At 40.3% G+C, this 116,936-nt stretch overlaps 5 protein-coding genes across 8 annotated transcripts; 3 read left to right on the forward strand and 2 right to left on the reverse strand.

Moving 5' to 3' along the window:
- Window positions 1-21,571: 21,571 nt before the first annotated feature.
- tmem9 (transmembrane protein 9) lies at window positions 21,572-23,888 on the forward strand. 2 transcript variants are annotated; one of them, XM_077513001.1, is made up of 6 exons: window positions 21,572-21,630; window positions 21,725-21,825; window positions 22,054-22,145; window positions 22,247-22,355; window positions 22,489-22,620; window positions 22,738-23,888. In XM_077513001.1, the coding sequence occupies exons 1-6, from the start codon at window positions 21,579-21,581 to the stop codon at window positions 22,876-22,878; spliced, it is 627 nt and encodes a 208-aa protein (XP_077369127.1). In that variant the 5' UTR covers window positions 21,572-21,578; the 3' UTR covers window positions 22,879-23,888. The 2 variants fall into 2 exon arrangements, with proteins under 2 accessions (XP_077369127.1, XP_077369129.1); XM_077513003.1 differs by having other exon boundaries at window positions 21,593-21,825; window positions 22,738-23,887.
- A 1,143-nt stretch (window positions 23,889-25,031) lies between these two features.
- On the forward strand, window positions 25,032-47,932 carry LOC144013793 (dihydropyridine-sensitive L-type skeletal muscle calcium channel subunit alpha-1-like). The gene is made up of 45 exons (XM_077513004.1): window positions 25,032-25,490; window positions 26,818-26,923; window positions 29,382-29,521; window positions 29,606-29,739; window positions 30,543-30,695; window positions 30,781-30,986; window positions 31,249-31,352; window positions 31,441-31,586; window positions 31,804-31,885; window positions 31,960-32,120; window positions 32,205-32,430; window positions 33,506-33,713; window positions 33,788-33,908; window positions 33,985-34,099; window positions 34,185-34,284; window positions 34,371-34,440; window positions 34,595-34,727; window positions 34,811-34,940; window positions 35,024-35,083; window positions 35,655-35,761; window positions 35,912-35,999; window positions 36,077-36,184; window positions 36,269-36,321; window positions 36,410-36,556; window positions 36,636-36,837; window positions 36,920-37,078; window positions 38,788-38,898; window positions 38,985-39,068; window positions 39,594-39,641; window positions 41,987-42,013; window positions 42,088-42,213; window positions 42,307-42,372; window positions 42,441-42,532; window positions 42,605-42,764; window positions 42,857-42,984; window positions 43,103-43,199; window positions 44,451-44,553; window positions 44,624-44,725; window positions 44,787-44,920; window positions 45,005-45,130; window positions 45,345-45,553; window positions 45,639-45,703; window positions 46,406-46,452; window positions 46,529-46,579; window positions 46,663-47,932. Exons 1-45 carry the CDS (start codon window positions 25,306-25,308, stop codon window positions 46,900-46,902), a joined length of 5,460 nt encoding a protein of 1,819 aa, XP_077369130.1. The 5' UTR covers window positions 25,032-25,305; the 3' UTR covers window positions 46,903-47,932.
- A 736-nt stretch (window positions 47,933-48,668) lies between these two features.
- smc1a (structural maintenance of chromosomes 1A) lies at window positions 48,669-61,247 on the reverse strand. The gene is made up of 26 exons (XM_077513007.1): window positions 60,834-61,247; window positions 60,436-60,624; window positions 60,149-60,261; window positions 59,869-60,072; window positions 59,488-59,726; window positions 59,146-59,404; window positions 58,254-58,394; window positions 58,095-58,177; window positions 57,916-58,015; window positions 57,708-57,815; window positions 57,435-57,620; window positions 56,917-57,096; window positions 56,554-56,700; window positions 55,222-55,359; window positions 55,034-55,150; window positions 54,848-54,954; window positions 53,533-53,674; window positions 53,304-53,449; window positions 53,074-53,227; window positions 52,884-52,991; window positions 52,105-52,261; window positions 51,879-52,033; window positions 50,448-50,599; window positions 50,305-50,374; window positions 50,121-50,231; window positions 48,669-49,364 (listed from the first exon to the last, which is right to left on the reverse strand). Exons 1-26 carry the CDS (start codon window positions 60,940-60,942, stop codon window positions 49,284-49,286), a joined length of 3,696 nt encoding a protein of 1,231 aa, XP_077369133.1. The 5' UTR covers window positions 60,943-61,247; the 3' UTR covers window positions 48,669-49,283.
- A 27-nt stretch (window positions 61,248-61,274) lies between these two features.
- Window positions 61,275-67,489, forward strand: ribc1 (RIB43A domain with coiled-coils 1). 2 transcript variants are annotated; one of them, XM_077513009.1, is made up of 9 exons: window positions 61,302-61,378; window positions 61,487-61,563; window positions 62,137-62,356; window positions 62,424-62,641; window positions 62,714-62,828; window positions 63,078-63,196; window positions 64,408-64,638; window positions 64,893-65,059; window positions 65,151-67,489. In XM_077513009.1, exons 3-9 carry the CDS (start codon window positions 62,158-62,160, stop codon window positions 65,230-65,232), a joined length of 1,131 nt encoding a protein of 376 aa, XP_077369135.1. In that variant the 5' UTR covers window positions 61,302-61,378; window positions 61,487-61,563; window positions 62,137-62,157; the 3' UTR covers window positions 65,233-67,489. The 2 variants fall into 2 exon arrangements, with proteins under 2 accessions (XP_077369134.1, XP_077369135.1); XM_077513008.1 differs by having other exon boundaries at window positions 61,275-61,563.
- l1cama (L1 cell adhesion molecule, paralog a) lies at window positions 65,327-116,142 on the reverse strand. 2 transcript variants are annotated; one of them, XM_077513005.1, is made up of 30 exons: window positions 115,990-116,142; window positions 108,871-108,924; window positions 84,520-84,744; window positions 82,033-82,047; window positions 80,369-80,471; window positions 79,115-79,317; window positions 76,995-77,117; window positions 76,501-76,671; window positions 76,013-76,127; window positions 75,626-75,810; window positions 74,791-74,922; window positions 74,552-74,698; window positions 74,070-74,181; window positions 73,216-73,376; window positions 72,977-73,136; window positions 72,696-72,820; window positions 72,477-72,578; window positions 72,158-72,355; window positions 72,013-72,083; window positions 71,701-71,926; window positions 71,505-71,620; window positions 70,790-71,006; window positions 70,465-70,587; window positions 70,067-70,243; window positions 69,863-69,976; window positions 69,622-69,771; window positions 69,188-69,319; window positions 68,453-68,525; window positions 68,300-68,311; window positions 65,327-68,155 (listed from the first exon to the last, which is right to left on the reverse strand). In XM_077513005.1, the coding sequence occupies exons 3-30, from the start codon at window positions 84,638-84,640 to the stop codon at window positions 67,906-67,908; spliced, it is 3,834 nt and encodes a 1,277-aa protein (XP_077369131.1). In that variant the 5' UTR covers window positions 84,641-84,744; window positions 108,871-108,924; window positions 115,990-116,142; the 3' UTR covers window positions 65,327-67,905. The 2 variants fall into 2 exon arrangements, with proteins under 2 accessions (XP_077369131.1, XP_077369132.1); XM_077513006.1 differs by lacking the exon at window positions 68,300-68,311.
- Window positions 116,143-116,936: the final 794 nt, after the last annotated feature.

The raw sequence follows: 116,936 nt of genomic DNA on the forward strand, positions 1-116,936 counted from the left end.
TTTTTCCATATATAAGGCGCTATAGTAGAGGCTGGAGTTAAGTTATGCATCCATTAGATGGTGCTGTGCTAATGGGAATGTCAACAAAACAGTCAGATAGGTCAGTCAAACTTTATTAATAGATTACAAACCAGCTTTCTGACAACTCCATTCACTCCCAAAATGAATAAACAACTGTTTTATTATTTTCTCTGAGGTAAAGTATTAGTATTAGCTAGCGATCCAAGATGGCGGGATCTTCTGCGCATGCGCGTCACCGATCGTGCAGGGTCACGATAGCGTCTTGACAGCGAGACCTGTTGCGGCTCAATATTCATCTATATATAAGGCGAACTGGATTATAAGGCGCATGGTCAGCTTTTGAAAAAAATGAAGGCTTTTAGGTGCGCCTTATAGTGTGGAAAATTTTCTTTCCACCCACTGTTAGCCTTTTCGAATTCTTCATCAGGACAGCAAAAGATGAATGGAAGAGGATGATGAGCTTTGGCAATGCTCCCAAACAAGCTGTGTCACTTGCACGGCTTCTAATTTTAATCACCTTTTAAAGAAGTACAAATAGAAAAAAATAATCGATTTTGACAGAGAAGCACCAGGAAAATGTTGGTCAGGCTGTGGCAGATCCAAAAGGTCAGTTGTACTCAGCACTGTGTCACATTCACTATTGATAATATTTCATCTCACGAACATCTTGGGCCGATTTGAACTCAAATCATTTCCTGAGTATCCCGTATCGCTCATCTGACAGCCTCAATCGCGGCTTTAAAGTTTAATGGTGACACAGTGGGAGCAATGCGGACGGGTCTACATACAGTATTGATAACTCCTCTTCCTCCTCCGTCCCTCTCATGTATGGTGACCACTACTGGCAATGTAGGGATCATCTAAATTGATCACTGCAGACATGGAGGGGTGGATAATCACAATATTTCCCAAGTTGGGACAGATTTAGAAGGAAATTGGGATTGGAATTTTGGGCTTTTGCATTGGAAATTGTTGGTGGACACAAGCTGGACATCCCAGTTATGGGCTCAGTTCATGTGACTGTTTAGCCAGCAGGGATTCCCAACACACTAGTGTGCTGTGAAGCATCATCAGGGATGTTCTGTGAAACGATCCAATTTGGCTTAATTTGTCTGACTATTATTATTCATTAATAAATGGCAGAAGGTTCAATAAACCCGTTTCCATTCCTAAATCAGAATAATAAATAAATTGTTGGCGTCATGCGAGCACACATTAAACAGGCCCACATTCCATACCAAGCAAGTCCATTGGTTCAAACTTTTTATGACATTTTTGTTTGGTGCTGTGGCATGAGATTTTTTGTCTTGTAAAATGGTTGGTCCAGGTCGAGCCAAAATACTCTGAACTCTATGTGCTGTGCAGCGGGAGCCGGATCATCATTGCCAACTGAGGCAATATGCTCACAATTGGATTTTTAGAGCCTGTTAAAATATTACTGAGGTGATTAATATTGAAATATGTGCACGTCTCTCAACCGTCTGTCTCCCTTTCTGCTCCCTCTCCACTCTGACTTCATTTCAAAAATATTCATTGTGTTGACATAATGCGTCATTGCTATTGCTTTATTATGAGGCTGGCTGCTGCACGAGGCACTATTGTCACCATAAACAAAATAAAGGGTCACAGGAGGAAAAATAGTGTGCCGCTTGAGTTGTTAGCCAGTTTAATGATTAATTTCACGTATTAAGATATACAACGTAAATCTCTGTCTTTTTGTGCATATGCATCATTTTTGCCTAGCTACTCTATCCTCAGTGTAAACAAATAAAGGGAGAAACAGGAACTTATTTATGGCCACATTAGTCACGTTATATTTCTCCTCTGCTACGGCCGCTTAGTCCGCATGGTTTCCGATACTAATTCTTCAAATCAACTGACCACAGCAACATTAAATAACTCCACGCTTTCAATGCGTAACATTTAGGAATTGCACTGCACAAGATAAATATTTTTTTTTTCTTGCAAGCATGCAGAGTGACGGTCTCGTTTGAGTGGTTTATATGTCTGATGCAGGTGTATTTGTCTGTCACACAATAACACAGAATGGGGAGGACCAACACATATGATTATCGACTGTGATGGATGAAGACATGCCAGGGAGGCGCATAACCGCCACCGGGCCGTCACTCCTGGGGAGTGGCACCGCTCACATGTTCCACGGTTAACGTCGACAGGAATTCGGCTATCAAATTGTTGTTCCTTGCCATGTAGATCACCCGCTTGGAAATCAATTTAGAAGTCATTAAGGAGGGGATGGAGTGGCGTTATAGGGGTCAATCTAATGCCGGGTAATCTGCAGGAAGTGCACACAAGAGGAAACACACCAGTGCTGCTCTTATCTGGTTAAGGAGAAAATGAACTGAGCTCCTGCTGAAGAGATATCACGTGAGTCCAGAATCTTTTGCCTTGATACATGCTTGCTTTAGACCAGGGGTGTCAAACTCATATTAGCTCAGGGGCCACATGGAGGAAAATATATTCGCAAGTGGGCCGGATCGGTAAAATTGTAAAATAATTTTTAAAACATTGCCGTCAATTACATGCAGATTTTCGCTATTTGTGGGCCAGCCCTAAATTGTGGGGCGCATCTGTACAAATATTGTCCTAAATTTTTTTTTGCATAAACCTGTATATTGTTCACTGATTGTGTGCCGGGTACCGTTAATGAAGTTATAAGGACGTTAATCCTTGTCATATGTGTAGTTGAATGTGTCTTATTCAGCATGTTTGTGTTTGATTCATGTTTTTATTTTTTAAACAAACTAACTTTAAATTGTGTTTAAAATAACGACATTCAGAGCAATTCCATGTACAAGATGCATTGCTCAACTGAGACTTACTTGTGTAATTATGAATTTATAAGCTTTGATTGTGGCCGGCTGATTAATTGGGCCGACAGTCTTTTTTTTTTTTTTTTTTTTTACTTTACAAAACCATCTCGCGGGCCGGATTAAACCCCATTGTGGGCCTGATCCGGCCCCCGGGCCTTATGTTTGACACCCCTGCTTTAGACAAACAAAGACATGACATTTACCATATTGGAATCACATGTATTTTATGCATCGTACCTGTTTTTTTAGGCATTTAATAGGTTACTGTAGTACCATCATATTTAAATATATAAATTAGCGTAATTTTCAATATTTGAATGAAATATTTTGTATTTAATTACTGCCTGAAATCTGAACCCCATGGACTTCGCCAAATTCTGCATTTAGATCAAAACGTCTCCTCCATGAGCTAGAAACCATATCCCACACTACCTCATGCTTCATCCCCAGCTCGCTTTAACGCTTATCAGTGAGAAGTGTACCTGGTTAATGGGCCCTCTTGTCATTCCCGCAAACAAATTCACTCATCCATGTTTATCTATAAAACAGTGATTCTCAAAACCTCACATGATCTTTCCTCTCTGCTCACCATGCATACCACCATCCATCCATCCATCCATCCATCCATCCATCCATCCATCCATTTTCTTGACCGCTTATTCCTCACAAGGGTCGCAGGGGTGCTGGAACCTATCCCAGCTGGCCCTGGGCAGTAGGCGGGTACACCCTGAACTAAAAAAAAAAAAAATTACATTTACATTTACATTTTACTTCTTTTAATTCTTCTTAGCAAGTCGGTGTAGTGGTGAGCTGTTTTATAGAACAGATCCCAGTTACTCATACACAATGCATGTGTCTCATTCCTCCCCACCTCCCCCACTGCTTGTGTACAAGTGCACTTAGAAGTTAATTGAAAGCAATTAATTTCTAAGAGGCTGCTTTTGCAACTTTGCAGGAAGAGCTCATTAAGGTGACTGATAGTATTAGCGTTATTGAAGGAGGGGGGCCTTTTTTTTTTTTTTTTTTTTTTTTTTTTTTTAAGACCGCTACTTCCCGAAAATTCACCTATCGTGGGTGGCCATGGAACATAACACCTGCGAAAAGTGAGGGAACACTGTATTGTATATCACACTGTACAATTTGTTGTCCTTTGTATTAGTTGTTATTGTGCTTTGTTTTACTCTGCTGTTTGCTGCCAGGTTGGCATTGCAAATGAGAGTCTGTTCTCAATTGCCTTACCTAGGGAAATATAGATGAATAAAACGAATAAATCTCAAGCCACTACTGCATGCTTTTTCACTTACGAGAGACACAAGTGAAGATGAAAGCCATCGGCAAGTAAAGGTGGTTACATTGAAGCCCAGGCAAAGTATTCCCAGGGTAAAAACTCACTGTTCTGTCACTCCACACATCTGAAACTCATTAACAACAAATAATTTATCATCCAAAATATTAAAGTTTTTTTGTTTTTTGTTTTTTTTAAACATTATTTCCAAAAATAGAGGCAGTAAATCCTAAATGGCAAATGTCATATTTTGGTGCAAACCTCTTGAATTGAAGCTGCTTCAATCGCAGGATGATTGTACGATATTTCACCTCCATCATGTTTACAACGATAACATTTTAAGAACTCCTAAAATCATTCAGTCTTACTCTCAACTGGCTTCTCACTGAAATGTGACTCATATGTGTATGGTAAATGATGCATATAAACAAAGTATGGAGCATGTGTCGGTCATTTTTCTCCCTGACTTTCTCAGCATGTGTACTCTACGCAGTAAGTGCACATTTGTAAGCAGCACATGCAAAGGTGTGCACTTGTACATCCTGATGCTGTGCTGTTCCATTAAGCTCTGATTATTGGGCCTGATGCAGAGTGGCAGTGTTTAGATTGAGTTGCACAGCCACTCTAATTCTCGCTATTAATAACAAGCCTCCATACTGCTGTCCTGAACCACATTTATTAATCACAATTTGTCATCTGTCCAGCGCTCCACCCCTGCTTCTCCCCTAACATGTTGCCCTCCCTCCCTTGAGCTGCACGTTTTCCTCCTCCTCCTCCACCTCTTCTTCCCTCCCTTCCAACAGAGCTGGTTATCCCCCATCCTCCAGTCTCACAGCTCACAGAAGATGGTCCAGCATACCGAAGGATTCTCTCATTCCTTCCTCTGTAATATCTAGCTGGCGCACAAACTGCACTACCTGGTTGGACAAATTCCCATGCACCCTCTCGGACCTTATGACGGCGTATTAGGGCCACGTAGAATTGATTTTTTTTTTTTTTTTTTCCGAGGGCGGGGGCAATATGATGAGGAAAAAATGTGGCAAATTTGCCACTTTTTAATATGACGAGAAAAAATGAGGCAAATTTGCCACTTTTTAATATGACGAGAAAACATGAGGCAAATTTGCCACTTTTTAATATGACGAGAAAAAAATGTGGCAAATTTGCCACTTTTTAATATGACGAGAAAAAAGAGGCAAATTTGCTCGTCACGCGGCTGTTTGTTTCAAGTGTGGTGCCGGCTTTGCTGGGCCACGGTCGACGGTCCTTTCTTTGGTGGCGGTCCTTATGCATGCCAGATTCATCACACCAGCATCTACTGAAATTCAAACAGAATTTGCCTCTCCCTCCCACTGCTCGTTGAATCAGTGGGTGCTGGTGTCTGTGGATCTCACTCTGCTTTATCTATCCTTCCCTCCCTCTTTAGTTTTTCCCCTGGTCTCTTGAGAGCTCCTTCATTTGTTGGAATTTAGAGGTTTCTGGGGTTGGTGTAAGACTGGTTTAGTAACCATGTGGATGGCAGGAGGTGTTTAGTTGGTGCTGGATTAAACTTTGATTTATCTTCCTTTTCTTTGACCTTTCCTCTGGTCTCCTGACCTTCTGAACTTCACGACTCTGGCGAGACGTATCCGGTTAAGGTGAAGGGTAATGTTTTTTTTCATTAGGTTTTAGGTGAATTAATGAGTACACGCACACACACACAAACAAAAGAGAGAGCAATGATGATAAGATGTTGAATCGGTAAGACTGCCGAATGAACAATTCTGAGCTCTCTCTCTCTTAAAAAAAAAAAAAAAAAAAAAAAAAAAAAAAAATTGTGGTCCCGGCAGAAAGGAAACGCATGTGTCACGCCACACAAGTCCCAGTTTGGAAAATGTCTGTGGTGGAAGAATTCGTGAAAATGTACTTTTCAATCGGGTTTTCAAACAAGGAGATACTAATTGCTTTAGCAGAGATTAGCAATATCATTAAATATCAAATTTGCCAGTTTATAAAGTGGCAAATTTATTATTTATTTATTTCTTTATTATTATTTTGATTAAATTTATCTTTATTTTATTTCTGTATCATTGTTTATCTCTTTATTTATTTTAGAACATCTAAGTCTAAATTTGCACACAAGCAACTACCAAAGTCTCAGTATTGGAAATATCTGCTATATAATGAGAATGAGTTCAGTTGGTCAGGACTCGACTATTAACTCCACTGAAGCTACAGCCCAGGCTTTCTTTGGCTGGGTAATTTTTTATTTTTAACATATATACATATATATATATATATATATATATATATATATATATATATATATATATATATATATATATAGTATTTATTTATTGTATGTATGTATGTGTGTGTGTGTGGGGGGGGGGGGGTCATGGGGGATGGGTGTGTTTTTTTTTTCTTTTTATTGTATTATGTTTTAATTGTTTATCGCTTTGAGTTGCATTTTAATATATGAAAGGTGCTATATAAATAAAGATTGATTGACTGTAGTTTCATGTTTTTTCCTTTATGTTGCCATCATGCACTTCCGAATCAATCATTATAATATACACATTTCAAATTACTGGCCACGCCCCTCTAAGTCGGAAGTAAGCTTGGTACTTGAAGTGTTGGTGGGGAAACGGAGGCGATTTTCATGTGCAAATGTCAGTCAGTCCTCTCATAGCAATCACAGGCCCGTCTCCTCCAGAGATGGGGGGGGGGGGGGGGGGGGGGGGCTTGAGACACAGCTTGAATAATTTAGCAGCTCTGTGCCACCGTGCTTTGGGGTCGCAACCTTCCAAAGTGATGACAGAAAGATGTTGGCTGAATCCCCCTCCTCACTCACTCCGTGCACTTCCATTAGCACTTATTTGCCATCCCTGATTCGCAGCAGACAAAGCAGAGAGCCACGCAGGGGAGGAGGAAATCAGCGGTGTTGAATTAATGGTGTCATAAAGCGGAACACAAGCAAACAATGACTTTTGGAGTGTGTCACCCACCCACGCCCAACTGGTGGTAATCCCCTCTCGTGCCCCGCTGTCAAATGAGCACGCACTGCACAGGTGATCAGACACGGACAAAAGGGAGATTTACAGACTGAAAGATTGTGAAGTGACACGCAGCAGGAACATGTGTCAGACTGCTCACCTCACTCATGTATGAAAGCTATGTATTAGGGCTAGATATTGAAAAACGTATCTGAATATGTCCAACAACTTTCGCGGATAGCAGAGAGTCATGAAGGACCCGTAGAAATCAATTTGTTCTTCCATTCAGACCACCACACATTTTGATCACTCAGATGGAGACCCAGAGCTCAGAATGGTCATCAGTCGTGCACACATGCTCCTCTGACAGCAACAAGACGAGAATGAATTGACTGTCCGGCTTGCCACACCGAGGCCATATTTTGTCAGTCATGATCAAGTCAGCCATTCTTGTTGAATATACTCTTCTACATTAAAAGTGTATGGCCACACAATGGCTATCTAGTAAATCAAATGGGCTTTGATTGGCTATATTGTTTTTTTTTAATGGAACAAATGTTTATAACAAGATTCACAAACAATAGTGTGTTGCGTTGCCCCAAAATATCTTTACAATAGCCTTTTTGTTTGACCATTTACGACTGAAGCAGTTTTTAATTAGTAGATTAACACCTTAGCGGTTCATAACTCCTGCAAGCCTCTGCCCATTGGGTTCGAATTCCACACCCTCTGTCTTACGATGTAACATCACGTGTGCATTTGTACGTAAAGAAGGGCAAATGCAGGTCAATTTTTCGGCCACAGTTGGCAGTCACGTTTCAAAATTAAATTGTGTTCGGTAGCTTTAAATCAAATATCATGTAGAGACAATAAAAAAGTTTTTTTTTTTTTTTTTTTTTTTTTTTTTTTTTTTTTTTTTTTTTGTTATAGAAAAGACAAGGATCGACCAGAAACATTAATCCACAAAATTTCAGAAAAAAATTAAAGTCATAGCAGTACTAAGGGAAGGTATGGGGGCCTTAAAGGGACAAAAGAAATGTGGCTCTATTTTCATAAAAAACGAACATGCGCTCCGGTGTAAAAACAGGCATATCTTGATTTCCATGCAAGTGCAAGCCTCCTTTAGCTTGGTTGGGATTTTTGGCAGACACCATAATGGGTGTTGTGGCACACCAAGTTGGTGCTAAGTTGTGGCCAACAGGGCTAGGTGTGCTATATAGCCCCCTCAGAAATCTGTGTAACTCCATTTAAACCTCTCGCTGGGCACGAAAATAGGGTCTTTTGCATGATGAAAATTGTGACAACTGAATCTGGTTGTCGTGAATATTGTCACATTGTCAGTAATAGTGAATAACAATGTGTCATGTTGACGACTTTATATGTTTTACTGTAGAAAGATACTACAGAGACACTGTCAGTGGTTAAACTACATCCAAAAGAGTTTACTGTGCCACTATGATGCATTTTGACCTCATGCCACGGGAAAGTCTGACAAGGGCAAGCAGAGCAAAAGGAGGACATGAAAGATCCCTCTGAATTATAGAGCCTGATTGTTTGGTGAGTTATGGTAGCTGGCTGTCGGGGGCAGCGTGATAAATAGTGCTGAGTGGGAATTACACGTTCTCATTTCCTTGCTGTCTATTTATCTACGTTCTCGTGCCGGACCACCCCTTCTCATCCCTCTCCCTTCTTTGTCCTAAGTTGTACTAAGTGCTGAGACTGACCCTTTAGGGGTGTCCTAAAAAGACAACAATGGTTTGTAAATCATGGTTATGCTTTCTTTCATTTGGTTCACACAGAATGGGTTACATCCATTGTAGTTCTCAAGTGAGCAGAAGTGTAGTCACTTCCTGACTTAGGGGGGGGAAAAAACTCCGGAGGGCAGGAAACAGGCCAGTATAACCTGATCATGCGACTGCCGCTCCAGCCATGCCGCCCGTGTGCTTTTCTCTGTCAGAGCAAATAGTGTTAAGATGAAAGCTTCCACATATTGTGAGTGTGAAGTCAGAAAAAAAAAACGGCCTTGGAGACAGTTGGATGGAGAGAAGCGGATAGGAAGATTAAGTAAACTGAAACGCCAGAGGGATTGTTTCACAAAAGAGGTTGTCTCACAGCAACTGGTGGGAAAAGGAACACATTCTTCGAATTAATAAACAATATTTAAAGGTCATTCAATGAATGTTGTTCTTATTCAAATCTTTTAATGATATTGTCCAGCCGTTTGTTTTTTTTGTTTTTTTTTAAATATTTGTGTACAAAATGTCAGAGACGTTGAAATCAGTGATTAACTCACCTGACTTCCATGCAGCCAGAAGTCATTCTCGCAGCTTTCCTGAACATGATATAGCATTATGTATAAAATAGATGCTTGAATAGGTCCAAATAAATTTGAGGCAGTGAAGCTTTAAATCGCCAGACAGAAACAATCTGTCTTCTCAAGTAAATGACAATTTCTTTGTGGGATATTCCACCATCCGCCCAGTATGAATTGTTGAGTTTCGCAATGACCAAGTGTGAACACAGCCTTAGCAAGAATGGAACTATGGTGGCGACCATCATTTGGAATGAAATGCTTGGAGATTACCATCATGTCAGTCTTCAAAAAGAAACAATAAAGCTTCCCAAAAACTTTTATTTTTATTCTGCACTCTATTTTTTTGTTTTTTGTTATGCATTTCCTTGAGGGCTTTGTTTCATGGTGCAAACACCAGGAGAACCATTCTCTCAATTCCTCCTGACATTCCCCGTTGCATAATGTTTCTGACTGACTGATCAGGTATCAGAGATGGACTTCTTTGTGTAAATGCAGTCTGAATAATTCATACAGGACTGTCAGTGAAGGGGGCATTTTAGAAATCAGCCCGCGAGGCCCCTGACCATGAATAATTGATCTGAACTGATTAAAGTTTGCCATGATTACCCCTCACCTCCTTGACGGCTAGAATGCCACACCTGTGTTTACTGTCTCTTTTCTCCTCAAACGCCCAATCAACATTTTCAACCAACAATGTATGATTGTGTTATGTCGCTGAATTTTACACTCTGCAACTGTCAATTCCGACGCAAGATGTGAATGGGATTCGGTATCTGCCAAAGTGTCAACAGACAGTTGGCATCTACCAACCATTGCAAGCATGATGTCATTGAAAAGGGACAATCCGCCTCTGTTCAAATAACAAAAGCAAATATGTTTCAAAACACAAATATACAGTAAAAGCATAATAGTGTACATTAAATATTATACAATAAAGTTTTATAGATCAATGTCTCCCAACGTTTATTGAGCTTAATTGGATCTTCTGCCTACTAATGGAAGCGCTTTTAATTTTTCTACCTGACAGTGGCACTCTATGGCTTTCATCCTGTCCTTCTCAAATTGTGTGTTTTTTTTAATTTGTTGTTTTATTTTTTATTTTTGCTGTACTAGAATAAAGAGTAATTGCACATCCATTACAGTAGGTGGCAGTGGTGCTCTCCTTTTCAGAGTGTGCATCTCTGTAGCGGTGTACTTAAATCAATTTTATAGATAAATGACACTATTAACTCATTCAAACCTAAAAATGTATAAATATGTTTGTAATACTTTGTCCTGCACTCCCAAAAACATTTATATCTTTTGTATGTTTTTGTTTTTGTTTTGTTTTTATGCTAGAGGAGGCTTCGATACAGCTTCTGACAGAAGAGGTCGCTTAAAGCAATGGTAGTTATTACAAAAACGGCCATCAGGTGGCAGCGGAGTATAAGAGATCAGCCAGGGCCATGTTGCAAAAAGCTCTTTTTGCCAGAATGTTTTTGAATAATGATGAAACATAGCTATATTCTAATGCTAATTGCTGCGAAACAGATTCAAATGTACTTTTTTTTTTTCTTCTGATGAAAGAAGAAATTATAATCTTCTTTTTTTTCGGTCGCGTCTATGTTTGTGTAGCAATAGAACAGCATATTATGTGGACCTTTCCTGCAGCACACCTTATGCTGAGCATGTCTTCATTCAAAATAATGGGTCAAGAATCAGTTCAACTAAACCTTTTTTTGGTCCCATTTAACACACTCTCCATTTCTGCCCATTACTTGCTGATTCTGTCACAGAAATTGTCGTTCTTGCCTTCATACCTCTGGACTGCTGCAATGAAGCGTGGAAAGGTGTCAGTTTGTCCAACTCCCAATCACACGGAAATAGCAATGGTTAAATCATTATTATTATTATTAACGAAACACATGTGACATTTGGCATTGGCATTATTTTTTATGAATTCCCTGTGGTACATGTACGGTAATTACATTTGTACATTGTGGAGTCTGCGTGTATGCGGACTCTTTCACTTAAAAAACAAACAAACAAAAAACAAACAAAAAAACAAGAAATTGTAATTTTGCTTTTAGGTCTCAAAGGAACTTCTGTTCTACATTTGTCTCACTGTATTTGAAGAACAGAATTAAGTCAATAGTCACTTTTTATTGAATATTAACTTAAATACAACAAATACTATAAGATCCCAAACTTGAAATGAGATAATTCAAGTCTATTTTACTTACAACATTTGCCCTCAAGTAGTTGACCCGATTAGCTATTAGCCATAGAATGATTTTCAAACCGGTGTAACTGCAACAGGCTGTAACACTCGCAGACTCTGTGAGCTCCCAGCAGAGCCGTCTTGATCGGCTTATCTCTTTTCTATGTCTGCACATCTGCACATCAGATAATGCTCAGACACTGAGAGGCCCCCCGTTCAGGACTGGGATCGCTTTTCTCCACTCTTAACCTTCAAAGTCCGGCAAGGATTTCATCTTTGATCTGTGCTCCAAAGCCGAGGAGAGAAACGTCTGATGGAGACGAGCGGAGACGCACGGAAACGGGAGGGAAGAGTGACAGCTCATGACATGACTACAAGCTGTGACCTTTAGAGCGACCACACAGGCATGACGAGGCGAGCTCAAGGTGACAGCAGCGCAGGTTCCTTTGGAAGACGACAGCAAGGCTTTGTTTGTTTGTTTGTGATTTAGCAGTCATGGTGGAGAACTAGTGATGGAGATTATAAAGACACGGGTGATCAATAGCACGCAGTGTTACACCGGATGGATAGTGCAAGAGGCGAACAGACACCATCTTTAATTTTGTGAACGGCTGGTCCATTTTCAAAATATTTATCAGCACATGTCGCAGTTGTCCGTGCACAGTTCGCACGGTGACGAAGGACAAATAATATCTGTTGTCTCGACAACACAACCATTGGGAAAAAGAGCAAACAAATTACATTAACCATGCATTAACTCCGGTTGAGGGCTTTTCTCAGCAATTTTTAGGTGAGATTAAAAAATAGATGAATTACATTGTTTCATTACACATCATAATTAATTAATTTCTCAATTAAAAAAAAGAAGAATAAATCATCATATAATCATTATATCACCATCACATTGATGCAATTTGTTAGCCTGGCTATGACATTTTGTATTGTTTGCTAGCATTGAGCTAAAATGACGCTAAAAGACAAAATTGTGTGTGTGTGTGTGCGCGCACGCACGCACGCACGCAAACGCACGCACGCAAACGCACACACGCAAACGCACGCACACACACAAAAAACAAACACACAAAAAACAAACAAACAAAAAAAAAAAAAAAAAAAAAAAAGAGCAATGATGATAAGACGTTGAATCGGTAAGACTACCGAATGAACAATTCTGAGCTCTTAAAAAAAAAAAAAAAAGAATTTCTCTTTTTTTTTTTTTTTTAAATCTCTCGCCAACACTAATATTATTTGCCTAGATGTGTTGTTCCACTTTTGCTTATATCACCACCACATTGATGCAATTTGTTAGCCCGTCTATGACATTTTGTATTGTTTGTTAGCATTGAGCTAAACCGACGCGAAGAGACAAAATTGGGTATGTTTTTTTTGTTTTTTTGTTTTTTAAGTAAAGAATGTGTAATTCTCTTTTGTTTTATTTTGAGTTTGTTGGGAAATTTCAATTGCCGTGGCAACAATGAGCTGTTTGTTGTGAGGTGAATTGAGTTCACTGCCACCACGTAGCACTCGAATCTCATATTTTTGACAGTGATACCGTAATCATAAAACACAATGTGTCAAAATGTTGATACACATAAGATATATATATATATATTTATATATATATATATATATATATATATATATATATATATATATATATATATATATATATATATATATATATTAAAAATGTAAACTTTAAATTATTAGATAATAAAATATGGGCATGGACTGTTTTATACATGTTGTTAAATCACCGCACACGCTTTTGTCATAATTAGACATGCAAGATTTCTCCCTGTTGGGCTGCCGGTTTGGGAAGATTGGAGGAATGACGTATCCATTTCTGTTCCTGAAGGCTTTCAAGGGGCTGAGCGCTCTGAGCATCCTGTCAGCTCAGCGCGGCCCTGAGAAGGCAGAGGGGGGCCGGAGGAAGAGTCCCTGCTAGCATCACACACGGCTGGTCAGGGCCTCACCAGCAGACCGCTTGTCTAACCCCACCACCACCAGCAGCATCCGCAGAGCCTTCACAAGAGACGAGAGGAATACTAAGAGAACAGGCATAGATTTTCTGCTACGAGGCGGAGGAAGAGAGGGGAGGCTGTTTGAGGGTGCCGGGGTTGACTGCCCACGTCAAACCCCTCTCCTTTTCTTTCACCCCTCACCCCATCTCCTTCTCCCTCCCCCCCTCTCATCTGTCTGACTCTGGAGGGACCCTCTGTTTGTCAGCCAGGCAGTGGACCATCACCCTCCCACACCACCACTTCCCACTTCTTTCCCTTTTTTTCTCCATTTCACTTTCCACTTCCTGACTCTGCTCGCCTCTGTTAAGCAGTCCCTTCATATGAAAGCCAACAGATAAAGTCAATATTGACCAGACATTGCTTGCTAATATATAGGGTGTGGATTATGGTATTGGTTAGCTACAAAGCTAAACGGCTAAAAATGCACCTTCACTTTCAGTTTGTTGATTTACCTTGATTGGGTATCAAACAATAATGAAATTCTAGAACATACCTTACCACAGTAAAATAAAACACTTTGCAAAACTCACTCACAAACAATGATTATATAACTTGACTTTTTTTTTTTTTTACCAGTTTTCTTTTGTTTTCTATAAAGGGAGGTGTGACACACTGTGCTGCCATTTGTTGTCATTGTTCATGTATGCTCATCAGGAAATATGATATATATACGGCCCTCTTGTGTGTGATGGAGGAAAAAAAAATCTGAATTCATGCGCACACGTAATTGTTAAAAGATAAAAGCCAATTTTCTAAACCAAACTATGGTGTTGAATTACATTTTCACTCACTTAAGAACACATTTTGCCCTGTGACGCGCTTTATATATTTATATAACATAGGACATTGCATTCAAGTTGTGCAGTTATGCAGAATTACTTTATAAAACTCATGAAACAGGCCTGGACAAAAATGATGGTACCTTTGGAAAAAAATAAAAATAATTTCACCATTGCGACATGGTCAACCAAGCTAACAATTTTTAAAGGGTGACACGTAGTTGCTATGTGTTTGTTGACATTGTGTGTAACACACTAAACATGGAAGTGAAGAAGAGAGTTGAGATTAGCAAGAAAATTATTTCTAATCGTGTTAAAGAATAAAGGCTAGAAGACCATCACCAGGCAGTGTGAGTCACATTTTTACATCAAGTTATTCGGTTTTCCGGATGGGTTTATTGGGAGTTACTTGGCCGGATTGTGGTGGGGTTGGCCCACGGGATGTAGTTAATATCTGTTCACTGTGGGCTTGTGGCACCTTTTGTGACTCCTATGGTTAAGATCTATATAAATGAACTTGTCAAGACTTAATCTTGCACATTTAGATGTTGGCATGTTGTACTGTCACTTCTCCTTCCCCACAACGCTATCTCAAATTTTGACCACCATCTGTTCTGTGATGCTGGCTGAATTTCAATAGGTTTGACTTTCAAAGTAAAATTTTGACTGTATGATAAACATCATCCCATTTGACCTTATTTACCTGCCCCCACTTACTGCTTCCTTTGGAGCTCCAACTCCACATGTGCCCAGATTACAGCAAGCACTTTGGACTGGATTGATTTTTGCCACTGCGAGATGACAACTTTGGTCTCAGTCGACCATGTTTGTGTCTGATTCAGTGCGAGCCGCTGCTTTTAGCCACAGGGAGCGAGACAACATTCAGAAAGAAAGACGGAAGACGATGGCGATCTGTAACACAAATGCATTCATGCTGTATGCTCTCTCTTTGGGGATGTGCCATTGTTTGGGTCTGTGAAAGCACCGTGAGGCAGCCAGTTCCTTTTGGTGCACTGCTGAGCTGCTGTAGCAGATCGTGGTGAATACTGCAAAGAAGGAGGCGAGTCGAGGGGAGGAAGTGTCTACTGACACAATCGATCACGCCTGCACATGTGGCCCCTGAAGCTGCGGCAGCTGGATCAAAAACTGCCCCAACATGGGAATCAGCTGGTATAAATACCTGTAGAAGGTGCTGGCAGCGCAACATCATACCAAACCAAAACATTTGGTTTGAAGAATTAGACTTGACATTTTCTTTCTTATGTCTTTCTTTTGGCATATAAATTCAGGAGTCTGTTTTACTTAGCTTGTATGTGCTTATTCTTTTAGGCAGCTGACAAAAACAAGTGTCACACAACATTAATCTGTCTGTTTCTACGTCAACTTTTTGTCCGCAGATTGAACTACAGCAGACTCAGTTCACGTCCTTTAAAGACCCTGTAAAATTATGTCAGAGATTTGTTTCTAAATATATTATACAGTACATGATTGAAGTGGTGCAGTTAGCTAGTTAGCTCAGTAAGCTAGTTCGCTAGCTAACTGCACCACTAGCTAGCTAGCTAGATGAAGTAAATGAAGAAGCATCCATGTTTCCAGGTCAAAGCAATGAAATGTAACACTTTTTTTTTTACCCATTCAATTTTGCAGGGTTGTTAATAACACTCTTCATGTCAAATTTACAAGACATTTCTTTTCACTTTACAACGACTTTAAGGATTCTGCACATTGCTTCCAATATTGTATAAAGCAGTTCTGGTGTCTGTCAGTCCATTGTAAAGTCTGAGAAGCCTTGTGAAACCACATGGCGGACGTTTCAAAGGCAGAGAACACGTAATATCATCTTATAGCTAAAAACAAGCGCCCATTCTTGCCTGTAGCTGTTTATGCACCTTTCAGTGCATGTCACTTTTCGTTGTTTTCAACTGTCTTCCTGCCTGACCCTTGTCCTCTCTTGAAAGATGCATGTGGATTCTTGGCAGTTGGCTCCTTCATTTTCTGATCAACACGCCATGATTCAATGCATGAACAGCCTGTGAAGGTTTCTTTGAGGCTTGTGCCGATAAGTTTAAACTTTTGATTCCCAGGGCACGCATTTTACATTGGCATATCAGCAAACAAAGTTGTCACAAAAGCAAACGTACTGAAATGATGCTGATCTAGTCTTGTATTACACACAAATATACTCAGCGTTTTTGTAACATTACTTCACATGTTTGATGATTGGCATCAGATGGATACACACTAGGGCTGCACAATATATCGAAAAAATATCGATATCGGGATATTGGCCCTTGCAATATGCATATCGCAAAGGCATGCAATAAGTTTTATATGGAATTTTATGCTTTTTTTTATGAATTTGACCAGTGCGATGCTAACTAAAATGTGCATTGCCATTCAATAGTTGAAAATTATCAAGCCATAATTACAATTAATTAACTAAGATTACATTAAGGTTGCTTACTTTGCCACATGAAATTTTTTTTTCTTTCATTAGGTAATAAAAATGTAATTTCTTTAGGTACATGTTAAATATCGCAATAAAATCGATATCGCTATGTTCAGCAAGTATATAGAATATGTTTTTCCAATATTGTGCAGCCCTAATACACACGTTGATGACCTTCTGCTTTTCAGATTTGTTATGAAATAAATGTATCTTATTTGTTATGAATAAAAAATGTTCATACCAGATACTTTCAGGAACCTTGGACAAAATTCATGATAAAAGGTAAAATAAAGCAGATATAAGCACTAAATTTGAGTTGAGCAATAGAAATCGGACATACTTTATATGATCCTTATCCTTGCCTACTCTTTTTCTGGAGATCTTATTTTTCTACAACATGGCTGAGGTACAAGAAAGCAAAGGGGGGGAAGTGACGGCCGCTTGTCCCCCTGCATTTGTGTCCATCAAATGTCATGGCCGCTCTCAGCTTTCATGTTCTGTTTGTCTGAATCTCCTGTTCCAGCATCTCAATTTCCTCACTGGAGATCAGTGTCCCTCAGAGGCAGGAGATACTCTCTCCTCTGTATCTACATTTCAGCTCAACTCAGCGTCGCCGGGCCAAGCGCTCACCTTCGTGTCACGGGCTCCTCACCAGACGCCCCCCGCCGCTACACGTCCTCAGCTGGTTGACAGGCAGCTGTCCGTGCAGATAAAGCAGGAGAGGACACACACTGTACTCCGAGTTAACATCACTGCCTCCTTTTCTCACACCTTTGAAACAGCAACTTCGAAACAGCTATTTCTTCTGGAGGAATCATGCTAACTCCAAAAGAGGAGAAGAAACTTGTTTGAAATAAACTTTTTGACGTCAGACATATCGTCAATTGAAATCATAACATGGCCCAATTTTAATTCAGTTAATAACCATATAACCAAAAGGAATTATTGATTTTAATAAGATGGATCAGCAAGCTGCATATAAATTAGCAAAATCAATGTGTGTGTGTGTGTGTGGGTGTGGGTGTGGGGGGGGGGGGGGGGGGGTGTTGGGGGGTAATCAGCATCTATAATTACTATATATATTTTTTTTAATACTATCGGGACACAAGCACTTCACATATACTATGCTAGACTATTTCATAGCAATCCATAGATGTAATGTGAGTGTGCCCCGTAGCATAGCAATGACAGTAATAGAATGTAAAGAATTAACCAGGTATACAAAATATTTTTTTTTGTCTTCAGTGCACATTGTGCTACTCCTTCTGATGTGCACCACTTGGCCACTGGGGGCAGTGCAATACGGGCAAGTAGTGATACATGGAGCTCAGTGACTAAATGTCACCTCGAGCAAATTAAAGTAGTTTAAGGCCTCTTTTTTGAAGAATTGTTTTCTAACTGCCTAACGGGTGCATGTTGTGAAATTAATCGGTTGAGTTCACTGCTCCCGTACAGCACTCGTATCTCAAATTTTTGCTTGCAAGTCAAAGCAAAAAAAAAATCGGGATAACGGCGGCATGTATCTCATAAATCGAATCACTTGCATCTCAAGTCATTTAAAGTGTTTTTTTTAGGATAGGAAATAACGCAGCTCTCCTAAAACCAAAAAAAAAAAAAGATAAATTAAAAAAAGAAAACAGAAAAGGACATAAATATACCACAAGCTGTCATCTGAAAATGGTTTAATATTATTTCAAACTCATCTTACATTACCCTTTTTAAGGAAAAAAATGGCTTACACATGATTTGATATTGAAAAGAAAAAAAAAATACCGGAATTTCACATGTTAATGTAAATGGTTGAGTTACTCTAAGAGCACAAAAACCATAAATTATTATTATTAGTATTATTATTATTATTATTATTATTATTATTATTATTATTATTATTATTATTATTATGTATTTATTCATTTATTTATTTATTTATTTGGGTCAACTAATAGCTGAGGCAAAAAAAAAAACAACAATAACAACTCACAGGTATTTGTTTTGTTATGTTACTATTCCCAACATAGTTTATCTCACATTGGATAACTTTTGTTTGGTAGAGGCAAACTTTCGAGGCTAATGTGTAAATAGTCGAGAAGAGTCGACGAGAAGTAAAACCTGTTTGGTTACCCCGGGAAAGAAAATGTCAGTCGCATGGGCCCAAAACAGGCCAGTGGCTGATGAAGACAAATGTGCAAACACATGTTGGCAGAATTGCTTTTTGGTGGAGTGTGATCGGCTACACTCAGCAGGGCGGAACTACGAGTTGTGATTTATAGTTTTTTGTTTTTTTGTTTTTTTCTTGCGCTGCCCATGGACCACCACTGTCTGCTGCCTCCCATGACTGCCATTACCATGGGTGTCTATTAGAATCTCTCCTCCTTCTGCCCTCAGTAGGAGGGGAGGGGAGACGAATGAGACGAGACAGGGTGAGACTATCCAAGAGATAGTCTTGTTATTCAAACAGCGTTGTCTAGAAAAGCATGATATAAAGGAAGAGAGGAGGCAAAAAAGACACTGCAGATGATATGATAAAGGTCAAAAGGAACCTTTGTAAAAGGTTGAGGGCTGTGAAGAATAAGGACAGAGAAGAGTTTCTTATAGGTCATGCATGACTTCATCAGAATGTATACAATAAAAACAGTTGTATTGCTCCTGATATAAAAGCAAAAGTAAGATTTTGCATTTTAAAAAATGTCATTGAATGGTCATAATTTGACAGTTGTACATGATTAATAGAATCTTTAATGTAGGCCTGATATTCAAGAAATCAACACGCCTGATGAAACATTATACTAATCAGAAACAGAGGCATAATAACAATTCTATTTCGTCCCTCAGTAGGCGGTGCTTAAAAGCACGGAAATCGCGTGGGGGATTTCCGTGCTTTTAAGCACCGCCTACTGACGGTCGTTCGAGACTCATAACCAGTTACATTCGTAACTATCGTTTACTTTTAACATGCTATGACACCCCCTTTAAGCCACCTAGGTAAATACAATGCATATTACTATTAAAAGTCGGTGTGACATATGTTATCCTGGCTTCACACTATTATTACAATTTGGCTTTATTTATTTATTTATTTATTTATTTATTTATTTGTGTCTGCGTGTGTGAGAGCGATACAACGACAGCTTCATTCTTGTTGCAAAGAACTAGTCCTGGCCACCGAACCATTAATGTCCACCAAGACGCTGTTTGCTTTGCCAGGAGCCTTATGCTGTAGCATCTCCTAGTGGCAGACTGCCAACATAAAAATTAATTCATGGATTCAATCAATACTTTTCATGTAATGTACTTTTTTGTATGTACTGATGTATGTTTGCATTGGATGGGTGATTATTTTATTTTATTTTTTAACTAATAGCGTTACGGTTGTTCCATCCTAACATGTACAACATACAATTTATACACAAGCTGTGGTTAAAGTAACAAGAAAATGAAATGACCGGTTTCAAGTTAAAAACCCTGTACATTATGTAGACGCCTCATCATAAACATATGTTGTATGTAGAAGAGACTTTTTGGGGGGATGGTGCTGGGGGGGGGTGCAATGTAGATGATGACTGAAGGGGCACACAGATGATTGAGATGAGACAGAAGATGTCTTGTGCAATTCAACACTAATATCTAGGCTTACCAGAGAAATAACAATACCTACAATTGATCTCTCCGACCACAAGCTCAAGTGGTTCAGTCTGAATGTGTCATACTTTGATTCCTTTGGCTTATTAAGGCTATCTGACGATACAGAAAAACATCAAAACAGGATTACTTGGAAATGGAGGTATTGATTTGGTCAATGAGTCAGGGCTTAAATTTCACATTCCACCAGAGAAGTAGGATTTCATTTATATACAGTATTGGCTTGAATTTATAGGAAAAGACTTGATGAGTTTCAAAACTCCTCAGTCATGCTTTTAACAACTGGAAATAACCTTCAGTAGAAGAGACAGACAATGAAAAAAAAAGAAACTTCACAAATGATACAAATATAAATGAAAACCTACTCAAATCATACCTGGCATGTACATAAAACCCTATAAGTGAATTTGGTCGATTAAATATAAGGGGATTCAAGAAAATATCAGCAATTGATGGTCTTATAAAAAGTATGTATCTTCAAAGATTAATTAATTAATTATGACATGAACATGTTCTTTTTTTTTTTTTTTTTGTGCTAATTTCACTAAATGGGCATTTTCGTAAATGTTCCTATTTTACACAGTGATCTCAACTCAACTGTAGTTATTTATTTATACGTTTTAGAAGTATCTCAAAAGCAGTAATAGCATTTTTTTAATATACACTATTATAAAACCATACTTTGACTAGTTTCAATGATAAGTAAACAAATTTAAATTAAATGCTAATGTTGTATGTTGTAAATACTACTACTACTACTACTACTACTACTACTACTACTACTAACAATAATAATAATAATAATAATACTGCGATTGGTTGGCAACCAGTCCAGGGTGTCCCCCGCCTACTGCCCAGAGCCAGCTGAGATAGGCGCCAGCAGCCCCCGCGACCCTTGTGAGGAATAAGCGGTCAAGAAAATGGATGGATGGAATAATAATAATAATAATAATAATAATAATAATAATAATAATAATAATAATAATAATAATAATAATAATAATAATAATAATAGTAATGTGTATTTTAACCAGTAGGTGGCACTGTTGCCGTGTGTGATGATAAACCGGAACAAGGAAGTGGGGGGGAATTTAGCACCTGACAAGCTAGGTTAGCTTCTCGAGCGTTCCCGCACACATTACGTTGATTGTACACTATTGTTATTGTATTATTGAATTTGTGGCGCTGTATGTGTTGAGTGTAGGTCAGAGAATGTCGTTTTCTGGGGGGACTTCGTGGACATTTGTCGTAGCTGCGGCGGTGTTCGCCCTGCTGCTGGATGCGGCTGCTGTTGCAAATGCGAAGGTAAGACAGTCGTCCATCCTAAACAGTCAGGGAAATTATTATACATAAACAATAATATAATTATGTACGCAACATTAGGTGCTCTTGCACAGTCTATTTGCTGTACTAAACCGAAATGATGACATGCTTTATTTAATGTACAATTAAAAAAAATACCAGGTTATAAAGTCAGACAACTTCAACGTGGGTTCTATTTTTTTATTTATTTATGTTTTACTGTAATTACAGAATTTCGAAGACGTTCGATGCAAGTGCATCTGCCCGCCTTACAGAAACATCAGTGGCCACGTCTACAACAGAAATTTCACCCAAAAGGATTGGTAAGTGTAACGTGTTTAGTTTGTACCCTTGTTCTGTCCCAATTGGCGATGTTAATTGTTAAATTCTGATGTTTTGTTGTTGTTTGATTCTTTGTTTCTAGCAACTGCCTCCATGTGGTGGATCCCATGCCGGTGCCTGGCCGTGATGTTGAAGCTTACTGCCTGTTGTGTGAGTGCAAGTACGAAGAGCGGAGTAGCAATACTATCAGGGTAGGTTAGTGCTTCCTGATAGAACCTCATATCTCATCAATAATTATTTTTGCTGCCTCAGTTATTAGTGTTGTCATCTGTCAGGGGTTTTTAACCTTTACTTTATGGCTAAGATTCACTGATTATGTTACAGGTGACGATCATCATCTACCTCTCTGTGGTGGGTGCGCTGCTGCTGTACATGCTCTTCCTCCTGTTGGTTGATCCTCTCATTCGCAAGCGCGATGCCTACACCCAGCCTCTGCACAACGAGGAGGACTCTGAGGTATAGTATCAAATACCAAATATGTGCATTTAAATCCGCTCAAGGTAGCCATTCCTTTTACCTTCCCACAAATCTCCGCTTCTCCACGTGCGCTATTCTTGTCTGGCTTCGTTGTAGGAGATGCGTCCGCAGGTGGGCAGCAGCCAGGCCAGAGGAAACACAGTGCTGGAGCGGGTGGAGGGGGCACAGCAACGTTGGAAGAAGCAAGTCCAGGAGCAGCGCAAGACTGTGTTTGACCGCCACAAGATGCTTAGTTAAACCCAGCGTCTGCGATCCAGAAGGCTTTAGAGCAGGTATCTTCTCTTTCACCAGCTGCACTTTTCGATTGCTCTTCACTCCCACAATTTAACTGCATGGCATTCCATGCCTTGATTCAAAAAGGGATCAATTAGTATAGCACTGATCATGATGCTTCTCACTCCTTATTTTTGAAGGCCAAGGCTGTAATATCCCTGTGGCTAACACTTACTGTTATCATCAACTTCTGCATGTGCATTACGGTAAACCCCTTCAATTTGTGGGGGGATAGGAAGTGATGGAAAAAAATGGGAAAAAAAATTAAATATTTGACTATAATACTACCAAAAATATATATTCAAAATTTGAATTACCTTTCACACAAAAAAGATGTTTCTCTGTGCAATGCGAGCGCCACTTAGCCACCACGAAGCTGTACCAATACAGTAAATAAATACAATATTTTTATTGTTTTACAGTAATATTAAACTACAGTACAATTTGATAATGACCCTGTGGCTGAAAAGTGAAGTGTGGAGAGTCTCTGTCACCCAAATGCACATGTGCAGCCAATGATAATTGCCAACAGCCTCTTCTCTTTATGGTGTAGTAATACAGCAATGGTGGCCAGGCAATCCACCTCTTCCTTGACACTTGAAATGAAATGGGAAAAAAAATACAACTTAGTATATATTTCCCAATAAGAACTCCATAGAGCAGCAATTCAGCATGCCAGTGAATGTGTGCTTTGGCGTCTCCATCTGATATTGCTTTGTGATTAACTCATTCACTCCCCGCCATTTTCATGCTCTATTGCTATAAAAACATGGAACCTGCCAAAAGAAAAAGAATTAGAATGAGCTAAGTTTCATCATTATTCACAAACCTGTTGAAAATACTGGGAAAAAGAGCTTGTTGCAACATGGACCTGATTGATCTCTTATACTTTGCTGCCACCCGCTGGCCGTTGCATCAAAGCCTTCATACAAAAACTCTAGCAAACAAAAACTTAAAAAAAAAAAAAAACGTAGAAATACCTTTTTGGGAGTGAATGAGTTAACTTTCCATTAGCAAGGGCTTTGGCACCATCTTGTGGCATTGTAGGGTGTTACAAAAAGTGTGTCAAAAAATTAGGAATAATATAGTTGTTTTTAGTGACATATGAAGGAAAAGTTCCCCAGAAACAAAACACCAATAAGTGATTTTGTGTGGTTGCTGATTGGTGGTTGCACACTGCACACTGATGCTCTTTAGTCATTAGTCTTTAGTCGTTATGTCATAATTTTAATATTGTGATTTATTTTTTGTTAATTGTGATTTTTTTTTTTTTTTTTTTTAAGCCTTGAAGCTTTGTGTAAAGGTGAAGAAAATCTAGTCAAGCATCCCTATTGTTCATTCATAATTTATTACTGCTCACAGGAAGTTGCACACATACTATTAATGTGTGCTGTTTGTTTTATGACTCTATTGAGCATTCAATCTATGTCATTAAATAAGTAGTAGATGATTAAGCCTGTCAGTAAGTAGGATACAGATTACATTGTCTTGTATTGGTAACCCCGATTGTTCTCACTGACTTATTTTTCATAAGTTTGATTGTCATGATTGTTTTATTCAGTACGACTAATTTGAATGTTCTTGCTACTGTTTTATTTGTCTGTATATTTGTCTTGTTGCAAAATAAGAATACACTGGTTAAGCAATTTTGGGTGTGTTTGTGTTCCTAATCTGCTTATGCTAAATATTTGCACTAGAGGGCGATAGACGACATGAAGGAGCACTTTTTTCAAATGCTGCTCTCGTCAAATAATCAGTTCAGATACGCTATTCTTGAAGACGCATGTCAACTTAAACCTTCACTTTGTATAACATTTTTAACTGTTACCAAATTTTTAACAGACTGATGCAATTTGGTCAATTTTTGCATACATTGGTAGAACAAATGTAATTCAACACATTTGAATATATATAATTTTTTTTATTTAGGCAAATTAATTTTTAATGCTCATGCCCCAAAAGTAAACATAGTGAGCAGATGTAAACACGGAGGAAGAAAACTTTGTGAGCTTCATCAGCCTTCGTCTCGCTCCTCCTGTCCTGCCCAGACACTCCCTCGATTTCATCTCCGCCCTTCTTCCACATTCTACCCCCCAAACCTTTTTACCATCCCCAAGCATGGCTCGTCGTTGGTTCACAGTCTAAAATTAACCTCCAGCAGGGCCAACTGTGCTTCCAGCCACTTGGCCCGACAGGTTTTCCTGTCAGAGGTCCTCAGCCAGGAGCGGCCTGTGGCTCTGGTTGGAGGGACGCAGGGGGGCATAAACGGGATTATCAGGTCCGGACCGTGCAGCTCTACACCACCAGGAGTTCCACTCCACCCCCCGGATTGGGATTATACAGTCCGCGGACATATTTCTCCGGGATTAAGACGTGTTGGGGCACTCCAGGATGGCGGCCAACTCGGACGCGCCCAAGCCGGTCATCATGAATGAAGAGGAGCTGAAGAGGAAGCAGCGGGAGAAGCTGAAGAAGCTGCAGGCCACGGGGGGCAACCCAAGACCTGCCAGATCACTCTTCTTCTTCACACTTAAAAACCCCTTCCGCAAGGCCTGCATCAACATTGTGGAGTGGAAGTATCCTTTATATTGTATTATTATTATTTTTTGAGCCGAAGATAGAGAGCATAGCCTGTGAGGTGCTCAAACTACGCAACTTGATAAAGCTGCCATTAAGCTGCTTTGCACCAGCTGTATGCTATGATGTCAATGCGTTGGCCACGTCTCCTTAATCTCAGTTGATTTTGGTCTGGGCCGTGCAAAGACTTTTGTTATTCCCTGGCAGCCTGCATATAGGTACTGTTTAATGTGGAAATAGCGCCCAAATGCTTCCATGATGTGAGGCTTGGTGCACCGGCAGACAGCCGGCTGCTGAGTGATGTTTATGCGGCCCCTGCAGGGAGTTTCCTGCTTTTATTTTAGCCACATGCCCATTCCTGGTTTAGACATGTTGAACATCCAGAACAGAATTAGCTGACATTAATTGCTGTGTTTACAGCTGACACCTTTACTATTCAGAAGAATGGATAGCTAGCTAAATATTTGAACTTGTTTTTTTGTTTCTAGTAATATCAAGTTAAAAAAATAATCACTACTGATCATTTAGGATTTATTACTGTGTATGCAATATTTTGCATTATTTGGAAACGTTAACCCAGAAAGAAAGGGCCAACACAGATTGTAAACATTGACCCTGTTATGGAATTGTAAAATTCACGTTCCATTCCCATTTGTCGCCACATGATCAACCGAGTCATGGGCACGTTTTAGTGCACAAGTATAATCACATTGGTATGTCGCCCTGCAGCACATGTAGGCCACAGGTGGAGGAGCAACTTTGCATAAAAAAAAATAAAATAAAATAAAATAAAAACACTTTGAACTTTTGCTGAAGAAAGATCATACAGTCTGTGACAAATATGGAAAAAGAGCCCTACTCATTTTCACGTGTGTGCGCGGTTTGCTGCTTTGGACATATTCTTGGGCCCTGCAGCTGTCCTGCTGCATCACAGGGTGGACATGATGCTGAGCTGGCAGGGGAATTCTCTTACTGAGCCCCCTATGGGTGGGAATGAGATAACATACAGGCAGATATTCCATTTAGTGTGGAGCAGGGTCTCCTGACTCATGATGGAGCACATAAAATGGTGCAGCTCTTTACATGAATTAGAGAGGAATCTGTTTACACACTATTCACCAGCCACATGATACTTTGCTGCTGCACCTGCCCTGCGGGACACCACAATACTCATCTTTAATCATTTTGTTAATGTCTTATATGACAGCCAGTGCAATATATTTCAACAAGATGGACATGGCATGTCAATCTGTTCTTATTTCTTTTGGGATCAAGTGGATTTCCCATCATCCATGTGTAATAATCCTGAGCTGCATCTTCATCCAGAACCTTTGAGATCATCATCTTATTGACCATCTTTGTAAACTGTGTAGCCCTGGCCGTGTTCCTGCCCATGCCTGAAGAAGATAGTAATAACACCAATACCAATTTGGTAAGTAAGAGTGATATGTCAGTCGGGACTCTTCAGTGAGCCAGTCAAGGCTCAAATGGAATTAAAGTCCACACACTAACATCAGTATACAGTACTTTGGATGTACTTTTGTTTGCAATATCTCATATATACACTATATACACAACCTTTGTGGATTACTATGACCTGGATGACTGAGAATCTGCTCAGCCATAGTTTTTTTTTCTTTCTTTCTTTTTTTAACAAGTCTATGGCGTTTTGCTTTGTGTGTTAACATTCACTGACCTGAACGAATGACTGGCCCATGCAAGCCTGTAAACATCATTAAGCGAAGCATATAATTTATACATGCATTTAAGGCAAGTTGTAAAATGTCTGAAGTACTCTTGTTTATGTTTAACAAATTTAAAACATCAAATCATGCTGTTTCTACCAAGTACTGTCTCAAATCTACTCCAATTTCGATAATATGCCGAGAAACGTTTCTTGGGAGTAGCAAAATGGCGGCCTTGCAACTTCTAGAGTCTTATTGTCTTATCAGCTGTCCAGTCATATATTCAGATCAGTAGTGAACGTTCAGCTAGTTGGCTTGTGTGGTTCGACAAATACAATTTACAATTCTTTTCATGGTAAATTTTGAAGTAAGCTTAAACTAGGATGGGCAATAAACGGATAGAAAAATAAAAATTAAAAAAAATTATTCAGTTCCTGCCAAACTGCTGCTTGTTTTCAGAGTGAATTGAGCTGAGTTGAGTTCACTGTCCATGCAGCGCTCATATCACCAATTTGAAGCAAAAAATGGTCTGAACAATGGCTCGGGATATGTCAGATTACTCATATCTCAAGGCAACGTTACTTTACTTCCCATCAATGACAACATTGCCAATTGATTCTATCAAATCACACTGCAGCTGTATGTTGACATTGCATTGGTGTGTGTAAATCTTCAATGTTGACAGCAGTATGTGTTACGCTATTGATGAGGCACAGCTCAAGGCTGTTGTGTCTCATGGAAACCAGGCATCCACGCACAGGTGTCAACACATGGATCTCGCAGCCAGCAGTCGCTTGCCATTTCTGACACGCTCCCAAATGGATATCACAATACATAAATGACTTTAAACTAATCTTGGATTTATAATGGATTGACCCATTTGGCCAAACTAACTGTCTCCTTGTTACACATCAGCCTCCTTCCAAATCATCATTCCTCCAAAGTGAGGGAGGTAACAAGAGCTGCTCTAGTTCACGACATATGCGCTTGCTCTGAGTAGATCTGCATGCACAAACCAAAATGACTCAGGAGAACTATAAAAATAGCTTCTACCATGGATGTGTGGTGAGGTTATACAAACAGTGTGCCAACCTTATTTAAAAATGGACAATTTATAGTTTTTTTTCTTTCTTTTCTTTAAATGTTTTTAATGGGCATGGCATCTGAGGATTGATCTTATATTTATATTATACAAACAGTACAAATTCATTTACCTCATTGACTGGTTCAACAACCAGCTGGTGCCATGCAATCAAAGCATTTACTGTAAATGAATATAATTACAATACTTAATAAAATACTTTCAGGAACAGTTGTTTTCAAAGTACAGAGGTAGAATTTTCCGTCTGTTCGTAACACTGGTGTTTGTGTCTGGACCTGGCTCCTCCTCAAGATACGTCAGAGCGGCTGCCATAATGTGGCAATCATTAGTCGTCCTGTCAAATGAAAAGACAATGTGACAGTGATGTGTTCTCGAAAGGAATAATACATAATCATGGAGAGGATATGGAAAAAGTCAGCAAATTGAATAGCAACAATGCAGCGCAGTCTCTTTTGGGAGCAGTTTGTTAAAAACAACAACAACAACTAAAGTTATTTACACACGTTAAATTTAATGTTTAGTTTTTTTGTATGCTGTGATTGGCTGGCAACCAGTCCAGGGTGTACCCCACCTACTGCCCAAAGCCAGCTGAGATAGGCTCCAGCACCCCCCGCCACCCTTATGAGGTGGTCAAGAAGATGGATGGATGGATGGATGGATGTTTTTTTGTATGCATGTATTTAACCTGAACCTCCAATAGTCATGGCTCGGTTTGCTAACTTAACATGACCAAACCCAGAAAACAGGTAAGCAGTGATTGGTTGTTACCTGTTTCCTGAGCATGAGACAACAGCAGGTGGCAAAAATTTGTTTTTAAAGGTATTAAATTGTACACGAAAAATAATGAAGTTATCACATTAATTATAGACAAAATATTATAGGCTATTCATACAGCTGAAAATGGCGGAATGAGATCCCTTTAACGGACGTGCACAGCTGTGCAAGCCAAAATTATTAATTTAAAAAAATAAAATGTGTCTGGTGCTGGAGCACCACTAGGGGTCGATCTGTGCACATGCCTGAATAATAATAATATCTGTAGAATGCTCTTAAAACTGACATGTTTGAACCAGAAGACCATTTCATAATATTTCTTTCTGCAGGAGAGTCTGGAGTACATCTTCTTGATCATCTTCACATTAGAGTGCTTTCTGAAGATAGTTGCATATGGGTTTGTGTTCCACGAAGGTGCATATTTACGGAACTGCTGGAACATACTGGATTTTGTCATCGTCTTCATGGGGTAAGCGGCTATATTTGACAGACTGTAGAGTGAGTGACGTCATCAACACGACAGACTCACTGCATGGCTGATGACCTCCTCCAGTCTCGTCACCTTTGCCTTGGATACCATCAACACGATAGCAGGGGTGCCAATGGAGAAAGGAGGGGGCTTCGACATGAAGGCACTCAGAGCCTTCAGGGTTCTGCGTCCCCTGCGCCTTGTCTCTGGAGTCCCCAGTAAGAAGTTGTTCTCCCCTGAAAGTTTCTTACGTTTGATTCTATATGAAGACAACCTTCTCTCTCTCTCTCTCTCTCTCTCTCTCTCTCTCTCTCTCTCTCTCTCTCTCTCTCACTCACTCACTCACTCACTCACTCACTCACTCACTCACTCACTCACTCACTCACTCACTCACTCACTCTCTCACTCTCACTCACTAACTAACTCTCATTCTCTCTCTCACTCACTAACTCTCACTGTCACTCAATAACTAACTCTCCCTCTCTAACTAACTCTGACTCACTAATTCACTCTAACTCTCTCTTTAACTCTCACTCATTAACTCACTCTCTAACTCTCACTCACTGACTCACTGACTCGCCGACTCACTCACTCACTCACTCACTCACTCACTCACTCGCTCACTCGCTCACTCGCTCACTAACTCTAACTCTCTAGCTAACTCTGACTCACTAATTCACTCTAACTCTCTCTTTAACTCTCACTCATTAACTCACTCTCTAACTCTCACTCACTCACTCACTCACTCACTCACTCACTCACTCACTAACCCCCACTCACTCACTAACACTCACTAACAGTCACTCACTAACACTAACTAACTCTGACTCACTAACTCACTCTAACTCTCACTCTTTAACTCTCTCTCACTCACTCACTCACTCACTCACTCACTCACTAACGAACTCTCTAACTAACTCTGACTCACTAATTCACTCTAACTCTAACTCTTTAACTCTCACTGATTAACTCACTCACTCACTCACTCACTCACTCACTCACTCACTTTGTTTGCATCCAGGCCTGCAGGTGGTGATGAACTCCATCCTCAAAGCCATGCTTCCTTTGCTGCACATCGCCCTGCTGGTCTTCTTATTGGTCACCATTTACGCCATCATGGGACTGGAGCTCTTCAAGTGCAAAATGCATAAAACCTGCTACTATACGGGCACAAGTACATGGATATGCATGTTTGGACAATTCAGCAGTTCACATTGTGATGACTTAACACATTGCTTCTTCCACTTGTTGGCCTGCAGACATATATTCAACAGCAGAGGGAGAGATGCCCGCACCCTGCGCTCAGGCTGGCAACGGACGGCGCTGCATGATTAACGGCTCCGAGTGTCGGCCGGGCTGGGAAGGTCCCAATAATGGCATCACCCACTTTGACAACATCGGCTTCGCCATGCTTACGGTCTACCAGTGTATCACGATGGAGGGATGGACTAAAGTTCTCTACTGGGTTTGTGATCGCCCCTATGATGTGTTGATCCACTACAACAGTGTTTACCAATCTTGATTGACTGGGCCTGGTTTTAGTCACGCCCCAAAATCAGGAAAAGTGGAACAATGAAAATCTGCTAAATGTGAATATATCTCAACAATTAAGTACAACAGAGTTCTCGACAGAGTATATCTCTGAATTTTTTCGGGTCTTTAAATGACACAGTGGTTGGAAATCATTTCACTGTAGTCAAGTTGTAAATATGTGTGATGTCTTTCAGATCAACGATGCCATAGGAAATGAATGGCCTTGGGTCTACTTTGTTCCTCTCATTCTTGTGGGCTCCTTCTTTGTGCTCAATTTGGTTCTGGGCGTGCTCAGTGGGTACGCTGACTCAGCACATAATACAGTGACTTCATTTCATGGTTTTTCTCGACATGATTGCAAATTAAAACGTTTGCTGTCTGCTCAGAGAGTTTACCAAAGAGCGTGAGAAAGCCAGATCCCGAGGTGAGTTCCAGAAGTTGCGGGAGCGTCAGCAGCTGGATGAGGATCTGCACGGCTACATGGAGTGGATCACCCACGCTGAGGTCCTGGATGCTGACAGAGAGGGTAAAGGTAAAGTGAATTGAATGAAAATGACCTAGAAATTTGTGTGTAACTGTTTTGTATACAATATGCATTATGCTTTATTTATAGCACTTTTCCACAGTAAAATAGAGACACAAAGTAACTCTCAGAACTGGCAACATGGAATGGAAAAAAAGCCAGCTAGCGATGGATGGATGCTAATTCTAGCTAATTCTTTTCTAATTCTAATTCATTCCCTTTCCAGGTCTGCTGCCTTTGACCAGTGGGGATTCTGACACTGACAGCCTGTACGACCTGGAAGGCAAGAGTCGAGTGGTGTACTACTAGTGAGCGTGCTCCCGTGACTGTGCATGTGCGCGTGTTGATGTGCAACAGTAATTGACATTGTTTTCATTTTCAGTCGCTTGGCTCGTCGTTGGAACCGCTTCTTCAGGATGAAGTGTCTGGTTTACGTGAAGACCAGAACTTTTTACTGGCTGGTGATGTTCCTCGTCCTCCTCAACACGCTGACCATAGCGACAGAGCACCACCACCAGCCCGCTATGCTCACGACAGTTCAAGGTTCAATAATCATGAATATGGCATTTGAAACAAACGTCACCTCCCAGCTTGATTCATTTTCTTCTTTCTCCTGTCTGTCACCAGATGTGGCAAGCCGTGTCCTCCTGGTGCTCTTTGTCATCGAGATGTTTGTGAAAATGTACGCTCTGGGTCCCAGGGCGTATTTCATGTCGCTGTTCAACCGTTTTGACTTCTTCGTGGTGCTTTGTGGCATTCTGGAGATGATCATGTTGTCGGTGGGAGAGGTGACCCCATTGGGGTTCTCTGTACTCAGGTGTATTCGGCTTCTGAGGATCCTCAAAGTTACAAAGTGAGTCAAACCAAAAAGTTGTACTGCCTCAACATGTAACATATTATATTTCCCTGTATTTTTTTTATCTATCCACCATCCATCCATGTAATTATTTATACTTTATTGCATTTTTTTCCTGCTAAATTGTATTGCACTATTAACATGTCACTTTTTTTTATTTAGCAATTTTCATTTCACTTTTCAATTAAAAAAATTCTTTTAGCCACATAATCTCATTTCTCTCCAGTCAATTTTTGGACCCCAAAAAAACTCTAATAAGTGAAAATAAAATAATTAAGGGAGATTTTAACAGGGATAATTTGACATAACCTTTGATCGATATTACTCTATGTTACTCCCAACATTGTCAAAAATCAGTTTGAGTTACTTTATCAGATTAAATGTGATGAGGAGATACCATGACTTGATGACATTATTGCCTTTCCAGCTTGCCTTCATTGCAGAAAAGTTTAAAAAAAAAAACCAAACAATTAACTCACTGCTTTGTAAGTTTATATTCGATAACTGGAATCAAACCGTTTACTGCCATCAACGTTTTTATTTGTCAAGTACATCTTTCAATGATAGCCATGATTTAGGGTCTCGTCCATCTTGTCGTTGAAATTCTGGTCTATAAATCACTATAATGACTAGAAGAGGCCTCTAGATGGAGGCGTTGATTGTTCTAGATTTGAAATCAACACAGATTTTCAGTAGAATGGTAAAGATTAGGGTTGATGTTGGACATTTTGGACATGAGACAAGTGTAGGCACGTCACAATGGAAAAGAGTATGTAAATGTTTGGTATAAACAGAGTTTGTGCCATGGTAGGCGATACAACGTGTGTTTCGTGATTTTGAAACAAGTCTTGAAATATTCAAAATGTAAAACGTCTGACAATATAGGGAACTCTGCTTTGCAAATACCCAAATTGCAAATACATTGAATGAGGTAATATACAGGTATATTTTACTGTTTTTTTTTCTCCTATTGAATAATTATATTTCTCATAATCCATTTTTTTTCATACATCACAGTAAGGTTACAATGAACCTTAGCGCAGTGGTCTATCATTTTGTCTCATTCTTGCAGGTATTGGACCTCTCTGAGTAACCTTGTAGCTTCCCTGCTCAACTCTGTCCGCTCCATCGCCTCCCTGCTCCTCCTCCTCTTCCTCTTCATCGTCATCTTCTCACTACTTGGCATGCAAGTGTTTGGGGGCAAATTCAACTTTCCTGACAACACACCCAGACGAAGCAACTTTGACAACTTTCCTCAGGCCCTCATTAGTGTTTTCCAGGTGCGGTGTTTCCTGAGACCTCAATGCATCAAGTCCAACATATTCAGAGTCTATAAGCCTCCGATGTCTCCCAGATCTTAACAGGGGAGGAGTGGACCGCCATCATGAACAATGGCATCATGGCCTATGGCGGACCAGTTTTCCCTGGCATTCTGGTTGCCATCTACTTCATCGTCCTCTTCGTCTGTGGAAACTGTATCCTATCATGAACTCACTGTGAGATGTGTGAACGTGGCAATCATTTTTGTTTTCCTGAACTCAGTCTAACCAGACATTCTACTCAACGTCTTCTTGGCCATCGCGGTCGACAACCTTGCAGAGGCTGAGAGTCTGACCTCGGCTCAGAAAGAAAAGGCCGAGGAGAAGTTGAGGAGGAAATTGCTACGGTGAATCAATAAATAATCGACATGGCAAAAAAAGTTTCGACGATAACCTGCACTCAATCATCACATCTGAACTTCCTGTCCGTAGGGCCAAAATGCCCGACAAGACAGATGAGGAGAGGGAGAGGATCTCGAAGAAACTTGCTGAGCAGAGAGCCAAGATGGAGGGCATGCCGACGACAGCCAAGGTTCATCAACATACAAACACATATATTAACTTCCTATAGCAGCAATAATCACATGTAATTATTTGTGAACATGTTCTTTTCATCAGCTCAAAGTCGATGAGTTTGAGTCCAATGTCAATGAAGTGAAAGATCCGTTCCCCCCTGCAGACTTCCCAGGTAAACTCAAATCTTTCTAGTTTATTCTTCTAAGAAACGTTTTAAAAACTGTAGCTGATTTGGGCAGTATACTAACACATCATTACTCAGTTGACAGCAGAGAAACTTTGTCTTGTATTGGGCTGTATGCACATTTCTTTCTTCTACCTTCAAGGTGATGATGAGGAGGAGGAGCCTGAAATCCCCATCAGTCCCCGGCCGCGACCCATGGCCGACCTGCAGTTGAAGGAGGAAGCTGTTCCTTTGCCCGAAGCCAGCTCTTTTTTCATCTTCGGCCCACAAAACAAGTTGGTGGCAGACATACATATTTGCCAGCTTTTTGTGCACGTTTGATTATGTGTGTGCTCTTATTCTATTCACTGTTGCCCAGATTTCGTAAACTGTGCTACAAGATCATCAACGCCTCCTCTTTTACTAATCTTATCCTGCTCTTCATCCTGCTGTCCTCCATCTCCCTGGCAGCCGAGGACCCCATTGATCCCAATTCTTATCGAAACCAGGTGCCAATCATTATGTTCTAATGTTAAAACGTTGCTTAACCTGTCCAACCAACTTTACATGGTTTCTACATCTTGTCCCACAGATTTTGGCCTATGCTGACATTGTCTTCACAACTGTGTTCACCATTGAGATTGTACTGAAGGTAAATGGGAATGGCAAACATAAGTAGCTAAAACAAGCTTGGCGAACAAATGGAAGGGGGCAAACATGGATGGATAGAATAATTGATTCAAGGGTATAGTAGATGGATAGATGGAATGGTGGTTGAAGGAAGGAAGGAAGGAAGGAAGGAAGGAAGGAAGGGAGGAAGGGAGGAAGAAGGAAGGAAGGATGGATGGATGGATGGATGGATGGAAATGTGGACGGATGGATGGATGGAAATGTGGATGGATGGATGGATGGATGGATGGATGGATGGATGGATGGATTTAAATGGATGGTTGGACACCTGGGTAGATGGATGGATGGATGGATGGAAATGTTGACAGATGGATGGATGGATGGATGGATGGATGGATGGATGGACGGACGGACGGAATTATGGATTCACAGATGATGGGACGAGTAAAGAATGATAATGCTAGCTGGGTGGTGGACGCCTGGAACCACGGATAATAAGATAAATCTTGTACCGTATTTCCATCAAATGAGAGTTATGTTTTCGTCAGTTATAGTTTTGTGCCCTTTAATTGCACAATTGATCTCTATGACAGATGACAGTTTATGGAGCATTCATGCACGAGGGCTCATTCTGTCGCAACTCCTTCAACATCCTGGATCTGATTGTGGTTGGAGTGTCTCTACTCTCAATGGGCATGGAGTGAGTATTTATCTCTTCATTTATTTATGTATTTCTTTCTTTTTTAATGTCCACATCAGCAATGGAATCTCTAAAGTGTCGTTGTTGTTTTCCCCAATTTGGCTTGAGCATAAATTATGTAGAAGTGCTTGTATAATTTGTTGTGTTCAGGTCCAGTGCTATCTCGGTTGTGAAGATTCTCAGGGTGCTGAGGGTACTGAGGCCTCTCAGGGCTATCAATCGAGCGAAAGGCTTAAAGGTTTGCACATAATGTAGCTACAATTCAGTCTCCACTGGAGCTTTTCTCGATTACTTATCATTTGTCTCCACGTACAGCACGTGGTCCAGTGTGTCTTTGTGGCCATCAAAACTATCGGAAACATCGTCCTGGTCACCATGCTGCTAAATTTCATGTTTGCCTGCATAGGAGTGCAACTTTTCAAGGTTGGTGATACTGCAGACTATTAATGCTAAATATATTTGCAACATACAACATGTATCATTTTCCTCCTGTTCTCTTTACGTTAGGGGAAATTCTATAGCTGCACGGACTCGTCCAAAATAACAGAAGAGGAATGCCAGTAAGGCAAACCATCTTTTCGCTTTAGAAACGCACGCATATGCAGTTTTTGACGGTAAATGTTGTAAATGGTGCATATCTGCTCTCAGGGGATTCTTCGTGAAACACATCGAGAATTCTCTGCAGGACGAAGTGGTGGCGAAACGGGAATGGCTGAACAATGACTTCAACTTTGACAATGTGCTCTACGGCATGCTGGCTCTCTTTACCGTTTCCACATTTGAGGGCTGGCCAAAGTAAGTTTTCACACTTTTATGTGCTGTGGATATCAAATGGCAGCAAGTCGACAACTTCTGACACTTTACTTCTTCCCAGACTCTTGTATCGAGCCATCGACTCAGACGAAGAAGACATGGGGCCCGTCTTCAACAACCGCGTGGACGTCTCCATCTTCTTCATCATCTACATCATCCTCATCGCCTTCTTCATGATGAACATCTTTGTGGGCTTTGTCATCGTCACTTTCCAGGAGCAAGGCGAGGAAGAGTACAAGGACTGTGAGCTGGACAAGAACCAGGTGCAGCGAGACTCATTTGGACAAGAGTTGTGCGATCTGATGACGTGTCATAACATTCTTTCAACCTGTCTATTCCCTTTAGCGCCAGTGTGTCCAGTACGCCTTGAAGGCTCGACCGCTGAGGTGCTACATCCCCAAAAACCCGTACCAATACCGGGTTTGGTATATCGTCACCTCCTCCTACTTTGAGTACCTCATGTTCTTCCTCATTATGCTCAACACTTTGTGTCTGGGGATGCAGGTAGGTCAGTTAAGTTTGTATTGCGAAACCTACAAGCAGAAATGAGAAGTCGATAATAGTCAGTGTTGCTCATTATGAGAGTATTTGTTTTCCAAAATCAAAAGACGATTTAATTGATGTATGTGGAACAGCCTTCCGGAAGGAATGCTCCCGGAGCTCGTTAATTTTAAAGGAACAACAAAATGTAGGACACTCATTATTTGTGAATTCATTAGCAATAATGTGCTGTACATAAAGACAAAAACAACAGATGGCAGTGATAACAAATATTAAAACAGATAAAGTTTTTATTTGAGTAGCTCATTTATTTATTTATTTATTGGGAAGGTGAAATCTAGTTTATTGGTTCTCTTGAAGGCATTCAGCACTGAAAATAATTCATAACTTTTACCACATTTTGAGTTAAAGTGGATTTTCCCCATCTAACTGGAGATGACACAAAACGTGTTAAAAGATGAAGTTTTGTTTGTGATGTTAATGAGAGCAAATCACAAGTCACAATTTGGCAGTTTTTATATATTTAAAAAAAATATATATATATATGTATTTTTTAAGTAATTTTTACAAATTACTGACTAATCAAAAGTGTTGAAAGTAGTCTGCTATCTTTGATTTTGCAAAGTTAATGGTTGAACAAACATGTCTTTTCTTAGGTCTCCTGAAAAGTGACAATTTTGGAGGCAAAATGTTTTGGCCTGACACTAGTGATAATTTCTATCATTTGCAACATTCCGTGTTGCATCATTGAAACTTCTAACATAATCTACAGCAGTGATTCTCAAATGATGGTTCAGGACCAAAAAGTGGGTTGCAGACTCATTATGGGTGGTTCATGGATACGTGATTTAAAAATAATAATAATAATAATAATAATAAATTACTGGAAGTCCTCACCATGTTTTAGGTATGAAAGGGGTAAGTCTATATTTTAGCAGTGTTGTGATATAGGAAATCACATTCAGTATTTATTGTTTTTTTATACTGTATATTTTTATGGCTCCAAATGTTTTTCATACAGATATTTACTGCAAGTATGACTTCACTACTGTGTTAGCGTATTAGTGATCAGTGCCAACTTTGCCAAGGTAGTAAATACATTTTGTGAAAAGTTGACATATTTTGGGGGGTTATTTTTTAACGTTATTCTTTTTTTGTGCATGCAATTATCATGTTTATCCTCAGTTTCTTGCTCTGAAAGGAACTTTGTAAGCATGTGTAGTTGAGTAGTATGTTTAAAATACAATATACACTACACGTATTTTTAATGACTATTTTTGGACAATACGTGTTATTATTATTATTATTATTATTATTATTATTATTATTATTATTAATAGTATTATTATTATTAACATTATAAAAGTGGGTTGTGACAATAGGAAAATGTGGGTCGCAGTTTGACAACAGTTGAGAATGACTGACCAAATTAAAAATTGCATCCACTTTTTTCCTTATTAAAACAACTGGAACGATAGTTGCACAAACTATTTTCCTTATTTCTTATTTCCAAACTATATAATTAATAATGATAATAAATGATGCCGTAATTGTATGCTTTCATGTGTACGTTTGTGCCACTGTCATGTGACATTTCCATCTAAATGACACAAAAACAACTCCAATATTTTCCAGACCAGATGCATCGACTACTTCCTGTAACAAAATGTTATTTTAGTCATTTCGGATGCTCACTATCCTTTGCGCAACAGCACTGTGACCAGTCCGACCACGTGACCAAGCTGTCGGACATTCTCAACTTGATCTTCACTGTGCTCTTCACCGTGGAGATGATTCTCAAGCTCATGGCCTTCAAAGCAAAGGTCAGCTTTCTTCTGGGATGCGCGAGTTTACCCAATCTGATCCAGGTGGTACTCGATCATTTGCGCTTCATCGTGCATTTCCGCAGGGTTACTTCGGAGACCCCTGGAACGTGTTTGACTTCATCATCGTCGTTGGCAGCGTTGTTGACGTCATCCTGAGTGAAGTGGACGTGAGTAAATGCAACTCGTTGCTTCCCTTAGATCACACGTAATATTTCAGGTGTTGAATAAGAGCATCCCAGGCAAATGTTGACATTGCGTTGAAAATGACTGTATGTATTCGATGCTCTGACCCAGACACGTATTACCGCGGCCCAGATTGGTGCCAGCACAGCTAGTTCACAGAATGTGGTCAGTAATGTTGTTGGCATTTCTGCCTGTCACCTGTCACCAAAACACTCTCATTATTCCCACAATTCTCCTTCATTTGGAATGCCCATGTGTGCATATTAAAGTGAGCACAGTGCTGATTTTTTTTTTTTTTTACCTACCACTGTATTGATGTTGCACAATGGCAATTTCTGCAGGTTGCAGATTTTCACCGCCTTCTCCTCACGCTTTTGAGCAGATTCAGTTGCCGCACACGCCTTTTCTCGCTTTTCAACACCCCTTCCTTGTGTGCTACTTTGTTTTGTTGTCTTTTTCCTCGCAACACAACCATGATGTCTTACTTGTCATCTGTCTATCATTCACAGAGCGCCCTAGCTGCCAGTGGAGGACTGTACTGTCTCCAAGGCTGTGCTGTAAATATCTCATCACTGCCGCATGAGCGTGCTGTGCCGTGGGAAGCACTCGTCGTGTATTGTATGTTGAAGTTCTCTTCTAACTCAACTGTATTTATAGATTTTGAGATTTAGAAACAAATAGCAGAATCTTACAAAGAACTCTAAAGTGCACCAGGCATTCAGCCAGCTGGACACACTAATTTGCCAAACCAGTTTAAAGTAGCCCAATTTTGAGACTGTTGACTTCACAAATCTTCACTTCATCACCTCTCAACATCATCACTACTAAACTCTACTGAACCTTCAGTTGTCAAGCTCGGTGTGATGTCATGTTTTGTGTTTGTATCAGTTTATTGTCACCAAATTAATTGCATATTTCTGTATATTGTTTATTGTTTTTAAGGATATCTGCTTGAGATGCAGCATCTCATTTTCGCGGCGGTTTATCCTCCTGACTACCAGGAAAAAAATATTGTCCAATCATGTTTATTTTGATATTCTCCAATATTTGTGAAGTAACTGGAATACTGCAAAAGAAATTTTTGAAAAAAAAAAAAAAATGAAGTTTTTATTTGTAAGCTATGATGTGTCCACTACAGAGGACATTTTTTAAAAGTTAAATGCTAGGCTAAAATACAGTTCAAATAATTAAAACAAAACTTTAATATGTTCTTAAGAGTCTTATAGAAAACGTGCTAACAACATTTAAAGCCTAAATTTGTTCAATAAAAAGTGTTATACAATTACTTTTCCTCTTCCCTAAAAAGTGCTTGCACTGAGGGAAGCCATTTTCTTTTATGAAGCAATCAAAGGTAGCAAAGCTCCACCCCTACACATTTGGTATCATTGGAAGGTTCTGAATGTCCTCTATAGAGCACAAAAGGAGTGAATTCAATCATATTTACTGGGTGGGAGATTTTCAGGCTTAAAAAGGTCCACTACAGAGGACAAATTTGAATTTCTGGTAGTCAGCATTTGATTTGAGTTAAAGATGCAATAATAGAAATTCAACCCCAAAAAATGTGTGTACATTGTGCATGAGACAGGTTGCAGATATCCCTCAGGCTGTAAGTAGGGTTTAAAAATTACAGAAAATTAGAAATGTTCCCTGAGAATACACGGACATTTTTCAGAAATAATGGGAATATGCTGGGAATTTACAAAATTTTACTTATAAAAAATATCTTAATCTTAGTTCTTGACCTCTTTATGTTGAATGTAGGCTATAGTCTTACACTCCATAATCGATTTTCCAATTACTGCATCAAAAAATGAAAAGATATTTTTGATGTTTTAAACCCCTCGGACCCATAGATGATTGCAGTGGACATGACATATTTGCGTGTCTAAACCAATAAAAACGCATCATTTGGATGATTTCAACACTTCTGGTTCATGATTGGATCCTAGCTAATCAATCACAATCGCAAGTTGATTTGCATGATGTTCATGTTAAAAATGTGACATATAAGCTTGGTAAGTTTAAAACACGTTACGGCCATATTATCCTGGCGTCCAATATAACAAAAACATGTGATAACCCCCCAAAACATTTCAATAATAATAATAATAATAATAATAATAATAATAATATTAATACTAATTTGCCCAGCAGAAAAAATGCGGGTCTGAAGGGGTTATGATATATTTGCAGAAGTAAACATATTTTTTCCACTGTCATGTTAATTAATTAATTATTAAAAACTGTTCTTACATTGTACATTTACAACAAATTATAATGTGTGATTAATTTATGATTAATTGTGAGTTAATTATGAAAATCATGGAATTAATCAGGATTAGAAATTGTCATCGACAGACAGCCAAACTTTCAGTCACCCCACACATGTGAGTGTCATTTTTACGAAATATTGACCATTCTAAAGTTTTGAAAATGGCTTCCTCTCTCTGATGATGCAATGTTAATGGTAGAACAAACATCTTTTTTGGGGTCTCTTGAAAAGTGGCAATTTTGGAGGTACAAGGCTTTGGCCTGACACCAGTGTATATACAGTATCTAGTGTATCATGGATGTCTGTTTATGAAAAAATAATTGTTGTTTTTGTACATGTTAGAGTTTCATTTTATTCCCATTAATTATCATTAATTATTGTGGATAGTGTCCAAATGATTATTTCAAAAAGCTAATAGTAACTAAAATTCTCCAGGTAAAAATTTCTCAAAATTTCCCAAGCAACCAAGACATCAAATATAGAAGCCATTGTCCGATGGGACAATATGCAATACTGTGACATTAACAATACTTTGCAATTGTGATGCATGACATATCCATTCGTATGTTTCATTTCATGAACTTTGGTTTTGGTTTTCTATTTAATCATTTCTCCTCCTACATTTTACAGGACACGAATCCCATGCAAGAAATTGCAGTAAGCAGCATATCTGTTTCTCTTGCTTTTCTTATGCTTATCAAATTATTCACACCAAATATTCTTCTTCCCAGGCTTCGGAAAACGCCTCCGTTTCTATCACTTTTTTCCGACTCTTCCGTGTCATGCGCCTGGTGAAACTGCTGAACCGCTCTGAGGGCATCCGAAACCTGCTGTGGACCTTCATCAAGTCCTTCCAGGTGCTGATTGGCCTCACGCTGAGGACATCCTCGCATTCATTGCTTCCACCAGTGACCAACCCAACTAAACCGTTGTCTTGTTTCTGTCTTCAGGCTCTTCCCCATGTGGCTCTGCTCATTGTCATGCTCTTCTTCATCTACGCTGTTATTGGGATGCAGGTATGGTCACAGGTGGAACTTTTATTCAACATCAACGGCAATTTAATAGTATTATAAAAACATTTTAGATTTTCGGAAAGATCGCCTTAGTGGACGGCACCGAAATCAACCGCAACAATAACTTCCAGACGTTCCCTCAGGCGGTTCTCATGTTATTCCGGTGAGTCCTCGCTTACAGTCCTTGTACAAAAGGGGAAAACCAAGTCACGATCTCTCTGTGGTCAATCTGCAGATGTGCTACTGGAGAAGGTTGGGAGGAAGTCATGATGGCTTCAATGTACGGGAAGAAGTGCGACCCCAAATCGGACTTTCAGCCTGGGGAAGAGTACACCTGCGGCTCCAACTTTGCCGTCTTCTACTTCCTCAGTTTCTACTGTCTCTGTGCCTTCCTGGTCAGCATTTTTTTTTTAATCAAAACACATTTATAATTAGCATGTTGTTTCACAAGATAGCATTCGACAATAAACGTCGTCACATTCTGCAGATCCTCAATCTGTTTGTCGCTGTCATCATGGACAATTTTGACTACCTGACGCGTGATTGGTCGCTGCTCGGTCCGCACCACCTGGATGAGTTTAAGAAGATTTGGGCTGAATATGACCCTGAGGCCACGTAAGCCATGTTGACGTGGGCCTAAAATTCACTTGTTTGACCGTCTCTAACCTTTTGAGTGAACATACACAATTTTTCATTCAGGTTTCTGTGCATTTGTGTTTGTGTGATCACATAGGGGCAGAATTAAACATCTGGATGTGGTGACGCTGCTGAGACGCATCCAGCCTCCTCTGGGCTTCGGCAAGTTCTGCCCTCATCGTGCAGCCTGCAAGGTACGCTAATGGACAACATTACACAGCACAAAGGTGATGACGGAAAATAAAGACCAACGTAAGGTCTTTAAATGTTCTTAAAAGTCTGAAATATGACTTCTTTAATTGGAAGTTAATTACCGTACGAAAATTCATATATTACTGTAACTGCCCAATGCAAAAATGATTAATAATAAGTCAAATACATTCCCAATTATGATGTGATAGACTTACTTTCAATTTGAAGTTTTCTAAACGTGTGTGAATCATTTTGGGACAAAAGCAAACTTGGGGCCCACTGGTTGCCTTTGACGAGGCAATTAATCAATACAGTACAATCAATATAGTCTGTATATGGCCGGAGTCAAGAACTCAGTCACCAACTACACAGCTGTTTTAAATTGTACATTTCATTAAGACACTCATTTGTTATAATCTAAAATTACGATAGACAAAATCAAAATCTTATTGCATTGCCCAGACATCGGTTTAGACTCTGTGTTAGGGTTAGAATAATTTAGAATTTTTCATTATACTTTATTTTTATTTCATTTTGCTTTTTGTTTTTTAAATTCAATTAGTTTTAATTTATTTTTTTATTTTGTTTTAGCATTATTTTTAGTTTTTATTAGTTTTTTTAATTCTTTGTTTTTGTTTAGTTTTTATTAGTTTTAGTATTGGTTTTATTCTTCTTCTTCTTCTTCTTCTTCTTCTTCTTCTTATTATTATTATTATTATTATTATTATTATTATTATTTTCAACATGGAGTTTTTGTTGAGATTCAAATAATAATAATAATAATAATAATAACTAAGTCCCTAGTTATTGTGTAATTACAGGTAAATAAACTGTAATTCCAAAATTGCTTTTCAACATTCTTTCTTCTACATTTAAAATGAACCCCAAAAGTTCACGAATAATATATTAATTGACAAAAAAAACTATTAGAAAAACATTTTGACTGTAATTATAGTTTGCAAACAAAGTGTAGTTTCAGTTACTTTTCTGTTTTTTTTAAGCATTTTCGTTTTTATTTTATTTTGTTAATTTTTTTTTTGTGTTATCTTTTTTCATTAGTTTTTGTTAACTCTTCTGTAAAAAAACAACAACCTTGTTCTTTATCGACTGATATTCAAAATCAAATGATTCCGCTCGTACAAAACAGGTGAACCGGATATCACTACTATAAACAATTACATTTTGATGGTTGGTAAATATGGTTTGTGTGTGGACTGTAGATACAAAACTTTTGTGTTTGTTTGTGTCGGCAGCGCTTGGTTGGCATGAATATGCCACTCAACAGTGATGGCACCGTCACCTTCAATGCCACCCTCTTTTCCCTGGTCAGGACTGCACTTAAGATCAAAACAGAAGGTGGAGCTCATCATGACTTTTTCGCAGTCTTAATCACACAGAAGTGGATAACGTGATTTCTTCCGAGCAGGAAACTTCGAGCAGGCCAACGAGGAGCTTCGAGCGATCATCAAGGCCATCTGGAAGCGCACAAGCATGAAACTGCTGGATCAGGTCATCCCTCCAATTGGCGGTAAGTGCGCCATCGGAACCCCGTGACCTTTTCCTGAGACTGACCGCGTCTTGATTTCCAGATGATGAGGTCACCGTGGGAAAATTCTACGCCACTTTCCTACTCCAGGATCATTTACGAAAGTTCCTGAAGCGCCAAGAAGAGTACTACGGATACCGGCCAACCAAGAAGAGCGCCTCTGGCCCCGAGATCCAGGTGAGTAAGCACTTTCCCTTGAAAGCAGTTCATTGGATCTAGAAGGTTCTTTTTTCATCACGCCTCCTCTTATTTATCCTGCAGGCGGGTCTCAGGAGTATCGACGATGAAGTGACTGCAGAAATGCACAGGGCTATTTCTGGAGACCTGCATAATGAGGAAGAAATGGACAGAGCCATGGAGGAGGCTGGAGAGGAGCACATTTACCAGGTGAGAGAAAATATTATAACAATCTGGATGGTACCTAATAGGAAGTACAACTATAGAACAGAAAATTGCAATTTCACCTAAAACTGCTTCTTTTGGGATGATTTATAGTGAGCCCTGAACATTTTTAGGAATTCCCTGAGCTTTTCTTAAAAAAAAAAAATTGCTTATTTTCATAGTAAAGTTTTGATTGATAGTGTTTATATTGTATTGCCAGCGTACACACGGCTTGTTTGGGAATCGGGTAGAGCCGTTCGCAGTTGAGAACGCCAACGCTCCGCCCCCTCATATGACCAACCAGAGGCCCCTCAAATTCTTGGAAAACCAACCAGAGTCGGCGCTCATCTCCCCTGCCGTGGATTCCATCACAGACTTTCAACCCACACCGGTCCCCAAAAGCAACACCAACAATAACGCCTTTGCAGAGTGAGCGACGTCGGCCTCAGATGAGATGAGTCACACCGACTGTGGACATATTGTAGATGATGAAAAGCATCTTGCTGTCTTTCAGGTTGACATTGCAAAGAGAAGGCAGTCCTGAAGAGTCCGACAATCCCAATGAGGATGCAGAGACAGGTACGGACCACAAACAAACAGTCTGCAGATTTCATCACTTGCACTTATTCTTTCTGTTTTTTACTACATTTATGCCAGTTTTGTTTGTTTTTTTGTCTGGAGCCTAGTGGGTTTTTTCATGTTTTTTTTTTAGGTCAGAAGCCAGTTTTTTTGTTTGTTTGTTTGGTTTTAATACTAGTGGAAAAATCTTTCCAAACTAAAAAATAAATAAATACACAAATAATAATAATAATAATAATAATAATAATAATAATAATAATAAGGTTCTTTTTTAAATAAAAAGAGATTTAGATTTTTGTTTTGTTTTTTTGGTCTTATCTATTTTTTCTCTCTTTTTTTTTTTTTTTTTTTACTACATTTATGCCAGTTTTTATTTTAGTTTTTTAGTTTTTTTTTAATACTAGTGGAAAAAAATCTTCCAAAAAAAGGAAAAAAAAAAACATCCACTAGCGGAAACGGGCAAAAAAAAACAAAAACAAAAAAAACGAAAAAAAACCCTTTTTTTTTGCCATTCCTCTCTCAAAGTTGTGCAAAAATGTACTGAGATACTGTATTGAACACTTGTTTATGCATTCAAAAGGTTACCGAAGGTCAAATTGAGTCCACCTGAAAATTTTATAGTGCATTTTAGGTTCATCCTGAAATTTTACTTTAGTAGTGTAAATAGACATAAAATGAAATTTGGTATTTTCACCCATTTAGACAACCTCCGAACTTGGGACTTCACAGTGAGAACAGACAGGACACAGGTAACATGGCCGACCCATGTATGCAGCATGAAGTATATGAGCATCTGAAAAGGAAAAAAAACTCTTTCCTCCACAGTTCCCCTACGAACCGAGACGCAGCGAGAGTCCAAATTCTGCTGATCACGAAGTAAGTGGCGAGAAGCTTTCCATTCACCATCGTCAGTCACCTGTTAACAGCTTTCACAGAAAATCTTCCTTAATCTCCCCCAGGCCAAAAATGAGATGTCCGACGACGCGCACGCAACAATCGAGGACATAGAGGGCGCGGCTCGGGCTATCCTCAAGAAGAGTCGGCGCGTCCACGCGCCTCCTCGCACCTCCGCCGAACCGCCGCAGCAGACGGAGCGGCCCGACCCGGCTGTGAGGAGGAAGAGACGTCCTGTTCCCACAACTCCCTCCGCTCATGGTCAACACAGCACGGAACAGCCTGAGGCCGACTCCAACGTTTAGAGACATGATGCACATGTTATCACGTGAGTTTTTTTTTTTTTTTTAAGGTGGCTCCATCCTGAAAAGGCTTCAAGTCAAATGTGGTTGAGACTAAACAACTTCTTAAAGACGTATTAGGTCTAATTAAAGCGGAAGTTAATATTTTCTCAGAACTTGAAGTGGTCACGACCATGCCCAATGACTCTCTGCTGTGTTTCAGTCTCTTTTATGACAACTGGAGAAAAAGCCAGCCAAAAGACCGAAATCGTGTCTTTATTTGCTGCAATAATATGCCTTGGTTGGTTTTAATGGCAGCCAATTGCCATTGATTAAATCACCTGGATGAGGAAATCAGGTTTAATATACAAACTGTTCATGTTATTTTAAAAAATATTCTGCTCTTTCAACAATACTCCTGAGTGACATTGTCAGAGGTGTATTATTATATTATCATACTGCCTCCCTGTAAACAGTTAACAAAGTTCTAAACTAGGGATGTCCAAACTGATAAGGCAAATAGTTTCAGATTTTTTTATTTTTGCAATATTTTGGTGTGGTCCGGCCCTGTATCCCATTAGAATAAAGCCACCCCTGCACTAAAAAGCAGCTGAATCTTATCTTTACAGCATATTTGAACCTTAACAAAGAGCAATCTGTAGTAATCTGACTTTTTTTTTTTTTTTTTTTAAAGCACCTACTTTAAGATCATTCATTTGATAGGTTCACAATTCAGACATTGACACAGGGCAGAAGGTGAGAAAAAAAATATGCTTTTAAAAATTAATTATCCATGATTTACAAAGTTTTCAACTCCAAGTTTTGTTGACTTTTTGGCAGTTTTCATGAATGTTTTGGTAAAACTCCAAATTATGCCACAGTATTGTTCATGACCTCTCTGACAAATTCAAAGGAGGCTTCATTATCTGGAAGGTATTTAATTTTATTTTTTTGGTAATACAGTCTGTCACTGTCTTGACATTATAAGAAACAAGTTCACTTTGGGGGACTGAAGACAAATGCTGTACAATACCAATTAAAGGGTGTGCTCTTTCTTTGGTGAAGAAATACTTTCTGTGACTCTTTTTATGTGTTAATAGCTTAGGGTTTTTTTTTTAAGTTTTTTTTTTTACACACTATGTTGTTAGCAGACTTCTAGAGAAAATATTGTTCCACTATTTGATTGTGAATGAAAACAATCAACTTTCCAAGTATAGAATTAGCCCATATTCTGGTTAGGCAGGCACATACATGTACTTGTCTGCAAATGCAATTCAGCAACATTATTTCTGGAATTAGCTCAAAGCTCAACTAGTGACACATTTCCCTGAGGTATTTGTCTTGATTTTTATTGAGGTTTAATTTATTATTCCGGTTGAACAAATTTGGGCAGAAATCCCCCCCCACTTTATATGCTAAATTCTCTATGATGGTCTTTATTTTTTATCTTACTGCAAGCGGAGCCAAAGTGACACTGCTGTGACAACACTGCTGAGTGACTGTTCAAGCTACATTTTGTAGCAGGATTTACGCTATTTTTGTTTGCCCAGTAAGTTGGCATGGGAATTGTGAGTTTGCTTGGACGCTGCTGCCCCCTGCAGAAGTTTCTCGTTGTAAAGTGAGACCTTCTTTAAATAGTCTTGACCAGCAGCGTAAATTCTGCTGACGGAATGGAATGTCCTGCAGTGTTGAGAGCTCATATGAAACCAAGACTGTCATGAAGCTGCTGTGCACTTTGAGTAAAGACAATCACATTAAAACATTGATTCCTGAAAGTAAAAGTGAGAGGATTTTAAATAATTGAATTTTTTATTCATACAAAGCAAAGCATTTGATAAAAAGACACAGAGGGGAAATTACCTCACTCGCATGGAGCTTTCCATTTGCCGATTGGAGATTCAGAATATGACTCGGGGAATATAAACACATTGCTGTTAATCCAACTATTTTTTAACTTTTTGTTTAGTGACGACTGTTGGCTCCATAATTATATTGTAACACCACTGTGTTAATTAAGCAGCACAACCAAAAATATAAAATGTCTCTGAGGACAGGCCGAAATTTGACATGACCCCTCAGATGATATACAAGTTCTAAAAATCTGCGGATGAATAATTCTGATAAATTCTACTCATCCCCAGGTGAATCTAATGAATACTCAGATGGACGAGGTTGGAGTCATTTGTTACATACAATCTTGTTGTAAGATTCTACAGAACAACAACATAACTACCACTACTACAAAAAAATAAAATTTCGCATAGCATATCCAAACATACAATAAAACATACAATAAAAATAGTGAAGGGAAATAACATGAGACCTAAAAGATACAAGACTTTCAGCTACCAAACAAAATGTAGGAATGACCGTTTTTGGAGTTTCTAGAGATGGGAAAATCCGTCCTACTCGTTGGGATTCGGGTTGGCGTCAGGATACTGGGAGAGGTCAAAGGTGAGCACTTTGCTGATGACGCAGTCTCCTTGCTGTGGGTGAGAACGGAGGAAGAGTCGCAAGATGAATGGGACTTTGGCTTTGGGCTTGATAATCAATTACTTGAATGATGTTAATTGTGTGAAAATGTTATTAACTCAATCACTCCCAGCCATTTTCACAGAAGCAATCCCATTCGCTCCCGGCTTTTTTACTGGATTTTGCAAGGCCCACAGAATATTGTGTTCTATTGCTATAAAGGCATGGAACCTATCAAAAGAAAGATTAAAGTCTCTTCTTTCATCAGGAAAAAAAAGTATGTTTCTATCTGTTTCCGTTAGCATTAGCATTAGAAGAGAGCTAAGTTTCATCAGTTTTCACAAATCTATTTAAAATTGTAAGTAATTTAGCTTTTTTTTTTCTAGATGGCCCTGGTTGATCTCCTTTGCTCTGCTGCCACCTGCTGGCCGTTTGTGTAATAACTACCATTTCTGCAACCGTTCTTTGCAGTTGAGAGGCTGCATCAACACTTTCTGTATGCTCTAGCATAAAAAAACAACAACAACAAAAACGTATAAATACGTCTTTGGGACACGTAGAATATATATATATATATATATATATATATATATATATATATATATATAAAAAAACGTATTCACACGTTATTGGGAGCAAATAAGTTAAAGGCACACCAGAGCGTTCATCTGCTATATCACATTTTTAAAGGGGGTGTTTTACAGTTAAGCAGACAGATTTACATGGTTACAGGATGTCAAAGAGCACATGGCTAAAGAAAAGCTACGCACCTCCGGATAAACCCCGATAAGCGAGTCTGCTTTGGTGTAAAACTCCTCCTTCAGGGAGATGACGATGGCCTGGAAGTTCAGCACCGACTGGTCTTTGATATAATTGGCCACCTTGGAAGGGAACACAGGATCATTTGCAATGACGACGATGATGATGATGATCACAAAGCAATCACGGACAAACCTTGCCAATGTTTGTGTTGTCGAGCGCAGCGTCAATCTCGTCGAGCACAAAGAAAGGGGCGGGTTTGTAGCTGAGGTGAGCAGGAAAAAGGTTAGCGACGGAATAGTTGTGCTCACAGGTCAAGACTCCCACGTTTGTCTCACCTGTGAATAGCAAAGAGCAGAGCCAACGCCGCCACAGTCTTCTCTCCTCCAGACAGGTTATCCATGGGGCGGAACCGCTTTCCAGGAGCCACGCAGTTGTAGTTGATGCCATCCAAGTACGGCTCCTCTGGATTTTCGGGACCGAGGAAAGCCTGGAACAGCAACAGGTACTGGTGACTGACTGGGATGACAAACGTGATGGGACTCAAGTCTGGCTGTTTTTTGGCCACATTTACGAAAAGCTGTGGGTTTTGCTGCCAATTTTGGAACATCACTATAACTGCGAGTTGAAAGAAGCTATGGTGAAGGTTTTTCTTATGGCCACTTCCATCATTTTCTTCAATAAATGTGACCACGGTCTTAAAATGTAAAGTTTCATATTATATTGTATGTTTTGATATTATATATAAATAATGTGACTGCAGGGAAAATCATTTATTTCCGCAAACAACTCAATCAACCTACTCAACAATATAAAATACCAATATTTTTATTTCAACTGGTTGATACAACTAGGCAGAATTGCGGCATTTTTAAGACCTTTGCAGATTTCAGGATAAAGAATAAATAAATACAAGAAAATGTCCAACTTGATAGCATGAAGAATTCAGACATTTCACAACTCATCAATTAAAAAATTTTTTTTGTTCAACCAGATAAGCTCTGCATGGAAATTGGTGAGGAAATACACAGTATGACTATAGACCGATTACCGATTTAACTGTCTAAGCAGGGCAATGATTGGCTGCTTGCAGAGTCGAGTAAACGCCACCTTTTATGAATGTAAATGCCTCCAATTATCTTTCTTTTTTTCTCAAGCATAACGCAAAACACGTGCGTTTTGATCTAATGAATGCGGTTTGTCTTAAAAAAAAATGTAAAAAAATGGTGCCAGCAGGTACTAGTTAGCCTCAAGGACAATATGAATACCCCACAGTTCTGTTTTAAAAATAGCTCACAAGTGACGGGACACTATGACTTACTAAGAAAAACTAAAACAGAAGAAGAATGTTAATATGTATTTACTTACTGAAACTTAGCATGGTCCACATTTCTTCTGTACCATATATTCTAATATATTTTGTTTAAAAAAAATTTTTGATTGTATTAAATGGGGAGGGGGGGTATTTAATTTATTATGTATTTTTAATTTCACACTAGTAGACATTTTAAATAAATTGAAAACACAATTCACAAAAAATACTGAAAAATCTGCAAGACGGGATTACTGTATATCCTAATATGGTAAACACACATGGTCTCTATTTTTCAGCACGTTAACCTTTATCACTCCTAGATAACACACTTTTTTTTTGCTTGTTTGTTTACTTTCAACTATAACATTTATTAGAGGTGCGACCTTGGATGCTTGAAGTGTGACATTTTAAACAGTCTGGACTGCCGCAAATATCAAGCGAGAGACCAAATCACCTGAGCGCTGCTGTTGCGCGAGAGGGCCTTGTAGATCTCGTCGATGTTGGTGGCCACGGACTCAAAGCAGGTGTTGAAGCGATCGAAGCGTTCCTTCTTGATCTGCTCAAAGGCCTGTTTGGCCTTCTTGGCCCTCTTGCGAGCAGCCTCAAACTCTGAGGGTAAAAAAACATGGCCGTCATCACACATGAACACTTGGAAATTGGTCTTCCTGCTGGCCGCTGACCATCGCTGGTCTCTTGGAACTTGTCCCTGACACTCTCCAGCTTCTCCATGGCCTTCATGTTGGGGGCACTGATCCTCTGCAGGATGCTCTGCTGCTCGTTCAAACGCTGCTGCAGCGTGTTCGCCTCTCCCTTGAACTCCTCCTCTGACAAGGCATCCTGCAGGAAAGATGGATTTTAAAACTCATTTATACAGTACAAATACATAACTATTAAGTATCAGGGCCCAAGCAGTGATCGCTGCTAAGTCGTTACTGTTTTTGCAGGAATTATCATTCATTATTAACTAGGGATGTAACGATAACAGAAATATTGTGATATTGCGATATTAAAACTGCCACAATATATTGTCGTCGTCATGTCACGATATTAAAAGCAGCACATCTGTTTAAAAAAAAAAAAAAAAAAGGCAGGTTGATTTCAATTTGTGCAGTTATAGCACCCTCTGGTGGTTAGTTTCTTAGTGTAGTTTAATTTTCACAAGGCATGCTTTGGCCCTTATATGTTTAAAATCCATGCTAATGGTCAGATGAATTTGCTTGTTAACAGAGTCAATATGTGGAGGAACTCAATGTGTGCATGTATTAGCAAGAGCCTCAATAAGATATATATTATATTGATATATATTTTTTATATATAATATTTTTATATTTTTATTGCTGTATTGTACAAAAAACACAATATTATTATTATTGTATTTATTTTACCTCCCCACAATACCGTGCTAATATTGTATCGTGATGTTTGGATATCATTACACCCCTATCATTAATATTCTTACCTTCAGATCTTCATGCAGGTTGCTGTAGTCGATTTCAATGAGCGCCTCTTTAGCCAGAACGCTGCTGGAAGTCCTCTGGCTGCTAGACTCGTCGTTCTGGGAGCTCCCCTAAATAGACAAGCAACAAGTGGTTGCAATTTTCCGCTTATTCCAAAACGTTAACGCACATGCTCGACCACGCTTCTCGTACCTCCCCCTGGCTGATGTCGTCCATGGTCCCCGAGCGAAGAGGCAACCTGATGTCCTGCATTTTGCAGGCCTGCAGCAGGTTGTGACGGTCGCTGCGCTTCTGCTCCAGTTTGGTCTCGATAGCCGTCACTTCCTTCTGGAGTTGTGTTAACTCCCTGGGAAGCACCAACAACAGCCCTTGTAGCCCAGTTGACGCCTTCTTCAAAGGAAACGTTTTGGAAAGGAACTTACTTGTTGGCGCCGCCCAGTTTCTTGCGGATCTCCTCCATCTCGTGGTTCTTGTCGTTGACTTCAGACTTCTTGGTGAGGTGCTGATTCTTCAGGTCTTGCAGCTGGGCCATTGTCTCATCGATAATCTTCATGTGCCTGTGCTCCTCCTGACAAAAAAAGAAAACAAAAGAGCAAAAAATGTGAGTGAGGAAAGTAAAAATGTTGAAATTAATGCTCTTCACGCCCATACTTTCTTGAGTCGTTCAATTTCAGCCTCATCCTTCTTGACTGTCTGCTCCCACATCATGACCTTCTCCTGGTCCTCCTTCAGCTGGTTTTTCTCATAGTCCACCTGAATTCCTAGGCGGGTCTTCTGGGTCTCAAACTCAAGACTGGGAAAATACACCGCTCAAGATCAGGTCTCGCTGCATTTTACTGATATTTCAAAGAAATAAAAATCTTTACAGTGGCGCCTTGAGATATGAGTGGCCTGATGTAAGAGTTTTCTTAGACAATTTGTGTGCTTTGACTTGTGGGTTAAAAATTGAGATATGATATTGTTGTTGTCAGTGTTGATTTTGACAAGAAATGTTCATTTAGTTTGTCTTTTCACTAAAATAAATTCGTTTTCGTCATAATTTAGTCATCTGATTGTATTTTAGTTTTAATCCAACTTTAATCAATGAAAAAAAGCTATTTTAGTTGACAACTTGACAGTTTAGTTAATACTTTCCTTGAGCGTATATTTCAACTTTTATACAGAAAATGATAACATACCTATTTGTAACTGTAGTTTAACACGCAAGACATATTTAATACAACAGTGTCTTTATTAATTGATTCAATGAAACATGTTGACAATACTATAATTTAGTTTACACCTAAATAAAAAATGTGCATAATTGCTTGAGATTAATCTTACAGCTACACAATGAATGTAAACATGTTTGAACGTTAAATAAAGTGCAGTGGACACCGAATAGTTTCTGATTGGTTCTTTTCTCCAACATGTGTTTCCTTACTTCTGATGGAACTGTGTGAATTTTCGTCACTGTGTTGTTTTCATTTTTATTTTAGTCATTGACAAAATTATCAGTCAATTTTAGTTACCGTTATAGTCTCAATGAATGACTTCTATTTTAGTTTTGGGTTAATTTTTGTCTGAAAAAAAAAGTTTTGTGATGAAATTTTTTCTTTAACGAAATTATCACTGGTTGTATTCAACTTAAGTCACTTCAAAACAAGCAGCCGTTTGACAGTTAGTGAGCATTTCTTTAAACTCTGTAATGAAAGATGAATACTACGGAAGTTTTCTGAGGATCGTCTCCGTGTACTGTATATATCTGTATTATACTGCCCCCATGTGGCCAAGGCATGCACACAAGAAGCAGCAGCATGTCCATTGAATTGAAGCAAAATAATGTTCATTCAAAAACTACATCACATTCTATTTCATTGTCGTTACCTGTATGTTTTGTGAAGTGCAATATTAATGTCAATGGGGAAAGACGACAAAATAGTAATTTAACTTGTATCTATCTCAAAGCTTCACTGCATGAACTCACCGCTTCTTGGCAATCTCATTCTGCCTCTTCACCTTCTCCTCCTCAAACTCTCTGATGTTCCTCACACCAATCTCCTTGCAGAACTCAACAAACACCTCATCCTCCACCTGAAAAACGAGGAGAAATCTTACCGCCCCGGCACCTGACCCGTAACGCAGAGAGAATGTTTTATGCTTTGAGGCTCACCAGGTTCATGCGGTCCCTGAGGTCGGTGATTTCCCGCTCGCGGGACTGTATGATCCTCTTGATGTCGTTGATGCGAGGGCCAAAGTTTGCTAGTTCACTCTCCAACTTGGACTTCTCCTGCAGGGCGCAAAATGTGTTTAAAAGGAAGAGGAGGAGGCAAGGGGAGGACGTGTAAAAACAAGCGCTACCTGCATGTTTAGAGAGAGGTGGCGGGTTTTGGTCTGCTCCAGGTCACTCTGGGAATACTTCAGTCTCATTTGCAGCCCGTGTGCCTGCGACTGGACCTGACGCAGTTCCGCCTCTTTCCTTTTGGCCTTCATTTGCTCCTATAAAGCAAAGCATTGATTGCAGAGTTTCTGCAGGTATCAGTAAAGCTAATTTAATGCAACAAATGCCCACATCATTCTGCATATGCACACATATACACACATAAATACATACGATATATATATATATATATATATATATATATATATATATATACATATATGCACACAGTCTTTATATATTAGGACTGTCAGTCGATAATTTTAAATTTCCATAGTTAATTCGCATATCTGTCCTAAATGTGTAAACAGATACTTTTTAAAAATTTTTCCATACTTGTTAACATAAAAGTAGACAAATATGGTTACCAAATACAGCATGCGGTTGCATCTTTTAGTTCATTGATACAGTAATTTTATAGTAAGTAATTCATAGCTATTTGAAGTTAAAAAGATATACTAAACTGTTTAAAGGAGTGTGAAACATTGAGAAATATTTGGGTTGTGGTAATTTTCTGCCACTAGGTGGCATTAGTATTTTATGTTGGACGTTGGTGACAGGAACAGTACATTTTGCTTTTCCAATTCAGAACAACTCATGGACTCCAGGCCATTTTGTTCATTGTAAATTAAACCCAGTCACCAGTCCCCACAAATACATGTATTGTATTATCACATTTGTTATTGCTTAATTGTGTTATAATGACTCCTTTGCACAACATTGTATGTAAAATAAAGCATGAGCAATGTTTCGACATCAATTGTATTTAATTTTTAATGCCTCTAAACATTGTATTCAATGCTCTCTAATACCATTGAAGGACTTCAATTTAGCAAAATCAATTTAATGACTTTTAATGCACTTTAATGACCAGCAGAAACCCTGGATAGGACATGGGTTGTTTTGCTTTATTGTTGGTTTTAGTTTTGGGGAGAACACTACACTGGACTACAAGGAGTGCCGAAATGTTTTGCTTCTGGATGTGGAAGTGGGAATGGTTCAAAGCAATGTAACAGGGCCACATTTAGCCAAAATTGAAGTATATCAAATAACTGTATTTTTGTATTATAAGATTCAAGAAATGCTAAACAACAAAATGTATATAAACACACAACACAAAACAGAAATGTTTGCTCGTGTTAGTGTAGCATATGCAAGTGATTATAAAGACAGCATCTCTGCCTCAATGTGAGCCAGAAAACCCTCCGGTCAGTGAAAATGAAGGAATCACTGAAAGTAGAGATGAACCAAACCTTGAGCTCATCAGTGAGTTTCTCCTTCTTTTCTTTGAGCTTGTCCACCGCTTTTTCATCCCAGCGTCTGGCCTTGGCCTTCAGGTCGCTGGCTCCTCCAGAGATGACTCCAGATTTCTGGAAAAGGGTTCCATCCAGGGCGACGGTCTGGATGTGTGCGGACAAACAGAGGTTGGAAAGTGAGCCAAAATTGGGTACAACCATAACAAGAACTATACATGTCTTTTGTGTTTTGTTAATACACGCCAAAGTTTGAACAATTCCAAAGGGAGAATTTTTAACCAGCTTTTGTATTGGATTCCTTTATAATGTGCAGCTTTACCTAATCTTCAGTGTGGAAGAGTTACATAATGTGGATGGTACCTTGTGCCTGTAGGGGCCTCCAAAAGCGATCCTCCTGGCATCCTCCACATTGTCACACACCAGAGCGTTACCGCATGCGTACTGCAGAGCTTTCTTAATGTGAGGAGGCTCGTAGCGGATCACGTCAATCACCAGCTTGGCTCCTCGCAGCTCCCGAAGTTTCTCATCAGTTGGCTTCACCTGTAATTAGACATAGTGAAAATGCTCCATTGGTATCTTGAAACTATGCTCATACTTTATTTTGCAACCTTTTCTGTGCCCTTCACCCCATGCACGCTTTTGATATATCAATTTATACATAATATTTTTTTATTTATGATAAATCCCAAATGTTTTCACTTACACCTCAGTAAATTAAGTGAGATGTTTTACGACTATTTTGGGAAGTCTGGTATCTCTACTTCCATTTTTGGGTTATTATCAGTCCATGAGAGGGAAAATATGTACTTTATTGATCAGAAAGGCAACTAAGCACAAACCAATCCTGCTGATATACAATCACGGAGTTTAGCATTCACCTCCAAGTAGTCGAGAGGCAGGAAGGTCTCAGGCTCTCCTCTCTGCTCCTTGATGTACTGGATACAATCTCGGCCCGTCTTCTCGGAATCGACAATGATGGCGTCCATGTTCTTACCCAAAACTTTGGTCACAGCAATCTGATATTTCTTCTGAGTGGGCTGGCACAAGTCAATCAAGCGGCCATACTGCAGAAAAAAATAACAAAGCCATGTCTTCTACATCAGTCGTGTAAAACACATATTTGACACGATAGACTGAAGAGGATTCCTCACCACAGAGCCGGGGTAGAGTCGTTTGATGCTCTCCATGATTTCAGCCTTGCGTTGCTGCCGACTGTTCTCCTGCCTGTCGATCCTGGCGTCGCCGAGCTGCTCCATGACCTTGGTGAAGAACAACAGCGAATGGGACGTTTGAACGCGCAATGATGTGTGACAGTGTGTGTGTGTGTGTGCGTGCGTGTGTGCATACTGCTCTACCGACCTGATTCAGCTCCATGTTGATCTCATCGATCCTCCTCTTGGCCAGTTCCACCTCCTCAGTGAGTTCCTCCTCCATGCGTTTCTGCTCATCCAGAGATTGCCTGCGTAGCAACAGTAGAAACAAGGATGAGAACGAGGTAACACAATTCCAACAAGCTTTTACAGTGCAGTGTCGCAAACCTGCTGGTGGTGATGTAATCCTCCAACTTCTCAATGCGCTTCTGGTTCTCCTCAATCTCGCGAATCTTCTGTTTGATTTTGGCCTGCAAAAGAGGTGGGTGGCCATTTATAGTTGCTTGCTTTAGAATTTTGCACATTTTCCACCAGTGCCTTCATTACCTCTGTCTCCACTTTCTTCCTCTCCTCCAAGTCAAGGCGGTCCTGGTCAGCTTTCTGGTCACGGTTGAACTTCTCTAACTCCTGGGCTAATGTGGCTGCACGTTTACTGGCCTCCTCCTTCAGTCGATGGTACTGCTTGACCTACAAGTGAAACTCACGTGGTTATTTCATGTCTTTTACATAAGGACTGCTCAATTTAGAGGGATGTCCCAATCACATTTTTTCCCAGATCTGATACCATGATGTTGACTTCAGTATACACAATTTGTGACATTCCTGTTTGGTGGTGTGCTGCTCAACAAAAATTGGCAGAGGCATGGGCCGATATTGCATGCTGACGGTGAGCAAAAACATTGTGGTGTCAAGGTATTAAAATTACAGCTCTAAAATGTCCTTTTTTAAAATATTTGGGTAAATATAAACAGATTTTTTCCCCCATTCAACACGTTCTATTTCATTTTTAAAGAAAATAATGATTATTTGGTACATTAAGAAACGTGTAACATGCTAAATTTAAATATATAAACATTGCCGTTCTTGTTTGAATTCTTGTTAGTAAGTCAACGTGTTCCATCACTGGTGAGCTATTTTTAGAACAGACTGTCAGACTGCCAGGTTACATTTGCACCTACACATGTACATCTATTTTGTATTTACTGTATTTATTTTAAGGACAATAAGAGTCTCCCCTTATCCCCACCCAGCACCTCTCTTCCTTCTTCCCTCCTCCTCCTCCTTCTAGTGCAAGACTGCACATGCACTTGTTGTAGCAGTTATTGAAGCCTTGACTTTCTGAAACCACGGTAAATATCAAACTAGTTATCGGCCCATCACTAGATGGGAAACACTGTTATATTGTAATATGTAATATGAATACACTGCATGCTGGTACCTGGTTCTCCTCCAGGGTAAGGTCCTGGCCCTGGCTCTGCGCCTCCTCCTCCATGCGCTCCTCAAAATCTTGCTTGGCAAGCTCCACCGCTTTCATCTCCTTGTCAAGCTCGTCCATGTCCGCCTTGCGCTTCTTGTACATCTTCTGGGCATTCTGCAATGATTTCCGGGCAGCCTCAAGCTTCTTGATCTTGTGAGAGGTGTTCTCTTTCGCCTTGATGTACTGTGGCCTTTTCTGGTTTAGCTCAGAGTCCTTCTCTCTGAGGGCAGAAGTCGAGCAAATCAGCAAGTTAAAAGTCAAACATGAAACCGACTTTGAGACAGCAACAGCATGGTAACTCACTTGATCTCCTTCTCGATTGTCTGCTGCTCCCTCATGAGCCTCCCAAGCTCCTTCTTCTTGTCTTTCAGCTCCTCCTCCACGTGGTCCATCCTCTTACGGTCCTTGTCGATCTCCTTGTTGCGCTGGCCCAGCTCTTTGTTCAGCTTCTCGATCTCCGTCTCGTTGTGGTAGAGCTTGAAGAGCTGCAACTGAACGCTGGCCCTCGCCACTTCATCTTTCAGCCGCTGGTAGCGCTCAGCCTAGATGAAAGATGGAGGGCAGAGAGAAAGGCGGCAGGTTAAAGAAATACACAATACAAAGCTGAAGAAATATAAAAATAGAAGCAAATAAATAAATATACAGTATATGTTCTGCACTTATACACGTATTCAACTGATTCACCTCCTCTTTCTCCTGCTTGGCCTCCTTGCGCTCAGCTGCAATGTTCTTCTTGCGATGGTAGTTGAACTGTGTGTCTTCCTCTGCTTTCACCATCTCCTTCTTCCTCCGGTCATACTCTTGGGCCAACTCCCCTGAGCGCGAGATCTCCTCAAACAAAGCTGTGCGCTCCTTTGGGTTCTTCATTGCAATAGACTCCACGGCGCCCTGGAGAAACAATCAGAACACCAGAGGTTTAAAAAAAAAAAAAAAAAACATATTTCCCATAGATGTGCTGGCTGACCTGGAAAACCAAGAAGTTTCTAGCCTTGATGAGAATACCGAGTTTTTCCAGCTGCTCGCTGTAATCCGGCAAGCCCACCACTTTGTTGTTGATGCGGTATTCAGAGGAGGAACCTGGCACATAAATAATAAATAAATTATTTCGAATGTCTGCAAGTATGCGTCAATTTGCTCAAGAAAATAAAAAATTAGTGTCAGACAAATTTGAAGACCAGAACAAAGTGTGGCCATTTAAGAGACACAAATAAATGTTTGTGCATCTGCATGACCTCCAAAGGAAGTTCCTACCAATGATCATCCTGGTGAAGGTGCGTTCCTCTCCATCATTCTCCTGATAGACCATACTGACAAAAGCTCTGTTGGCAGCTGGCTTCCCAACAGGTGCCCCATGGATCAGATCCTTCAGAGTCTTTACACGCAAGTTACTGGTCTTCTCCGCTAACACAAAACTGATGGCATCCATAAGATTTGATTTTCCTGCAGGAATGTGTAAATTGTTACATGTATTGGCAAGCAACGATTTTAATATACACACATAAACAACTGCACATAATTAAAAAGGCATTGCATCACTATTACGCTGTAGAATTTAGTGTCCAAGAAAAATTTCAGGTCGATGAATTTGCTGCACATTAGTTTTGCTTGGGATGCAAAGAATGTCAGCACTTTGCATTAAGCCAACATACCAGATCCATTGGGGCCGATGATCGCCGTGAATTTATGAAATGGTCCGATGATTTGCCGTCCTTTGTATGACTTGAAGTTTTCGATCTCTATGAGTTTTAGGTAGCCCATTGTGGTTGTAATTCAGCCGTAGCAAATTCTGCAGCTCACGTAAAAAATAAAAAATAAAAACAATTACGAAGGACTAGCTTTAGCTATTGCTAGCAAGCAATGTCTACTGGACGAGCTCTCAAAACAAAAACATGCATGCAAACAAGTAAACCTCTGCTCAGTCTGATGCCCGACGATACAACCACCTCAACGTGGTATGCATCTAGCTGTTAATCATTGCAATTCAGTCATAATCTTGAAGAATCGTAGACGATGCCGCGGTGACAACAATGCGCCATTTTACGATGCAACAGGAAGCGCTTTGAGCGCGAGAGCTGCAACCGCGGAATTTCTCGCGAGATTAAACTTGCTACGTTTTGGCTGAGTTTGTTTCTCTCTCTCTCCCTCTCTCTCGCTCTCTTATTTCGTAAATATAACACAGTCGAGATCACAATAAGTAAGTAAATAATTGGATTGTTTTACATACTACCAACTGTTTTTTTTCCCTCCAATAACTAACACATTTATTTTATAATGTTGTATGTTTGTTGCCATGGATACCGAGGACCACAAACACGGTAGAGTTGTGATACCACAAGCCAGTGTCTTCATTCTTTTGAAACAAAGTTCAAATCGTGCAGGGTGAGTGCCATTATAAGTAACTACATTGCTGATTCAATGTTACTTTAGAATTTGAACAGAACAACATTGGATAAACTGATAATACAGTACAGCTTAATTTGGGTGATTAAACTTGCAGTATACTCAATATACAATATACAATGCCGTAAACCTTTGCCTTCCATTTTCTGTATGTAGTCCCAATAATAATGTTTTTTTTTTCTTGCTTTTTTTCTACTATGCTGCTCTAAACAATGTGGAATCAATAAAGTAATGTACCGCCTGATTATGAACAATCCTGCACAACCAAATAAGATTAGCCTACAATCTAAAGAGAGTTGTTTATAGTATTTTGTATGCCTTAATTGACGACATATAGCTACATAATGAATAAAGTATTTTAAATGCAATGCCCCTTCTACACAACTTTGTCACCGAGCATTATTTAAAGATAATGTTTTTGTTTTGTTTTTTTAATACAAAGCCTATGCTATGGCTCACTGAGATTGTGCAGATGCACCAAATGTTACGGCCTGTGAGTTTATTTTTCCTTATATAGCTCTAAACATTGCAATGTTGTGCCCCTAATTACAGACTTAAAAAAAAAAAAAAAGAATGTACAAAGTAAATTTCCCTGTTGACCAATCGATTGAGACTGCTGAGGAGCGGAGACAGGCTGCCGAGGCTGCACGCAAGGCTCGCATTTTCAATACAAGGCTGCGTGTGATGGGCCTTGACCTGGATGCACTCAACAAACAGACCCAGGAGAAAAAGCACCGCGAAGAAATGGAGCGAGAAAGGGACAAAGCTTTTGGTAAAAGATATAGAATGACAAGATGACTTGGAGACTAAATGAAAGAGTATTTCTGTGCATGTTGCAGATAGGCTGAGACGGAAGCATGATGAAGTGCTGTTGCAGAGAGACATAGAGGAAAGGAAAGTGCGAGAAGCTTTGCACGCTGGCCTGACTCAGTACTGGAACATCCAGCAGCGAGTGGAAGACTCGCGTGATGCCGATCTCAAGTGTGGCCTGAGGGAGGCATTCAGGATCACTGTTCCAGAGGCTGAGCTCGGGCCTTCCAGCATGCAGATCTTTCAGGTAGGCCGCGCCTGATGGGTGGAAACAAAAACCTGGCTGATATCGATCTGACGTTATTTGTGTGTTCCAAAGGGAGAAGATATTGGATGGGCACAGCAAAAGAGAGAACAAATGAAGCAAACTGAAAGAGATCTGTTGGCACAAAGGGTCCAACAGGAGAGAAGGTGCTTGGAGGACAAACACAGAGGTGAGTAGAGCCGGTCATTGCATCAGCACCAAACAATGACAATAAATAAATAATTCAATACAATTCTATTCCTAAAGACACCTATGTACACACACAATCATCACAAATTAGCGTAATTCTTTCCTGCACAATCGCTCACTCCCACACACAGCCTTGGTTGCCAGGTGCCATTGATGGACAAGCTTCACAGGGATCCGTTATGTATGCGTGAGTGGGTGAACAGGTGTTGATTTGCATCACGTGTCGTAGAAATGCTCGAAGAGGAAGAACTGTTGCAACAGGACCTCAGCTGGAGACAGCGACACAATGCTGAGGAGGAAGGCAGAAAAGCCGCCCGGGTCGCTCTTGACCACTACAATCAAGCGCTGGTTGGTACACACACATACACACACTATACGTTCTTATTTAAGTCGAGGATGTCAGGCAACACGATTAAACTCAGTTCATGTGCGTTGGCACCTATTTAGCACTTATTTGCCTGAATGCGCTCAGCTGACTCTTCCATGGGGAGGCATGATAATCATAATTAATCCTCCCTCTCTTGTCTCATTGTATTTTTCATGGCAGGTACTAGCCAGTGGGTCTGTATAGACCACTTTTTCACAAAGTGCAACAACAGATGCAACTGAAGGAGGGAATTTTTCAGAAGAACATGCTAAAACTATACGTCTACCACTGTTAGATGTCACTAAGGGTAAATTGACCATGTAAACAGTCCAATACACCAGAATTTCATTGAACATAATAAGCAAATCTGATGTGACTTAGTAACAAGTCACTAACTCATAACTAGTTAGATCTGTACGATGGAAGTTAGCGTTCTCCTGTGTGATACTGTAGCTTGCATATTGACACAATGTAGATTACAAAATACATGATGTATTTTTTTTTTTACATCTAAATTCAGCAACAGTAGTGATAAGTCATAAAATAACATTGTAAAAATTCATTGATATGAGCGAGATGATGAACTCCAGATTGACTTTACTGCCAACAGAAATGTTTTGTCATCTCACATTTTGTCTATTAAAAAAATGAAAAATATCATTCCTACTCTTACCAATGGTGCCTAAAACGTCTCTAAATCAGTGGTTCTATCTTAACCTTGGTTTGACTGTTGTGATGGTACACCCATGTCATTTCTTTATTATTTTTAATCCCTTCATACTAACTATGTTAAGCAAAAAAAAAAAAAAGGTTGGACAATGTGTGCAATATGAATTCACATGTATAATGTAACATGATGTTCCACAGGGTTCAATTCTGGGGCCTCTAGTGTTTTCATTAAATCTGCTGCCCCTGGGTTCCATCTTAAGAAAGCAGCTGTGGTTGATTTGAAGTGCTCTCTAAATATAGTTGAGTAGAGATGAGTGATGGGAGTCAGCGTACGAACTGCATGATTTGCAATATAAAGTTGAGCTATTCTAGTCCACAAAACGAGCTATCTCGCAAAACTAAAAGAATATTTCCTTCAAGCTGCATGGAAATGTGAAAAACACCACTGTCTCAATTCTAAGCATCACACTTCATAAATGAACGACATGAAAGACGAGGCCTGACAACATTTGGCTCCCCGCAGGCTACCGAGCAGGCTGAAAGCCTGAAAGAGGAACATCGGAGAGAGGAGAGGGAGAATCTTGCTGAGAAGTGGCACACGTTGACGTCCGCCATGATGACGGAGGGTTGGCATTCGGCCATGAACCAGCTGCAGGAAAAGAAGCCCGCTGGGACCGACAGTTGGAAGGGGATGAGCCCCGAGCAGCTGAGCGCCATCTACAGGGAAAGGGAGGCGCAATGCATTGAGAGACAGGTAGACGATGATCCCTTACTATTTTGTTTCAGTGATATTTGCAGCATTTTAGCTGATACAAACACAGATCTCCTGACAGAGAGGCAAACTAAACACCGCGCTGCCACTTGCAGTCCACAAATATGGAAGCATACAAGAATTGCAATTGATGGGGATCTAAAGCATCTCACTCAGCAACTGACTGATTCACTGATTGATTAAGTGTTGCCCCGGCAGTGATGATCTGACAGCCAATCTTTGTCATCAATGATAAGAGATGTCGTGATTTTGAGAAGAACCAAGATGCAGCCTGGGACTCCCAGCTTCTAAAGGCATCCGGAGAAGCCCGGGAAGAGGAAAGGAGAGCGTCCGAACTCAGGAGAGCAAAGCGGATGCAAGCAGACCAGTTCAACATGCAGTTGGCCAAAGAGCAACAAGCTCAGTGAGTGGCTCGCACAAATAGCAAATAAAATCTGAGCTGTGGAGACTGTTACTTATCAGTATCCTTTGTGTATTTGTTTTCTTACATTCAGTCAGCAGTATTTGGACAAGGAGCTGTACACAAACAAACCCGCTCGGGAATACTTCCGCCAATTTAACACCAGCTCTCGCTGATGCGGACATGTGACATGGTAATACAAACCGATCCAATTATAATTTATCTCAATATGAAACATCAATGCTCTATGCTTACAAATAAGGCACAGTGTAGATTGTTCCACATACTTTATTGTCCGGTCATATATCCTGTTACATTGGTAGATTGATGATGCAATTACACTTTTATTGGCCCCATGGAGAATTGTATGTGGGGCACCTAGTTCCAAGTTGCTCATGTACCACAGTATACCACAATGAGGCACATTTACAAACCGGCAGTGAAATACACTCCCCGACGCTCCTCAGCCCACCTTTCGCAATCATGACTCTTTCTAAAAAGGTTTGTGACCTGTTCTGCAAACTTTTTTTTTTTTTGTAACTAAAAACAAACAAAGGAGCAGGGGGCTCAACATAAGAACAATAACAGCCCTACACTTTGACACATGAAAAGCAAAAGAATTGGCAGTTGAGTGAACGCGTGCGTGTGTGTGTCTTCTCTGTATATTTGTGTGGGTTCGCACGCACAGAGTTCCTCATTCAAATCTAACATTTGCCAGAACAAAGACAACAAGCACAGATGTTTAGCAGCAAATACAATATTGGCTTATTTTGTGTCATATACATCCCTACATGGAAACACCTTTTTCTATCTGTCCTGAGTGTGTTTGTGTGTGCATGTGGATGCGTGTACGTGTCAACTAACCAACAACATGAAGATGCTTTATCGGCGCCCCTCGTCAGACATCCTTTATGGCTGGCATGGTCACGTGACATTTGTCTCGTGGCCAGCTTTTATATGACGAGAGGCGTTACATCAACTGTACATACTCCCTGTGGTGCTGCATTCTACTTTTAGTGACTGCATCAGACAAAACATTAAAAAAAAGTTAACTGCAGTGCATTGCCAGTTGGCATGAAACTAAACATTCATTGGAATGTAAATATTAACAGACAATTTACAAATTTCCATAAAAATTGCAAACATCTACACACAATTTTTATTTGCCTTCTTTTAATTTGCCGAACAACCAAATTTTACTGCAATAATATGCCAATAACAAAAGCAACATTACAAAGAAGAAAAGTGACACTTGCTTTAGGATTTTAAAACCTGCAGATTTTTAAAGCGGGCGTGGTTAGGTTCATCATAGCATTCTTTTAAGGGATGTATTTACATTTTCTCAGGTAAGGAAAAGGTCCTGCTCAATGCATTACCTCAGTAAACTGTAGCTGGGATATGTTGCAGTCAGTAGCGAGTAAAGTAAAACCCAAGGTTATTCATACCCTGGCCAAGTTTTGAATTGAAGTGCATTATTGTTATATTTTTGTTATTTTTTTTATGCCAGACCACATCAGACTACTATGAATTTAGATATTGGAGAAAATCACAGTAATTATTGGGGAGTTTTGTAAAAATGTAAAAAGATTTTTTTTTTTTAATATTTCTAACAGGTTTTTCCATTTTTTTTTGTAATTTTTTATTTTATTTTTATTTATTTTTTTACATTTGGCGTATCAATGCCACCTAAAAAAAAATACCAAATTATAACTTTTCACTTTTACTCAAAATGTTGTCAGGGTATGAATAATTTATGGACTGAATAATATGGTCAGCACTAAAAAAATACATTCTCTGGATGTGATGTGAATAGCAACTATTTGCCTTTATCATATGCAGATTGCCAATCTTTAGTTGCATTTATGGTGGTTACCCGCAAAACTCCACCCCCTTTATCTGCAAGTGCTGCTCCTCAAATAAAATACGGAGCGTGACAGTGTAGAAGGAGACAAAGACAAGATACAGAAAGCAACACATAAGTCTTGACACAAAATTTACAATATCATCTCCAATCATAACATTACACTTGATGATGGAGTCATGACATCAATCTGGTGCTCTATGCAAAACCCAGCAGGCACAGGAACTCGTAAGGACCAGGAGCTATAATACTGTAATATGGCTAAATAGATACATGTAGATGCAATGCAAATATATACACCAGATGCTACTCGGCATTTTCACAGCAAGTTCCCATTTATGCATTGTTAGTGTGTTAGTAATGGTATGAAACCTGACTTCAAAGCTCTCGGTCAAAAGATGTCAAATCCATGAAATATGTCAATAAAGAGAAGTCAGAGCAATATGTATATGAAAATGTGATTAGATCATAGAAACGGTATGCAACATTAAGATAGTCATAAAAAAAAAAAAAATCACTGGCACTTACATTGTGAAATTATTTTTAAAAAACACGATCAATTACGAAAAAGATGCTGTGTCCCATTCGGCTTCCCTTTTCAGTCTGCAGCTGCTCATGCAGCCCCCTTTGATCATTTCTACTGCAAAACATTCTGTTTTTTTGAAGACGGTATGAGGCAAGAAATAAAGAAGATAGATGAAAGTTAATCATTTACGTTCTACACTACACAGATGAAGAAGGATCAGCGAGAGTTAAAGGATTTCTTCATGTCAGGGTTAGTCGGATTTAATGTATGTCACATTGTCCAATACTTTGGACATGCCTTTGGTCAAAACAGTCCAGTCCATCAGATGACATCACCAGCATCTGAATTGTCAATACATTGATTGTGTCTTAGTCATCAAACTACTCAGCAGGGAACAGGAGCGTACGGGCACGTATGTGTTGACATGTTTTGGTCTGACGATCCTCCACGGATGCGTGGAGGTTAATCGAGGATGGTGACTTGGTTGGGCAGGCCATTGGCAGCGGAGGAAACAGTGGTGGGGTTAAAAGTGGAGTTATCCGGCACCTCTGCGCCCTCGCTGGGCCGACTGAACTGGCTGGCCAGCGACTCATCCAGGTTGATTTCGGTTGTCAACACGCTGCTGCCGTTGAAATTCAGGTTGTCTTCGCTGCACAGTTTGCTCTCCTCGCACAATGATGGCTGGCTGGCGGTGCGCTTCTCCTCCAGGTCGCTGCGAGAGGGAGATCAGTGAATGGGGGAGTAAAGTTGATACTTTTATCAAAGAAAATAGCACATGCAAGCTGAAACGGTCAAAGGAAATGTTGCAAATAGACTAATACAGTATTTGGAATTGGGAATGGAAACCAGAGCATACCTTTCAAGAGATCTGCAAAGCAGGGGCAGGCATTAGGAAGAAAAGAGGAAAATAATGACAACAGAAAGGGTTAAGGAAGTCAAACAGTGCAGAGGGAATCAGGATAGGATCACGAGTCCAGAACATGATCAACAGACACATAACGTGACCAACCTGTACTCTCCAAATGTCTCATCCTTCATCGGCCTGGCTTCTGAGTCCATCGGGCCTTCCTCTTTGTCTTTCACTAAGAGAAATGGTTGGACTTTATTAACTCATTCAATCCCAAAAACGTATAAATACGTTTTTAATACTTTCTCATTCACAACCAAAAACATATTTATACGTGTTTTTTTTTAAATGTTTTTTTTTATGCTATAGCAAACAGAATAATATAGCTTCTGACCTAAAGAAGTCGCTTAAAGCAATGGTAGTATTACAAAAAACGGCCATCAAGTGGCAGAAGAGTATAAGAGATCAGCCATGTTCCAACAAGCTTTTTTTTCCCCCAGTGTTTTTTTTTTTTTTTTTCCTGATGACAAGAGAGTCTAATCTTTCTTTTAGTAGGTGTCCATGTTTTTATAGCACTAGAACATAATATTCTGTGGGCCTTGCAAAATCAGTCTAAATCCAGTCAAACAGACGGGATTGTTTCAGTCAGAATGGGTGGGAGGGAAAGAGTTAACTTAATGGCCTCTTTTCAAGATTTATTTTAGGGCCCATTCACAACAAAAGTGGTCTCAAGGCACGAGAGTTTAATGTGTATCTGCTAAGTGCCACAACTACCGTCTTGCACTTCGCTGCAGTCTGCTTGACACGATATGAAGATCCAGAACAATACACCACATACATTGCAACCACCACACTAAATGTAACAATATTTTAAGAATAAAGAATATGGACACTTGCCTGAATACTTCCCTCCTTTGTTCCTCCGGACAAAGCAGAGGATGAGCAGTATGAGCAGAAGTAGCACGATGGCGCTTACCAGGCCAATGAACCAACCCTGGGTTGCAATGCTGGGCTGCATCTCAGTAACTCCTTGAAAGAAGAAATATGTTATCACAACGATGGCAATACGCAAGTAGAGGGGAAAGCTTCAAAAGAAGCAACATCCAAAGAAGACAGCATATTATAATTTCTGACGGGGTGGCACCTCACCAGGGAACTGAAAAATGCACCAAACAAATAATCTCATAAAGCCAACACTTGAAAGCACTTCAATAACAATGCGGCGAACTACAAGGGCTCCTTTGTGGGATTGATTTTATATTTAAACACGGGAAACCCAGAGGAGCAACAGATAAGATGAAAGAAGGTGCTGTAATACAGTAATAGAGTACCTGCTCCCTCTGTGTCAATCTCTGTCTGAAAGAAGGTGACGTTGCTGTGGATGAAGTGCAGATGGTAATGAGAACCAGGTCTTAGGCCCTGGAGCTGGTAGAAGGACTGGGAGGAGTCCACCTTCTCTGTCTTCTTCCATTTATCAGCATCTGTACAGACATAATTTATCTCAAGATGCACCTCCAAAAGGGCATTGTTTTAAAACCACTATTAAGTTTATTGGGTGATGAGACGCTTTACCATTCTTCTTGAAATATTGGATCTGGAATCTAACATTCCTATGCCTCTTCCTGGTCACCCAGCTGATATTAGCAAAGCTATCTCCAGGAGACACGCTGATGTTGGCAGGAGGCACTGAGAAACATTCATGCAAGGGGAATAGAATTTGTGTCACACTGGATGCTGGAATGTGTCAGCCATGTGAGGTTAAAAGAATCTGCGTACCTCCATCCAGAGTGGTGGCACCTTCCCTCATGATGGGCTCTCCATCTCCAGTGGCAGTGCGCCCCCTCAGGTAGAAGCGGTAGTGGCTATGGCGATCTAGGCCCTTCAAGGTGAAGTGGCTGATTGTGGGATCATCTATTTTCTCCACCTGCATTGGGCTGTCGTCACTCTCCACAACTGAGAATGGATGAGAAGATATCCAACCAGTGTAAGGATGACTTGAATGGTGATGCTGATTTTACTGCACTTTAGAAGATAGATGTATGGGGTTGGGCTTAGACCTGGCTGGGCAGGCCATTGGTGGCTTTTACTGTTCAAGGTCAAAATAAGTTGTAGCCTATCCCAGTTGGCTCCAAAAGAAAATCATGTGTAATAGAGGGAATATGAATAATGCTCACTTCGTTGGTACTGCAAGTGGTACCCAATAAGAATCCCATTGGGCTGACTTGGCGGTGTCCATCGCAGCGTCATTTCCGTCTCAGATGGACTTTCCAACGCCAGAGATGTTGGCGCATGTGGAACTAAACAAAGAACATAGATGATCAAATAGGCTTTTATATTGCACTCAATCGTCATAAATATCTCCAAAATTTCTTACAATTACTTTTTTTACACCGTTTCCATTATGTTCGATTCATCCCTGTCATTTCCTCACCCTTCCCCGCATCTGCCCCCAGTGAGTATCTCAGCCCACCCTTCCAATCTGACTCTTCCCTTTCTCACCTCCCTCATCAGTCTCGAAGGACACCATCTCAGATGGCGGCCCATCTCCTTTGCTGTTGAACACGCTGACAGTCAAGCTGTAGTGGGAGTACGGTCGGAGATCGCCAATCATTTTCCTCTCCTCGTTGGCCCCGGTCTCCACAACAATAGTTGTCGTTGGCTCCCTCGCCCTTCGACCTTTGTGGTGACCACGGGGGCCAAACCTAGTCAAGTGAATCTGTAGGCATAAAACACTTTTTAAACATAATATATCCGTGGATTTTTTCAATCTACCTATCCATTTTTTTTCTGCTTGTCCAAGGCAGTAGCGGGATGCCCAAACTTGCCTACAAAATTGTCCATCTGTTCTAATTCCACTGAGGAGACACCAATACATTCTGAGGCCAGTGAGCGTGACCGAGGTCTGCCTTGGAGTCTCCTCCCGCTAACACCTTATTACCGTTGTACTCGAGTAATCTTGTCCAAAGCTTGTAACCATAAGTGATTTTAGAAACCTTTCCAACTCCCCTACATATGATCCAGCCTCAATCGGGGACAGGAGTCTAAGTGATTTTACCTCCAGAAGCAGGACATTGCTCCTAACCCAGAGGGCAAAATTCACCCATTTTTTTGACTGAGGACCATGGCCTGTGATTTGACTGACCAATTGAGACAAACATTGATAGATTTCTTTCTGTTAATGTTAATTGCAAACCTATAGAGATTAGATTGGTACCTTGTAGCCGAGCAGGTGTCCTCTGACCGTCTCTCTGTCTATTGCAGCCCAGGTCACCCTGATGGTAGTGCTGTTCAGTATAACAATGCCCACATTCATGGGGGCCTCCAATGGAACTAAGGCACAAAGGCAAAATATTTGGACGCAACATAACATACAAATACTGCGAGTGGGTTAGAGAAATGATTGAGCTTACAATTCTCGCCTGAGTAGCCAATGACAGGATCAGGCTCAGGTCCCTCCCCCTTTTCATTGACAGCCTGCACTTTGATCTCGAACGCGGAGAAGTTGCCGATCTTATTGATAACTAATGGCGGCGCAGTTGTGTAGTTGGGGTGCCAGTCGGGCCCGCTGCCCACCACCCGCCTCCACAGGACACGATACTTGAAGTCAGGTCCGTTGAAGTCCCGTTTGTCCATTTCCTGTCATAAGAGGAATACGTACCTATGAGGCATGAAAACCTTTGAAAACAAGTCGATGCTACTTCATGCAATTGCACATCTGGTACCTCCCAGGTGATGACAAGCGTATCTGGGTCAGTGGACTCACTCCTGACATCTTCAGGGTTATTGTCTGGTGCTATAGTCATAAAACTTTATGTTAAACCCTGGCAATACAAATGTGCAGCTATAAACGCTACAAATAGCTCGAACCTTCAGCAGCTGTATTGTGGATTTCAGACGGATTGCTCGGAGCACTCTTGCCCACCTCGTTGATGGCAATGACACGGAAACGGTACGACATGTAGGGCCACAGAGGGAGGACGGCACGGTCCTTGTTGCCTGATACTCTGCTCAACTCTTTCCAACCTCCTTCATTTGAAACCTGATCCTCAAACTCAACCACATACTCTGCAGAGATTCACATTATAGAGAAAGATGTAGGTTTTAATGGAGCCCTACGGAAACATCTATGTGGGTGAGGTCTTTGCGAAAGGTCAATCATCCAAAACATGTCTGCATCAATACTAACCTATCACAGGGCTGTTGTGTTCATCTCCAGGAGTCCAACTGAGGGTGACTGTGCGCCTTTTAGGTTGTGTAAGCTGCACAAGAGTAGGAGGGTCCGGACGATCTGTAGATTATAAAATGTACTATCATCATAACTACCGGTACCTATTCAGATGTTTTGTTTTTCTCTATTACAGTTTTCAAACAGCTTTTCATGTTCAGCTAATCATGGTGAGCTCACCGTGTAGCGTGAGTGTGCCGGTTGCTTCGGCCATGTCCAGATTCGTGATAACCTGACACGTGTAGTTTCCTTCATCTTCAAGTTTGGTATTAGAGATAATCAAGTCCGGTCCTTCAAATGTGTATCTAAAAGATGGAAAGTTAGGAATTATTCACATGAAGCTGTCATCCATACTTACATTGTGTATCCAGTAGACAGATAAATATCCTAGCCTAGCCTATTCTTAGTGCCTATCGAGTTGTATTGGTGAAACAAAGGATTTTAGTAGAGTGATTTCTAACTTCAGATCATTGCCAGATGCAAACAGCTTGTGGTCGTTCTTTCTCCACTGAATAAGTGGAGAGGCCAGTTTGGGGTCCACAAGAGAGAGACAGGTGAAGATGGCAGTCTGTCCAGGCTGCACCTTCAGAGCCTGCGGAGGTGACAGGATCACTGTTCTGTCTGTGGGAGAAAAGTAACAAAATGTTGAGTCATGGTACCTGTGTGTGTGCGCATGTATGTGTGCGCGTGTGCCACTCACTGAGGACCTCCAGCTCTGCACTGATGGACAGGTTGGTGTTTTGCACAGAGCATGTGTACAAGCCCTCATCATCATGCGTGACATTGAAGATTTCTAGACCCCCAGTGATAAGAGGGTTAATTCTGGAATCAGCCAGAAGGGAGGAGACACTGCCACTGTGCCTGGAAAAAAACAAACAAACCACATGCTCACACACATTTCTTGAAAATATGATGTAGTTTTACAAAGGAGCACAGGACGTAAAGGTTGGAAAGGGTCATATACTGTATGGGTATACTGTACTGGCTCCAGTGGCATATACAGGTATATGTGCTAACCATTGCTTGGTCCACAAACAATTGCTACATCTTATAGGAGTGGTACAGGGAGAAAAATCCCCATTTCAAGAATTTATATGAATAATGACAGCGGCACGGTCATCTAGTGTTTTGGGTTCTTAGGTTGGGCGTTTAAATCTAAGCTCCCACCTTCTTGTGTGGACTTGGCATATTCTTAATGTGCTTGCACGGGTTTTCTCCAGCAACAGGTTAAGTGAAGACTCTTAAATTGGCAGTAGGCATGAATGTGTATGATTATTTGTCCATGTGTCCTGTGATTTGCTGGTGGCCGGTCCAGGGTGTGCCACACCTCTCGCCCAAAGTCAGATGGAACAGCTCACCCGAATGAGGAGAAGAGGTAGAGAAAACTGACAGTTGTATGAATGACAACGAGCGTTTGCCATCTTGGATGAGCGCCGGCATTAATCACACTCCAGATGTGACCGTGTTTGGCTGCTAATGAAATGCGTCGTACGCTATCAAACGAGAAACTGAGATAAAAAGACAGTAGACCAGCGCAATTGTTGATTGTCTCACCATGTGACTTTTGGTTTTGGAGAGCCAAAGCTGTCACACTCCAGCAAAACTTTCTGGCCTTCGGTAACTGTGTAAGTGTTACCATCCTCTGTTAGGATCTGTGGAGGCAGCTCTGAAACAGCAAAGGCAGATAAGATATGTACATTAAATCATGTGGACAAAAGGTATGAAATACACTGCTTGTTTATTTAATTCGTCAAATAATCGGGTTCATTGGACCTCCGAGTTGTCACAGAAAGTTTCATCTCAAACCATTTTGGACAATTGTATGCTAAAATTTAGGGGGAAACCCTCTTTGCTTCCCAGTGTATACAGGAATGACTTTGGTCATGTGAAAGAACTACAGTAGATGAGAGCCTTGAAACATTGTACTATTAGTCCCACACAAGTGCATACTTCTACTTCTGGTTAGGTATTGGGTGTGACTACTTTTGCCACCTGTGCTATTAGGTGTACTGTACTAAATAATTGGAAACTCCTACCAATGACATAAACGTTGGTGTTGGATAGTATGGCTCCATGCTTGTTTGAGGCCTTGCACTGGTAGATGGCTGTGTCTCCAAAATTGACATCCTTTAGGATTAAAGAGCCGCTCGGTGTCAGAGTGCGTCTGCTGTCTTTGTCTGTCGCTGTTTGAAATAAGAAAACGCACAGAGCCTAAGCACATAACCATGTGGAAGGTGCTTTATGTGTACATTCGTGCATTTGTTTGCATACTGACATGAGAGAGGTATCCCGTTGATGGTCCAAGTGATGGTTGGAGTCGGGATGCCTTCTGCCTGGCAGTCAAGTCGGACATTCTCACCGGGTGCGTATAACATACTGATTGGCTCTTTGATCCAGTAGGGAGCAGCTAGCGAATCAAATTTGTTTGTTTCTCAGACTTTACATTGTATTGAATAAGCATGATTGAAACAGTGTAGATTAAGCAAGTCATGTGAATAAAAAAAAAAAAAAAGGCCATCGCTTAGCTTAAAGGCAAGCAAACAGAAGCAAAGAAAAGGGAACTGAACTCAGGCAGCTGAAAGGATTTAAGGAGTGACACAAAATTAACTACTGGTCTGCTCAACAGATACACTAATCACCTCTTTTTTTTATTTTTAATTGATTTTACCCTCCACAAAATAAAACTTTAGTATTATAATAACATTCCATGAAGAATAAGTCATGCGACCATGTCCAGGCCTTAGTTAATGTTGGCTTGTTTTCAGTGCTAATGCTAGCTTAGAAGTGCTAGCTCTGTAGTGTTGTTGAAGCTATCCTAACTCATCACAACTATGCACTTTAATAATCACATGACATTATGCATGGCCATAGAGGTGAGGCTTTGGCTTAGGGAATAGTGACGTGAGGCTACATTCAAATATTTCATTAGTTTTAACACTGTAAAATTAACCTTTTAATTGTTAAAGGTTTAAATTTAACTCTTAAATTTTGCTTACTTTGTGTTGATCACCTTTTCATGATGAAATATTAATTAATCAACTATTGTTAGGGTGTGTGGGAGAAGGGGGGTCCACATTTATTTACTGCTGGTTGTGTTCCATTTGGCGTACCTTCCACTGCCACAGTGTAAGTGTGTATGGTCTTCCCTTGGGAGTTCTCAGCAAGACACTGATACTCGCCGGCATCACTCTCTGAGATATTGGTGAAGCGCAGACGGCGGTCAAACATTTCCTTAGCAGTCCGAGTTTCGGACAACTCGCCATCCTTCCTCACCCACAATACTTTGGGAGTTGGACTGAGGGGAAAGAATGGAAGGGTGATTAAAATGAGAGTAAGTGGAAGGAGGTGCAAGAGGCAAAGTTGGCAGTACAGTGCAAAGGTAATGGGAGTGTAAGAGAAAAATGGATGTTAAGAAGGTCGATTTAAAAAGGCGTGTCTCCAGGCTTCATATATATAAGCCTACAGCACATACAGTATGCACACACTGAGACACTCACTAGCCTTGGACGATGCACTCGAGCTCGATGGTCTGGCCCCTGAGTGCATGGTAAGTGCTGTGGCTTCCAATAGGTTTCATCATGTGGGGCCTTCTGTTCCGCAGCACTGAGTTGGCTGAAGCACAAACATTCACACACAGCACACCCAAGTGTCATTCTCTAAGTGCTGTTGACCTCGGACGCCCTTGTACTACAGCAGCATGGAGGTCTCTGTTCACATGTGCGGGTCTCTCTCTGTTTGAGCTACAGATGTTGGAAGACATCCTGACGTCCTGCTGCAACTGCTCGGTTACGTTCAATGATTTGGTCCACTTATTGGGTCAATGGTAATGCTCTGGAATTTACTTTGTGCATGCATTTTAAAGAGGAAAATTAGGTACAATAAGGGGGACTAGAGACCTTTTTGTAGAAGACGCTAAAGTTGAAAGTCGAAATTGGGTTATGTTTTTTGATTTTTGATTGATCTTGTCAACTTGCATGAAACTTACAGGGGTTGACAGTGAGAGTGACGGGTTCCTTTGCCAGAATGGTGCGAGTTGCCAGATACTGAACATTGCAGGTGTAGTCATCCCTGCTGTCCGTGGTTTTCAGATGGGCAAAATACAGGTTACCATCCTTGCCCACCACCACCCGCTCACTCAGTTGGATGTGAAGAAGCTCTGCAAGGCGAGATGAAAACAACGTACAATTAAATAGGCCTATTTTGCAAGAATGAACAATAGAAACTTTATTACTTACAGGACACTTTAAGGTTTTTTTTGTTTGTTTGTTTCGTTTTTTTACTAATTAAGTGGGGGCAGTTGCTTGTGAACATTGTTAATACGTCATGGAAGAGCAAGTTTGAAGTAAATATACAGCAGGAATGTATTCATAAATAAAAGCCCATAGTTATGATACACACTCCATTACCACAAAATTTTCTGAATTGTCGAGGGTGTCAGAAGAAGTTGTTAGAAATGAAATGAACGGCTAGTATACTCACTCCAGTCCATCCAGTGAATGATGGGCTCCATGGAGCTCTGTGGGGGGTTGCAACTCAGAACAATACTGCTTCCCTCTTCAGACTTCACGTGGACCTTTTTCTCTTTCTGCTGGGATGGTGGAGCTGAAAGGGGCCAAGGACGGGGAAATGTTTACTCATGAGAAGAGAACCACCACGCGTTTTAACATGTAAACAACCACCTTTATTTTATGTATAAAGTGGTCTTGACACAAGAGTTTAATTAGTTCCTTGACCACATACGTAACTCAAAACATTTGTACCTCAAATCACCTTTGTCCACTGAAATGAATGGAAATGCCATTAATCCGTTCCAGCCTTCCAAATAAAAATCAACAAAAACATTGTTGTAATGTGCTTTCAACATGACAATGATGACATATTTAAATCGAATGTAAATAATTCGTTTCAATCATATTTTTAGCTTTAATTCAATGGACAATGTGGTATGTGTCTGTGTAAATCCTATTTACACATTTACTGGGCGTGACATTACACGACTTGAAGCCTCTTTTTCTGTGGAATTGTTCACTAACAGTTGCTTGTAGTGAAGTGAGTTGAGTTCAACTGCCACCATGCAGACTTGTATCTCTAATTTTTGCTCTCATGTCAAAGCAAAATATCAGCCGAACAACAGCTTGTTTCTCGAAAAAGTTGTCTGGTCACCTATGTCTAAAGTCACAACTCTTTCATGTCGCCATCACATTGGCAACAAGACTTGACACTCTTCATTTACAAGGAGTGGGGAGCAAAGTGTCTGGTTTGTCGTGAGGAAGTGGTACAATATGATTTGGGAGTTGTTCGTGCTATATTTGCTTCGTGCCTCCCCTCTGCTCATCACACATAACCCCACGGGAGTCATTGAAGAGGGCTTCGCATGACATCAGCTCACGAGTGTTTCTGGGGAAACGGTTGTCAGGGAAACTGTGAGTGAAGGAGGTCGCCCTGGAGAGATCCAGCCACATAGGTAGATGGATACACATACACAAAGGTCCTCTTTGCATTTTACTTGTCCAGGGGCTTGCATATGTGTGTGCTTGTGTGTCTGTGATTTTTTTTTTTTTTTTGGGGGGGGGGGGGGGGGGGGGGGCTGATTATCATGTCCTTGCATGTTAATTATGTTTTAGGCGACGGTGCCCTGTTGTCCCAGTGTGAGTCTTCATTTACTAACAAATGAGCTGTTTAGAAAGCAGGAAAACTCGACATCACACGGCTCTGCTATTGCTTCTAAACAGACAATTAGCTTGCGTGAGCTCGTTTGCAGGAGCACTCAAGCATCCCTAATATATTTCACATATATAAGGCTTGTATAGTACTAATTTGAAATGTTAATAAAAAAAAACTTAATAAATAAATACCTCTTCAGAGTCTTCACTTTGTGCTGGTCATTTGCATCTGTTAATGCAAATGCAATGAAACTTTTGGCTTTATCTTGGATATATTTGGCCAATTGAAACCCAATTTACATTTTTTTTTTAATATATATATATTTTAGTTGAATCATACAATTTGGGTACAATGGCTTTCATTTTAGAATAAAAACTTGATTTTTTTTTTGTTTTGTTTTTGTTTTATATGATTTCTACCAGGACACAAAATCCGATTTTTGGGCAATTTAATTTCATATTCTTAGCTTATGAAACAGACGGTTAAAGGTTTACTGCACTCCAATGGAGCAAGTGAACGACACAATTTTGAGATTTTGATTTGATTTGAAGAAGTGGAAAGAGCCTCTGCTAACCATGGAGAAGAATTTACCAACAGCAATAAAAGGGGGAGTGGTCCTGAGAATTAAAAAAAAATTCAGCTTGTTTTTCAACCTGAGCATTGAGAAAACAAACTGAAATTTGAAGGGTAAAAAAATGAATAGATATGCCTACTTTATTTATTAATGACAAGAATTGATATTAAGAACTCTATGCCGAAAAGATAAATTCAAATTTACAGACTGTCTGTACTGCACATAACAAAAAATGGCTACAGACAAGCTGAAAGGATAATAAAAATCCAACACGGCCTAAGCAGCAGCAGTTATTCCATCCATTTTGTACAAACTGGTCAGTAAGCATTTTGTGATGAATCAATTTCAGTTGGCCACTCACCATCAGTGTTGAGCATGGCCTCATTGGAGACGGCCGTGCCAAGCTCATTGGATGCGTAGCACACGTATTTGCCCTGGTACTGCTTCAGGGAGTCCACGGTGTTGCTGAGCGTGTAGAAGGCGAAGGATCCGGAGCGCTCGCTCACCTTCAGCTCTGGGTCAGTGCCCGGGTCGAACTCTTCTCCGTCCTTCGTCCATCGGAAACTTAAAAAAAAAAAAAAAAAAAAAAAAAAAAATGACTTCAATAACTTCATGTCCTTATGTGACTAAATTCGAGGACGCAAATAAATTTAAGCCCCGATGGGACGAGCAAGCTTATTAAGTCTCATTGTGATATTCATCCTTTACTTGGCAACCACGACAATCTTCCACTTGGGAAGATTGCTTTGCCACATTCGTCCTTTGTTGATGACAGAATTGTGACAGAGAGCTGCTTTCCTCTCATGATGGACTAATCAACACGGAGACTGAAAGTCACCCTGAGTCTACATTTGTGTGTGTGTGTGTGCGTACGTGCGTGCGTTGGCGAGAAGAGAAAGAGTAAAGAGAAAAGGAGTAGTGAGAGAGTGAAACTGTGTGCAGTCAGTGAGTGGGAGAGACAGATTGAGTTTGTAAGAGGGCGTGACAGTCAAAGGGTCAAAGAGTCAAAGAGTGAGTGAATGAGAGAGATTGAGCAAGTGAGATTTAAAAAAAAATGACACTGTAAGAGCGAATGAGAGCAAATGAGAGAGTGAGAATATGAGTGAGTATAGGACAAAGTAAGAGAGGGAGTTTGGGAGAGTTAAAGACGGTCTGAGGGAGGGAAAGAATGAGAGCTTAAGAGTGAATGAGAGCATGTGACAAAGTGAGAGAGGGACTGTGGGAGAGTGAGAGACAAAGAGGAAGAGTGAGTGAGTGAGTGAGTGAGTGAGTGAGTGAGTGAGTGAGTGAGATCATAAGAGTAAATGAGAGCGAGCAAAAGAGTGAATGAGTGTGACAAAGTGAGTGAGTGAGTGAGTGAGTAAGATCATAAGAGTAAATGAGAGCGAGCAAAAGAGTGAATGAGTGTGACAAAGTGAGTGAGTGAGTGAGTGAGTGAGTGAGTGAGTGAGTGAGTGAGATCATAAGAGTAAATGAGAGCGAGCAAAAGAGTGAATGAGTGTGACAAAGTGAGTGAGTGAGTGAGTGAGTGAGTGAGTGAGTGAGTGAGTGAGTGAGTGAGTGAGTGAGTGAGTGAGTGAGTGAGTGAGTGATATGTGCATGTGTCCATACGAACATGGGCGGCGGGTTGCCAGAGGCTTCGCAGGTCATGACGAGATCTTCCACGCTGAAGACGGTGACGGACTCGGGCTGTGTGACGATAACAGGAGGCCTCTTGACTGCAAGGATGAAAAACACATTTGGTTGTAATGCGGACATGTTGGTGAACTCCTCTGAGGTCGCACACACAGTAAAGCGATGCCTTGAGATACGAGTTTAATCCTTTCTGTGACTGCTCGTAACTCAAAACACCAATACGTTGAGTCATTACATAAAAACAGTGAAAACTTCCTGCTTGCCACATAATGAACATAGATTGAGCTCGATTACTAAATTGCTATATATTCATATTTTTTCGATCCGTTATTGAATATTCTGTGTAGGTAACTTGGACTTAACATATTAGAATTAACTTGATTTAAAAAGCATTTAGTGTGTATGTATTATGTTAATTACCTATCGATCAACTCTTTACAAATTAGGGACCACCATTATATGGAGCGGTGCCGTATTTAATTTATTTCATTACACATGCATTAACTGGTGCTTCGACGCATATCACCCCAGAGTAATGCATGCATCCCTTATGACCAGAAGGTGCAGAGACACCAATCATTTTTAGGTTAACAGCTGCCAATAGCTATATATTCGATCAATAGGACCAGGAAAGAGTCCCAAGAGAAGGAGGTGTAATGTAGGGTGAGCAGGAAATTGGTTGAGATGAGAGGAAATGGATGCGGCATCATTCAAGTGGGACGTGAAGGGGGGATTTTAGAGGACCATCGTGAGAGGAAGCTCATCTCTGCCTGTCACTGTTGTCAACTTGTCACTGTCACAGACCATGGATAAAAAATAAATAAATAAATAAATAAATAAAATTTACACACCCCGTTCAGATGCTAGCTTTTTATGATCTAAAAAAAAACGAAAACAAGATTACTCTGACAAACCTGTACAGTGTAGCTGGGAAAAATACCCCAAGGAAACATAAAGATGTATGTAACTAATGTTAGGAATATTGTCCTCGTAAAGGAAGCAATTTGCGCTGGATGCTGATAACATGGTGCAGGTGTATCGATTAAAGCAGTGGGTCAATAATTGAGTCTGTCGTCTGGGTTTCAAGAAGTGACTCGACAGCAGCAAGCGGGAGCTTAAGGCAGGTAAAGGAGAGTAAGATGTGAGCGAGCCACAAAAGGATAAAGGGGTTGCCGTGGCAGCTGAGCAGAACGATGCACAGTGATGATGCGGCAACCGGCAGAGACAGAAAATCGACAAAAGGTTCGGCAGAGACGAAGACAGTGAGAGAGTGAGGGAATGCAATGAAAGCTAATAAGCCCCTTCTTGATCAAATTAAAGTTCAGGCTTGGGGCTGTGCAGAGGGAGGGTGGCTCTTTTATTTCCCCATGCTGCCCATGTGACTACAAACACAAACATACAAAAAATGACTCAACATCCACACATGAAACAGATGCACACACAAGCACAACATTGCAAATGCTGGATTCAAAGTGCAGCAAAGTGTAAACACAAAACCCTACCCCACCCCAATTTTTTTTCTTTTTTTTTTTTAACTGAGCGCTGGATGGAAAATAACCCCAGCGGCATAATGAAAGTGTTTACAAGCAGCTTTGCCAGCACCCACATTACCAAAGATTGGCCAGGAACATTAAAAGCACTTACGGTCACTTATGTGGTCTTTTGTTGTCCACAGTGGAGGCAAGAGAGCAGGCATGAGGGAGAAAATGTTTTAGTTACGGTACACAAGAGAGACTTAAATGTGTAGATGTTAGATTGACAGCTGTCATTTCACATGCTGTATTGACAGTAAAACTGTAAATAGAAGGAAAGATACAGATCAGAAATAGGAAATTAAAGTACATAGAAACATTCCAACAACAGAAAGGCATCTTCCTGAAACTTTTTCAGTTATTTTTAGTTCATTTTATTAATTTTTCTCAAACTTTTGTTAAGCCTTGGCCTAACAACTGGCCAATCACAGCGCAAGACAAGACATCACAGATAATTTAGCTTAATGGTTGATTGATTAATTAAATGTTATTAGATTTTAGGATTTGAACAAACTTCACATTTAGTGAGTGTTTTAGAATGGTTTGACTCTGGAACATACGACTTCCATTGAAATGTATTTGAATGGGAAAATGTGGTGTTGCCTTTGTGATGTAACAACACAACGCTAATGCTACGTTAGCCCGTCGAGGGGCATTTTACATTGATTGTTAGCATTGGGCTAAACTGACTTCTATCTATAAAGTTAGAAGGTTATTTTAAATAAAAACGTACTCTTAACATTGCGTTTAGTTTAACTGTAAACTTCAACTGGAAGTGGCGATAATCAGATGGAAGCCTCTATTTTTTAAGTATTGTTCACCAGTTGCTTTACTGCTATTTGTTGTGAAGTGAGTTGAGTTCATTGACATCACGCAGCAATCATATCTCATATTTTTGCTCGCAGGTCAACGCAAAACATCCGCCAAGCATATCTCAAAGCATCAACTGTATTTTGTTATGTTATGATTCTAAATGTGAGCCATTGTCACAGAACAAATATTCAGGTTCCACTTGACATACACCAATAGATACTATAGCTAGATATCTGAACAACAATCATGATACAAGAGCAATATAATGACACGCTATTGTCTTGTGTAACAAACCCCAAACCCTTTGTAACACTTTGGAGGACAATGATCATTATCACTGGCTCTCATTGACATGTGTCACCACTCACCAGCTGGCAATTTGTAATGAAAGTGACACCTTGTCCTTTTGCATCTTTGACCGACTCTTCCTTCCCCTTCCTCTGTTTCCTGCGCATCATCTACCGCTCGCCATAACCTCCACCTCAATTGAGGAAATAAGATTGTTGGATTTATCGCTTTTCATCTGCATTGACGACATATGTGCGCTCCTGAGCTTGTTTTGCTCACAAGTCTGCGTGGGTGGTGAAGGACAGTGATTCATTGCAAGCACTTTCGGTAAAGAAAAGCAACAAATGCAGTTACTGGAATGCTTTCTTTTTCTTCTTTCTGTTTTGACACATTGCCAGAGCAGCAGCACCGACACCCGCAATTTACTTAATAAAAAATAAAAAATAAAAATAAATAAAATACAATGAAAAGAATAATTATAATAATAATAATAATAATCTGAAAATATAAATATATATAAAAATAATAACTATGAAAAAATTACAAAAAACAGTCAAAAATATGTGAATATGTGCAAATCCTCAGGTGACAAAGTTGTAATATCACCATTCACCACTAGATGGCATACATATCTTAGTTGCGGTTACACTGGTCTTTACACTGCCCTATACTACGTTAAGCCTAATAATTTTTTGTGGATTTAGAATGATATGCAGGAAACATAGTCATCAATATTAACATTTTGAGTGAGGTGATTTTTGTGGGGAAAAAATGCACATAATTAATTCTTGCACTTGTTGATTTCTTGTTCAGTAGTTTTGTGCCGTCCTTGAATGGTAATTTTGCAATTATGCAAGAGAGCCCTTTGTTCTGGGGGAAAATACAGTATGTGGTTATTTTGTTGTTTGGTTCACACTGTATACATGCATTGAGTAATATATTGTAAAAAATGAAATCTTTTAAGAGCATGCATGCACTTATTTTGTCCATATTTAAAACTTTAGTGTTTTTATCATACATTTGTTTTGGAAGTATGTTGTCCTATGTGGGCCCCCCAGTAGCACTTTTGAAAAATTGTGGCCCCTCTCTAGCATTTAAGTTGCCCATCCCAGGCACAGCAAAAGAGGAAGACTTGGGATCAAAAGGGGCAAATCACTGTTGTTGTTTTTTTCTCAAGTAATCCTATTGTTGATTAAATTACTCCTCTATCAGATTCTGGTTTGCTCAGAGGAACCAGATCAATAGTGGGACTAATCAATTCTCCATGACAGGATCCATTAGAACGTAATTAGACACACAACCGGATGAGGAAGAAAAAGGAGTTCCAATTTTGAGCACAATAATCCAGCCCTAACGAGTAACACGCTCAGTGTGTTCCTTGCTCTAAATTAATCACGGTGAAAGATAATTATTAACACATTTGATGAGTCAACATTATTTCATTAGCACAATAAAACTGAAGCATCCGTCTTGCAATATGACGTGATGGTGTACTCACAGTTGGAGGGAATGTGTATGGTTGCTTGGCTGGGCTGGACTGCCAGGCAGAGGAGGGAGAGGAGCAGGAGGCCTGAGCACCGCCTCCTACTGCCAACCTGCTGTCGCTGCACGTGAGCCATTGCTCACTGTCCCATCCAAGTAAGTCCTCACACGCACACACAACTGGCGGCCTCGTCGTTTGGCTTGTCTTTGCACCCCTCGTGACCTCCCGCTGGTCTTCTTTCTGCCACATAAAAGAGAATGGAGGTTAGGTGTGGGTCGGGGGGTAGCGTGGGCCATGTGTCACAGTGGGAGAAACATGAGCGTGCACCATGTGGTCAGACCGATAGACAGACTGAGACACGGAGTTAAAACACACATGGAGAGATCACTGTAACAATAGACTTGATCAGCATTTCATTAATTACCAGTACATGTCCAGTGGCACATATGGACAAGCTGAACAGATGGACAAAATACCACAACAACAAGAGGCCAATGGGCAAGAGATGGACAGATGAACGGACTGATTCATTATCATTAAAGAAACATGAGTCAGGTGGTGTTGCACGGAAGTGTGCGCGGATGCTGAGGATCAAAACTTAACATTATGGTTGTTTTTTTTATTTATTTTTATTTTTTTTAAATATCCAACCTCTTTTGTGCAAATAAGTGTATAGGCTACTTGATGAAGTGGCCCAGTGACTGCTGCAGGTGACTTTATTTAAAGGATCAAGAGACTAATTTCAGGATAATGTCTCCAATATGATTGAAGTTTGGATAGCAAAATATTCATTCATAATCGCCAATTGACTGTCAAATCAAGTAGTTGAAAAAACTAGAAAAGGTCGAATCTGGAAAAAAATTGAATTATTGTATTGCTTAGTTTCGCATTGAACTTGAAGGACTATTAACAACAAATTTTACATTTACATTATTTTTTTGTGCTTAAATGTTTTGGAACAGAATCCTATAGTACCTGGAAATTGAAAACTATCTTTTCTTAATTTTTTTTTTTCTACATGTGTACATGTTTGAAGATAATTCTTTAAAAAAAAAAAAAAGTGTGTGTGTGTGTTGCCATGCAAAGGCTGAGAAATATGGAGTAGAGAATTGTAGGGAATAAGCTATTTTTCACTACAAGTGTCAAATTTGGCATGGTTGCTACTCATCTCAAATGTGTTTTCTTTAAAGAATCTTTAAGAAAAATGTTTGAATTTGATCCTTTTGAGTTAATTCTGGATTCTTTCATTGAGAGTCTGTGTCAATTCAGTGTTGTCAAATCTCACATAGCCTTTGGTGCATGAGAAACTTTCAATCTTTTTTTTTTTTTTTTTGAAAATGTTAATTGAGTATTTTGATTCTAAAATAATTACTTTTTGAGAGACTAGATGAAGTGCAATTTCTGGAGAAAATGCGTGGGAATGCTGAAAGCTGAATGCTAATAGCTGAATGCTAATAGCTGAATGCTTATGAGGTGAATTGAAAGATAAATTATGTGAAAATTACAGTTTTAATTGAAGTTGAAAGATACATTAATAAGAAGAAAACTTGAATTGCAATCTGTCCAAGGTGGGATTTAATCATTTCAGAGAAATTATAATCCATTTGCTGAAACGATAGTTGGTATCAAACCAACGAATGTACTAAAATGTGGCCCAAGTGGGGCTTGAACCCAAGTTCTCCATGGGGGAAGAAATTGCTCTAACAACTGAGCTAACTTGCCTCGTTCAAATTCATGGCTAATAGCGTATTTATTTATTTAAAAAAAAACAAACCCATCTGACGAAAGCCAACGTGCTTTTCATCATTTTAGTGAAATTGCAATGCTTTTCCTGATATGATAATCAGTTATATCACTAAGCATAATTGCCATGGATCTATATGCAATGTACAGTCAGGGGTGGGATTCGAACCCGGTACCTCCTGGACAATGCACTTAATCAAGTGCACCACTGAGCAGTATCAGAGAGCTGGTAATGTTGATCAGTTGTATGTATGGAAGTGGGCATGGAAAGTGGGACTTAGAAAAAGTTCAACGTCAGTCTCATTGAAAATGAATGGGGAAAAGTTGATATTTAACGTTAAATTGTGCAAGTACTGTAAGTAATGTGGAATCAGATGATATATACCCCGGAAGGCGTGAATTTTTGAAGCAAAGTTGAAATTTGAACGGTGTAAATCGGAAGTATTATGTGGGAGTTGGACTTCGCACCTCACTGCTTGATACCTCGCCCGCTCCCTCCACTCAGAAAGATACTCGAGTAAACCATGTGATGTGACTTGTGTCGACCATAAAAGCTGATCAGGATTTGTAAAGCTCCCCAAAAAGCCTTGTCAAAATAATCTTATCATAAATCTCTCCTGGGTCCGGTCCAGAATCCACCTATTGAGGACCTCGACTGTATTTATGGCTTCCTGTGTGGCAAACCACCCCTGCTAGGATTCAATCCATCCTCCATCTGTACATCGGAGCCGGTCCTGGCCGTATCCTCCCCCATTGTGGCACCACGAGGGGCAGCCCGCTGATTGTTTGCAACACTCCATATCACACACAAGGAGCTGTTAGCACACGCCATCGTTACCACCTTCAAAAAGGAAGAGACAAAAGAAAGCCGTGATAAGAGCGCAAGGACGCTTATTTGGCAGTCGGCGCTCTCGTCGCTGTTGGAGTTCCTGGCGCTGCTCAGCACAGAGCCGCACGTTGGCACTGCCACAAGAGAGTGCGCCATGACCTTGGAGAGTGGGGGGAAGGTCGCTTAAGAGAGGGATGGAAAATGATGGAGAGGACTGGAGGCGGTTTGACTGGTGGGCTAATTACAGTTCATCACTGTGAAGATTTCAGTGTCACACGGCGGAGACAGAGGCGGGGCTCCCTCAATTGTCAACATCAGTGGACCCAAATTAGGTGAAATGGACGAGCAAACAAGAGCTGAAGCCTTAATGGGGCAGTTTGAATCTGCAGCATTAGTGTTAAATGAGCCATTGAAGTGGCTCGCCTGCCTTGGAGGATGCCACAAAAGAGCGGCAGGATACTTAAGTGCAAAAGTGGAGGAGGAGAGGGTGAGGTGGAACCGACGAAGAGGATGGAGAAGGAATGACAAAGGCTGACATCTGTGATACTAATCCCATCCTTCCTCTCGTACACACACACATACACACTTGTGCAATTGGAAAAGCTTCCAATCACCATGTGCTCTCATCTGTTCACTTCTTCCCTGCGGCAGCTTGAAGGCTGCACACCTAGCATCTATATGACACCACGCTAACAAGTATACAACTCAACTTTTATTTATAGAGCACATTAAAACCCTGTAAACAGAAACATATATTAAATACAAGTCATTTTGAGCCCTCTATTTCATGAGTATAATATTTTTTTCTCCATTAAAACCCTAATGTATATGATCTGAGACACGCATTACACGGATAATCCAATAGAGGGCAGTATCACCCAGTTGACCTTGCAAAATTGCCCCAATTGAGAAAAGAGAAACACCTATACTCATTCATAGTGGCAAAAGTTCTTGCTGATTTTTGTAAATACTAATATGTTTGATATTTATGTTTATTATTATATTTTTTGACAGTTATAAATGTACAAATTTAAAGCATTGTGACCAGCTGTATCAAATATGACAAATCAAAAGTCATATGTTGAAGTTGATTTTCAAAAAAATATTTTTTGTTTTTTCAAAAGGACTAATAAATACTTTATTTACAAAGAATCAGAATTTTCTCTCAGATATTTAATTGTTCAGGATTTATAGGGTCTTGCCAACCCCAGTAAGGAAAGTTGCTAAATGACATTATTTCCTAATTTACATCGTATGCATGTAAATACTGGCTGGCAACCAGTCTAGACCGAGCCCGTTTCTCGCCCAAACTCAGCTAGGATAGGATTTAACTCACTCGCCACCCAAATGAGGATAAGTGCTATAGAAAATAGATTGATGGGCTCTAATAATCTAATAGTAGGCAGTGATTATAGATTTAAAGCAAATCCTGTGGTGTAGCCACAAATGTATCCAAATTCAAAATGGATTTATTTTAGCCCATGCAAGTAAAAAATGTATTACTATAAAAATAGTACAAGCATGCAGTGTGACTAAACAATCGTCTCGTAACAATTACGTGTGTGCGTTAAGAGTACAAATACATATAGACACAATCCAATCCAGCGGTGTGGTGAATACACGCACCCAGACACACGTGAGACAAGCTGTTGCAATGTACTGAGTGACATGCAACATCTGCCTCATTTCATCTCAGCCGCCCGCACAATCCCGCTCCTGTTAGCAGCTCCATTGGGCAGGTTCAAAGGTCATGCCTGCCACCGCTGTGATGACCCATCAGCATGTTCCTGAGTGCTTTTAAACACTATTATCACAGCTGGAATGTCAAGGGTGCCATCAGAAGCCAGTCAGTCATGGGGGTTAGGGTGGGGGCGGGGTTTTATAGATCCGGCAGTGTGTAGATTAGATTTTGAGGGTGTGGCTGCTTTTTCCATCACATTTCCTAACGGCATGTTTACACTCGTCCCAACAAGGTGTGCAGATGAATCGTTTTCTAGAGGGGAAAAAAAAGGACGCCACCGCCTGTGGGAGAAAATCCCTATATTAATTAAATATTAATTAAACAAAACGCAGCATCAATACTTAAAATGGATGCATAATTTATTTAGTTAAAAAAAAAATGTTTTTCCAAATATCTCCCCTTCTGCCAACCTTAGCAAAAAAAAAAAAAAAACTGTTGTAATTGTACCCTATTTCTCTTCTAGGTCACCACGTGGACATGGTAATATTCCTAAGTTATATAAATCACACATACTGAATTGCGAGGGTTCTGTGTGCCTAACCTTCGGATAGTCCGTGGCTGGTTAAAAGCGCCTTTTTGGCAGTGACTGCTGGCATGGCTGCGATAGAGCGCCTCATTGTAAGCAGTAAGGAAGAGCCCAGTGATGACCTACTGTGATGTATTCCAGCCAACAAAGACTTGAAGCGAGACTTTAAACCGATCTGATTGGTTGGATTGGGACCGGATGATAATTAGCATTTTATGCAAAATCAGTGATCGGCTGTAATGCCTTAATTCAATGATAAGCTCCGCGAAATAAGACATGCATGTTATATTTAATGTTTATCAACGTTTTTTTGGGTTTGTTAATATTTATTTATTTATTTCCCATGCATTTCAGTTGTTTTCTGGGTTTGGTTAGCAAACTGAACCATGATTGGTCATGACCTACTTCCTCAGCACAGGTGATGTCATCTGCAGTCGACAGCAAGTGGAAAAATTCGTTTTTAAAGGTATTAATTGTACATGAATAATAATTAAGTTATCGAATTTATTCTGGACAAAATATTCACCTTTTCCTGCGGAAAATGTCTCAATGGGTCCAGTATCGCTTGAGCCTGATTTGACATACTTTTGGATTTTTTGTTACCATTCACATTTTCCAGGTTCTCTGTGGTGTGTCTTTATTGTATTTTTGCATATTGCAGTTTCTCGTGCAGGTGCGGTCTTTGCTTAGAAACACATCCACGCTGTTCGACCATGACCACCATTTCATTTTCTTTTCCTTGTCATGTCTGGGGTGTTGAGGAGTGTCACTATTAGGTTTAAATGCTGTGCTCCTTTGTGGACATTTACATCAATTAGGAATTTCGTCTGTTTTTATTTTGTAAAAGCTTGTAATCGGCATTGAGTAGACGTGTTGGGCGTCACAAAGGTGTTTCCAGCTAATTAAGGCGCTTTCATCTGAGGAGGAGGGCGGCATGCACCTCACAAGATCAAAACAGAAGAGCTTGTGTTGTCAATTAAACATGCACATGCATGATTTCTACTGCTTGCTGTTCTATGTGCAGGCGACGCGATGAGTGTGCATTCCAGTAACACAGTGAGTCATCAAAATCGATTCCGAAAAGCTTTGCTATTGAGATCTATTGCCATGTGCGTGTGTGTCAAACCAAACGTGTGTAGGCAAGAGTGTGCCGTCATGCCTCCTGTTAAAATTTTAATCACCTCAAGCTGTGAAGATGTGTACAGGGAGAAGATGCGGCATGGAGAAAAGTAAACGAAAACATGTCTGCCCTCCCCTCATCTTCTTCCCCGAGGTTCTGTCTGTCAAGAGCAACGTGGGAAAGAGCGGCTGATTTTGACGTCAACAAAGAAATTCTTCAGTCGACAAATGGAGTTTTCCGGGGCCTCGCAGTCAGCTATTATGAGGGTCACTGGATGGGGAACAAGGTGATGCTGGTGGGGGTCTGATCAGCAGCTGACTGAATTATTCATTTAAATCCGCTTCCTGTAATGCAATTTGCCCCAATTTCACCCAAATTCATAATTCATCTGCACCCCTTGCCACGTTCATTTGGTTTGGCCCCAGACGGATTCTGTCCATCCATACCTGCCATTTTCGCCCCTCAACCCCAGCCACCTCCTCCCCCCTCCCCTCTCCCTGGCAGGGTCATACTTAATGCATGAGCCTGTTGCAGTGAGACGAGTGTGAGTGGCGCTGGCAGAAAAATACCACAAATCGCTTACAATAACACCGGCTACCTGCTTCAGCTGTTTCACCACTCATTTCTGTCTGCAGTCATTTTTCATGTTGAAGATTATGTCCCCCGGGATCCTTTTTAATGTTTCATCAAAGCGTTTCCACCAAGTAGAAAGCCGTGCAAGCGATCAGAAACAATGAGGATCCATTTTCCTGTCTGCTTTTGAAGCGATTTCTTCTTCTCACCTCTCGCATCCCGACGCTAAAAGCTTTCTTCCATTCCCTTTCTCTCTGTCAATTGAATAAACTGCGAGAGAAGCACTCTGGTGAGGCCAATATGCAATCCAGCTGATTAATTCAATATCTGCAACTTTAATAGAAACCGGGTTTATGGCACAGTGGGAATGCAATCACTCCCTCATGGTTACCAGATTGTGTTTCAAGGCTAATGATCCACGGTCAACAGCGACTGGAAATTTACCAGCTAGAAAGAAGGATGTAGATTTAATGCTTTCCGAGAATCACGCTACATTCGTCAACACTGTAATTTGCATATCAGCACAAGAGCTAGATATCTGGAAAAATGGCTGCTACTTTGTCTAGCATCTTGAAGATAACTACATGTTTGAGACACATAAATATATCCACTTAAATGCTCTGGTGGCGCAGGAATACATCCCAGCTTGTCCACATCATGACAACGAGGCGCTCTAAAGTGGCTACACCAGCCCATAGCCCTCTGCTCACTATTCCGCCTTTCTCAGTGTGATGCACACACACTCACGGCCAACAATGAGGCACTCTAGCGCATCAGACAGGAAGATAATTTTTGGGGTGTAGCCAGGCATAGCTAGCTAGCTAGCTGGATAACTGCATATCACTGGATGACTGCTAATGTGAACCAAGACAACTTGTGAGACAATGTTAGTGGGCTGATTTATGCATTGGGCCACATTTTAAAATAAAAAATAAAAAATTAGAAAAACTAAAATGGTGGAAAACAGTTTAAAACTATACCACCACAATTGAGTACTACATAGTTCTCAGTTTGTTTTTTGTCATACTTGCACAAAATGTAATTGCACATCCACTACAGTAGGTGGCAATAGCTCTCATTGTCATACAGTGTGCAAGGACTTTTAGTTCATCTGCATAAGTGTACATACAACAATGTTATAGACAAAATATACTATTTATAGTTGCAGCAAGAGTTGGGGGGGGGGGGGTCGTAACAAAAAATAATTGAGGAGCATACATTCTCGAGTTCACTTGACACTGTCTCTAAAGACCCCTCCCAAGCCCACGCATTTCATTGAGCTTACCGGTAAATACCGAAGAAAGAAAACAAAGGTTGTCAGAGGAGTCACAAGGGCAAACGCCTACACAGGCTCTATTGTGGTTTCCATGACAACACCGTCTCCATGCAGCATCCCTCCACCCGTCCCTCCCTCCCTCCCTTCTTGTACATTCAAAATCAGTAATTCAAACACGGACACTAACAGGAATGCGCTAACGCTTACGTATGCGCGCGCACGTTCACCTGCTCATTCATCTGTTGCGAGCATCGTCTGGCTTTACTCACACATTCGAGTACAAATGCTAGAGGCCTTCATATTAAATACACACAAGGAACACCAAACATAAAGACATTGCAGCAAGTATTTAAGCTAATCAAAAATGTATAAGTGGAAACTGTTTTCAGATTCATCCAAGCAAAGAAAAGCGAGGCCTTCCCAAAGACTCCCGAATATGAACAATTGTATCCAACTGTTAAAAGAAGCATGCCTGATGTGATTTATTTATATACTGTTTGTTCCCTAAAGAGAGAGCGGTGGAATAAAAGAGAAGGTGAATAATTGAAATAGAATGGAGTGGACTCATAAACACATCCATGAAGATGCAGATCGAGAGGCTGAATGGAGAGACTTTATAAAAAAAAAAAAAAAAAGCAGCGCCAGCATAGAAAATTGATGACCTACAAAACATTTGAAAATTTCGAAGCGGGAGAAAAACGACGACAAATACGGAGCATGCTGAGAAGCAAACAGGAGAGATCTGGTAATGGGATCAGTGACAAATACAAGCTGTGGGGTGTCACTCTTATGTAAGCGTGGATCATACGGAAGGCGTGTTTGTCGGGTGTATCAGTGAAGATCAGCACATGTGTCTGCTAATCTCTGCTTCCAGCCTCTCTTCCCAGTTCTGCTTGTGTTTGTTAGCTGCTCCTCACTATGGCCCACTGTGGCTGTGTAGATTGATTTTAAAAATCGACCTCCAGTTAGTTAGCTCTTGATCATGATTTCATTGCTTTTGTTAGCTGTGTTAAATTGCTCAGTGGAACCTCAGTTTTAGACCGAGCCATTCAATTCCCGTAATTGATGCTCCATGCCGTGTTCTCGTGCTCAGTCTGTCTTTGTTTCTCGTTGAGTGAGCATCGCCCGGCGCGTTCATCCGAAGCATTTCGTTAGTTGCGCAAAAAAAAAAAAAGGGTTCAACAGAGAGCAAGGCGTATTCCACAATGTAAGCAGAAAGACTCCCAATTTGCTTAGCAACGCTCGGGAAACAACATCAGCATAGAGCACATCCTGTCAGGCCTTTGAAAATAAAAGCACACCAGCATAATAAAACATTTTTACCACTATGGTGGCTTATCTAGCGGTCACACTCAATAAACAAGCACAAAATTGTTTGCAAGCAATTCCAATAAAGATGTCATCTGTGACCCCCATTAAGTATAAACTATAGAAACTAGATTGATGGCTGTTATAAGGAGGATATTATGGATAATTGACTTTTTAACTGTCACATGCAAAACCCTTGCTCCTCCCCCAATCGCCATGGCAATGAAAGCCATACACTGACTCACTGTGGGGGTCAGGGTGGGCAGTGGCTCCCCTTCAAAACACCCCTTCAAAACACGCTCCTTTCAAATACATTACTATAATTCTTCATGTTTATGGTATTTGGATGAAAGCATGTCATAAACACGCTTTTAAGACATTGAGCAATTTAGAAACGCACAACATACTGCATCAAGACCATCGGTAGAATTTTTGTTTTAAATTTAGTTTTTAACTGTTGTACAGCATCCTTGAAGGTCTTGAACGGTGCTTCCAAATGTAATGAATTATTATTATAATTATTATTATTATTATTATGATTATTATTACCAACTTTAGAAGATACTGATGACAATGCATTTGTCAGTCAATACTACAGTAAGATTTGGATGAAATGCTGATGCAAAACGAAGACTAAAATTGAAAAATCATATTTGTTAATAAAATAAAATAAAATAAAAATGCTTTTTAAAATGGAAACTAACTGAATATACATCTAATATTCATAAAACTAACTAAAGTTAGTTATAATGAAAATATTCTTGGCTTTTGTGTTTGTCTATTATTATACATAAGCTTTCAGAATACATTTTAGATGCAGTATTTACTTTTGTATTGCTGTACAGAAGAATAAAAGGTCAAAACAGTTGTATGAGAACTGTCGTTTATTACACAAATACTTAATGACCATGTTTTATTTTGCACCTGACAAATAGGCAAGGCAGCTTTATTTATATGGCACATTTTATATATGCGTCAACTCAGCGTGCTTCACGGAAGCAAAATATTCCATATATTAAAAAATAAAACACTAAAACAAAGCATTTTTTAAATTAAATACTTAAAACTGCTCTAAAAGCTAATGAAAACTAATTGAATTAGACCAAAACGAAATAAAAATTCTAATTGAAAATCCAAACCTATTATAACCCTGGTGTACACATGATTCCATGCTCAAGCATGAGAGACATTCTTGACCTCACGCCCGCGTGTGGCCATCATTTGCTTCATTAGCATCAGCGCCACTCAGATTGTGCGCCTGTGGCACAATGCTAATAACATGACACACCCTTGGTGTCATGCAATAAGATGGGGACAAATGCACACACCCCCACCCCTTCATTGAGCACATCCTCATATTATTATTCACAGCAGGGACATGCAAAGATGAGGACGTGAAGCTTTAAAATGTGGCCGGCCGGTTTAAGCGGCCTGTTGTGGGGCAATGATGACTTTATGAAACGACGAGGAGGAGCTACCAGGAGTCACCTTCTCAAGTCTCCTGCTGTTTCTGACAATTTCTGCCTTCCTTTGTGTCTCATCACTTGGCTTATGTCTTATTTGAATACCTTTGGGGCCACATGTGCTCCACACGAGTCGGTGCAAAGCTTTGCGTTTCGTTTGCGCTACTGCAGGAATGTGGAGCCAAACTCAAAGAAGCCGACGTTACATGAGCGTCGTCTTGAAACTGGATCCATCGGTTTGGTTGACGGACAACGTCAACAACATGGCCGTGGGCCGAGGCACGAAAAACTATATAAAATATATGATGCTGTGAAGGGCAGTACACGCACGAGGTTGAATCAAGAGAGAGGGTGGGGGAGGGGCACAGCTGTGCAGGTGCTTTTGCAGTCGGTCATGCTGCAGCCAGACAGGAAGAGGAGGGAGTGGTCCCTGGAGCCGTGTGATAAGTAGCCCATATAGCGCTGGAGGACAGCCCATGTGACATGCAAGGACGAGCCGCACGGCAAATACCCTGACAAGGTGGGAGGAGTGTGGATGTGACCTATGGCCGCCAACACAACAGGTAACGTGTTTGATGAGTCCATTATAGCAGCTGTTCTCAAATTAGGCTGTGTGAGCTGCAATTTGGGGGCCACAAAATGAGTTTTTTATTTTTTCATTTTTTTAGTGCATACCTCTGGAGGACCAAAAATGCCAAAAATAATAAACAAATCCATCCATCCATCCATTTTCTTGACCGCTTATTCCTCACAAGGGTTGCGGGTAATAAACAAATAAACAAATTTAAAAAAGTGAAAATAGAAATGGATATAAAAAATACGATTAAAAAACTAAACACAAAAAAATCATATAAAAGGAAATAAAATCAACAAGAAATATAAAAAATATAAGTAAATAAATAAAAATAAATTAATTAATTAAAAAGTATAAATTAATACAAAAATAAAGAACACGATTCAAAAAATCAATACAGAATTAAATATATAAATAGAATTAAATGTCCATCAATAAATAAAAACACTATTATTATATTTATTTATTTCATGCTGCAGATGCTGTCAGCATGAAATGAGTTATGAAATGGATATAAAAAATAGGATTCAAAAATTAAACACAAAAAATCATATAAAAGGAAATAAAACCAACAAGAAATATAAAAAATATAAGTAAATAAATAAAAATAAATAAATTTAAAAAATAAAAATAAATACAAAAATAAAGAATGAGATTAAAAAAATAAATGTAAATTTTTTTTTTAGAAATAAATACAAAACTAAATATATAAATAGAATTAAATGTCCATCAATTAAAAAAAAAAAAAAAGCTCTGCTCTCATATTTAGTTATTTCATGCTGCAGATGCTGTCAGCATGAAATGAGTCATGAAATCCTAAGTGTGTCTTGGGTTGAACTAGTTGCCTATTGGTTGATCGACATGTCAGTCTACATCGGACTCGTGAGAAGTTGTCGAGCAACTCAGGTCGCAAATTGTGGTGACAGTGGACAAGATAGTCGTCCATGGCTGGAGCACTCCATGCAAGCGGGTGAGACTTCTTTTGTTCACCGACCTGCTCACTCTACCATTGAAAGGCAGTTTGCAACGGCGGAGTCCAACCCAAGACACACATTACATTCTGACAGCATGAAATAAATAATATGAGAACAGAGCATTTTTATTTATTGATTATGTAGACATTTAGACAAATAGACATTTAAACCTATTTATATATTTATTTGTGTACTTAATTCCACATTTATTTTTATTTTTGAGTCTATGTATTTATTTCCATTTAAATTTATTTTTTTTATTTAATTTTTGAATTATATTTTTACATCTTTTTTTATTTTCACTTTTATTATTTGGGCATTTTTGGTCCTACCTACATGTGGGACCTGGCCAGGGCTGGACTGGCCATCTGCCATACATGGCAGTTGCCCGGTGGGCCGGTGACTTTTGGGGCCGATGTGGTACTATTCAGTTATTATTTTCCTCCATTTTACCCCGAGCGATCGACCCACAACTTAGAAGGAGCAGCTCATTAATCCATTAACAATATAGAGAGCATACAGAACCAATAAACGTGAGTGGTAGAGCTATGTGGTAGCCAAGGGTGGTCGGGAATCAGGCTGGGCCAGCGGGCCTAAATCAAAATGCCAGAGCCGATTATTTGTGCCAGTCCAGTCAGTCCTGGCAGACTAATAAAATTAACATTGTAACTCAACTACTCCTCCCTAACTTAGCTTTGGGCCAAAGAAAAGCTCTGATATGATCATCACATAAATCTATGAATAGATAAATTGGGTACTCTTATTGGAATAAAGTCCCATTTATTTCAAGAACAAAAGGCACATTCTATTTTTTTTTGCAGAATAAAGTGTTGTGAAATACAAAATTCACGTGGTAAGATATGACTTTCTTCCCTAGTTAAAGTTCAAATTAAAATATCATAGTATTGACAAGTTTATCTAATCAAGTCTAATATTATCAGACACACATTTGCGTTGAGTACACTATGAGAAACAGTAGCAGCAGATGACCAGAAGTATCAGGTCACTCATCCAACCATTGAGTTCAAAATGCCAACAATTTGTCCTATCTGGGAACGTTTGTCTTTTGAGACTCAATGCAGCACTTCAGGCAAATGAGCTGCTGGCAGTGCAAGGTCACACATCATGCTAGTTTCCAGCACATTTGCATGGATCGGTCCCAGTGGCCAAACAGTTCCAGGAACCGTTTTTATAGCTTCACACTAGGAGGCTGGTTGAGGACACATGAAAGTCACGTGGAGATGAGGAAAGAAGGCACGTGCAGCATAAACAACACCAAGTTTAGTTCATCAAAGGGAAACTGAGTGGAACTAAAAGAGAAACAAATGCAACAACAAGAGAGTTTGCGATCACGCAAGCAAATACGGGTAGATGTGCAGGTGATGATGCTGCTGCGCTGATTTGCATTCGCTAAATGATGTCACGCCGCCACTCATGCTTTTATTTTCACAGTCAGGTTCCCGGTTTATTTTGAAAGTACTAACTCTCATCTCACCCCAGGTCACTTATCCTTCCACGTGAGCCAGGTCAAGCCTGTTCAGGACAGTTCCCTGGTCCCGCCCGAGCCTGCGCCGCCCCCTCCGGAAATGGTGGAGGGGGGCCCAGTCTATAAGGTCAGAAAATTATTGGACGTCCGAAAGCGGGGCCGGGGACACCAATACCTTGTTGACTGGGAGGGTTACGGGCCTGAAGAAAGGCAGTGGGTGCCCGCCCGATTCATTGTAGACCCCTCCCTCATCTACGATTTTTATGATGAACATCCGGAGATTCCTGGGCCGTCGAGAGCCGGCCGTTGAGGGGGAGGGGGGTACTGTCACGCCGCCACCAGAGTGGTGGGTCATGCTTTTATTTTCACAGTCAGGTTCCCGGTTTATTTTGAAAGTACTAACTCTCATCTCACCCCAGGTCACTTACCCTTCCTGCAGCCTCTCGCCCCTGAACCTCGCCTGCTGCAGCCTCTCGCCCCTGAACCTCGCCTGCTGCAGCCCAAAGACCCGGAGCCTCGCCAGGCGCCGCCCAAAGACCCGGAGCCTCGCCAGGCGCCGCCCAAAGTTCCGGAACCTCGCCAGGCGCCGCCCAAAGTTCCGGAACCTCGCCAGGCGCCGCCCAAAGCTCCGGAACCTCGCCAGGCGCCGCCCAAAGTTCCGGAACCTCGCCAGGCGCCGCCCAAAGTCCCGGAACCTCGCCAGGCATCGCCCAAGGCCCCGGAACCTCGCCAGGCGCCGCCCAAGGTGCCGGCGACGCAAGCCCTGCGGCTGCCTTCACCTCTCGTTGGGCGTCGAGGACGCCCTCCTGAACGGGACTCTCGTCTGGCGTCATGGACGCCCTCCTGAACTGCCTTTTGTCTGGGACGGAGGGGTGGGCCGTGTTCCCACCTCCGTGCCCCCTTCCGCCCGCCCTTGTTTTTGGACTTTTTATGTTGGTGGGACATCTGGAAGCCGTCCCTTGAGGGGGGGGTTATGTCATGTTTTGGTTTTGTGGGGGGTGGGATTTTGTTTGCTTTTGGTGTTTTTGGTTGTTTGTCATGTGTTCCTTGTCTCTTCCCTTGTCCCGTTATGTCAAACCACGTCCACCTGAGTGTTTCTTCCCTTCCCAGTGTATCCACCAATCAGCTTCCCTTGCCACTTGTGTCTTGCCCAGCTGTGTCTAGTCATTGTCAATTAGCCTGTGTGTATTTAGTCACCTGTTTTCCGTTCGGTTCTTGTGGAGTCATTGTGCCTGTTGTTGTCCCTGTGTTCCATGCCATGCCCTGTTTTTGTTGCCCCCTGCATTTGGGTCCTGCCTCCAACACCCCCACTTCTTGACAAATGATGAACCGAGTCAGACTGGACTGTAGGCAATCCCATTAACTTAGTCCAAAGTTGCAAACGCAGCAATTCCCCTTAAGTGCACCTGACCTAATGAAACATAACAGAAGACAGTAGCTGTGCCTTTTTGCTAATAAGCATCCAGAGAGTGGAAAGAGAGTGCAGGCAACGTGGCTACAAAAACAACAGCAAAGTAAACTGCATATCATTTACAAAGCCGGGTTATTTTGAAATGTGCTTCCTTTCATTAGTTTTAGTTTTAAACTTCACAAGAAATGTTGTTGGGCTAGTTTGGGGGATTTAGATTCCCTGTGCAAAACACAAAGTCCAGAAAGGCATGCTTGAATGAGTTGAGATAAAAGACAACCAGGCCTTCTTGTCCGACAACAGTGACAGTTAAATTGGGATGCTGCCTGATTAGGGACCCTGTAGAAAATAATAATAATAATAATAATAATACACTTCCTGACTTTAATGCAGCAAATTCAATCAGTCAACAGTCAGCTATTCACTGAAAAACTAACCTATTCACATATTTTTGCGAAACTTTTTTTTTTCAGTAACCACCTAATATGTCACCAAAACTTTCCCAATAGCCAGCTAATAGGAAAGTAGTAATTGGCGTCAAGAAAGTACACATCTCAACAGAGAGACTATTTTTGTACGTTATACTGGGATGAGTTGAGCTTGGAGTTTTTGCATCATGTAAACCAAGGTTATTATAATTAATGAACAATAACAAAATACTGTAATTAAATACCTAAAGCATAAACTGAAAAAAAAACATTAACAAAAGTAAGTAAATAAACAAAAATACATTTTACGTTTATAAAACTAACTATAACGATAGCGAATATAGCCTTTGTTTTCATCTTTGTTATATGAACTATGAAGGTTCTTTTTAAATGTATTTATGTTATTTGATGTTTTTTTTTAAAATGTATTTAATAAAAGTCAAAACCCCAAATCCCAAACTATTATAACCCAATGCAAACACAATGCACTACCGTTGCATTTTTTTCTAAATCAGATAATCTGAAAGCCTTTTATTTTGAAGGGCAATTTGTAAGAGGAATTTATAATGATATTTAAGTGTTTTGGGGATAATAGTTTTTTGGTCTATTTATAGTTGACAATTAATATAGGCAATTCTAAACATTTTAAGGAGGTGTTGATTACTCAGTGAATTTTGTACTATTTGCATCTACAGTAATAGTGGACAATGAGTGTACAGCTTCTGAGGGCTCCTTCAGTAGGGGGATTTTGTCAACATTTTCTTCCCCATTCATTTGTTGTGGCCATAATAACACGTGTCCCAATACTTTTATCCAAATGCATAACCTTCACTTCTTTCACATAAAAAGCACCCCCCCCCCCCCCCCCCCAAAAAAAAAAGCTTGCTGTTGCATCAGATGCTCATTTGTTGCAACAGCATCAAATGAGCTCATACGGTGTAAATCTCAACATCTGATGATGTCAACATTTAATCCTCTTAAAGCGAGGAGTGTTGCTTATTTCCCATAGCGGCAGACTGCTGATTGTTTGGCTAATTGACTTTGCATAAAAAGTCGGTTTGACGAGATTTGCCTGTCATTCAAATAAGCCGCTGACAGGTTTGTATTGAGGGGGAGGGTGTGCATGCGTGCCTGTTCATTCATATTACCTATTCGTGTTACATCAAAGGTAGCTTGGTGACACGGGTCGAACACACTATCAAAACAAATTTCAGTGCACAATAGCAGCCTATTATTATGTTTACAAATGGATATAAACAGTTTCATACAATGTAAATTATACACAATTTTTGTTTTGGTTTAGCATTCTTTATATACAACTTGCAAGTTGAAACTTACAATGACAACTTGAAAAAACACCGTATAATACTGTATATGTATAGGAATGTGTAGTAAAATCGTTCTAATTATTATTAATGCTGCATCATAGTACTATATGGGTGGCACAGTGGATGATTGGTTAGCATGTCCGCCTCCCAGTACTGAGGACTCTGGTTCGAGTCCAGGTTCCGGCCTTCCTGGTCGGGCATGCTCTCCCCGTGCCCGCGTGGGTCTTCTCCGGGTACTCCGGTCTCCTCCCACATTCCAAAGACATGCATGGCAGGTTAATTGGGCGCTCCAAATTGTACCTAGGTGTGCTTGTGAGTGTGGATGGCTGTTCGTCTCCGTGTGCCCTGTGATTGGCTGGCAATCAGTTCAGGGTGTACCTTGCCTACTGCCCAAAGCCAGCTGAGATAGGCTCCAGCACACCCCACAACCCTTGCGAGGGATAAGCACTTAAGAAAATGGATGGATGGATATAGTACTATATTCTAATTATATGGAGTTACAAGGAAGGAGTTAGCAACATTTTAAGTCCAATTGTAACATTAGTAAATGTAATACAAGTATAAGCAAAAGTGAGTTTGATTGATATTATGTTAAAAACAAACAACAAAAAACTCTTGTTGTCCTTGACCAGTCAGTGGCTTCACTCAGGGAGTCATCCCCAGATGACAAAAAACAGCCGATGATTATCCAATCAAGGCAATGGAACAAAAATAGGAAGTAGCCCCCAACCAAAACAGAAGCAGCAACTCTGTTAAACGTGGCTAAAACTATGATGACACAAACGCTGGATGAAATTCTTTGGACACTTTTGTCTACTTTTGGGTTTGGGGGTGTGAACTCGGGAGTGGGGGCTGCGCGCTGTCCACAGATGCATGCAGACATGGTGTGAAAATCTGTAAAAGTGCCATGCAAGGTGTCAATATGTACGCTCCCTTGCCTCACCCTGCTGTCACCATGACAACCTCCTGATTCCTGCTGCTAAATATCTCTCTCCCCTCCCCCGTCCATCTCTCTCTCTCTCTCTCTGAGGCAGATCTCCCCCGTTCTTGAAAGACGCGCTACTTCCTGTGAGTCGATTTTCCCACAACGTGTTCCTTTTTATTTTCCACTTTTGTTCTCCGTCGTGTCTCCCAACAAAAAGAGCTGAAGTTCGGTGCTATTCTTGACTGAGTTTGCTAGTCTCAGTAATTTGGGAGCAATGTCTTTTTTTTTTTTGTATTCCGTCAATAAAGGAGTTTCCCCCCCCCCCAAAAAAAATCACAAATATGTTCTCCACTGATTGCCTTGCACTTAAAAACAGTGTGAAACTTTGGCCTCGTTCACATGAAAGCCCGTTTCTTACCGTTTGAGCAGTTCTTCCACATGGCGGCGCGGTTTCGGTGCTTGAAACCGATGTAAGCAGGACACTCGTCCAGTGATGATGTAATTCTCGCGTGACTCCACACAAACCGCCAGCTGTCAACAATAATGGCGGATAGCCGTGTCGTCGTCGTCTTGCACAACCTCTTTAGCTTGTTTATGTTTTTACAGCAAAATGTTTTGCGCGATGATGTTGTACTTGAATCACCCGGCATTGTTACCTCTCCTGTGTTCGTCTCACTGATCTGAGCAGCCATCTTAGTCCTCCAATCTCGCAAGCAGACTACTTTGAATCGCTCAGTTGGTAGACCCCTGTTACTAAGTACTGTCTCAAATGTTCTCTAATTTCGATAGTGTAAATGTATAGGATCGTATAACGAGAAAAGTTTCTTGGGAGGAGTTATATGGCAGCCTCAAGGCTTCAAAACCGGCTATTTAGATCAGTGGTCCGTCTTCTTCGCTGATTCTTCTTCTACGCTTTCCGTTAACTCCCTATGGCAGCGCGACAGCGCCACTCCAGACCTGGCATAGATATTACAGCCATTAAACGTCCTCAGCATCTTCTTTTGGACACTCACATGTCTTGAGGTGGTTCTGTCTGTACAAGATTTGTTTGAGGAACTAAACCGGCTTTGCTTCCGTCTAAACAGGGCCTTTATTTCTCCCCTCCAGCTGAACTGTTTTACCTTAACCGATCTTCCTGACAGAAGCTTATAGATCACATTCCTCCTTGCACTTTGTAATTAAATGTGGCCTTCCTGTCCAGTTCCATCTTGCAATCAAGAGAAGCTGTCCAGGGGAATCTGCAGCCCCGAACCCTTAAGTGGCTTACTAACTCCCATCGCATCTGTTATCATTATCATCAGGAACCTACTTGTCGTCTTTAAATGAATCCAATTATTACCAATCGAGTCCGCAGCTGAGATCTAGTGGAAGGAGGAAGCGAGGTCGTGTTTTCCATGAAAGGCTGCAGTGTTATCTGAGACGCACAGACCCCCGTCTCGACTGCAGACCCCTGTGTCTGCAAATCCTTCGCCCAAGACCCCCACCCAGTGGCAAAGAGATCAAGGACATGACATTTTCCGGAACGTGCGGCAATTTCTCGCCAATATCAAATAGAATGTACATACAAATTGCTTCTGTGTGTGCATCATCTAATCTCAACTGACATTTAGACTATATTTCATTTTAATACAGACTACTTATTAATATGATAAAGGCAATACGAGAAAAACAAGAACCTGTTGACTACAGCTCTGCATGGGGTCTCCAACATGATTACATCACTTGCGAGATGCGGATGTGGAAAGCCGTGTACTCACTGTCCCAAACTAGAGAGGAAAAGGCCACAAGGGATCCGATGTTGACCTTTTCCTGAGGCCAAACAGACACTTGATGAGGTTTTCAGAGAATCGCTCGCCAATAAGGTCTGGCAGGCCAAGACTACAGTATGCACACAGCAGTTGGCCACAAGCTGCCTTGGCTTTGTTTTTTTTTTGTGTTTTTTTTTTTTAAGAGCTCAGAATTGTTCATTCGGTAGTCTTACCGATTCAACGTCTTATCATCATTGCTCTTTTTTTTTTTTTTTTGGGGGGGTATGTGTGCGTGCATTTGCGTGCGTGCGTGCAAATACGTATAAATTTATTCTCATTAATTCACCTAAAACCTTATAAATATCCCATTACGCCTCGCCTTAACCAGGTACTTCAGAATCTTGCCAGAGTCGTGAGGTTCAAATGGTCAGGAGACCAGAGAAAAGGTCAGAAAAAATAAAGAGAAAAGAAAGATAAATCAAAGTGAAATCCAGCACCGACCAAACACTTCCTGCCTTCCCCATGGTTACAAAATCAAAGTCTTACGCCAACCCCGGAAGCCTCTAAATTCCAGAAAATTAGCGAGATCTCAAGAGACCAGAGGAAAAACTAAAGAGAGGAAGGAGGGAAGGATCGATGAGATAGAGTGAGATCCATAGAAGCCAGTACATCCAATCCATCAAAGTGAAATCCAGCACCAACCAAACCCCTCCTGCGTGGTTACAAAACCAGAGTCTTATGCCAACCCCAGAAACCTCAAACTTCCAATAAATTGAGATCTCAAGTGACCAGAGGAAAAACTAAAGAGAGGAAGGAGGGAAGGATAGATAAAGCAAAGTGAGAACCACAGACACCAGCACCAACTGATTCAAGGGGCTGTGGGAGGGAGAGGCAACTTCTGTTTGAGTTTCAGTAGATGCTGGCGCGATGGATCTGGCATGCATAAGGACCACCACCAAAGAAAGAAGCCGTCAACCGCGCCACCCCCCCGGAATCCCCAGGCCGCGGCAGCACCAAGGCCACCCCCAAGCCACCCGAGCGGACACCGGTCGGCGAGCCGACCCAGACGCCCGGAACAGATACAGCAGGGGAATGCTTCAATAGTATGTCAACAAATCCCATGTGAGATTAACCAAACCTGTATTGGGACAGCAGGTGGAATAACAATCTATATAGCCAGGACAGGCTTTTCCAAACTTTTTTAGCCCCCATGAACAACTGCACAACTTAAAAAAAAAATCTGTTCAAAGGCATTATACTTAATCATGATCACAACGTAAAAGCAATTTGTTTACACAAGCTAAATGCACATAACTAGATTGACCTCACATCGAAAAGAAGTAAAACATTGCTTTTTATTTAAAAAAAAAAACATTTTGGAGTTAATTTATTTTCATAAATGTAATTTGTGAGGGGGAAATTGAAATCCTTGAACTGTAGCTGTCCCTCAGCTCACTGAATCTGCAAGACCCTTTCAGACAGGTGCTTGATTTTTATTTGCCAATCCCTATCAAATCATCAGCAGTCACCTAACCTTGAAAAACCCGTTCTGTCTCCTCTTTAGGGAGCTTTGGTTTGGTTTGTCATGAAATCGAGAGCGGACCGGATACATTGTGGCCACTCCCGACTGTGCATGTCCCAAGACTTGAATCCCGATAACGTCAATCGTTTCCGACGCTGCTTCCTATGTAGGACACCAAGACGGCAGCCAAACAAAAAAAAACACTGGGCTGCATGCCAACCAACACCTCAATAATGTCTTTTATTAGAAGTAAAAATGGGGACAGCACTATTGTGACAACTGTGGAGGCAGACGAGGCCCAAAGGCGGGCGGAGGCGCCCCAATAAGCAGAGCGAGCATGACAGGCGATAGCTACACTTGCATATTTTGTGGCTTGTTGTCCCCCAATGGACAGAAGCATAAATAAAACACAAGACTGTCTGGACTGTCAGGTTTGATGGGGAGGTGCATAATATGATTTAAATGCAATGATGTATTCCAGGACTGAAGTGTGCATCTCTTCCATAGAAATATTACTTTACGTTAGGTCCACAAATATTTACTTACCGGTAGTTTTATTTTTTCCATTTTGAAAACAAGGCCAAGAAAAGTATGGAGAAGAAATTAGCATCTTTATTCCCCGTTGCTGTCAAAATGTTATGCTGACATTTAATGGGATGCGCCACGCCCCAAACAAGTGTCAAGGCCTCATGGAAGCCATCTTTTCAATGTGCTTCTCTTTGTCTTGCCCCCCACTAACCCCCACCCATCCACCAACCCAACATGACATGTGCGCCTGAATAAATCTCTTTCACCCTCTTGTTGATCCGGTGTTTCCTCTTGGGGACGCCACCTTTCATCTTTTGCTCGTATTAACAAGGAGGCTGCATGCACCCCCGCCCCGGTCTGCTTTATCTGCGCCTGCAGCGTCAATCAGTCCCCTTCTCGCCACAGATCAAATGATTAGCGAGCGTCACCTTACAGAGAGGCACAAGTGCGTCTGGATCCAAAACACAGATTTCTCAAGCGTGGCTACTAAATATAGCTGGTAATGATGCAGCTCGGGCTCGGCATGGGCCTCCACGTCGTGCCAATTGCTCATTCCAAAAAGCGCAGAAAAACAACATGCAGATTTGATGTAATAAATTATTTATATATTACAGCAGCTAACTGTCAGTTGTGAAACACTTCTTCAAGCCATGTGCCTCGATGTCTGCATTATACTGCCCCCAGGTGGCCAAGATTCGCACACCAGAAGGAGCAGCACAATGTCCATTAATTTGAAGCAAAACATGCCAAAAATACATTTAATTCTTTACATTCAAATAATTATTAAATACAGTAATGACATATATGAAGTGCGATAATTGAGAGTGTTATTTTTCTTATTGAAAACACATTTGTGTTTTTTGGGGGAGGCTAGAACTGTTTCAAGACATTAACCTTCATTTGAATAGGGAAATATTTGATATAGCCACGGTCATGGAGAGATCAACCCTTTAACCGCCAAAACCGCTTAATAACGATTAGTAAAATCACAATGTATGCCGCCATAAACGTTAAATGACGTCAACTACGTTATTTTCTTTTTAATCAATGGCCAGTGCAAAATTGCAGTGCTGCCAGATCAATGAGTTGTGAAACCAAAAACACCCATTAACTATGGCCAGCCGATGGCAATATTGTATCTCTTTTCAATGGGCTGCAGGTGTATGGAATTACAACCAAACATGACGTAATCTGATGAAATGAATGATCAAAGCGTTTGTCACATTAAACTAAATTCACAGAGCGTCACTAAACAAAAAAATAATAGTGTCAAAGTCACTGTTGTGGAGAAAATTTATCTTTTCACAAAAAGCTCGTTTTCTCCTTAGCGTTTCAATTTTCATTCATTGTCACTCAAATGAAGATTACTAAAGAACGGAATAAAGTAGAAAAATACTTTTTTTTTTCTAATGAAAGAAAGGGATGCGATCTTTCATGTCGTATCCACCTCGCATAATGAGTAAAAGAACACAATATTCTGTTTGCCCTGAAAGATGAGTTAAAATGCTCGAAATCGGCTGGCACAGTGTTTTTGATAATGTGCGGCAGTAAAAGAATCAAACTCGTATTTTAAAGCATAACTGTACTGTAACTGTAAGTTTCTACAAGATTCTAACTGTTTTTTTGCCACACGGTAAAATCAAGTAGCACCGAGCAATGAGATTTTTACTTCACTAGTATGCCTCCACGTATACCGAGAATAAACATACAAGATGAAAGAACAAATATTACAATGAAAGATAAAAGGAAATGATGGGGATAGAACAATTTAAAAACAATGCCCTTTTTTTCCCAGGCACATTGTATTCAAGCAGCTGGCAAAGCAAAAGAAAAGGCGAGGAAGAACAATAAATCAGTTTTCCAGCTCTTGTTTTGCTTGTGAATGTGCAGATGTGATTCAGTTACTGTTCAGTACAGGGGCGGATGTTTTCTAGTGGGACAAAGTACCCCTGGCCATCCAAAAATGATAAATCCTTCACTTTTAGCTTTAATACTGAGCTGCTTTTTAAATAAATATACATAACATCTATCAGAAAAATATACAGTTATTGTATATGCTTCACAATCAATTGAATCAAAAGCGAGCATTATTGCTTTTGTGTTGTCATTAAGCGTACATATGACATCAAATCAACCTTTTACTTTTAATCTTCCCCTGAGGCAGTTCATCCATCCTGCCATTTCTTTGCATTTTGACATTTTCTTTATATGCAGCCAAATCCTGCTGCTCCAAAATCTTTGTCTCCATGCCTGTAATGTGGTAGCGCCCAGCATGCAGTGGGTGTAGTGTGTAAACGGATAGCACGGGAGGTGAGATTAAATTAGGCCCGTGTGTGGGGATTACAACCCACTCAAACCCTGATCTCCTCCCACTGTGTGTAATCCAAGCCTAATGAATGCATGAGGTCTGACGCAGCGCAACACGGAACGCGTTCTTGAGGACGCCACGTTGGCTAATGTGTGTCGCGCCTCGTTTATCGAAATGTCAAGCCGTTATCGAGACGAGGGAAGACAACAAAATCAATGCGCTTAAATCATGTAAACACTGAAAGTAAACAAGCACGCCCGTGAATTGCAATTTACAGTACACATGCAGCAAAAAGGGTACGACTGGTGTTTTCCATTGTTTGTTAGCATTAAGCTAAACAAGCGTTTTTCAAGACAAACTATGCGGTTATTTTGAAATAGACAATATGTAATTGTTTTTTATTCATTTTTTTTTATGAAGAAGAATTGGTCACTGCCATCAGCCAAATTGCTGCTTGTAGTGAAGTCAAGTGAGTAGAAAGATAAAGTATGTGCCGATGTAAAAAGATATACTTAACTGTATATACACAAATATGTGAGGTCAACAAAAGTACTTTACCTCCAAGTGTTGGAGCACCGCTGCACCTCTCTACAAAGCAGAATGTGGCCCACACTGGGGAAAAAAAAGAAAAACAGACATCAAGTTACAAGAACAAATTTGTAATGTCACAAAATTAAGTTGGAATGCCATACGAGAATAAAATCTGAATGTGAATGACAAAATTAAGCGACATATATTCTATCCCTGAAAGGAAATGTACTTTTCAATGTACTTTACACAGTTTTGTGGGGTTTTTTAGTCGTGTTTTTTTTTATTATTGTAATTTTATCACTTTATCCTTGCAATGGTTGCATAATGTTAATTTACCTGTATTTGTATATATTTATTACTGTATGTAACTTCAAATTGTTGAGCACTCTTTCGTACTTCTTACTGATATGTGTAATTCTGTAGGATTTCATTGAGTATGGAGAAATCCATTTTTTATTTTTTTTCTAATATACATCACTGTCAATGACTTCTTGCGCCTATTGTGTTAGGTCCTAAAACGTTCTTTATGTTAAAGTTGCTCGTTGCTATAATACTAGAGGGACTCATATTACAGGAGAAAAATTCCTTGTATTTTTTTCCATACTTGGCAAATAAAGCTTCTGATTCTTACCGCTGAGGTGATTAATTTGAAAACGTTGAAACACGCTTCATTGGGAATCTTCTATATGAACAGCGTAATGACGCTTCAAGCCCAGCAACAGTGCTGACATCTCCCCCATGCCCACTCCATCCCTCCCAAGTCTCATTAAAAATGCATCTGACCTCTCAGCAACAAATCAATATGTCAGAAAACCAACGCTACCGCATCCCATTAATGAACAGTTTGAGCAAAGTAATCAAAGTTGCAAGTGGCATTCCCTCACCGTTGTTTACAAATATGCACTAACGAAAGAACAAAATCAAGACGTAGCAAACTACCAATAGAAAAGCAATAATAACTGTTGACAAGTGGCCCTCATTTCACTTGTTAGCACTGGACAAAAATTTTGAGTATTTTTTTCTGTATGCTCTTATTACACAAACTTACACGGGATATTCTTCAATTACATGAATTGACAAGTCTTGCCATGTTTTTATTTGGATATCTGCCAAAAAATATTTTATTAACATATTTTTTGAGTGCACCAAGCTGGCAACCCACCAGCATGCTATAATGCAGATTGCAGGGACTACATCTCAAGCAAGGATCATAAGGAGGGACATTAGAAGAACAGGAGTAAGAGAACAACTATCATCGTGCTTCAGCCATCACTATTAAACCCGGAGACACAGGTCAACTACACTAATAAACAGTTTATTGGTCAAACATTGACAAAGCTTTCTCGGTTAGCCATGATATAGAGAGTGGTTTAGAACTAAGTATTAAAAAAAAAAAAAAAAGTCCAGTTAAGTTGATTTATATAGCCCTCAACCACAAAACAGTCAATGTGCAGAATCTCAAATCAACTTTCCCCATTGAAATGAATGGAAATGCTATTAATCTGTTTCAGCCTCTCCCCTTTTAATTTGTTTTTTATAAAAATAAATAGCACTCACTCATATTTCACTTTATAAAAAAGAGAAACAAGGTAATAACATAATTGAATAGAATTTAACCATTTTTGCTTCAATTCACTGGACTTTGTGCTGCTCTTTCAGGTGTGCACAGCATGGGGGCAGTACAATACAGACATATAGACATACAGTACATGGAGTTGTTGATGTTTTATGGCCTTTGTTGAACAAATGTTCCCAATTGTTGCTTGAAACTAAAAGAGAGCAATTGCCGCTGCTCCACGGAAAGATGAAGATGGCTCACAGAAGGATCTCGGCCATCAACAGATGATTACGGAGGCTGTCAGGCAACACAGCAAACAGACGTTCAATTTATGGATAATTCTCCTCAGTGATGACGATTACAACGCTTCCTTTCATTGCGCTGCAGATGAAGACACGCTGCAGGGGATTTTTCTGCGACTGAGACAAAGAAACTTCTGTCACAGAGACAAAAATAAAACATGCCATCAAAAAGGTCACGCATGGGGTTTCATGTCTAAGCTTTTTTCATTTGATGCATGTTTTATTCTTGTGCTTTCATTTTAATTTATATTTTATAAAAAATTTTAATCCCTCATTGAAATGTATTTTAAAGTTTTTTTTTGTTTTTTTTGTGAGGACTTATTAGTTATTTTAGTTCATTCACATTAAGTGTTGTAGTTTTTGGTAATATTTTTTTTCTTGTTCTTATTCCAGACAGGCAAAGTGCGTAAAGCCAAAGGATTAAGATGTACGAAGAACTGCAAAAAAATGTTAATAATTTGAAGATAAAGCCACAAAAAAAATAACATAAATAAAATAAAAAAAAACTTAAATACAAAAAAAAAAATAGTTCATCATTAAATGGTGGCTGAAATGAGGCCGAGTGATGGGTCATCGGTCTAAAGCTGATCTTTATTGCTGGCTTGGGACAAAGAACTAAAAAAAATTCATTGAGGTCAAAAGACTTTCCTCGGATGCAATTTATTTCTTTACAATTATTATTATTACTTTTGCAGTGATTATTTTCTTGACTGGGGTCAAGAAATATTTGCTGTGAGGTTTGCAATTTCAACAGTCCCCCGCCTACTGCCCAGAGCCAGCTGAGATGGGCTTCAGCGCCCCCCGCGACCCTTGTGAGGAATAAGCGGTCAAGAAAATGGATGGATGGATGGATGGATGGATGGATGGATGGATGGATGGATGGATGGATGGATGTTAGCATTAAGCTAAAGCAAGGTTATGTGGTTGTTTGGAATTTACATGTAATTTATGTTGTTTCATGATCATGTGTTTTTACCAACTTTTTTTTTGCCCACAAATCAAAGCGAACAAACATTTAAAGACTCCATTGGGCCACTCATATTTTAAGGCACCACTGTATGCCAAATTTTTGGGCGTGTACTGGTTTCTGGTTGGGGGCGAGGCCGCGTGGGGGTGGAAAAGGTGGTTCCGAGTTATGGATGCTCTGTAAAACTCCTTTCTGATACGCAACGGCTTTTATCACGCTGTAAATCCTTGCACCGCACTCACTTTTCAATCAATCCTTTCCATCTTTAGCTCTGCTTCGCTTCCCTCACTGCGAATTTAATTCTCCTCATTTGCAGGCCTCCTTCCCTCCTCCTCACAGCTCATATACAATCTTTGCGAGGCGGCCGGCCTGTCAATCCACCTGACCCGGCGCTCCCTTAAATCACCGCAATGTATCCTGCTGCAAACCCTCCTGACAGGACGTCGACACACAATCCCCCCCCACCACCCCAACCCCAACTTGACACCCTGCGGGTCGACCCTCATCTGTGGCGTCGGAAGCAAACGGCAGAAGGGAGGGATGCGAGTTGACAGCCTGCTGAAGGTGCGCGGTTTATGTGTGCGGCATCACAAAGACGACAACGAGAGGGCGGGCCAATTGTATATCATCCGGGAAAGAGGCTGAAAAGGTGTCATTTTTGACACTTGAGTCTGTACATCGTAACCTCTGTGTTTGCTAGTCTCTCCTTTGCGTCTAACAGCAGTCAGCCCAGGGAGGACGTGTGAGAAAATTGTGGTCGCGTTGAATGTTGCCAGAGGCAAATCCACAATGTGAACTTAAGCAGTGTCAAGCATACAGGACTGAGCTGAATAATTAAATACTTTAGGTCAGCGAGTCTCAAACTTTTACCAACCAACATTCAAATACAGTGCTATAGTAAAAAGTTAAAGTCGGTTGTCGGACCTTGAAAAAACAAACAAACAAACAAACAAACAACAAAACTGGATTTCGGAAGTGATTCTTTTGCTTACCACACTTGAGAATCAATTCTGTCGGAGAAATGAGCTTGAGACCATGCACAAAACAAAAATGATTAGTTAAGTTAATTAGTTACCAATTAAGTCACTTTCAATTTACATAGTGTTGTGTTAGATAATGCCAAAATAAATGGAAAATTCTAAGCTTACGTCACAAATCAAAATGGCAGTCCTATTCGGGGAAAGCAACTATCATTGAAAAGCATTGGACTTTGGGTTGTTTGAGGATTATTTTGATTTCAGAATGTGTTGAAATATTGTTGACTGTTATAACAATTTGCCTGCAGGGGCAAAAGTGCGATATGAAAAGAAAATTGGATGATGTTGATCGGACGTTAAATGAATGTCCTTACAAACAGCCAAGAGGCACTTGCACATTATTACATCGCTAAAAATGAAAGAATCAAAACTGCATATGTACTGTATATATATAATTTAGTTCTTAGTTCATCTGAATATTGTACATTATGTTAATAGAGTTACAAAAAACAAAACACAGTCCATAGAAAATTCAATTGTGCGACGTGCGAGCTAAAACATGTCAGAAGACTAGCATATGGCATGTTAGCTAGCATTATGGTGGCTTGATCTCTGGTTGAATCAGCCTGGACAGCCAGTTTACACTATTATGTCAATAATTTCATCGATTTGGATGGTTGGAGTGATCTTTCGACTGTTTTTACTTAGATAATGATGCAAGTTGGTTAACGCCGAAAATATGTTGAAAGCAAAATACTCCAATTTTTCCCCCACAATATATTTATTGATATTTAAAAAAAACAAACAAACAAACCTTTAAACTTAAAAAAAAATGCTATCTACAATTATTGTTCAACATACAGATTGCCTTTGATTGTATGTTCGAAAACTCTTAACATTGCATACATACGAAAGAGCACAACAAATGACGATAAGATAGTAAATACACTACTGCTGACAATCATGTTAATGTGACATTTCTGACCACTCCCTCACGAGTAACATTCGTTTTTACAACCAAACATGTTATCAAGTACCATTTGTCCCTTAACTCATTCACTGCCAGTCATTATAGAAAATTTTTACATTTCCAATACTCACGTGATATTACATTCAATAATTATATATAAACCGAATCTACCAAATAACAGAATAGACTCCCTACTTTTTGTCCCGTCCCGTTCTTTTATAATTGACAGCAGAAAAATGTAGGTTTGCCAAAATACAGCCATTTCTCCCATGGACTCTGACACTGTGTTTATTTCCTATAAAATGGGGAAATGATGTCATCTACCGGTGGTTGGGCATCAGTAAAGTTGTTTCCAAGTTTGATATTTACAGTGGAGCATGCTCAGATTCCCCCCCATTTAGCACCGCTCTAAAAAATACAATTGACAAGTATACTTGTCAAAGGCAGTGAATGAGTTTTAATGGCTACCGTATGAGCTAAGCCTAATATCGTCTATCCTGCATTTTTGATTTGCCACATTTTGAATTAAATTTGCTGAAAAAAAATGGTTTCAAATATGAATGCCGCACCAAAGTTTGTTGGTTTTATGAACTATTTTGTGGTCGCCACTAGTGGTATTTTTGCTGCTGCGGAAATCTGCCCATGCAGCTCGAGTGGAGGAGAAGGCGTCCCAAGGCGAAAGCAGGTGAAAACAAACCGCTCCTTCCTTCCTCCTACACACTTACTGGAAGACCAGAAGTGTTTGGATGGACGCCAGACTCTGCCTAACATTTGCACCCGATCAACAATCATGCAAGAGAAGCTTGATTTGTCATCAAAACAAAACTTTTGAGTTTGACTTTTCATCTCAATGCTAATAACAAATATTTACATTTTGATTCATGATGAACAGATTATTATTCATATCTCTTTTTTGAATATGCAAAATATCTTCTTACTGTTGTTCAATGAGTCAAGTACCCTTTAAAAATGGTTGTTTTGCCTTTCTTTCTATTACATATTATTTCTATTATATTCTGTGATGTGTTTATGAGCTCAATGTAGCCATCAATCAATATCGTGACCTCGTTCTGTGTCATGGCCTTTATCTGAGCCGTCCCCCCTCCCATCCCTGAAGTACTCATACATATTGGTACATTCTTTTCTCACTAATGTGCATTAATATTATGATTATCATTATTATTTACAAAAAATTAATGAACACAAAACAATTGAAGTTAATGCAATTAATTTGTGAAATTTGTTCCTTGACCACACTTGTAATTCTTATTTCAAGTCACCTTTCCCCATTGAAAATCAATAGTGATACCATTAATTTGTTAAGGACTTCAGAAAAAATTTGGACTCTATAATGTCATACATGATAAAAACATGCAGTGGAAAACATAATTAAATAGAATGGAAAGAATTAAACCGAGTAAATAAAATAATTCATTGTCATTGGGTGGCTCCTTCTGGTATGCACAACTTGACCACCTGGGGGCAGTACAATACACTAATACTGTAGGCCTATATAATTAGAGGAGAGGGTCACGCTGCCTCAGTGAGCTGCAGCAATATTAGATGTATGCATGTATGCATGCATGCATGCATATATATATATATATATATATATATATATATATATATATATATACATACACACACACTTTAGAACTTTTTATTTGAAAATCTTTCAACATGGCAAAACAGAAAAAAAAGATCTTGCTGCTTAAGCGATGGCAAGCAGAGGGCGACAGCAGGCATGCATATGTAATACATCTCTATATGGCATAAGGCCAGGTAAGTGCATGATTTTCATGCGCACACACACACGCGCGCACACACCTCAGGCGGATGTCAGCGCTGGCTGCCCCACCCTAATTTTCCCATGCTGTCACATCTCTATCTTTCCTTGTGCCTGCTCAAGTAGCCACCTTTTATTTGAACCTCACTACTTCCCCCTCATGTCTCGTTCCCGGAAGATTATTATTAAACAGAAAGCTTTATCTGAATGAAGCATGTTGCAATTATGACTCGTCCTTCTCAACAAACCACTCGGAAATCAGCAAATACAAAATGGCAGCATGATGACAAGCTTTCAGGTGAGACCCTGTTGCATGCAAACAATATGGAAAAAGGAAATCACTGAAATCATGCATAGAGCCACAGGTCGCCAACATATTCAGATATTGTACATCATCACTGCAACCTTAGTGGATGTGTTGACATGACAACCATAACCAATTAATAATTGAAACATTCCTACAGGGTAGACATTGCAACATGGCATTTTCACATAGAGCGCCAAAAGGTGTGATGCAGCCTCATTAGTCAACTCAACAGACCCCCCCGAACCTCAAAGTGTCCGGACACACAAAATGCGCTCTTACCTCCTCAAAAATGCTTCTTTGATCTCACGAGTCCCCCGAGTGGATCTGTTACCGCCTGGTGTGACGCGATGTCGGCTGTGTGGCGATTGTGTGCACCTCTGTGCTGTGCTGATGCTGCAGTGATGGAAAAAGGGGAGGAAAAAACACACACCCTCCTCCGGCCGCGCTCGCTCGCTCGCTCCCTCCCTCCCCCTCATTGGCTGCCTCTGCGAGGTGACATCAGCCCTCCGCCTCGGCTCCCCTCCTCGCTTCAGCTCGCCCTAGTCAGTGTGTGGAACCCTGATCATTGCTCTCTATTGCAAACACGCGCGTCTGTCCTCTAGTCTCATCCCCATCCAGGATTAGTATCCAGCTGCTCTTATTCCTGCGCTCGCATCCATCAAAGAAGTAGCACATGTTGATAAATTAGCACACTCATTCTCCTGGAGCTAATATATGAGGCCTTCCAAAAAAAAAAAAAAAAAAAAAAAAAAGGAAGTTATTAATCCTCGCACTCTACTTCACAAGCTCTTTTATTCAGTCCTCCACTGAGACACGGACGTGTCTTTTTGGTTTATTGCTGTGCAATTAAAAAGGCACGTCTGGCAACGAACGTTACGCAACGCCACTGAATGAAAACGTGAGAGGAACAAATGCGTCGCCATTTATCTGTGCGAGCGAAGAGATGGGCTGATTCGCGGGCATCATAACGGCCTCCATGGGGGTGACATCACACAAAAAGCGGATGATAAACATCTCCAGATTTGACCCGTTTTCATGCAACTGCAAATGAATGGGCAACATTGTACACAATGCGATGTAGAATTTGAATCTGGGGAGGGTTGGACTCAAGTACCTTAAAGCTAAAAAAAAAAAAAAAACGCTTTACAAATGAAAACCCAGTTACAGCAAGACAAAGACTAATGTAAGGAAACAGCAGAGCAATATACAGTAGACTCATTCCACGC

This window comes from Festucalex cinctus, chromosome 2 (assembly GCF_051991245.1).
Source record: "Festucalex cinctus isolate MCC-2025b chromosome 2, RoL_Fcin_1.0, whole genome shotgun sequence".
Lineage (NCBI taxonomy): Eukaryota > Metazoa > Chordata > Actinopteri > Syngnathiformes > Syngnathidae > Festucalex > Festucalex cinctus.

Bases quoted from the DNA above. Each gene is read 5' to 3' on its own strand.
- tmem9 (XM_077513001.1), top strand. From the start codon at position 21,579: ATGATAAACCGGAACAAGGAAGTGGGGGGGAATTTAGCACCTGACAAG. The intron at 22,146-22,246 runs GTAAGTGTAACG...CTTTGTTTCTAG, and splicing joins AATTTCACCCAAAAGGATTG to CAACTGCCTCCATGTGGTGG. The intron at 22,356-22,488 runs GTAGGTTAGTGC...ATTATGTTACAG, and splicing joins GGAGTAGCAATACTATCAGG to GTGACGATCATCATCTACCT.
- LOC144013793 (XM_077513004.1), top strand. From the start codon at position 25,306: ATGGCGGCCAACTCGGACGCGCCCAAGCCGGTCATCATGAATGAAGAG. The intron at 31,353-31,440 runs GTACGCTGACTC...CTGTCTGCTCAG, and splicing joins GTTCTGGGCGTGCTCAGTGG to AGAGTTTACCAAAGAGCGTG. The intron at 36,557-36,635 runs GTAAGTTTTCAC...ACTTCTTCCCAG, and splicing joins ACATTTGAGGGCTGGCCAAA to ACTCTTGTATCGAGCCATCG.
- smc1a (XM_077513007.1), bottom strand. From the start codon at position 60,942: ATGGGCTACCTAAAACTCATAGAGATCGAAAACTTCAAGTCATACAAA. The intron at 58,395-59,145 runs GTACCAGCATGC...TTTCACTTGTAG, and splicing joins TTACCCTGGAGGAGAACCAG to GTCAAGCAGTACCATCGACT. The intron at 52,992-53,073 runs GTACGAGAAGCG...TTGTCTATTTAG, and splicing joins ACGACATCAGCCAGGGGGAG to GGGAGCTCCCAGAACGACGA.
- ribc1 (XM_077513008.1), top strand. From the start codon at position 62,158: ATGTACAAAGTAAATTTCCCTGTTGACCAATCGATTGAGACTGCTGAG. The intron at 62,357-62,423 runs GTAAAAGATATA...TGCATGTTGCAG, and splicing joins AGAAAGGGACAAAGCTTTTG to ATAGGCTGAGACGGAAGCAT. The intron at 62,829-63,077 runs GTGAGTAGAGCC...CACGTGTCGTAG, and splicing joins CTTGGAGGACAAACACAGAG to AAATGCTCGAAGAGGAAGAA.
- l1cama (XM_077513005.1), bottom strand. From the start codon at position 84,640: ATGGCTCACGTGCAGCGACAGCAGGTTGGCAGTAGGAGGCGGTGCTCA. The intron at 72,821-72,976 runs GTTAGAAATCAC...TCCATCTTTTAG, and splicing joins GCATCTGGCAATGATCTGAA to ATACACATTTGAAGGACCGG. The intron at 69,977-70,066 runs GTACGCAGATTC...AATGTTTCTCAG, and splicing joins TGCCACCACTCTGGATGGAG to TGCCTCCTGCCAACATCAGC.